The sequence below is a fragment of the Anomalospiza imberbis genome, chromosome 4 (genome assembly GCF_031753505.1).
Source record: "Anomalospiza imberbis isolate Cuckoo-Finch-1a 21T00152 chromosome 4, ASM3175350v1, whole genome shotgun sequence".
Taxonomy (NCBI): Eukaryota; Metazoa; Chordata; class Aves; order Passeriformes; family Viduidae; genus Anomalospiza; species Anomalospiza imberbis.
Window position 1 is genome coordinate 51,116,531 of NC_089684.1, and position 108,237 is coordinate 51,224,767.

The 108,237-nt window shown below is 36.9% G+C and overlaps 3 protein-coding genes and 1 long non-coding RNA gene across 9 annotated transcripts in view; 1 reads left to right on the forward strand and 3 right to left on the reverse strand.

Moving 5' to 3' along the window:
* Nucleotides 1-593: 593 nt before the first annotated feature.
* On the reverse strand, nucleotides 594-91,600 carry POLN (DNA polymerase nu). The gene is made up of 25 exons (XM_068188502.1): nucleotides 91,462-91,600; nucleotides 89,650-89,784; nucleotides 86,558-86,619; nucleotides 82,912-83,400; nucleotides 82,370-82,557; nucleotides 80,468-80,580; nucleotides 78,473-78,630; nucleotides 75,861-75,929; nucleotides 74,471-74,531; nucleotides 74,197-74,261; nucleotides 73,326-73,409; nucleotides 72,836-72,925; nucleotides 70,761-70,817; nucleotides 69,896-69,949; nucleotides 69,615-69,680; nucleotides 54,602-54,659; nucleotides 53,004-53,081; nucleotides 52,458-52,572; nucleotides 34,990-35,072; nucleotides 30,698-30,829; nucleotides 27,928-28,038; nucleotides 24,175-24,253; nucleotides 13,444-13,511; nucleotides 4,686-4,747; nucleotides 594-1,764 (listed from the first exon to the last, which is right to left on the reverse strand). Exons 2-25 carry the CDS (start codon nucleotides 89,768-89,770, stop codon nucleotides 1,696-1,698), a joined length of 2,532 nt encoding a protein of 843 aa, XP_068044603.1. The 5' UTR covers nucleotides 89,771-89,784; nucleotides 91,462-91,600; the 3' UTR covers nucleotides 594-1,695.
* On the reverse strand, nucleotides 91,271-100,070 carry HAUS3 (HAUS augmin like complex subunit 3). Of its 2 annotated transcripts, none has more exons than XM_068188500.1 (6): nucleotides 99,937-100,070; nucleotides 98,764-98,814; nucleotides 97,273-98,301; nucleotides 95,784-96,220; nucleotides 93,932-94,160; nucleotides 91,271-92,620 (listed from the first exon to the last, which is right to left on the reverse strand). In XM_068188500.1, the coding sequence occupies exons 3-6, from the start codon at nucleotides 98,185-98,187 to the stop codon at nucleotides 92,354-92,356; spliced, it is 1,848 nt and encodes a 615-aa protein (XP_068044601.1). In that variant the 5' UTR covers nucleotides 98,188-98,301; nucleotides 98,764-98,814; nucleotides 99,937-100,070; the 3' UTR covers nucleotides 91,271-92,353. The 2 variants fall into 2 exon arrangements, with proteins under 2 accessions (XP_068044601.1, XP_068044600.1); XM_068188499.1 differs by lacking the exon at nucleotides 99,937-100,070 and adding an exon at nucleotides 98,946-99,050.
* A 3,291-nt stretch (nucleotides 100,071-103,361) lies between these two features.
* LOC137472946 (uncharacterized) lies at nucleotides 103,362-107,602 on the forward strand. Its single transcript, XR_010998521.1, has 2 exons — nucleotides 103,362-103,975; nucleotides 104,663-107,602. It is a non-coding gene; the product is annotated as an uncharacterized lncRNA (long non-coding RNA).
* A 272-nt stretch (nucleotides 107,603-107,874) lies between these two features.
* The window catches only part of MXD4 (MAX dimerization protein 4), a 44,461-nt gene continuing 44,098 nt past the window's right edge, over nucleotides 107,875-108,237 (reverse strand). For all 5 annotated transcript variants that reach the window (XM_068188487.1, XM_068188486.1, XM_068188483.1 and 2 more), the window contains one exon: nucleotides 107,875-108,237. This exon is cut by the window's right edge and continues 2,422 nt beyond it. The gene's annotated coding sequence lies outside the window, so the exon portion shown is untranslated.

Genomic DNA, 108,237 nt, shown 5'->3' on the forward strand with positions numbered 1-108,237 from the left:
CAATTCACACAAGTGGATTGAGGTTCTTTTTGTTCACAAGTGTGTTTTTGGGTTTTATTAGGCTGAAGGGTATTCCTAGTGCTGTTTGGGGCTTGAAAAAATACACCATCCATCTAATTGTAAAGTATGCATCCTAAGAAAAATGCACAACGTGAAAATCAGCTGGGAATGTACCAAAAATTATTATTTCCTCCATATGGTAGGAAGGTTAGCAATGTAATGTTATAGAAACAGGGCTTGGTTAGTAGGGGCCTCCCAAAACCAGTAGATCTTCAAGAGGAGTGAAAGAGATGAGACAGTAGAACATTTCACACTTATTCAATGCCACTGCAAACACAGAGGGCTTGAAAATAGCAAAAACCAGAAGAAAACTTGTGCAACCTCCTCTCTGCTGGGCCCCTGTTCACAGGTCCTGGCATGGTGTCACAGCCATGCAGGCTGGATCCCCCTGCCAAAACTGACCCCAATTAATGTGCAGCAGGTTCTGACTTTGCTTACATGATCAATGCCAGTTGTATAAGAATCAATTTTTAGAAACTACTGACTCACATCAGCTGACAGGTTATGTATGATTAATAAGCAACATAAGAAAACAATGTTTAATAGTTTAATGGCTTTAAGTGCAAAGTAAAATTATTTAATTATACAAATTAAAAATGCTGCAAAGTCTTTACAATCATACAGTTCTAGAATTTAAATTGTATTACTGTGATAATTTGATGTTTAATGCTGAAACATACTGAACAACTCTTAAAAGTTTTGTGCTTGACTTCAGCTTCTGAATAATTAGTAGACTTCAGGGACAATTTCATATTCCACAACCACAGAGACAGAATTTGTAAAACAGTGATGTTATGAAACAAATCTCATTTGAACTATAAACTCTACAGAAAAAACAAATTACTAATAAAAAATCCAAACATTGAAGTAAAAGCCTGCTTCCTAAAAAGGATAAGGCTGAATCCTAAAATATATCTAAGCAATATTTATCATAATATCAGTAATAAAAATAATAGATTAGGCAAAACTGTAATACTTTATCTAAAGTATGCTAAGGCTATGGTGCAAACTCAGTTTGAAATTAATTGAATGGACAACAATCTCCTTTTTATAAATACATTTAAGCTTCTAGTTTTGTTTACCTGTTTTGCTTCAAAATTCTAGAAAAAAATTAAGTTCATTAACTCTTTTTCTAAGTCTGAAGAACAGGACATTTAATATGTGATGAACACCAAGCAGCTACATTCCACTCACAAAATACAAAATAAGCTGAACACAATAGTTGAGCATCTGACACAGTTCAAATACTGCCAGCTTATAAGTATTTTTACACAAGCACTTCACAAAAATATTTAACATTAAAGTCTAAACATCCGTGCAACTCAAATATATTTGTGATGCTCCCAAAGGGTTAATACTGTCTTGTTTCATTTCTCACATGTAGTAATTTAGCTGTGAACAAAAGCAGCTCCCTGCTGGATACCTTGGCTAAAGGAAACACAATGAACTGGTAAAAACCAGTTTTATCTCACTGCTGTTGCCTAGGGCTACAGACAAAATGAAGTAAAAAAATTCACATGCAGAGTATTAGGTGCTTATGAAAGATCCAGCAGCGCTGTTGCCTAGTGATTCAGCGCGGAATCAGCACAGGCCAATGAGGTGTTTGGGTACTGAACAACATCCCCAATGGCTGCTTTACATCTCCTGCAATTCTGTCATACACCCCCATGATTTCCCAGTAGTGAGAATCACTTTCAAGGGAACCTGTCAGGGAAAAAAATAAAAATTTAAATAAATAAACACATCACATATAGCAAGATTATTATTTTTGCTTTTCCCTTTGGATGTGATACTGCTCCAGATTACATGCCTATCCAATGTGAAATGTTCTTCATTTGTATTAATACTCAATTATTGCTACAGTTCTGATAAAAATCCCTTAACAATTTAAATTATCTTTAGTTTTCAAATTGCAAATACATATTACTGAATTACAAGGAATACACTAAAGCAAAATTTATCTCATGCTTTTAAAAGAGCTACAAATGATGATTTTGATGTTTATCATCAGCAACTTTGTCTGCAATGTATAAAGATACTAGGGGTTTTTACCCCCCACTTTTCAAGTTCTGGGGTATTTTTACTGTTGTTTTGGTTTAATTTCAGTTTGTTTTGCATTCCTGGTGTTGTTGCACACAGTAGATTTGTTGACATGAAAGATGCCTCATTAGCATGGACTATATTTTGGAAAAAAAACGACTTCAAAGATAAAGCATCCTTTACCTCAAAGAAGAAGAAGAAGAGATCTCTCCCCATTACAACTCTATGTGTGCTCTACTTTAGTGAAATTTTGTCTCCATATTAAGAAATAATATTCATATTAAGGGAGCACATAATACATATTTAGCTGAAGTAAGTCTGCTGAAGGGGAGCAGGAACATTTCACAAAAATCTTTTCATCTTCAACATCTCAAATCCTAAAAGACATTTTCCTACTGTATAGAAGGGTAAACAACATGAACAAAAAAACCAGACTTTTTTTAAAGATCACTCTCAATTTCTTCTCTGAGATTCTCTCAGATGTTTTCTATCTGGCCTCTGTCATTGATCTCTTTTTGAGGCTTCAGAGGAAGGTGAAATATCTTCATGATGGATGTAGTCTAACGTGCTGCACGAGCAGAAGTATGTCAGGACTCCCACAGTAATTTGCTTAGGAAAAGGAGACTAAACATGAAATGTGCAATTAAATGTGCATCTCCAAGTACTTCTACTGCCTACTAAAATACTTCTACTGCCTAATGAAATGTATATCTCCAAATATTTCTGCTGCCTACTAAAAAGTCCTAATCTTTGAAAGCCCCATTCTTATTGTCTAAGAATGTTTCTTTTCACCTATCAAGGCATAGTTGGTGTTTTTAATGGAGAATTACTGTTCTTATGGGCATGACATCTTGAATCCATCTGTTTAATGCATTGAGAAGGATTTTTCAGTGCGTGACAGTAAAACACCTTAGGTAGAGGTGAATAACAAGGTATGTCCCATTTGTCCACAGGACATTGAAACCTTCTGGTACTTAATGGTTAGTCTGAAAAATGTAACACTAAAATGATATTCTACCCCTGCAACTAGGAACACTCTCAGCAACCATGTAAACATTTGTCTTTCTTAGAAACCTATTACAGTGCTCATATTTATTTCATGACCATGACTTCCTCAAAGTATGAACATTGTTACCTCTAAAAAAGGCACCAAAAACTCTCCTTAAATTTTTCCTATCCAGAAAGGACTCTAGTGTTGCTATTCACTTTATATGCCACCAAAATTACCATATTTTATTATTTTTAAGAACCTTATAGCAGCATGAATGCCAGGTATCTAATACAGTAATTAAAAATACTTAAATGTAATATACCTTGCAAAACAGTCTGGCTTCTTTTTTTCCCCCTCCCCAATAAATGTGTAACACAAGAAGAAAGGCAAACACAGGTGTACAATGTAAGCAACCTACAGAAATGCAGTTTGCAAAGTTTGGGAGTATCAGTGCAAGAAATTTATAATCCCAGTATGGCCAAAAAAGTCTCACCGGACCATATTTAGTAAACAGGAATGTAAAATCTTACAAAGGTTAAGTGAACAGTGAGGGGGGAAATCAGTACGGGAAGCAGAAAGAGTAATTTAGATTTTGGATGCCCTTCATTATCCTTTCTCAATTTTTGTGGGAAGGATGGGTTCCCTAAGGACCCATAAAAGGTCTTGTAACTGTGAGACCTCCAGAGAAAGCCCCACAAAGTGGCTGGAATTCTGCAATAGATACAGAAGATCTGCAGGAAGAAATACAAGACAAATGATCAAGTAGTTTTCTTTTTCAACTGTTTCCATTAGTGCAAGTTCTGTATGTTGCAATCGTTTCTGAAATAATTAGAATAAAGCTGTTTCTGTCCCTGAACCTTGTTGAGTATTACTGCTGAGTGAGTGACCTGGCAACACCAAGTACTCCATTTGTCAGGGAACTGGAAACCCTTGGGCTGCTGCTCACTGATGTTTAGGGATTGCCAGGAGCTTTAGCCTTTTACCAAGCAACAAAAGCTGAGCAGTAGGCTACAGGGACAGGTACCAGTTTTGTAGAGAGAAAAATATAATTATTTTATAATGTAATTACAATTAGGTCTAATACATAGCTACTCACTTTCAGATGTTGGTCTGGTAGGTGATGTCCTCTACCTTTAGCAATGACCAGCGATTTTGTTTGCTTTGTGTGTTAGGCATCCACACAGAAATGTTAAATACACCCATTTTCTAAGTGAGAATTACTGAAGAAAGATTTTTTGCAATATTTTTTTCAGCAGTAATGAATGCCTGGCACATCTAGAAAACCAGGGACTTATTAAAGGGACATATTTCTCACTCTACCACACCCAACAGAAGTTTCATGGCAAAGAATGAAATAAATTTTTAAATTACCACATACATTGTTCCAACAATCTCACTTTCCAAAAGGGAGTATACTTTCTTTCAGTTATTTTCCTTTGTAGTAATTTGAAAAAGCAATTACTGCAAATATGAAAATGAAACAATTGAAGTAAAAAACAAAATTGTTGTTTCTAGATTCGTAATATAATAACGATGATGATGTACAAAGATAAATATGCCTGAGAAAGAAATGGAAATTCAAAATTTTCCCTACCTTCAGTGGCACTTCCAAGGCTGTAGTTTGCTGCAGGGACTCCATTATTCTTTTTACCAGTGCTGTAAGGTAAATTTGAAAACCGACACTTTTATTTTCCATGTTAGGACTGTTATATGTATATATAAAAATAGGGGTTTTTTTATATTCTGTTACATAATACCTGCATTTCTGCATTAAAAAAATTACCATTTACAACTTTTTCAGATTATTTTAAAGTGATATTTTATGTCTTGTGAACAGTTTAATTTCTTTTTTAAATTGAATTTTAGGGTAAAATGTACAGAATTATTTAATTTATATATCACATATACAGAGAAGTATAGCACTACTGCATTTCATATACAGGTATATAGAGCATGCATGAGTGCTCAGTTTTCAACTTCAGTACTCATAACTATCTGTCTGATGACATTTCATATATTTTAATTTTCTTGTGCAGCCATAAAACTCACTTTAAAAAAGAAGCTAGAAAAAAAGCCCACAGGAATCTGAACTTTTAAAAACATTTTACTCTTCAAAATAAAAAGATCAGAGCCAATTTTTAAAAAAAACCCATCCCTGTGGGATAGTAGAGCTATCAGGACTCTAAACAATTAAACTTCAGTATAATTCATGTAACTTAAGAACTCATCATGCTGTAACACTATGCTCACTATTGCTGTGCAAATGCATCTATAATTATTCCAAAACAATCATTTGGGATCAGATTTGCCATCACCGGTCCTGCTAATTAGTGTTTTGCTTGACAAAGATTGCTGCTTCAACACACACTGTTCTAATAAAAATCAAAGAGAGATTCAATGGATCAACAGCTTTTAAAATGGAAGATATTTCTGGCTAGTGCAAGTGAAGCAGGAATACCAGGAATGCCAGAACCTGCACTGCTCTGACAGGATGGGTGAGTAAATAATGTATGTGGTCCTGTGCCTCACAGAGCTGAGAAGGAGCAGGGTCTGTGATAGGAGCTGGTAACGGCCAGAGCAAACCCTGATGATTACTGAGCAGCTTCCTTTGAAGTTATCCCTCGATGCACATCACAGTTCTTTGGCAGCTGAGGTTAGAGGAAAGGAGTGACAAGAACTCTAAGAAGCTGTGGATGTTGTTGCTGTGGCTGCTGCCAAAACCTTTTCTAATGATGCCAGCAATGAAAAACAGACTGTAATGTTTCATGTCATGTCACTGACACTGAGGCTGGCCTGATAATAATGATGAGGATAACCAGCTTCTGCCTGAACAGTGCTCAGACCCCGCTGGCTCACTCAGATTTGTGTGCTAATGAGCTGTCGTAAGCTTCTCCATGAAGTCTATGAAGTTCTATGCAGTAACTCAAAGTATCAGCAGATCAAGAGCCAGAGCTGAGGAAACCAAGACATTTGTTGACACATCTACGTACAGCTACACCTGTAGACTTGTTTCATGTTAGATTTGAGGTAGTTCATGGTCCATTGTGGGATGGAGCAACATTTTTTGAGCACAGAAACAAACACTGCAATCCACAGATTGTGAAAGGAAAAGTGCTGGCCTAAATAATTACTCATTTGTAATTCAGTCCAAGTCAACATGGCTATTAATAGAGGAGTGTTGGACTGCCTCTGTCTTGAGAAGCCCACTCTGAATTTCAACAAGCTGTCAGCTCCAGGGGGTCAGCAATGCAGCAGATGCTGGGGCACTCCAGCCAGGTGGGATGCCTTCAGAAGGCTCAGTGTGTTGGCAGTCAGTCCTGGGTAAACATTTTTCCCAAGCTATGACTGCACAAAACTTTTGAGAGGATAGCACCTGAATTCTGCACTTCTCACACAGAATCACTCAGCTCTGTATGTTCCACCAGACACTTATGAAGGGCACACTCAACTCTGTGCAGCTTAACATTTCTTGTGTTGTTGGATAAATAAACAGCAATAGAGCATTTGGGTATTGAGAGGAATAGGTCTTCTTGACAAAATGAGTTCCAACAGACAGTAAAAGATGGAGCATGAGTCAGCAGCATCACTTCCTGGGCCGAAATACGTGATATGACAAAGGCTGCTGCCTGCCTATATGCTCAATAGACTTGTTTCCCCAAGTTCTCTAGACCTCTGAATTTGACTAGTCCTGTCCCATTTAGCTGTTTTGCCCAAAAGGGGATTCATGATGGCAGCAATGAGTGCAACAGCCTTCTCTGTTGGTTCACACACTTTTCGCTCTAAGGCATCTGGCACAATCAAAATTCTGCTGCATTCTTAAATACTCTTAATTTTAAAATGCACAGATTAAAGTGGCCACATCAGTGAACAATCCCAATGGTTCCTCATTCACTTTGACAACCATTAAAGACCTCTCCATGGATTTGCTTCATTTTCTTCTTTCCTTTTTTTCTGTCAGTTCAGCTCCCTGTTCTCTTTCTCATGTCACACTGACTTCTTCTCTACCCAGAGTTTAGTAAAGCCATTCATTTCAAGCAATCTGAAGTTGTTGTGCCTGCATTTCAGCCTTTTGAAACCACTCCTTTGCAAATATCAAGAAAAAGCAGCTGGATTGCTATTCCTGTTCAGTGGTCTGCTAAGACTGTAAACAGTGAAGAATTTAAATACATTACAGTCTTTGCACAAAAATAAATAGCTATAGTGGCTGAATAGTTTTAGGCTGGAAATTTAAAGTTCTAGATTTTGGAGAGACAGAATTCTGGAATAGTCCTTAGTGGGAGTAATTTTTCATATGAAGATGATCATTTATAAAAGAGACCGTATGGCATTGGGGGTATGTAATCACAGGAGAGGTTCCCTTCAGTCCCATGTACGTATATCTGATTCTCCCACTATTATCTCAAATCTCCTTGAAAATTTCCCTCTTTCTCAAGGCTCACAATAAATAATCAGACATACACACTATGTCTTCTTTATCTCATATACATTTTAGAGTCACTAAAAAACAGAACCATGGAGTCTAAATAAATGTATCTCTACCATTCTTAATTTTTTGTTTCTTTTCTAAGATTTAGACTGAAGACTTTGGGGATAATGATTATTTCTATTCAGTCAAGAATCTAGTTTATCTGGGGCACATAAATTATTAATTTAGAAATGTTCCTTTAAAGCCAGCCATGTACTGCAATGGCATCTGTAAAATGCTGCACTCCCGATCTTTGCAAGTTATCTGTCAAAACCCATAGTCAGCAATTAGGAGAGTTGTTGATTATACTCATCTTGAAATGCTTTGTAAGTGCTAAGTATGCACGCTAAAATATTGTGTATATAAAAAATGGTGACAGCAAAGGTAAAAGATTATAGAGGAACTGATTTTTTAACATATGTTTTAACATATATTAGATTTTCTTGATACTGACCAGAATAAATATGCTTACTGAAAGTGCTGTGAATAGGAACAAAGATAAGACACGCATGCCTGCTGTGGAACAAAAGCTTATTTGTCCCTATCGAACTGAAGACATTTTTCAAGTGCACTCACCTATGAAATTATGACTCCAGAAACATGTCAAAGCTGGCCAGACATATGATCTATGGAACAGGGATTTTTGCAAATTGAAAGCTATCTAGAGGCATCTTTAGTTTATGCACCAGTGTTTTTCAAGTTAGAAAACGGCAGCTCAGAGGACAGAAAATGTCACTAACTTGTGATGACCAGTTCATTCTTTTGTTCTTCTGTTACTGCAGTCCCCTTTTGAACCTGTGCACATTTTAATGCAGCTGCCTCAGTACCAAGCAAGCATAAAATTGTAGCAGAATAAAGTGAAATTTCATGTAATCTGTATGTGAGCCAAAAATGTGTACTGGCAGTTGATAAAACAAAGTCTAAGATACTATTCTTTAGGTAGCAAGTGATCTTAATACCAACATAAATAGGTTTAATTTATATTGATTGTTGTTTCGGTGGGGGTTTTTTTTTGGTTGTGTTTTTATTATTTAGGTGGGGGCAGATGCTTTTGTTTTTGTTTTGACTAGTTGTTTCAGTTTTCTTAAATTCAAGGTAAGTACTTCAGGTGAAATATTTTATACCTGGTAAAATATTAGACAAAGTCTTTCAAACTCTACATTGCACATGTACCAAAAATACAAAAAGCTGCAGAAATTCTTTAATTCTATCAATACTGTATAATTATAAATTAATTCTAAAAAAAACCTTTAAAAATTACTCTAATACACTGTGATATTGAACACAAAGCACTGGAATACATCTATTTCTACAAAAAGATGTTATTTCAAGTACCAAGTATCTTTCATTTAATTATCACTAATGGATGCAATCAAGCAGAGAGAAAGGCATAGAAGAATCCACAGTAATTGCCACTGGCAAAGTTCACCTTTCAAACTCACCAGCTATTTATGGAACACACATTAGAAGCCAGATTCTACAGTTGTAACTACAGGTATCCCTGTAGTGTAAAAAAAATAAAATTTGCTTTTCTTCACCACAAAGTGTGTTCCCCCTTTTAGCTGTAATGCATTCAGCATAATCCAAGGGCAAAGAGAAGGGCAAAGAGGCAGTTCAAATGTATCATGGAGCACCAGTGTCAGAAACAGGCCCTAGAAAAACAAAAATTGGGTTCTGCCGTTCCTAAATACTCCTCCAGAGCCTCTACACAGACTCACAGGACAGACTGTCTACCTGATTACACAGACTTCAGGACTCAGAGACACTGAGCCTTCTCAGATCCAAGAACCCAGTTTTTGGCATTCCCATAATATCATCTGCCTTTCTGCTTCCTGGGCTGCTGGAGAGCTCAAGATGTGAGGAAGACAGACAGGCAAGCTGGCCAGAAACCAGGCAGATTATTGATGGTAAAGCTGAGAGTCTTCTGCCCAAGCAAAACGAATTTCTGCCAAATGTTTTGATTTGAACTTCCCAAGCACCCTCTAATAGGAAATTAGGATTTTAAAAAGCTCTTTTGCTGTCATGTTCTTGCCCTAAACAGAGAATTGAAGGAAATGATATGCCATATCTTTGATGAAAATTGCACCATTCATGTGCTTCATTGTATTTCGAAGTGTGTCAAAGCTTGGGCAGTCAAAACCTTATTATAAATAAATGATATTCTGCCTTGTCCATTCAGAGTGAGCCATATGTGTACTATAAAACTGTGGGCAATGGATTCTTTTTGAAGAAGGTATTCTTCCAAAATACAGATGAGACCTTGAAGATGACCCACCTTACGCAGTACTTTGTGCAGAAGTAGATCTAGAAAAAAAAGAACACTTCTTTGCTTGTTTGCTTGTCCTCTCGTTTATTAGGTGCAAAAGATTCCAAATCATCTGTGCATTATTAGATGCACTATAAATGGGATTTCTGTATATTGTAAAGTCCTGAAAATTCTTATTGGAGCATATGAAGTCCCACACAAAGTGCCAATATTACAATTCCTTGTGGCATTTTTTCAGCTGCCATTCAGGAGAATCTTAGAAGCAAAAGGACATTTTAATGTTGTGAAGCAATTCAAAAGAGACTTCCATCAGGGAAATGCTGCTGAAAAGGCTTATATCCTGCATTATGGTCTAATGAAATAATACTATTTACCTTTATGTTCTTCATTTTTAAATCTTAAAAATATTTTAAGTTTAATGTTTATTCTACAAACAAGAAAAAGGAGACATATATTTGTTGTTGCTTTCCTGAAAAAGTAGGTCAGAAGCATGACTGGAATCAGAATGTAAACATGCTGAATAGTAGGCCAGTACTTCTTGGATCACATTAAATGCAGGAGAATAACACAGCACTGAAGTGTAATCCATTAACACCCTCAAACACTGCTCTTTAGCTTCAAGTCCACGTCTTTCCCTTTACTGAGCTTTGTGACTGTACAACTGAGATTTCTCTCTGGATCATTAAACTGCAGGCTGGAAACTGCAAGTCAGCAGATTCTGTAATTTAAAGTTTCTGAATGGACAAAAGCTTATTAGATATGTAAAGACAAAGCTGACAGCTAAAGAATATTGGCAATTAAAAGCAAGGAGAGTAAGGATTTTAAAAAAGAGTGAAAGAACGTTAGGTAAAGAGATGAAAACTGTCTTTGGACATTCGCGACACTTAAGTGACTTAGGAGAACATAACCTACTGACTCTACTTTGGTTTAACGCTCAGATATCTAATCTGTTACCTTACTTAGCAGCTCCTGAAATAATTGGAAAATATTAGGAGAAAAGAGTGTTCCTATTTAGTTCCATCTGAAAGGAATCTAGGTCAACTGTTCTCAGGCTGCTGTGTGATGTGAACTGAAACCATTCACACCATGGACTGGGACAATAGGGAGATCTGCTTCGACACGTACTGTCCTGCTGACTGGAAGTGAGATGCCAGTGTGGACACACACTTTCTCTGCCTATTCAGATCAAACAAAATCCTCTTTAATGACTGAAGAATCGCCAGCTTTGGACCCTTTTAAGACACGTTGGATTTGTTCTTCTACCAGTAGCAGAACTACTTGCAAAACACAGTCAGGGAGGTTGAAAGGAACCTTTGGAGGTTACCTGGTCCAGCCCTGCTGCTCAGAGGGGCCACCTTGAGCTGTTTGCCCAGGACCTTGTCCAGATGGCTTTTTTACATCTCCAAGGATGGAGGCTCCACAACCTCTCAGGGGAACTTGTCCCAGTGCTCAGTCACCCTGAGAGTAAAACAGTGTTCCCTGATCTTCAGAGGGAACCTTTTGTGTTTGGGTTTGTGGCCAGTGCCTCTGCTCCTGTCACTGGGCACCACCAGTTCCTCTATGCCCACTCCCTTAGGATATATACATTAGTAGGATCCCCTGAGCCTTCTCTTCTCCAGGCTGAACAGTCCCAGGTCTCTCAGCCTGCCTTCAGAGAACAGATGCTCCAGTCCCTTCATCATCTTTGCCACCCTTTGTTGCACTTGCTTCAGTCTTGTACTGGGGAGCCCAGAACCAGATGCAGTATTCCAAGTAAGGCTCTCCCAGTGATGAATAAAAAGGAAGGAAATCAATGTCTCAGGTTGGTCTCTTTGTTTAAAGAATAAGACAAGTTATCACTCTTGTGTTCTGACAGGAGTATATCTGAAAGTTCCTGTAATTAAGAATTTTCTTTTTTTGTTTGACTCTTAGGGCAAAGTAGAGACAAATTGAAAACTCAATCTTCAATCAGCAGACTGAAACAAACTTCCATCTGGAACACTCAAGTTTGGCAGCCTATGCTAAGTGCAATGACAATTTCCAAGGTATCTCACACCTCTAGACTGCCCAGGTCCATTTTCTAAAGGTCATCTTAACAACTTCAATTATAGGATTATAACTTTGAGGCACAAAGAGGAGTTTATAGGTATGTTTGTTCTGCACCCTGCAGCTAGACCTGGAGATCAGCAAACTAATTACTGTGCAGTGCATACTCTAAACTTGAGTATTTGAACTGCATTTTTGCATTTCAGAAAAAAGCCTCCAGTCATTATGTTTCCATATTGGGATAATGTATTACTATTATTCATATGATAGATAGAGGTTTTTGCTGTTATACTTTGAAAAATATTGATTTTTCTGAATTTGCTACAAATTCAGACTAATAATGAAGATCTAAATTTGATCCAATGGGGGCAGAATCTGTGATATTCTATATGTATAATCAATCATGAATCATTTTTATCTTTTGGGTATAATATTAGCACTCTACTTTATGCAAATTGATGCAAAATAAGATAATAAAAATCCTTCTATGCTGTCCTACAGATGTCTTTCAGTACACTATGCTTCCTAACTCTGAAACTATGCCAATTTTAGACATTACCTTTTCTGAACAGATATCTCCAATAAATTGTAGCATGGTTTTTAAAATTCAAATCAGATTTTAACTCCTGTATTTAGAGGTCAAATGTTAATATATTAACTTAATTCATTACAATGCCCTGAATATATTGAGCTGAAATATTTCCCAGGTAGTTTGTTTAGATTAGATAGAGTTTTAATGCTCTCATTTTGAACTAATACTCACAAGAGGGATCAGTGATGAAATGAGACTAATATAGCAGACTGCACTGTTCAAGTGAATACAGCATGGGAAGGTGAAATTAATTTTTTATTAAATGCTTGTGCTATAATGGAAGACATTTTTTGTATTGGTTCATTTAAAATATTTGTGACATTATGTTAATTGGTTTAGCCAAACATATTGTTGAGCTTCAAACTAGACCAACGTTTGTGAATAAACACTTGGTGCTTACAGGAATAAATCCACAACTTACTGGAGAAGAGACCCAACAGTCTGCTATGTGCCCTTTGTGCCAGATGCTGAGACAAACTCTGGCTTAGGGAATAATGTCTGGAAGTAAGCCAGATGAGAGAATCAAAACACAGGCACAAACTTTTACTAACCTTAATCTTGAGAGTGTCATCATAAAGGTTTCTTAATATAAAAAAGCAGTAAACTAACATAGAAATTACATTACAGTATAATCTTACATGAAGAATTGAATACTTCTTTATGTAACAGCCCCTAATCTAAAGTACTTCAAATTGGTTTATTTCCTTCTAAAACGCTGGAGGAAATATTATTTACTTTTACAGGGTTCACACAGTGGATGATAAAATCTTGATAAAAAAAACTAAATACAAATAACCATGAATTCCAAATGAGTATATCACATTTTATCTACATAAGAGCCAGTGGTGGAAAACACTCAGAAAAATCTCCTTAGTATACATTTTCTTAATTGTGAGAATCAGTGTGCTTTTTCTCACTACATTAGTTCTTTATTCTCTGAGAAATAACAGGATATAGAGAGTAAAAATGGGTGGGAGGAAAAGAGAAAGAGAGATTGTAGTTACCTGAGAATTCCTGGATTTGAGAATCTTCTACTTCAAACAACAATTCATCATGGATCTGGGCAATTAACCTGAAAAATTTCAGAGACATCAGATAATATATGCAAAAAAATTTAATAGTGCTTTCCAATCATAGATAAGTTAAAGTGAAAATAAACATCCAAAGAAAATTTAAAAATGAAGAGAATTGCCTCTCCCTATATTCTGGAAATATGAAGGCCGTAGTTGTTAACCCAAATTGTGCTTGCCAGCTTATAAATGTCATTCAGGGATTTGATGACATGACAAAGTATCACTTAAAACCAACATGATGTGCAGAAAAATACAAGAAATTATGGAGACAGGCCATGTTTTGTTAATATAGCTTGTTTTTTTGAATTGGATATAAAGAAGTTCTTCCTTATGAGGGTGGTGAGGCACTAGAACTGGTTGCTCAGGGAAGTTGTGGATGCCCCATCCCTGGCAGTGTTCAAAGCCAGGCTGGATGGGGCTTGGAGCCACCTGGTCTAGTGGAAGGTGTCCCTGCCCGTGGCAGGGGGTTGAACAAGGTGGTCTCTGGTCCCTTCCAACCCAAACCATGCTGTGATTCCATGATTTAAATTAAACGTCACTTGTAGACTTTTCTTAACACCTTTTCCTAATAATAGCAGTTATTCAAGTAAATCATTCTTTACAAATGGCTGAAACATCAATATGTTTATGACTTAAAACTTTTCACAGCTTCTTAAGATAGTTTCACACTGCCTTAAATTACAGTGTGACATTGACTAACAGTGTGGTGAGCTCTAATAATAGATCTTAAATTATTAGTCACTTACAACACAGTCAGAACCAGAGTGAAACAGATTAACATATTTTTAATAGGAAATTAGGACACAGGGCACAAAAAAGAAATAGATGAAAAGACCAGGAACATTTGTAGCAAGAGAACACAGTTACATGAAAAGTTGTAATTTCTAATTCAAGTAAATTAATTAAAGCAAGAGTATCCTCATAACCATTGAAATGACATGCAAAAGGTATAAATCAGAATAGTGAATATTAAAGATGAATAAACAGTCAGTCAATGGAATAAGTGAAAATAATTGCATTTATTAAACCAGTGCAATAAAAATATGATAGAGTGATTATTATTTGTGCAGAATAGTGTCTCATGCCTTCAGTCAGGATTAAAGCACCATATATTCTGAATATTTGGTAAGGAAAAAGTCCTTTCTTAGAAGAACTTACAGTATACATAAAAACATCATAAATTTATCAGGATTTAGGAATGAAAGAATAGGATTTTCAAAACCTCTCAGCATTGTAAGAACTGATAACCTCACCTCCATGCTAAAAGTAAAACAGGAGGAACAGGTTTGGACCAGAATTAAGTGCTACCATATGTGTGTGCAAAAACCTGTGGAAGCAATCTAAGTTAACTGAAGTTTTCTCTCTGGACAGCAAAATAGACTTGAAACAACTCTACATGCTCCAGTTCACCTACTGAATGCAGCCCAGCTCCTTTAGCTCTCCATCATGGCTAAAGGACCCTGTTTCTCATTCACATCATCCTGAACATCACAGCCCCTCAGCTCAGCTGCATTGCCAGTTAACTCAGGAGCTGCATGGAGCTGCAGAGTTACATCTGCCCCATCTTACACATCTTGTGATTAATTTGAAGTTCAGGACCATGTTCTGTCTGCTAAATACAGAACTAGAAGTTGGCATTGCTGGATCTCTAGCGCTGCTGCTCTCCTAACCAATGCCTTCAGAAAATGGGAATAATATTTCTGAGATCTAAGAAATGAGTACTTCTAATACACTTCTATTTTCAAATGCAAGATATTACAGAAGATTTAATTAACACTAAATATGATTTCCTAGACTGATGCCAATAATGAAATAGTACACACTATTTCCTCCTTAATGTTCATCAAACGAGAATGATATTTTTGATGATATTTTATCTCTTCTTCTTACATATTTCACAGCAAATAATGAGTTCTGGTCTTACTGTACAAGGCCAACTGTATTTTTTCAGGCTTGCTTAAGTAATAACACTTGCATGCAATATGCTGTTCCACAGAAGGAAGCATTCAATTTGACATCAATAAAGATGAAAGAAAAAAATCAAAGCAATCTGTACATTCAAAATTTACAGTTTTCACCATTCCCCTGCATGCACCTACTTAGCCATTGCATAGTCTGAGTGAAAGAAGTTTGAAAAAGCCCCTATACTTTTGTTTAATAGCTTAATTGAATCCTCTTCACTTTGAAGGAATATTGCAGTAGCAAGCTCCTCTCATTATCTTGTGCTAAAAGGTACAGCCAACTGGATTAGAAACTGCAAACCAGGCAGACACGAGTATATTTTTAATTCTACAGATGATAAGAATGTCTTTGATTTAGAAACTAGTATTTTATCAACTATGTTCTTGCCTGACTGAAAATTAGGCATCACTTTTGATGAGTACACATATGATTTCCTTTGCTGAGAAACATGACTTGCATCGGAGCATGCCGGTGGTGTGGAACTAGAAATAGTTCTACAGCCTGATCCTTCACATGCAGAAAAATTTCTGTGACTGCCAGTCTGAACATGGCTTTTGATACCACTTTAGTGTGCCCAGCATACAATAGCCATCTTAAACTATTATGCTGCACTATTGAATTTTAAAAAGAAGATATTTTTCATTTTCTTAACACTACATTAATCATTCTTCCATTTTCCTACAAAGCAACACAGAGACTAAATTCTCAGGCCTCCAATGGATCAGCCCTGCTATTACTACTGTATCATAATCATATTAATGAATTACATATGCCAAAACTAATTAAACTGTTCTCAATAGATTTTTTCAGAGTATTCTATTTATGAAGCCATATAGTTAGAGCATACCTTTCCATAGTATCAGGCCAGTTGTCTAATAAAAGAACTAATGAGGATTTTTTTTGTTACTGGAAATCAATATATTCCAGGTCTGGACTCCTCTGTTCTAAAGTACAGAATTGCAAGGTTTTCCATGACTACTTCACACACCTAGAAATAATTATACTATTGAACTGACCTCAACAAAACAGCTGTTACCTTTTTAGTGAGCAACTATATTTTTCTTTATCATTAAAGGAAACAACTTTCTGTCTAAACTCAAAAGAAAGGGACTGTGGCATGACATGCTGCAGGCTCCAGTGTAGGTATGTTCATTAGAAGAGGACAGTGTAGGAGAGGGACAAAAAGAAAGACAAGATTGTCATAGTAGTCTTCATCAGAAGGAGGTTTTTAACAGTGGCATGCAGCGCTTCAGGATGTTAGAATGTGCCAAGAGATGCTCAAACTAATTAAATTCATGCTTCTTCTACAGACAAGGGACTAAGGCTGGTTCTGACCTAGATGTTCTGAACTCACACTTGGAAAAGCCCAGCTCTGTGTGGTGGCTTTGTGGCAGTCCCACCTCCCAAAACAGCTACCTGAAGTTAGACAGAGATTAACCCTCTGTTCATTTTTGTTATATACTTTTTTGCATCACCAGGGAAATTTTTACTGCTGTTAACAACACAAAGCATAACATGGTTTATCTTTCCAGATTGGTCTTTAGAAAGGTAATATAAAATATAAAAAACTACAGTTTAGTGGTGGACTAGGCAGTGCCAGGTTAACAGTTGGACTCGATGACCTTAGAGGTATTTTCCAGCCTAACTGATTCTATGATTCTCTAGTACATTGAGCTGTCTGTTTTAAGAATTTGAATAGAAAATAAATGAAAATAAGGTTTAAAACTGGGCAACTGGAAAACTTTAAAAAAGAGGGTTTGATCTTCATGCATAACACAGCAGGACTCAATGATCTTAAAGGTCTTTTCCAACCAAACAGATACTACAATTCTGTAAGGAATTGAGGGCACCTAATTCTGACTAAGAGCCAAGCTGAGAGCCCCGACTAAAGTTTAAGATGATTCCTGTTGGACACTCCTACATCTTTAGAAAAAAAGTGGTTCAGGACAAGGTCACAGGTCTGATTCTAGAGAACTCCAATGTAAAATTTCCACAACAAATGACATATTTCTAACTTGAAGATTAACTGAAAATTAAATCATATTTGAACAAGAGATTTCCTAAAACAAAAGGATGGTTTTTTGGAGAAGGAGCAAAGAAGATTAATTATTTGAAATCCATCATAACTTACTGGTTTGAGTAAAAAAACCTAGAGAAAAAAAACTATAATAAATCTTGAGAATTTAAAACAATGTTAGCAGTTAAATATTTATATAAGAACAATAAAAATATAAACATTGAAGAGTTACTAAAAATACACTGCTTTAAATAGGGCATTAATGATCACTTGGTAGCATAATATACTTTGAAATACTTGCTTAAAATATTCTCTAAAATATTTCGAAAATATTTCTCATTTTCTATTCTCACAAGGTTTTCATCTTATTTAAAAAAGCACTATGTCTCTGATCAGTGAAATGAAGGTCATACAACAGTATCAGACTTTATATGCCAAATATTAATATCTTTGTCTCTCATCCTATGTTCTTCCCCTACTTTGATATAAGCAAATCATTCAATAAAATAATAATCCAACTAGTAACACCACATTTTTTGCTTTGAATTTGAAACCTATAAATGCCTTATGGGAGGCTTCAAAATTGCAGATATGGGAGTACACAGTTAAAAGCTATGTGTAAAAAGTTCAAAAATAAACCCAAAAAGCATACAAACTGTTAAGTAAATGGTAAAAAAAAAAAGGTAAAAACAATAAGGTATTTTTAAATCAGACAAATGAGGGACTATGGAAAAAAAAACAAACCTCAATCCATCAAAACCAAAAAACAAATGGAAATATGTTTCATTTTTTAAATGAAAAAAAGAACTTAATGACTTGAAAAATTGACACATTCACACTTAATAAATTAATATTTAATAAAATAAAATATTGACTTAAAAGGCACGTAATTAAACACTTTGTCAGAAAAAAAAGCCAGAAATGCTGCTCATGTAACAAACACTTGCATGGATTTCAAGAACTTTAAGAAATGATGACATACAATGATTTTGTGGGAAGACTTTTAAATCTTACGTTTCAGAACTCAGACTCATCCCCACAAGCAGAGGAACATGAAAATCTGCAGACAGACAGGCTACTCTCTACAAATCTTACACCTCCCTCCTGGAGCATCTGCTACTGGCCACGCTCAGTGCTAATGGACCAGATGGAAGCTGGATCCAATTCCTCTCAGAAATATCTCCATTCCCGACACTGAAACACTATTCATTTATTTTCTGATACTACTAACACTACCTGTTCTTTAATTGTGCCCAGTTTCCCCACAGAAGCCCACAGATTCCAGTGGACAGAATGTCTATTGTCATGTAAGGAAGGAACAAGATTATTAGCATATTGTAATAGTTTGTAGAATTTTCCCTTTTTGAAAAGTTTTTTTTTGAAGCTGCACCTATGTGGATTCCTAATGTTGTAATATTAAAGTTATAGCTCAGGATACGTCATGCCTGAATAGATGTTACTTGCATTAACTTTAAGCTACCTCTTTCAGTGTTTTCATGATAAAGAGCAAATAATTTTAACATTTTAACCATAAAAATTCAGCTAGCCTGTGAAATGGGTTTTCTCAGCAGCTACATCATGAAGAGTGGGAAACTGAACAGATGGCTAATTAAAGATAATAGAATTTTTGCATGTATCCAAAATGTTTGAAAACATACAAATCTAAAGGGTGACCCTACAAAGGGTTTTATAAATGTAATATATTTATTTGTGTTGAATGTCTTACATAAAGAAATAGTGAAAAACCTGCTAAATCATGCATGTCCCTTTTGGCTGTGATATTTCAGCATTTTAAATGTACTTGGCTCTTTCTATAAAGAATAAATTGGTCTGATTTGCACTGGCTCACTGAGCATGAAGTGTTCAGGTAATAGCTCACCATCTTGTGGATACATGCAAAATACTACTTTGGTTGCTTGAGGAAAGTGATGATTTTTCTAAGTTATATCTTGCATAGAAATTTAATGTTATTTGGCTACTTTGGGAGGCAAAGAGCTACATATTAGACAACAGCTATGGAGAGTGCAATGTGACCTCAGAAGTTTCCTTCTGCTACAGAAACAGAAGCATTTGTCTATGAAACAACCATCTTATTCTCCTCTCAAGCAGAATCCAAAACTAACCTTTTCCTTGTGGTTCAATTTCTCCAGTATCAGGCTAAGGATAAAAGTTAACCACTTTGCTAGAGTTAATACATTAAGGAAGTTTGGGCACATACTGAGTAGGAACTGTGGACAGAATACCAGAGCAATAAGCATTTATTTGAAAATCCTGGTTAACTGCTAGAGAAGAGACATGAGAAAAACCAGTTCTTGAACTCCTGAAGAAACAGATAAATGGATGCAAGTTTTATGCCCCAAATTGAAGAAGATCAACACACATAGCAGCAGCACCAAGAATTTTACTTAATTTATTTGTATGAAACTATGATGCAATCAGGAAGTTGGGTTTATTAATATGCCCTTCTGTATGAATCTGAGAGATTATAAGCAGTTTATAAAGCAATAATCATTGAATCCCTACACACCTTATAAAAATGCTGCTAGATTCTTGTGTTATACTAAAACTGAAAGCCACTTCCAAGAAATGAATAATCTGTGATTGATCACATGACTTGTATCTGAAAAAAATCCAGGTCACATAAAACTATACTTGCTGCTGGGACAGTAAGAGCTGTTTCTAACTAATTTAGCTATCTGTAGAAGTGAGTTGTATTTACAGCTCACCAGCACAGAAAATCATTAGTTAGATTAAGGTGTTCCTTGGAAGACATACAAAATTCCAACATCCACTGCTATTGAAAAGCAGCTGGGACCAACCAAGAAAATAAACCCCTTGCTTTTATTTGCTGGTAGTTTCTCCTTTTCAGATTACTCATTTATATTTGGCCTGTGGTTGAACCTGTCTCTTTAACTGGGCTCCAAACATGCTGAGAAGTAAAGCTGTGTGTCTGTGGCACAGGTCCAGTCCTGAAGGAGCAATCATTTCATACAAAAGCAGAATTGGTGGAGTCACACCAAATTACTCAGTAGTTGTGTAGACTTGTTAAAATTCACGTGCATGTTGTTGAAATACTGAGAAGTCCATGTAATACCAGGTAGACTTTGGGTAATATCAATGCTTCTTCAGCTTACAAAATGATAATATGAACAAGGAATGCTATAGGGAGCAATTCTACAATTTGCCAGCACCCTTCTTTCTCACCAAGTTTCCATGTGACTCTCACTGCAGTGATGTTTCAAACACAGAAAAGAGCTACAACTGTCCATCTGAGTTCACCAAGTCCACCTTTGCATTCACATCAGTTCCATAAATCTTTCTTTCAGCTGCTACTGTATGCCTTGATCTCATTTCAAAAGTTTCTCTGCTATCATCTGCCTGCAGGAAACATTGTGAGGACGTTCTGTGGATTGCATAAGATGGGTAAAAGCTGGCACTTCAATAATTTATGCTAGCAGCACATTTTCAGTGAGCAACTTGGCCAGCAGCAGCAGAACATCTTAAGAAAGATCTAGGTAATACAGCAGAAGTCTGAAAAATTTTGATTTCATGTCAGCACCACACAAAATGCAGAGATATTAACACTCATGCCAGTAGTCAACCCATACTAATATCAGATCTGTATCATATATATTACATTTAATACTATTTTTCCTGATTTCTGTAAAATTGCCTCCAAGTAATTGACTTGTTATTGTCAACTGCATAAGCTGCTAGGCTAGTATTTGAGTTAGAAGATAAGGGAACATAAAGAGAAAAATGGGACTGCAAGTTGACAGAATTGATCAGTCACCATGGAATACACTGTTTCATCAAGAACACCTCTCTGATGAAGCATCATGAAAATGTGACTTGATCACCTTTCCTGACTTCCAAATACAGTATCATACGTGCAAACAATAACTGAAAATCTACTGACTGCTAGTTACACAAAAATGAAGCTTCACACTATTAGGTCAGAGCTTGCTCACTGCTGAACAGCCTCCAGCACAGGAACAATGAATGCAGTGTTGAGAGTGAAGACTGCAAACATACCTGCAAACTAACACTAAAAACTGTAAGACCTTATTTAGAATTTTTTTTTCGCTATTTCTAAGGTAAGGAAGACAAAATGTTGAGCGTTAGCCAAAACTTAGCTATGCTTAATAGGATACTGTCTCCCAGGGTAAATGTTCATAAATACTTCTAAAGCATGAAAAAATGGTATTTCTCTTTGATATGCTGTTCAAAGTGAAAACCCTGTTTCCCAAATTAGAAATTCTAACAGGGAAATAAAGATACTTACAGCGGTATGAAGATAGAGGAAAAGATAGTAGTGTGCTATCTTTGGAATGAATATGATCTGATGGAGTGATAATAGAAGATTGATTATATTTCTCATTTTGGAAGAGCTACTGTACATTCCCACTGTTACAATAGCACCAATTATGTCCACACTTCCTTTCAACAATATTTTTCAAAAGGCTTTATAAAGGATGTTAGAATCATTATCCTGACCTGACTGATAAGAAAATCAAGAAACAGACCACTGAAAAAATAACTAACTGAATGTCACCAGGCAGACAAGCAGAAACACAATATTTCAAGTTTCAGTCCCATATTCTTTTGGCAAGATCCTTCTGATGTTTTCAAATGCCACTGTACAAGCAGGGAAGTGTTCACAGAATTTACAAAGGCATTGATTGTGATTTTCTGACAAGCCTGGTCTGTAAGTACCTACTAAATATTACAGTAAGGAGCCATTATTCACTACTAAAACACTCTCCTCTAGCAAAGCCATCCAGTTGTTAATGGCTGGCAGAAGTTCAAAACCCCTGTTTAAAACAGTCTATCCTTTTTAAATGCCCTTGCATTGTTGGTCTTTCCCAGCTGTGACATTTATGATAGGAACAAGTAGGATAGGCAGTGATATTTTTCTGTTATCTGGTATAGCCATTCCTCTATGCCTTCACAACACCAGGAATTTCAACGTGTACAGCTCAAATATGCCCCATGCCTGTTACCTCCTTAGCTATTTGGTGACATTACTTCTTCAAAATAAATAATTTTAAGAAAAAAAAAAAACCCAAGTAAAATTTTCTATTGAGAGAAAAAAACATTCACAAGCCTAATCAGACATGATATCAGTAGCAAAAAACTTTGGCTTTCTCAGAATTACAACAAACAGGTAGTTGCTGAACTTAAAGATCAACCTAAAGTGTGCCAGGCAGGAACTACAGAATGTAGTATGTTCTTTGCCCTTGCACCACCTCCACTTGCCTCCTCCACTAAAAGCTGTTGGCTGCTCCTCTATCACTCATCTAACTCAGTTATGCCTGCTACTGCTACAGAAATTTTCATCCATGCCACAGCTGACAGATTCTGGGCTCTTCATTCAACTCAGGTAGCAAAATGAATTATAATCAGTGCAGACAATCTGCCTGAAAGTGTACAATGCAATATGTGATAGTTCATCATCCAATATTTAATACATAAATGTATCATTGTCTGAGTGCAGGCAGGATCTCCACCAAAGAACAATTTCCCTTTTCACGTTTCTACTAGTGGGTCACTTACTTTATTTTTTTTAATAGTTCAATGGTATTTTGCTTAAAAAGTTGCAAGAACATTTAAGAGCCACTCAGAAGTTGTTTTACTTTTAGCATAGGAATGAGTCCAACTACTTTGAATTCAACAAATTGAACTTTTATTTGTAATTAGAAATTGTATTTTCAAACATTGATCAAATAAGACACCACTGTTGTGTGTAAACGATACACACACTAACACACACAAATTACTTAGAGGGTTAGATAATACCCATAATTGCCAAGTATACTCAGAAGGACAAAACCTATTTCTTTGTACTGAGCTACACACCCACAGAAGTCCTCAATGCATGATTGCTACAGCTAAATTGTTATCATCCTTTCTAGATGACAACAGAAACATTGATGTTCTGCCCTACTTGCACTACTCTGCTTTTGTCTGAACTTCACTGCACCAATCCACGTTCTCCTGGATGATTTGCTATAAAGTCTTTGCATTACCAAAGATGAGAAACCAGTTATTTGGGTTTTTTCGACATGTTTGATTTGGAAGTCTCTTTCTATTGCAGCAAATAGTAATGATCACTGGCTGTCTGGACCAACTTCTCCACAGGAAAAGTAGATTTCATTATTTCTGCTACTGGCATAAAACTCTATGAGGACAATCTGTGATCTCACACCCAACTCTGAGCAGCCACAACAGAAGAGAATCATGATGACTGAGTTTTTCTTTAAAGAAAAGCCATCTATACAAGAATAAAAAAATGTTCATTTATTTTGCTTGAGCACTGGTTTCCTGATTCCTGTTTTTTTTCCCAGCCCATTGAATGTTCAATTCCCACTGTACAATACACTCAAATACAGGAAGGATATGATCAGTGTGCTTGATTTCAAAGGTGCAGAACTACCACTGAATTAGATCTGACCATGTTTAAATGACCCTGGGGCACTTCAACGTCTTGGGATGCATTTACAGATACATTTAAGCACAAAGATATAACTTTAAATGTATAAAACCATTCTGCATGTCCTTGCTTGTTAAAAGATTCAGAGGTACACAGGCTAGTTCTAGAGCTGCTTAAAATGCCAGAAACACATCCATTTCAGCTAATTTTGTTTTGAAACCAAGCAGTTTTGCAGTCATTCATTACTAACCTTGCTGTTAAAGTTGGAGAAATTACAATAGAGGCAAAAATCTTCACCATAGCCATTTTACAAAGATCAGCTGCAGAGCCTATGAAAGAAAGTGATCTGTTTTTAATTTAAAGCATGCAAAAGGAAAATGTCCTTCTTGGAACTATGGCATAGGAACAAAAAACATCAGAAGATTCCAAATTATAAGAATTTTCAATACTAGCAGATCCAATTAATGCAATATGTGAAACAGATTATAAGACTAATAAATAACAGAGGAAGTAATTACATGCTAATTAAAACTAGAAAATAACAATATGAAATCATGTGTTAATTAAAGGTGAATTTGTCATTCACAACCATACGTTGAAAAATTGCTTTCTATAAAAAAAGGTATGAAATTATCTATCTTTAAGCTTTAATTAAAATTTATGTATTAATCAATTAAAGGTTAATGTCACAAAAGGTCAGAACATTGTTTCAGTGCCGCATTTCAATTTGGAGCCTTAATTTTGCACTTTTTCATACTTCTATGTATATGTAAAGTATATTCATTACATTACAGTGTTAAGAGCAATGGTGCATAAAACAGTGTCATGGCACAGAAAAAAATTACACATTTCTGGTCATCAAGAAGCAGAATAATTCTACAGGCCTGCAGTTTGGTGAAGGGCTTTGTTCTGATCCAAACATTTTACACAAAAGATTTATCTGATGAAATATGGAAACAATCCTTTGAGTAAAGAGTGGAAGCCATAATCCTCCTTGTCCCACTAAACATCCTAAATGTCCTAGCTCATTGTCATTTTTTACAAACCTGTAACTCAATGAATTTTGAATTTTTTCTGCCAAATGATTCAACTTGCAGAATAGGAGAAGAGAACAGCCAGGTAGCCAAGTAACAAGGGTACTCTGCTGAGAGATAATCAGAGAATTGCAGAAATCTCCAATCAGAAGGGACCCATAGAGATCATCAAGTCCAACACCCCAACTCCTTGCTCCTAGCATGACTCTAAATCTGAACCATATGACTGAGAGCATTGTCCAAACACTCCTTGAACTCTGTCAGGCTTGGCGCTGTGGCCACTACCCTGGGGAGCCTGTTCAGTGCCCAACAACCCTCTGGGTGAAGAGCCTTTTCCTAATATCCAACCTAAACCTCCCTGACACAACTTCAGGCCATTCCCTCAGGTCCTGCAGCTGTCATTGGAGAAAGCTCAGCACCTCCCCCTCCACTGCCTCCCTTGAGGAACCTGTAGACTGTGATGAAGTCACCCCACAGCCTCTTCTCCAGGCTGAACAGCACAAGGGACCTCAGCTGCTCCTTCTAAGTCTTGTCTTCAACACCTTTCACTATCTTGGTGACTCTCTGGACACAGACTGGGGCACCCAAAACTGCACACAGGACGTGAGGAGGGGCCACACCAGCAGAGCAGAGTGGGACAGTGGCTGGCCAGTGAGGCTGTGCCTGATGTCCCCCAGTATACAGTGGGCCCTTTTGGCTAGGGAAGAATATCTAACAGAACAAGGCTTAACATCTCTTCTTTCTCCACAGTCATCTATGACAAACTGCCTCCTCTGGATCCCATGCTGAGACTCTGTTTTGCTCATTAACTGTACCCAGTGCAGACCCTCATCTGATGATGGAGATGGTGATGTCTGGCTGTGGATTTGGCCTCAAATACCTGTCTTGTTTTCCTGTTCAAATGATGTCAAATTATTCAACACATTGCAAAAAGGGACAACTGATATAAAAGTAAGAAAGGATGTTTCAGCAAAGGTCAGGTAAGTATCTTCTTAGTGATTGTGAGGATAAAACTATACTGAGCATTTAGTCCATCACAAAAGATATGTTCTAGATACATTCTTTCTGAAACATTGTAGAGTCAGGAAATTTGAAAGGCTTCTCAAATATTTTTTTTACTGAAATATGATTTTTAGAGGTATCCTATTTTAAAAAGAAAACAATTTTCCCTTTAAAAAAGAACATAATTATAAATAATTAAAGATAAAATGAACTGTTTGCTCTATGGGAATTAGGTACAACTGAATAATAACTGAAGAATAATATGCTGTATGTTTGTGATAAGTATTGAACTGGGAAAGATTCAAAAAGAGAAAAAATACTATGAAAGAAGTGTGAGAAACTGAATTGTAATAATTCAAAGCTTCAGTTCTACATTTCTCTCAATATTGCCATGCATCTGAAGTGTTCTGCTATCAGTTGCTGCTCCCATAATCAAAATGTAAATTACTTTATTAGACTATTTGGTATAACTGCAATACACATATTAAATGCAGTTTAGTACACTAAATGTGATAAAAGGTTTTATAATTTAGAAAGTTTTTATGGTCTTCAAATATTATCTTTTAGCTGAAATCTTAAAATTAAAACATCATGGTAGCCTAGAATGAATTTTTAAAATAAAATTTGGGAATAGTGACTATTTTAAGAGTTTTTAATCCTTGCTTCACCACACCTTCTAATATTACATTTTGAGGAACAATTACGTTATTTTTCATCAGATTTGTACTCCAGTATCATTTGAACTGACAGTGAAATCTGACAATCTTATTATTGTAGGTACATAGAAGTGAGTGCTGCATAGACAGTCCTGTGACAGCCTTGCTCCAGCTCTTGGGACAGATGGACACAGCAAATGCTGCTCAGGGAGCTGTGTCTCTTTATCAGTGCTGCACTGTGTGCCCTGCAGGACTCACAGAATGAGAATTAGAATTCTAGATCTGTAGGTACCTTTGCAGAGACAGTACTCAAAGACTGTCAAACATGACATAAATACTTAAGTAATTTTAAAAATGAAACATTAAATGAATAATATTTGGAGAGAAAAGTGATACTTTCAACAGGTAAGTTCAAATAACTTTAGAAGGAGCATGCCATCACCATGTCTAGAAAGCACTTTTTCCTTGCCTGTAAATTGTACCCTTCCAGGGTAACTTAAAGAAAACCCTGTCAGCATCATCCAATTAAGAAAATAATTCTTCTAAGGGACATGAAGGTAGGAGGCATCTCAGTCTTGGGCTGACAGCTCAGGCTTTTTTTCCCTTTGGGTGGCTAAATCCTGTACACATCTGAGCCCCAAGAGACTTGACCAGAGTATGTTATTGCATCAGATTAATTAACATGTGAGCACAGAATGCTGACTTTTACATTTCCAATCTATATGTTAAATGTTTTTCTGTGGAAAAAAACCACCTTTTTTCTTGTCCTCCACAGAATTAAGTTTGAAGTTTCTGCAAAGAATGAGATGGATTTCCAAACAAATAATAACAATGTGCAATTATTGTAACATTCTGTATTTCTGAAACTAAAGCTACCTGGCAAAACAAAAGCTGGAATCTGTAAGAAACAGAATCACAGAAACCCTTCTGGAGTAACAGACTATAAAAACCAGAAAGGAAAGTGTTTAAAGAAAGAATGCACCTGAAGAATGGAATTCTAGATATTCTCTCTATACATAGTTTGTATCAATACCTACATTTAACTATCACAGAGCTCTCTAGTGTATTAGAACATTCATACTGTTGCTGTTATTAATATTATCATTATTATTATTATATTATTCTGTTTACTGGCAATTTCCAAGGTGAATGGAATATATAATTTTAACTGCTTTTTCACAGTAAAGCTCACGCCTACTCTAGTAGACTGCTGTAATATTCATTCTTCTGAGATTATCAGAGCTGTTGCCCAAAGGCAAGCAGGGATAGAGACAGGTGGGTAGACAGGAAGGTAGGGAGGCAGATCTTTACCTTGAACAACAAAATTTACAGCCTGCCTCTCTGCTTGAGTGCGTAGCTTGTAATCCTGTGCATTGATATTGGCCAGCGGCCTTTTGCGTCCCATTATGGAAACCACGTAACCTTGCAGGATTTAAATAAAAATTACTATTATGTGATACAGAGAGATTTAAATGAAATTTCAAAAATTCTTCTTGAAGATAATATAGATATTTGTAATTATGTGCTGCCTGAGTCAATTTAATATTTTGTCCTCTGAAAATAGTCAGAGCTTATGTAAACCTGCAAAGCTTATTGTATTTTTGGTTTAAGTACTATTTAATTCAGCGAATTGGTACATGTTATACAAGGAAAACTTTAGTTCTTTAAGGCTGTTAAATTTTTATTAGGAAAGTCTACCGATAAACCAGCAAACTCTCTCTGTGGGAAATGAAACTATAAATACCTACCAGAATTAGCTATCTATTAGCAGCCATAATTAGAGCTTTCCACATAGTGAATAGTTTACTTGGGAATAGTAAAGAAAAATCAATTTGTAGAGTAATTAAATCAGTAATGAATATTTCCCAAAAATAAAAAATAGGGTTTTTTGGGGAAAAAAAGTTACTTTTTTTCCCCCAGTTTCTTTATGTAGTATTTCTGTGTTCCTTTCACAGCCAAACTTCCTTAACTCCAATGTGGTGGGATTTTTTAGTTTAAAAGAAACATAGAAACACAGTTAAAGCTTTATGTTAGGCCTAATGGTGTATTTTCCTGAAAAAAACCTCATTTGGAGGGCAAGTGAGAGGAGTTGAGATAGGAAAAGAGATGTGAGGTTCCTCTTGTCAAAATAACACACATAAAATTTAGCTTACCTTCAAAAATAAACTTCTACTCTTATTTTAAGAAAAATGAAAAATCATCCATGTTAAAAATACATCTTGAAAAATTTTTCTTTATATTTCTGATCACCTTGACTACCCATGAATTGTCATTAGATACCATGGAAATTCAGACTGACAGAGTTTCATGTCCTCTGCTGTGCAAGCACAAGCGGTGAGGAGACCTCTCCAAACAAAAAGTCATCACCTTATCCTGGACAACATATACCCAGGCTTGTGTGCAGAGGATGAATTAATTCAGCTTTCTGTGTATTAGTGCATTTCCATGAGCACCGATACCAGTTTTGAAACAAGAAACAGAACTATCTGGAAGTCAGGCTATTCTTTGAAAAACCAGTCTCCCCAGTTTAACTAACATTTTCCATGAAGAACAGTATTTAAAGATGGAATTCTTGAAAAATTGTATTCTTAGGTAAATTTAGATTTGCTGCTGTAATATCCTTATTCCTGTGAGGTATGACTCCTCCTAACTGAGCAGCATCCCCAAACAAACACCATCATTTGTGTAACAGTGGCAGAGAAGGTGCCTGGTGTCAATGCTTAATCTGCAAATGCATGCCTGAATGAGGCCTTAATGTGGTCTTTTCAATATGTCAATAATTTAATAAAAAAACCAGCAGTACAGTAATAAATACACTAATAAATATCTTCCTCATAATAGAATTATTCATATGCTTATCGTGTCACATGGAGTATCATTCATAAAACTTAAAAAATATTAGTCAGAAGGGTGCTGCTCACCTTTGAACTTCAGATAAGTTGAGAAAAACTACCTTCTAATGAGCCCAATAGGTTGGCATGCTTTTGTTGAGCAGTTAGAATCCAAGGTGGATTAACAAGAAAAATATTAAATAATATTGATCTGCTGCAGATTTCTAAAGCTCGTACAACCTAAACAGATTGTTCTTCTACCATTAATGGTTAAAAATGGTTGATAGGCAGGAGTGTAAGAAGGAGTAAGAAGTAATTAGATAAGTGTGCTTTGATGACTTTATAACATTAGCCATGACATTCCTGTCTGCTGAACTCATAAACCAGATTCTCTTGCACAGAAGTCTGTTTATTGAAATTTATTCACTTTAAAGAAAAGAATGCTAAGTTATTTTCAATATATCATAAATATATAATAAATGTGTAATATTTTACTAGGTATGTCATGGCACTCAACCATACAGTGATGGGTAATATTATACTGCAAGTTTACTATTTATTCCTAAGAAATATCTTAGTACTGCATGCCCTATTAAGAAACAAAATAACTTTATTTTGACAGTTCTGCTAATTAGCTTTAAAAAGACAATATTTCACGCAGTTATGTTTTCTCAAATTACTGCCCTCCTAGGATTCACTAAAGATAAATGAATATGTAGACTAAAAACAAATTTGGTGCAAGAAGAGTTTGCAGCTGCTGGCTCCAGAAGCACTCTGTGCACATCTGTCACTACAGCTACCACCTGAACTTCAAGAAAATAAATTCTGATTGATGCATAGAAAAAATGACTCTAAAAAAATTGGCTGTGTAAATTGACTGAACTTCCACGGCCCAGCAGCCATGTACCCAATTTATTAGGTAGAAGATTCCTTGGGCTTTTTTTCTGTTGGAGTACATTATATGTCAAAATGATGCAGTGTAACTTGACATTAAGTGGGGTTCATTCTGAGAACAGATGTCTTATTCTGTTAGTATCTTTCTGAGAAAAGGCAGACTTAACCAGCTCCTTTTAGGGCTAAAAAAGAAAAAAAAAAACCAAACCTGATTCACCAAGAAAGGACATTCCATCTTTTTTTGTTGTCCTGTAACTATCTGAATTTGGGTCAAGTTGAATATTTGAATCTTTGTCTTCACCACTGCCACACAATGCAAATCAGTAAATAAAATCTGGTCACAGACTTTGGATTACCTTTATTCCGGCACTGTTCAATGGTTTTCTTTGTAAATTCATGTACTTTCTTGTATTTTTGCATAAAACTCTCTATAAATTGACTGGCTTGAACAGGAGTAATTCCCAAGCAGTCAGCGAGACGTTCTTTACCTGGTGGTACAGAAATTATCTCTATTATGCAATAAAGCAGAACAGAAAACCACTACATACAATAGCACTGTTTCATGCACAATTAGTGGAATTAGTTAACTTTACTTACCTCTATGAAATAGGACAGACTGATACACTAAAATCATATTGTAATGAAATAAATGTTTAACCCTGAGCTTGAATGTTTTACTGAAGTTACTGGATTAAGTATATAATTATTAAGAAGTATATAAGGAGTATGCAATTAAGAAATTCCTAGTTATAATTTATTCCTATAAGGTGGTTGAAATCTCTTTTGTTCACAGAGCAATGCTGTTGCATTTTTTTACTAGTTCAGTGTTGCACTCTCCAAACTTTGAAGAGCAGATAAAGACTTAAATTAACTTTTAACTAATACAAATATAATGAAGATCTAAAAAAGGATGGAGATGTTTGAGTTTAGCTAGAAGCTTTAGAGTTCAGCCTGAATTTAGAAAGGATTTTTGGAGTCTGGGTCCCACAGATTTCAGTCTTAGGCTCCTCAATGTCAGTAGAAATTGGGGTCCAAGTTTTGAGATAAAAGGGTTGGAAAAAGAAAAAAAATGGAAAAAGAAAAAACAGAAAAAGTGTTCCAAAAGAGAGAGAAAAGAATAATAGCTTTTGGACAGGATATAGGTGCACAATATCTGTTATGCTGGATCTAAGAGCATTTATAAGAAAAGGTGGAAAAAATGTGAAAATATTCCAGAGTGTGAAAATATAAACTAAGAGCTACAGTTTAAACTCACTTAAAAATCAAACAGTTCCAGTAAAAATAAAACATACATCAACATTCATTCATTCATATGAAGTTTGAAAGACAGATATATTTATGTCAGCTGCACAGCAACACAGAACCAGCACTGTCTGCAAAGAACATAAGCTGAGAGGAGACATCTCAAGGCACCAAAGGCACAGAATAGTCATTGCCACAGTAAGACTGTCAAGAAAAATTGTCTAGCACTTTAAAAAGAGAGAGGATTTCAGCCATCTAAATGCCATCACTGTCAGCCTGATGTGCATTTCAGAACAATTATTGTAGCATTTTGTTCTCAGTCACGCCAGGATCTGCACTGAGCTGCAAGAACATCAGTCTGGACAAGGTGCTAGAGGAAGAAATTCACACAGACATCCAGGATGACATTTGCTGAGCTATTATAGATCTGTACTTTTTTTTTTTTTTTTTTTTTTTTTTTTTTTTTTTTTTTTTTTTGACATCTAATTCATTTGGGTTTTCTTCCTGGGTCAGCAAATGATAAATCTATTTGATAAAGCTCACGTTGCTAACAGCTAGGAGACTACTGTAGCTTCCTTAGAGAACTGTAACATCTAAGTTTGTCCATGTTATCCATTTAAAGAACTATTAATATACAGAACAATTGCATAAAATACTAGGAAAATTAAAGCACAATATTAGCAAGGCCATCTGAAAGGTCCCAGGGAAATGCAGTTCCTGGGAAGCAAAAAGAGCCACATAATTGTGTCAGGTCATGCTCCACAATGCAGGAGCACAGGCCATGTAAGGCAAAGCCCAGGATGGACTAAACCTTCTCTGAGCACTCTTCTTGAGTTATCTGTGCCAGGGTAATTATCAGGAGAAGCCTATGAGTTTCAGTGTTATCCACTCTGCAATATCATCTTTCAAAAATGAAAATAGCATTAGTTTTCATTTAAACACTGATAGCCCTCTGTGTCAGTGCAGGGCTTGAACATACTGCCATTGAATAGAAGGAATTCCTTATTTTACAGAAATTTATGTTGCCTGTGTTTTAGTTCTACAAGATGACTAAGGCAGAAGCAGGTGAATTGAACTGCTCCAAACCAACCAAAAATCCTAATAGAATGTCCTGAGCTGGAAGGGACCCACAAGGATCAATTCCTGGGCCTGTACAGGACACCCCAAGAGTCACACCATGTGCCTGAGAGTGTTGTCCAAATGCTTGTTGAGCTCTTGTCAGGCTTGGGGCTGTGACCACTGCGCTAGGAAGCCTGTTCCAGGGCCCAACCACCGCTCTGGATGAAAACTTTTTCCTAATAACCAATCTTCTTTTTCCTTTATTATCTTTCAGAATTAAAGAAAAGACCTTGAAAGCATGAACCAAGTGCAACCTAAGAAAACAGAACATACAACCTAAGAAAATAAAAAGAAAACAAAAAGATTAATATTTACTACATGAAAGGTTTTTATTGGCTCCTGTAAGCATAATACAGGCAAGCTTCTCAGGGAGTGTTTTTCTAGCTTTCAATCCTAAAAGAAGTATTATTCACACTCTTCATTTGTATAAAAAGGTCTCATTTATGAAAAGTGAGCTGTCTTTTGAAGGGAGACAAACTGTGGGTGGAATTCAGTCCATCAATTTCAGGTATCTAACAATTACTTTTTGTCAGCCCAGTTTCCATCTAAGTGGTTTAATGATATAATTTCATGTCTTAATTAGGATCTGATCACACTTCTAATGAACTGGAAACTTCTTAATATCTTTGAGGTGCTTCAACTGCCCTTGTTTGAGAGAGAAGGACACAAAGCAAACAAGTAAATGGAGACACTTACATCAAGCACTGCTGCACTGAAATCTTTAGTGCCTGGTCCAGAGCAAGTGAGGGAGTGCCAATACTGTGCTTAAATGTAAACATTCAAGTTCTCTATAGATTAGTAGACAGACACAGGCTCCACTGAGCTCCAGGAACTGAGGCATTTCTGACTATATACAGAACTACAGGGCATTCAACTGGTGGTGATCCATCTGACTACATCTGGCATCTGCCTGTCCCACTCACAGTGGAAGAGATAGGAAATGTGTAGCATTTGTATGGACCAAGGGGCAGGGGTCATAATGCTGGCATTTTGTAAAATAACCCACTGATGAAACCATTCAGGTGGGAAATAGAAAATTTGATTCCATTCTCAGCACAGACAGGTCTAAATTTACAGTGTAGGGTACCAGTGCTGGGCTTTTTAATATAGATTTTAATATAATTTAATACAGAGGTTTCAAATGCAATACAGCTTAATGTAAGAACACAGGTGTGTATGCACACACACACACCCACACACACCCACACACACACACCCCTAAACATAAAATAGATATTCAAGAGAGCTGAATTTGATGCATTTCTTCCCAATTGAATACCATAAATGATAAATGGAATACCCTAGCTGATTCTGCCTTTGGTTCAAGGACTCAGTGCAAAAGATGGCTTAGAAAGCATTCACAACCAGGAACTCAAGATGTAGCATTCAGTGTTTCCAAGTTACACAAAGCTTGCAGCCCAGGGCTCTCATTTTCTAAATTACTTTTTCAAGAACTCCTGCTCTGTAGAGAAAGTTAGTCAGCTGCTCACTGAAAACAATTCACAAGAGCTTCTAGGCTGATGACATACATGCATCTATCTCCCCAGAAAAGGTCACTCTAGGCATGTATGAAGCATAAGGAGAGTTGGGCATCATTTAGAAATAGCAGGTAGTTTTGGAAAGTGTGAAGAACATCTCGACTTATCTAGGACCTGGTCAGGACTTGGGCAGAATGGGTAACAGTGGATTTTTCAAGTTTTCTGCAGTTGTGAAGAAATGGCAGCAAACATTAAGACTCAAATTAAGGGAACACTTTTACACTGAAGGTGAGCAAGCACTGGCACATGTTGCCCAGGGAGGCTGTGGAGCCTTGAAGAGCCCTTTCTCCAGCCTTGAAGACATTGAACATCTGGACACAGTCCTGGGCAAACAGCCCTGCTTGAACAGGGGGCTGGATCTGATGATCTCCAGAGGTCCCTTCCAATCCCTGCCATTCTCTGATTCTATAAATGTGATTAACAATATTGGAGTTTTTCAAAATTTTATTGCAGTTATTCTCATCTCTGTCTATATACTGAGAGAATCCAAAGTCCACTCAAAATTAGATACATGCTTCATTTATATCAAGAGTAAATAAATACAAAATCAGATAATCTTTGTATGTGGCAATGTAACAACATTAATTTCATAATTTTTATACTGAGTAGATAATTTAATAATCCTGGATAAAAATATAAATGCAATACTCTGACAAACTTTTACTCACCTTTAGAAATTCAATCTACTTATATCAATTATGAATAAAGTATAAATTTACAGAAGCTGGGCTTTTTCTAAAAATGCCTACCTGCTCCATAAACCACAGAGTAAACGATACGCTTTGCTTGCTCTCTATCAGCATGTTTCACTTGTTCACTTGGAATCCCTTTCCTAAACAAACAAACAAACAAAAATCACACCTTTTCAGCTAAACTAAGTTGTTATCCCCACAGTAAAGTTATTTGAAGTCAATAATCATTTAATAACTACAAAATTGTAAGATATGAATAGACGTACTTCAGGGCTTTTGTTGTCAGCCAGGAATGCACAACTTTTTTACAAATTTCCATACTGATAGTCCATAGTAAATTAAATTATTTATTTTAATTTTAATCTTTTCCTTTCCTTTTCAATTAAATTCTTGGTTAGGAAAAATCCTACTACTATATTACTAGTTTTTCACATTGTGGAAAATTTAATAGTTGGTTATGAGAAAATTTAATTATTTCCAGCAGCAGCATTTCTTCAAGATGTGAGGGTCTAGAGACTCAAAGCATAAGTCTGACCTAAAGCTCGTTTAAATAAGACTATTATCAGGGCTTCACAAACAGAAATATCCAACCTTTTTTCAACAAATGACTGATAGAAGCAAGCACTGCCTGCTCCATATGCCTTACAGAGCTCCACAATAGCAAGGCTCCATAAAACAGCAGTAGTGGCTGATTCTGGACTCAAGAGTGCATCCAGATCACTCCCAGCTAAGTGTCCTCTTTCCCAGTTCCCATTCTCTCACAGCTGACATAAAACAGTCCTACAAAAATGTTAATAGATTTAGAAATGTGAAAAATTAAAAGCTATGACTTTGCAATCATCAAGTATGTGCCACCTATAGTTTTCCTTATCAAAATACAGCTTCAGAAAGAATACTGAAATTATTAAACAACTGAAAGCACTGAATAATACTGATCATTTGGTTTAAATGGAAGGGTGTTGGGAGAAATCATATACTCACTCTCTGAAAACAAATACCTACAAAAATTACATTTGAAACATGGAGATTAATTGCTATCAGAGATACCTGATGATATCTGCACCACTTGGGAAAAAGTCTTCCCATGAAACTGTCGATCTTTTTCATGAGTCTGGTTGCATTTTTAAAAGCAAAGTTTTCTATGGTTTGCTATGAGAGCTTTTTCGTCATGAAAGATGCTTTGTTGTGAAGGTTTTAGTTGAGGAGCTTTAAGAAAATGGTGTATTTCTCTGAATCTTCTTCAAGGTAAGTCTTTCACCACTATTAAGATATTCAAACTTCCAGAAAATCAGCAGAGCCACAAATTTTTGCTTGCATACCTCATACACTGATTTTAGCCAATGCTCAGTGCTGGTATAATTAGGCATTCTGAATGACAAACAGGCAGACATTGGATGAAATCAGATTTAAGCAATTCTTTACAGCAGTACAGATTTTTGAAGAGGAAAAATAAAACTGAACATAATTTCCATCTTTCATTGGACAAAAAGTCTTTGGTTTTGCAGAAGCTCACATTATTCCTTTGAATGGCACTAACTGCTCAAAGATGAAACAGAACTTTTCACTGCTCAGTTTAGTTGAGAAACAATAGTAATTTAATAGTGTTTCCACCTGTAATGAAGACTGTTCCCACTTAATCATTCTGCAAGTCTGAGACTCTTACAATTTACTTTCTTAGCTGTGGCAGGTTAAAAGTTCGTGGATCTTTTGAATACAGTAGGTTGAGATTCCCAGTTGTCCCTGAATACAAGGACAAAGTGGCAATAGGAGCTAATAAGTGCAGAATTAGGAAACTAGACATCATTAAGGATTTCCTGAAACAATCTCCAGCAGAAAGACTGCAGGAATTTCCTGAAGAACCTGGCAGAGAACTACACAGACACTTGAGAAAGCATTGATTCCAAGGGAAAATAGAATCTGGTAAGAGAGCAAATATTACCTGAGGACCTTTCTGACATGCAACACTAAGGCTGGGGAATGCTGAAACTGGGGAAACCCTAGAAAATGTAATACTGCTTTCCTAATACTGCATAATGTGAACTAGAGGATTAGACAAGGCAAGGAATGGGAGGACAGCAGCAGAATTTACTTGCAGATTTACTGAAGTCAGAGGCTAGAGACAACTGAGAGGCAGTGGGTACATCAGCTGCTCACTTCTCTTGAAAAGAAAGGCTAAAACAGAAAGGACACTCTGGGTGAGAACCGTGGAGACTTGTAGAAGAACACAGATATTCATCAGACCATGCTGCTGAGGGAGACACAAGGTGAGACTTGCTGGGAAGGACTGGTGGTTCTAGAGAAGTTTTAGCAGTGAAAGAAGACACTAGAACTGGATTGTGTGCACAATTAGAACTGCTGCTAGAACTTTGATTATGATTTTGCATTCTCCAAGCTTCAGCTTGGGGGGCTGACTGGAAAAAACAGAAATAGTCTTATTGCTGTAGTGATGACTGACAGTGTCTGCAATCACAATAAAATCTTGCCTAACACAGTTGTTGATGCAGATGTACATGCATCATGTAATCATGGCAATCCAACTGTCATTTAGCATTTCCTGGTCTGTGGTTAGTCATGAAACACATGGAAAAAATTAAAAATTCAGGGTTTTATCTCAAATATCTCCTTCAATATAATGTTACAACCAAAATGGTCAGTCAACACCTCAGAGCATGTCAGTGAGAAATGTGAGCACTGGACAGAGAGGCAATACATCTACCACTCTGAGTACTTGCAAATTTATGTACCACATAAAAGAACACATAATTATAAAATATGAAATTGCCATATAAATCAAAACTGCTTGAGCAAACAGAAGTCATTAATCATAACTTTTTTTTTTCTAATAAATGCTTTTTTTCTGTTTGTATTAACAATGATTAGCTTCTACTAGAGTGTTTGATTCCTTCTGTAATTCAGAGAGGCATTCCTGCAGTTTGAGGCAAAGCCTGTTTATTCCTTTGAACAATAAAATTAAAGGGGAGGTGTGCAGTTTCTCAGAACTGCAGCAGCCATGTTAGAAATCCCCAGTGGGCTTTCTGCTTTATCCTGTTTCCTTTACAAACTAATTTAGGTTTGTGATAATTGATTTGTTTTAATGGGTACTGTGAGAACCTATTTCAAGATAAAACTTTTATTTTGCCTTTGGACTCATCATGGAATAGCCATGATATTGATAAAAAGACATTGTTATCTGCATACTTGCATAAGAAGTTTTTAGCAAGCCATCTAGGGCATGAAAATACTTAGTGCTGAAGTGTGGTATATGTGACATAGATCTTTAGTGGAAATGCATTTTTTTGAATAAATTTGAATAAAGGGAGGTGAATGGGCATAAAGTAGTCTTAGCTGCTGGGCAGTGACAATGAGGCTGTGATTCCAGCTCATCCAGCACTGTCTGTACAGCTGGAGTAAGAAGAAGACTGTTAATGCAATGTTATAGAAATTGATACAGAAAAAATGCTTAGGAGGAAAAAGAATTTGCTGCAGATTTTGTTGTAGAAACAGCAAAATTCCTGAAGGCCTGCAGGAAATAAATATGCAGTTACTAGCTCCAGCATGAAACGTATTTTTCCATTTTATTACATCCTTCTCATTACTCTCTCGCAAATATGCTGGGAAAAATTCAAGTTCATAATTAGTATTTTCACCATCTTCAAATCTCCAAATGTGCAGTATTTCACCTTCAATATTCCTGCATGCATACCTTGCCTGCACACTTGTCTCAGGCTATTTCCACATCTCTGATTTGTTTGTCCTTTACTTTTACACTGATTTGCAAGTACTTTGCCTTATAGTACTTTATTTGATAGACATCTCAGGCAGAATAAAGAACAGCCCTCAGTGCTGGAAGACATGTTCAGGTTGGCAAATCTCAGTATCCTGGGAAGCAGTTAGCAGAGCTAAACAATCTGGGAAGGTCTGTGAGGGCAGCAAACAACTAGCAGTCAAAAATTGTGGCATATCTAACAAACACAGTGAAAGTAGAGATACACAAAGTCTTTAAAAAGGTGGATCTAGTAAGAAGATCCACTGGAATGTGCATCTAGAAGTGAATACCTGCCTAATTCTGAGAGTAAAAAACATGGAGAAAAAATTTTCTAGCAAATAGTGAAGGCTAACATGAAATTATGATTATGAAACAAAGTGAAGATACGAAACAAAAGGAGGAATATAAAATTTATTACTTTTTCAAAAAAATACTTTCAATATTATCATAATTTCTCCAAAATTCACTATGCATTTTCATTTATTAAAGGGGTCTAATGGACATCTCAAAGAGTTTCTACTGAATTAAGTCTTAAGTCTCTAATACATATGAACACCAAGTTTCTTTATATCCCAAAAAAATACAGCAATCATATCTGTAATTTTAACAAAGTTTAACTGTAAGCTGGAATAACACATTTAATACAGAGTAGACATCTCAATGGATTAATTTTACCTGTACAGAATACTAAAAAACCAACATGAATTTTAGTATTCAGAAATGAGCTCACACAACATAAACACAAAAAAAAAACATTAAAGAGGCCACAGGGCATAATGTATGAGCAATGGCAAAATAAAACCTTGAGAACAGGTAGAAATGGGAGGAAATCAGTCTTAAAAGACTGCGATAAGACATTCCAGAATTTCTGGGAAACGTTGTGTGGCGACGGAAGCCAACTGTTTATGCACAGGAAAAGGCAGAACAAATTCCTCAAACACAATATCTGGCAGGCATGTGTTGCCTTGATCTGCATTACACTCCAGCCAAGCGACGCTCACTCATAATAGCCACAAACCCTTGGCTGCTCTCTTGCACCTGCCAATTAATCCAAGACCAAGCTGTGAATTGTTTGATGTGGGAAATGAGATGGAGTGGCATTAAATTCATTTCCTATGCGGTCATTAATGTCCAATAAATGAGTCAATGTCTGAGTGGTACACATTTGTTCATCTGAAGGCTCTTACATCTTTTTATGTTTTCATCAGTGAACTATCAAAGTCTCATTTTCGATCACCTGTTGCTGTTTAATAGCAGATGAGAGTTTTATATTCTGTACGTTTGTGCCTGGAACTTTGTGTTGGGATATGAAACAGGTACGGACATTTTATGTAATCAGTAAAATTAGAAAAGCCCAGTTCTACAGCAGCATCACCACTGGGTAGATGATGTAGGAGGTAAATTCTGAAACTTCATTTTTTCAGTTTAGCAGACCTTATACCTGAGGCAATCAGAATACATATAACAATGTATATGAGTCTCCAAAACATATGGAAAAAAATTTGCTACCTGTAACCCAGTTCACCCACAGCTAATGCAATGAGCAAGAATAAACAATTTTTTTTGAAAGCTGCTGTTCCATGACTCATGGAAAATGCTGACAAGGCTCAGGCATACTTTGTCTCAGACATTTGTAAGGTAATATGCAGAAGAGAACTTGGAATTACTTTTGCCTGGCTAATCTCTGTTGCAAAATACAGAAAAGGAAGAGGTTGGGAAACAGTTTCCCTGAAGACATTGTCATATCAAAATATATCACTACTTTTGTCTTGCATCAATCAAGAGCTAGACATAAGATACATACAATTAGCCCATCTTTTTTCATACAGAAATGTAAAATGTATAGTTTCTATGCTTTCTATAACTATGAGGCATTTACACAACTATGTTCAAAACAAAAAGTAAAGAGATTATCTTTCCTGGCATAAGAGCATGGAGACAGTAGGATGAAAAATGAAATTTTTCTAGACTGCCCAGAAGAGTGGAAATACAGCTAAGATACTTTTCAAAAAATAGGAAAGAAATCCCTCCACAGAAAGCTGTGGACTCCCTATTTCTGCAGGTGTTCACAGCCAGGCTGGATGGGCTCTGAGTATCCTTGCCTAGTGAAGGTGTCCCCTGTCCCCAGGGGGTTGGAACTATATAGTCTTCCAGGTCCCTCCCAACACAAACCATTGTAGGATTCTAGGATTCTATGGAAAAAGCATCTACAAAGACTAAAATACAGACTAACATCTTGCCAGAAGGGAAACAGCAGGTCAAGAGTAACAGAAAGATAAAACTTTCTGATGTAACCTAAGTCTATGTTAGTTTTTTTTGTTGTATTTTTTTATCTATGTCACTTCTAAACACTTCTCATGTCTGATTCAAAGGTTATGTCAAATGCCTGTATTTGCAACTTTATCATTACGTGGCTTGCATGAATGAGATAAAAGGTTACAGAATAACACAAACAAACTCCTCACAGCATAGACACCAGATACCTCACATCTCTTCCTCCTTACCTGAAGGGCAATACATGTATTACATATATATAGATGTATATTCATCCCCACCCTGGCATCAGGAGAGGCAGAGCTGTCTTCCAGCAGCCACTGCACATGCTGGAGGACCTCTGGCATGGATCTTTCACGTAAATATAGGGGTCATGTAGTCATGGGTCAGAGAGGAGAGAGCCACAACACACAATTCAGGAGTTTAACATTGTGTTTTATTTAGTTAAGAGTTTTTTTTAAAGCTTTTATTTGTGTTCAACTTCTTTGAATGAAAGACCACTGTCAGCTTGAAGTCATCCTTCCCTTACTACAGCCTACCCTAAAACATTTTTGTCATTTTGTCTCTTTTTCCTTTGGATATGCCACCCTACCAAACTGTGGTTAAATTTATTTTATATCTATTAGCACCAGGAAAATCTTTATAACCCCTATAAAAAACTTTTGCAAGAATCCAGAAGCACTTTAGTATTTTAAAACTTCTTCCAGCAGTTAATCATAAAATAATTTATTTTGTCTGAGTAGCCGCTATAATCTACTGCATGAAGATTTATTTAATTAGACCTCAACCTCCTTTTAAAGACATGGTATCTAACTTTCATGTATTTTAAAGAAGATAAAGACATGACTTTGCAGTTTGCTATGAGGGTCAAAAGTCTTCTGTTGTTACATTTTAAAGTAGCAGGGAACCAGATAAAGCAAGTGCAACAAGATTATGTCATAAATTATAGCTATCATCAGTAACAACTTGCTGAGAGATTAATTTGGGACTGAAGTGATCCATTATCTTTACTAAGATATTTACTGGCATGTTGCTGTTTCAGGTATCAGATACTGAAGAGATAAATTAGATAGCGCTTATTTCCAGTGCTCTTCATTAGAAAAAGTCCACTTACAAGATTTTTCTGTAAAAATGCACAGTTCTGGACATATGTCAGCTGGAACAGAAAGTCCCTGACACTGACAGAGATACTTGAAAGAGCACACCTTAACCTGCAACCTTCACCTTGCCTCTCCTTCACCCCAACGGGAAAAAAAGAAAAAGGGCTTTCACCAAACATACCCATAGTATTTTTTTTATTTCTGAGCCACGAGGGCAGTCTTATTTTAGGGTTTCTGAGTCCTTGAGTACAGAAGAAAAGGAAGTCAGGGTAGCTAACTCCCCACATCAGGCGCTGGTGTGATCTTTGACAGTGATGGGCATCACTGAAAGAACAAATACATGTTAATGGATTAAGAAGTCTATGCAAACTGGGATGGCATAAAATTTAAAACAACAGGGATCAAATGCAAATTAATGCCCTTAGAGTTCTTTCTTCAGTTATCACAAATCACTTTTCAAGCTTTTCTTCAAGCGTCTTCAAATAGTTAAGACAGAACAGCAGCCATTTTGGGAGATGACACAGGCAGCTGCAGCAGAGCATCAAATAATTACACATCTTGGACCTGTCAAAAGTCTCATAAAGAAATAGAGGGACCTTCAAGAGCAGCCTTTAGATAAATACCAGAAAAGTGAAACAGAAAGAACAGAGCTCTTAACATATAATCAAAAGATGATGTAATGCCATCTCAGATATTACACAGAACAAAAGAGAGAACTATCATATTGTTCCAACAATGTACAGTTTGCCCAGGAAAAATAGGCAGGGGAAGAGAGGAGATGTCACATTACATCAAAGTGCATCCACACAACACAGAAAAAAATAACAGACAGACTTTGTAATATCTTGGCCAGGCAATCAAAAAAAGGAAGAAATCAGTCATGCTAAATATAAGGGTCTTGAACAAATTCTGCAGAGAGGGATAAGAAACTTCCTATCCTATCTTTTTCAATCTTCTCTATAAACACCTCTTTCCGCTTAAAATTCTGCTATCCCTTGGGTCAACAGTGAACTAAAGGCAAAAATAAAAGTGAAGAATGAATTGCCGTGACATTCTTGATTTCATCAAAATTTAGCTTGACACTAGAGTTGAAGTTGAGTGAAATGAAATAAACGGAAATATTTTACTGAGCTCTGGAGTGTGCTCATAAAACAGAGCATTTATCAAAGTCACTCTAGAAGGACATGACTGTTTGGAGATAAGAGTTTCATACACAACAAAACCTTTCCATGAAATTAGCAAAGCCAAAAGTTATAAGACACCACAAAACAACCAGGACTATCCAGCCCCCTCAGACCTTGCTTTCTCTCTAGTCTCTGTGCTAGTTGTGGTGGTGGCAATTGTAAAACTTTATTTTTCATTTACTCTAGAAGGCTAAGAAAGCATTTAATGTGCAATAACAATAAGCTCTCAATGTGACCTAAAATTAAGCTGTCTGCTTAAACTTATAGTTAACTGCCTGATTTATTTAAAGCTTCTAAAAACAAAAGCCATTATGCTTCCTGAAGATTTTATTCCCTCTGCTTTATCAACCAGTATGAACTAAAGCCACAACTGCACTTCTACAAGGCAGTGTAAAGTACAAGGTGAAATTTCCACAGGTTATCATACAGACTGTCAGAGTGCAAAGTAAGACAAGTGTTAAATTTCATTAATATCAACTATTGCAAATGAGCTTTCAAAACATGTAGAAATCTTTTTGCTGCAAAAGTAACGCTGCTAAAATACTCCACACCAACACCCATGAGGTGTTGAACTTGGAGCTTAAAACGTTTTAAAACTCTGATTCTGAGAAGGCAAACTGAACATCTTCACCTTTTACCACATACAGCAGCTGCAGGAGCTGCAAGTGGTACAGCCTCACTCACAACTTTTTTGCCAAACAAGTTATTAAATACCAGATTCATAATGAGAAGTACCTGTACACAGTACCTGTCCCTGAATATGTGACTTGATTTGAAAGGGCATGCATTCAAACTGAAATTGTGTCTCTCTTAACAGCTTATACGAAACAAATTACTGATTCCACACTTCTTATCAGTATCACTCTAAATAAAGGTACAAGATGAGAGATATTTTAGCTGTTGATCAGAATAGAAATTATATATATACTGCAAAAAATGCTTCAGAATCTGTTTCACCAAAGGAAAGTAAGTAGAAGCCTTGAAACTATCTAAAAATTGTAACAGGATTATAAAACCAGCCAAGTAAAAGATAATGAAAGAAATGTTATATTAAACCTTAGTGAGTGTCCTAGCAGGCAGCACTGAGCTTAAGGCCTCCTGATTTACAGTGAATCAATACAGGCTGAGTTACAGAACCAAACTTCAGAGCTGAAGGATCACAACAGTCACACACTTCTAAAGAAAGACTTCAGCAGAGATGCTCAGTTACACTTATTTTAGGGGGCTGCCATGTAACACACAGGAAAACTTTTCTCTACTCTCTTCAAAGGATTCTGGAAGTACCCCTAAATACTCCCCAGTAAAGAGGAGATATGACTGTACCTTGTCTTAATACTGCAAAAGATTCACCATTTTTTATGTGTTCAGTGGCATGGAATGTCTCTTTGTTGCAACTCCAAAAAAAAGATTTTGCCATTTTGCAAATGGATGAAGTGAAATTAATTAACTCAAATTCATTTCAGACTTGATATTAAGTTCATAAAAAGAGGAGAAATGAATGAACCCAAGAGATCTCATGTCCTAGAAGATTAGAAGTGCATGAAATAGCCTGGATTATCTAAAAAATCGTTAGACAAATATGGGGCTCTAAGAACCCTAAACTGGTATAGCTCATTATTTAAATAAAGAACAAAACTAAAAGAGCTCTGCCTGGGGTAAAGGGAGCTGTGTAACCCTGTGGCTGCCTCTTGTAACTCTGTGTCTGCTAAAGGGGACAGGAGGAGAGCTAAAGCTCTTCCTGTTTCCTTAGTAAAAATCCACCTGGACAAGCACGATTATTTAATTATTCCTTAATCACCTAACAAACACACAGGTGACATCTCTTGATTAACAATGACTCTGTTCAAGCTTGTTGATAATATTTTCATAAAATTAATATAGAAGGACAAATATTCATATCTATTTAAAAAACATTCAGCTGCAGATGTGGTGTTCACTTCCCAGTAATCTATTTAAATTATCCCTGATTAACTGGTCTTTGCTCTTGCTATTTGACTAGGCAGCCTAACTGAATTCCATATCTGCTATACCATACAGTTATATGAATTAACCTGAAAAAATACTATTTTGTGGAGGATTAATCTTTAATCTATTTAATACAAAGAATGTATTTGAAACAAAGTCCTATGAAATGGATATGGGCAGGTGTATATATATTTAGTCAGCCTACCACCAAGCATTTGTGCATACTTGACCTTATCTTTTTCAAACAGACTCAGTTATCTTTTTGTATGATTCAGCCCGTGAGGACTGATTTTGATTAATTTCAGGAATATCCAAAATACCTCTGCTTATTTCCTGTGTTCTTCAGAACTCAGCAGGGTATCAGCAGATAGGGCTATTGTCAGGAAGTATCCTGTATTGCCAAGAGACTGGAAAAACAAGAGTCCCTATTTTGTCACAGTTCCTACCAGACCAAATGCCAGTATGCAACAGTTTGGCTCACCTGGACATCACTGGACATAATCAGCTCTGTGAGCCCCCTGGTTTGCAAGTAGTAAAGAAATAAAATTCCACACTTCCTGCAGGAAGACATTCTGCGAAGAACAAACCAAACCTTTCTGTACTGTCATCTCTTTATTCAAGGATGGCTGAACTTAGTTAAAAACAAAAAAAGCCCAAAAACATAACAAAAAGCCTTTTCTCCTTTCAACATTCTAATTCCAAGTTCTGTGCTTTGCTTTTCTCTAGGCTTTTTCTTAAGTAATTGCAAAACCAGCATGTCAGTCTCTAACAAAACAGTTCAGAACAGATATCACCATGATACCACAGAAATACCAGCTGAGGAGAGATGGACTTTCATGTTCAGAACATTTTATAAACAGTCTGCAGTTCCCAAGGTTATTTGAAATGAAGTGTTCATGTTCCTCTGATTGTGGCATCGATAGTATAAGTTAAAGACCCTTCCATGTCTTAAAAGCATCAGCCAACCAAGCCTATGCTATAAAAATGGAAAGAAATGTTTTTTCAAAATGATTGGTGGTAAAGAATTTATAAATCCCTTGGAATTCCAGGATAATTACACACTTCTTTATTTTAGATATAAACTGCCTTGGCTACAAAGACATAACGAGATATGTCCTCTTCTCTGGAGCCATTTTTTTAAACACTCTGAAAGCCACACAGACTCAGGTGAACAATTATTTTGTCCAGTACTTACTAGAAGGTAAATTCAATACCTGGAAGAAGCACAGGTATTCATGCTGCTCTCCATCACCACACAAAAGAAAGCACTAATAGCATGAATATGAGGGAACAGATGACAGATGAGAGAGAAGGGAGTATTTTGTGGTTTGGATCTTATAAAACTCAGATCTCAATGTGAAACAGGAGCAACTAGAACACTATCAAATTCTCCAGTCTTCTATCAAACACTGCCATGAGTGTAAGCATTGCACACAACTGCCACCAATCATCCTTTCATTGGTATAATCAGAGCAAATATCACCCTTAAAGAGTTTGCACTAAATACCTTGTTACTTTAATTCACCATCAGTACTTAATGTGTACAGATTAAATTACAGTTCAGAGGTAGAAACTGATACTTTAAAGAGGATGCCCATTTTCATACAAGAATGGCAGCAGTTATCAGATTATTATAGCTTTTAATACACAACACATCTGTATACTGAACAGTATTAGACCTATTCCTCTACTATACAGTAAGATGTAAGCATTTTTAACAGAGATTATTTAAATTTCTCTACTCTCCTATTGTTTTAGCTTTTAGAATTTAAGGAAAACTCACTGCATACAGGCAAAATTTTTGTGTATTCTCTGATTTCCGTACTGAAAAAGAATCAGAGTACAACTGTTTAACAATGTTATCTATTAAAGGCATTTTTCTGAGGCACAGACCAACTTGGGTATCATTACACTGGATCTACAGACAATCTATAGCACAGAAAATACACAGGTAATTTATTACTGCATGGGAAAGTTTGTGCACAGGGACAATTATCTTTCTGCTCACACACAATTAAAAATTCACTTTTTATAGCAGTAATAAATTCATGCTTTCAAGTAATTCATACTGTAAGCAACTTATTAAAAACCTTTGTTAATTTCTCCTCATCTCAAATAGCAAATATCATCTAAAGAAAAGGTATATTTACCATGAGAAGATAATAGTAAATCAATACAAACAATCTAGAAATATTATTAAATCTCAGAGAATTAATGTGGTCAAGAGAATGTTCTTTGTTTCATATGCTAGTATTATCCCTAGAGACTATAAATCACCTGGGTATTCCCTTTCCTAAATTTCTGGATATAGGAGTATTGGACTTTTGCTTCAATCCATTTGCAACAAATCTACTTACAGGGTCTTTTCCTCTGAACCTCTTGGTTTATGAGGATATAAAGTCTACATGTTTTACCATCTTAGTTCATAGTTATTAATTTAGAAAGAGCAAAATTGTCTCATAAATCTCCTAGGTCATTTATGACAGACACATCAGTGTTCTATTTCAGGCTTGAGAACATAAAACATAAATATAAATATACTTGGCAGATATTAGGAATATCTGTAGCAAATACTGGATCACAGTGACAACATTTTCAAGCTCAAATTGACTAAGCCTATTCAGAGCCATAAATAACAGAGTTGCATTTGTATGGCCAGGCTGCCCTCCGGACCCTTAACAGAGGACAGCACTGTGCTCTGCTGGATGCAGCTGAACTTGTCACTACTGGGGATCTCCAGTCATCTGAGACAGACAAGGAGAAAACAAGAAGAAACAAAGGAAGGGACTTACCCAAATATTTTAAATATGGATGAATGCTCCAATCATAGGAGCTCTGAAGCAGTACTATCCCAATTCAAAAATGCACTCAAGCAGGAAAGTAGGCAGAAGTCAGACAAGATGAAACCCCTATACGAAACACATCATACTATGATGTGTTTAAGTGCTTAGCTAAATCAAGGTACTTTTCCTGGTTTTTGACTCAATGTTGTCAATATGAGTATATACACTATGATGGAGGAACAACAACCTACTGAGAAGGGTGACAAAAGAACAGTTTGAAAGAGACAGGTAACCATTACAGCCCGAATTACTAAATTTTGCAAAGTGCAGATTACCTAAAAGACTGAACTTATTTTTCAGCATCTATTTTTAAAAGTGATTTTAAGATATGCACATCAACAGCATTTTAAACACAATTACTTATTTTTCATTTATTCTGTAAAAGCTAAAGAAGTGAGAGAAAGTTCACGCTGAGGTTTGCTGTCATTGGGATGTCTAATGGCAGTTAGGTCTCTTGGCTGGTCAGACAGCTGCCAGGACAGCTCTCATCAGCTTCAGCACTGGGATGATGATTTGGATTTAAAAGGATTATGACTGTCATAAGGCATCAAGGCAACATAACACAAGGTGAACTTGCAGGTAGCTAGAATCCATTATATCATGAATTTTTAAAAGTTTAGGCAAGCCTTGAAACTTTGCCATGTGTTCGTTCAGTGCATCATTAACGTAATGCACTCCAGCTATTGTTGTAATAGCAGGTGTTGACCTGTATTTAAGGCTTTTTCTTTGTAGGACATAACAGAGGACTCACTATAAGATAATTTTGGCAATACCGTACGATCATCATCACAGCACAACAGGAGGAAGAGCACTAAGCATATACAAGTGAGCATCAAAATCTCTATCATCTTAGTTTTAGCTGGGGTAACTATGTTGGATGACCAGAAAATATATTGGCTGTACAAGGCAGAGATGAGCAAGCTGGTCTAGTGGAAGATGCCCCTGCCCATAGCAAGGGGATGGACTAGATAATCTTTAAAGGCCTCATCCAACACAAAGCATTCTGTGGTTCTGTGGAAGTTAACTGCAGCTTCTGATAGTTTTAGGTGAAATAGCCACTTCAAGACAGTTCTGCCAAAGACAATACACAATACTGCAAAAACACTCTACAGCAAGCAGTGTCTCTAGCAAACAGCTGAGCACAGTGCAGGGAAGCACAGAGTGCTGGAGCTGAGTTACTCCTGAAATGAGCTGTCTCTAAAAGCTCACCAGAGCAGCACAAGATCCCAGCCCAGCTTGGCAGGAACCTTGCCTCTCCCTGGGGTTGGTGGTTTGGGTAGTGTGTTGCACATGACTGAATTTTAGCTTGGATGTTAATATCTCCACTCAGCCCTTTACTACCATGTACAGACACAGTCTGGGCTGACACACACTTAGACACCTCTACCTGCTCTGCTGACCAGGGTAAAGATTCCATATGAACTATATTTAGCAGAAACATGGATCCAACAGGGTTCCAAGAGAGATGCCTCTCTAAGGCACCAGAGATAGGCTGAGTCACAGCACAGACTACCTAACCAAATTGTGAAAGGAAAGCTTTTATACATAAGAGATCTTAATTTAATCAGGAACTCATAGAGTTCACCTCTTTGCAGAAACTGTCCACCCCTGTGTATTTCCTGCCAAATGCTATAAAAAGCCTGTGAAAGTTTTTAAAAAGGTTGGATTTCAGATTGAAGGCTTCAGTCTGAAGGGCAGCTAAGGAATGGAGTTATGTTTCAGTGAAGAAGCCATGAAGTTTAGAAAAAATAAGTGAATAAACTGATACAAAACTTGGCTGGACTCTGGAGTGTGGCTCAGATTTCTATCCAATAATGTATTCTTTTCTATTTATGATTTAATATTTATCAGTCTAAGAATTTTTAAATACAGAAAATCTGCTAAAAGATACCACCTGACATGCATTCGTAAGCTGATATGCTACTAGATACTAACACTAACTTAATTTTTTGTCCTTGGAGAGGAAGCTTCAGAAACTAATCCATTCTTTATAGATCTTGTAGAGAAAAAAACCTTTTTTTGTAAAGGTTTTTCCAATTGTACAAAATATGTTAGGAAAGATTTACAAATAGTAACAATATGCAATTCCTTCAAACAGAACAAAACTTTTGCTATGCCCATTGGTGTATCAGTTGCACAGATTTTAAAGGATTAAGACCCAGAGAAAACCAAACTACCAAGAAGAGATAAAAGATTTGTTGTTTATTTTTTCTCATAACTGATTCTAATACCAGTCAGTAGAATCAACTACAATAAAGTCAATTGACTAATTTTTGGCCCTAAATATTTTATTTATCAATAGCAGAATATGAAAGATGAATATCTGGAATGAGAAAGCATTTGTGAAGCCTGCAATTTTATATCTTCTATTTGGTGCCAAAGAAATTAAGGACAACATTCAAAAATGCAAGATGAGTTCAGTAGGAACTGACCTAACAGGAGGAATTCAATTTTTTAGAACAAATACAGATGTCTACATTTAAGCTGGCCACCCCAGACCTACTTTGTTCTCAATGGTGAGAAGTCAACACTTTTATTGTGTGACTGATCTTATTACACAGGGCGTATCAGCAGTCAGCCAAATGAATCTCTCCAAGTATGTGACAGATGTCCAAGGTTAGATGAGATTAAACACGCCCTTCGTGTTTCTGTGATTCATAAGTCATCTAATAGATTCAATAGAAAGTTTCTTCCAAGCATTAGCTTTACTGAAGCTTGAGAGAAGAGTCAGCAGAATCATTATGCAATGATTTTGTAGACACACCATGACAATTCTGTCTGATAAAAATATTTGCCTGTAATATTTCATTAAATTTAAAGTTACCGTGTAGCAACTGCAAGAGGTTGATGGCTGCCAAGAGCCGTGAGATTGCTGAATAGAATGGTATTTTTGGAGCCATGCCCAGAGCTGAGACAAAATTTGACTCATCTTCATGCATATATTTCCAATAAATCATCAAACTAAAATAAGGATTTAACTCCATCATGAGGTTCTAGCAATATCATGTGAGAGCTAAGAATTGATTACAGTATCAAGAGAAGCTTCTAAGGTGATCTTTCCATAGATATATTCGATGGAATGTTTGTGGTCTGGAGTTTTGTTCTCCCAGAATGCACGTCTCAAGCACTGATTCAGTTGTTGGTAGCAGAATAAATAAAATATGAGCTCCATTTTATTTCTTTGTACAAATTCAGAGCATATTAACAAATATGCCCCAGCCCTGGATGTGTTCAAGGCCACGTTGGATGGGGCTTGGAGCAACTTGGGATAGAGGAAGGTGTCCCTGCCTGTAGATGTGGGACTAGGACCTGATGGTCTTTAAGGTCCCTTCCCACCCAAACCATTCTAAGATTCTAAGATTCTGTGAACTACGGAAGTGTGTAGGAAATACCACGTTTGGAAAGACTATGCCTGCAAAAATTTAGAAACTGTAGGATGAGAATTGAGCTCAATCAATCATAGGTATTTTTGCTTTCATTTTCAGCTAACAATCTTCCAACTAAAATGGAGCAGAAAAGATAAAAGAGAGGGGAAGAAAAAGAGAAAATAAGCAAATTGCATAATATTTACATGAACTTCAGTCTCTTCAAAATGCTACTGCATTTTATTCAATATTTTTCTGACCTATTTGTTGAAACCACAAGTTTCTTGACATCTATCCTGTCACTTAATGAGTGCTCATGCACTTTTGAGTACAATGGAGTCCCAGTCTCAAGTGAGGTTTTTAGGCATCACCATGATATAAACAACAATATAAAATACCTTCAACAGCTAAGTGACTAATATTCTTTTTTTGATAGTTCACCTTTTAATTGGCATACTGAAGAGACCAGTAAATAATTATACAGATATGGAGATTAAAAAATCTATCTTTTTAAAAATGATTGGGGTAGGACTTTTTCCAAATCATTCCAGAATATGGAAGCACTAAACCCTATTAGTTCAAAAGAAACTCTCATTTCTGTTTCTTAAATATATGTAATTTGAGTCCAATACTTCTATTGGATATCTAAATAAATTTAGACAATGCTTGTACTTTTACTGAGAAAAGCTGTTCTATGTTTTTTCAGATGGATAACTTCTCTAACTGCTGCTCTGATTTTTAAAAAGAATTGGTTAAAAACAATACAAGGAGAAAGTTATCAGCAACCACTGTTCACCATATATCATTGCCACAAGGCTCATACGGGCCAGTTGGATTGCAGCATTTTGATATGTGGAGAAGAGAAGGCTCAGAAAGACAGAAAGGAATTCATAGTGTTAAAATAGTATGAACAATAGATATTGCAACAAAATACTGCCTTTTGTTATCATTATGCAGTAATACAATAGCTTAGGTTATTCTTACTATTTTGTCTAATTACTATTAAAATTTGCAACATTCAATCTTACCACTGAGAAGCCAGTGTAGCAAAGATATCAGTGATTTCAGGTTCTTGAAACAGTTTCAGAAGTTCTGGCTCAGATGATAAGTCAGCAAGGATCCTTAACTCAATATGGGAAAAGTCTAGAAAACAGTGTTAAAATGCATCTATTGCTCTAAAATAAAAACATTTAAAAGCATTTTAACCAGACTATCACAAACTAAAATGTAAGCCTGGAGTATTCAATCATTTTTTCATGCTCAAAAAAGGCAGATGTCTGTAAGAAGCTCATACTGAAGATGCTATATTCCAGCTATGGATCACAAAGTGTCTCAATCCTTCATTATCTTCATGTGTCAATTAATCTTATTAACTCTGTTTCTCCTCACAAGGCTTAAACATCATTCACTTCCAAAGCATAATAAGGAACACACACCATATAACAATATTAATTGTTACTAAGGGATTTGACAGCCTTGTAAAATATCATGTCATCCAAAGGAGAAGGGAAAAAGACATGACAGAACTGTGAATATTAATATGCATGAGAATAATAATTCACTCTCTTTCTTACCTGCTGCTAAAAATGTACATCCTTTATTTGAAACAAACAATGTTCTTGGGGAAATAGTTATTATGTCCTCTTCTTTTCCTAGAGGGGAGATACTCATTTAAATCCCAAACACCGATTCAAAAATATTGTGCTGCAAACCATAGAAGGTTTTCTAGAAAACACACAGCTACCACAGAAATGGCAGTGTAAGCAAACTAGCAGAGCACCAACTGTCAGCATCACAATTATTTCACTATATCAGCCATGTACAACTTTACTTCCACCATCCTTGCAGTACTGCTCACTTCTTTCCTCAAATCCAGACCCTTTCCTAAACACAAGCTATCAAATAAAGACAATAACTAACATTCACAGATCACTTAATAAAGGGTACATTCATAAAGAAGGGTCTATAAAAATAAGTAAAAATATGTATTTTTGTATCTTTGAACATGCTGCAACAATGTGTTGATAACCAGATTCTGAGTTACTGATGGTAGGGGAATATAATATTGAGAACATAGAGCTGTTATAGGCATCCAAATTGTAATGACAGAAATCCCCAATAATATAATGAAACACTAACACAAGGTACTAGAAAATGAATGCATCCAGGGAACATCACTTGACATATTGTACGGAGGGATGGTGCTTTGAAATGAAACAGAATCTGGTCAGCATAAAAGTGAAGAAAATAGAAAAAAAATGTGTCTTGATACGGGAAAAACTTAGAAATACATTTTTGAGAAGCATATAAGATGATTAACAAAATCTCCAGAAAGTTTCATGTGCTACAGTTATGCCCAGCACCTCAGGTTTATGCTGCCCCTACTGACACAGTCCTTAATAGCAACTTTAAAAAAATACTTATAAAAATGACTCATGTAGATAAAATAAAACTGCTGTCAAAATTTTACATTATCTTCCCTCGCCTCCTGTTTAATGACCTGTGTTATTTCCAGCACAGGGAGTTGGAAAGGCAAAGCTTGCCCTTAGCAGAGAAACACTGAGCAGCACTGCCCAGCTGTGGCTGCAGGCATTAGAGGAGGAGAATGTGTATTCCAAAATCTCTCTTATATTTGAGTCTGCTACTGTGGGTTTCTCTCTTTATCATTTGGCTCATGCTTTTCTAGACTTCACTTTGATTCTCTCTAAACCATCTGCCTTTAAATACACATCTGTTATCAAAAACAACACATCTGACTAACTACTGGTGTTTAGTTGTGAGTATGATTAAAATGGCCCAGCTCAAACATTGACTCAGGCAAAGCCTTATGAGCTGAATGCACACGAAATCATCCCTAGGATATTTAAGGTATTTAAGATGCATAATTTTATTTGGAAAAAGTGAGGTAAACCAAAAAAACCCACCAACCAACCAACCAAACAAACAAAAAAAAACCCACTAAAATCTTGTAACTATTTAAATCAGTGCTGAAACACCAAATATTTTTTCAGGAACAACCAGAAAAAGTAATTGGTTTAAATGCTAATGTATACCAAAGCACTGATCATCTGATATTTAATGCTAGACCTATCAGTTTGCTTCAAAATACAATCTCACACAATAAAATAATTAGATAAAACTGCCTTTTCATCTTAATAAAAACACAGTTTACCTTTTATGTACTGCTTCTTTGTAATTGTAACTGGATGTTTAGAGATACCTTGAATGTTCTATAAACAGGAAGCATAAAAAATGCTTAGTAAGTGCAAGTTTATGAAAATATGTTTAGGAACAGCATTAGTGATACTAGTGCCAACAAGTTTTTCCCATAGAATAAGATTAACCACTTTGCCTTCCAAATGAATCTTCACACACTGTATCTGCATACATTTTTGAATATTTGCTCTTAAATGAAAAGTGGAAGATTCTAAGAACAATTACTCACTTGTGGCCATTTTAAAGCCTAATCTCTGGATGCACTATAGAAGGTAATTAGTAATCCAATAAAAAATAATTTTCTTCTTGTTTTAACCTGTGTCTTTTAGTTATATTGCATTACTTCTGAGAAAAGAGTACATGTGAATCTTGCCTGCAGGCTAAAGAAACTGAATATTCTTCAGCCTCTTGGATTTTTTTGTAGTATGTATTCCTACTTTTTTGAAATGTATGATAAAATAAATAAGGAAGCTTTTGTAGTCTACAGCACATCAGTCCAGGTTAAAAACTGGAGCTAATTTTATCAACCAACATGCAGGACTAGGATCAGCAGCAGATTTTTTTTTTCCAAGATCTGGGTTCATACACCTCCAGTAAAGCATCAAAGATGCACATGACAACTCCTTTCTGTTATTTCGTGTCATTATGCCTCTTTATCTAGAAAAGCAACATATGACAAGAGAATGTGTATCAAGCTCTGATTTTGTCATTCCATGTAATTAATTTGCAAGTGGTTCAGGAATTAGAGGAACATACTAATATTACACAATACTGAAAGTTCACAGAGTGGGAATAGTGCTATATAATTTCCAAATCAGAAGGATCATTTTCTATGCGATTTTCAACTCAAAATTGTTATTTTAAACTTAAGAGGGATGTAATCAGACAGCAAAAGCTATTGAAATCTAAAGCAGAAGCAAAAGAACAAAACCCCCAAAGCACAACAGTACCATTCCTAGTATTAGTACCACCCTTAAAGATGTACAATTAAATGTATTCAAGTTGAACACCTGCCACAACACCCTAAAGAGAGAGATAGGAAACTACCACATAACACAGAGATTATTTTCACAACATGGGTAAAAACTAGCTACACTGCTCTCAGTCCATCAATACCCAGAAGAAACACTTGCCAACTGGAATATTTTATTCTTTAGCTTCTAGACACATTTAAAAACACAGTTGTGGCAATGCTTATGGTAGTGCATATTTTAAAATTATTTTTTGAAGTGGTTATTTAATCTGTACACAAAACTAGCACTCCCATTGGCAACTACTGATTTCCACTAATAAGCTGGGGAGAACTAGTGCTCATTAATATGAATAATATGCAATCTAAGTGACCATGGGATCTAGTAAATCCTCAGAAATTCAGAAAATTTAGTTCTTTATTAGGTACCTGGACATGAATGAATGTGGGAGCCTAATTTTACACACATTAAAAATGCATTTTAATTCTGACTTATGGAACCATTCTAAAAGAGAATGGAGAGGGGCTTTTCATTCAACTCTACACTGGTATTGTGGCATGTACTTAATCAGGTAATTTACAGCACAGGTTAAAATTGTTTATAGTTACTCTCACTGATATTTTTCCTTGTCTCATTAGCTTCAAAATCCTGAACAAAGTGAATTTTAAAAAAAGGTATTTCAAAATCTATCAACAATGTAAAAATCAATCATTACATTGCTATCTTGTTTTCATTGAGAGTATATGAACAAAGTCTACTTTCAACTCAATTTTAAAAGTGTTATTAATAATTCTGGAAAACACCAGTAAGTAATTACAAGTGCAAAATATCTTTTCACTTGTAAATTTGTTAGCAACTCATAATTTGACTAGATCTTCAGAAAAGAGGTAGCTCAAGAAGCATGAGAGTTCTAATGTTCATCTTTATGCTATTGGAATAATTTAGCACATCCTCTCATCTAATTTTAGATTAATTTTAGGCAAGTTGCTGGTTTAAACAAGCTGTGTAGAATCCCTCTACAGCCAGTAAAGACAGGAATCTCCAGTGGATAGTTCAACCTATCTGTATAAGAGACATACTGACAAGTTGTCCTAAGGCTCCCCTGGAGGTGATGTATCCTAAGATTTAGATCAAATTTTATGGGATACATTTACTCCAGATATTTAAAGGAATAGAGAAATAAGGAGACAATCTCACAAGAGTCTTCCAAAGATCAAGTTTTCCTCTGCTTGAGTCAGGTGACTGTTTTACTGTATCAAAAGTGAAAAATTAATGTGGTTTGGGCACATGATCACCACCACTTTGGGCTACATAATATAGCCTGGAGTTTTGTTTTTATGTGTACATTTCAAGTCTTTCTGCAAAACCTTCACAGATCCAATCTGAGATGTGAATATTACCCTTATTGACAGAAAAGGGTATCCACATCTTGTTAGAACTTACAGAGAAACAAAACTGCCCTCTCTGAAAAATCATGTTCCAACAGACAAGGAGTGCTTGAAACAGTGTGATGGAAAAGCTGGTTGTGGAAGTTCACTATTATAATACCTCTCTTCATTGTTTCTGAGCGAGGGTAAAAAAAAAAAAGGTTAAGCTATTCTAGTAGATAATTAACAAGAAAATCCTAGTATTATTTTTTTTAAAAATTAAAAACATATAAAAACAACACTGTAATCCAAAATTAGCTTCCAGGGGTTCCAGCTGATAGAAGGACAGATAAAGCCAAAATCACAGCTTCAATATGTCTGAAAGGCTGTGATGGTCAGGGGATGCTTCTGAAGAAAGCAGTTGTCACTTTTATCTTCCATGAGGACAAGAAGGAAGATGCAGAAAACTACAGGCCAATGAGCTTCTCCTCAGTTCCCAGGAAGATGATGGCACAAATAAACTTAGAAAACATCTGCAAACATATTAAAGTCAAGTAGATGATCTGGGGTAGTCACCATGGATTTGGAATGGGGAAATCATGTTTAACCAACGACAGCCTTGTGCAATGCAGTAACCAGCTCTGTGATGCAGGGAGAGCAGCAGATGTTGTTTACCTTGACTCCAGCAAGGCTTTCAAAACACTCACTCATAAAAGCCTCAGAGAAGCTGCTGAAGTACAAGTTAAATAAGTGGACAGAGAGGTGGATTGAAACCCAGCTGAACTGCGGGTCCAAAGGGCTTTGGTGAGTGGCACAAAGCCCAGCTCATGGTTAGTCACTACTGGAGCAGCCCAGGGGCAAATAAGGCCCAACAGCCCCATCTGTGACCTGGATAACAGGACTGATGCAACCTCAGCAAGATGGCAGAAAATCCAAAACCCTGAGCATGGCTTGACATGTCAGATGAGTGACTCAGGGGGGCCTCAGGCATCTGGAGAGATGGGCTGTCAGGGTCTCACAGGGTTCACAGTCTGGAAAGCAGCTCTGCAGAACATGACCTGTGGATCATGGTGAAGAACAAGCTGAACATGAGCCAGCAATGAGCATTTGTATTCAGGAAGGCCAACAACATCCTGGGCTGCATCAGGAAGAACATCACCAGCAGGCCAAGAGACTGATCCTTGTCCTCAACTCAGGATGCCTGATGGGAGCACGTAAAGAAGATGAAGCCAGGTTCTTCTCACTGATGCCCAATGGCAGGACAAGAGGTGACAATCAGAAACCATTACAGGAAATTCCACTTGAATGTAAGAAAAACTTCTCTGCTATGTCAGTGGTCAAACACTGGAACAGGCTGCCCAGAGAAGTTCTGAAACCCCTACCCTTGGAGATATTCAAATCCTCAATAGACAGTCTCCAGCAGTCCTGGCAAGGAGGCTCAGAACTGATGGACTCTGGGTGTGTCTCTTAAAGCCTCACAAACACAGCTTCAAGCCTTGATAAACGATGCTCTAATCCAGAAGGAAAGTCACTATATGCAAGGACAGTAGAACTATCAATGAAACAATACCTAATCAAAATCAAACAAGCAGTTTCCCAGTTTTATGAGTTTCTTCTCAGTCAGTTAAACTCTGTTCAGCTTTCTATTTCTGGTATCCAAAATTCTACGTCTTCATTTGCCACTGATCTTTTCATTCCTTCCTAGAATAAAACCAGTATACTATTTCAGTTCTTTCCAAGGACTAGAGTATACAACATATATTGGATAAATTATTTTGAGGTCAGTGTAGTTAGATTTCACCTAATCACAGAGGCTGGTGGTGCATTTTAATTATTTCTTACTCTACATCAAGTAGGGCTGTTATTCATATTTCTTATATTCCTTTCAGGTTATTTTTATATGGATTCAGCTAACCCCTACATCTCTTCCTCCCCATTTACATAATTACTAGCATAAATTGTTATTTTGAACAAGTAACCTCAGTCAACCCCAGTGACTCCCAGAATACAGATATTTTGTCTGTATACAAAGGCATCAATAATTATAAGGTTTTTTTTGTTTAGTTTTTTGTTTTGGTTTTTTTTTTTTACTGAAAAAATGGCTCATTAATCTATAACTACCCAGATCTGCATTTCTAAACCTTTATGGAATATGTCATTCTGAAGACCGACAAACTGCAGGGAGGGGAACAAAGCAACAGGTAGTTACTGAAATAAATGGGAATGCACAGAGGTGGCTGCTGACTATTCTGTGGGCATTTGATTCTGACTAATTCCCCACTGTTCTAAGACCTTACTTAAAAATAAGAACAGAGACAAAACTTACTACAAAGGTAAGAGTATCCATTCATAAATGTATACAGGACAGATGTGTCATGAGGGAAGTTAAAAAATAGTCAAGGAATTAGACCAAACAGATAGAAGGAAGGAGTTCAACCAGGTAAAGTTATCGTGTACATATCCTTTGATGTGGTGATCAATCCACCTGCTGTTAGTGAGGCACAGTGCCAAACACCAGAGCAAAATAAACTAATTAATTATTGTTTTACAGTGGCTACCAGCGCTAACAAATAGCAAAAGCTAGTTGCATTTCTTGTAAACAATAAAATTTTCTGGGAATGTGATCTTGTTAGATTTAACAGCTCTAATAGATGTTGCTTCAGGAAACCAATTATTTCTTCATACTTGAGAAATACACAGAATTTTTTTTCCATTTGAAAAAAGTTCAGAGCAGCAAAATTCTAGTTTCTCTTTTGAAATGTAGTACTCCAGCAAAAACTGAAGCACTATAAATCAAAATTTTCTGCAGTTTCTCTTAGCAACTTCTTCTCCAGAAAGTTTATTAGAATAATTAGGCCACAACTATTCTCTTTGAACACCAACTCAGCTCTACACAATGAAACACAAAGTAAGCTTTTAAATCCATGGCATCTGTTTAATGACTAGCATTGTAATACTTGTAGAGCAGAAGTAAGATTTTGGTCTGTAAGACCAGACTTCATTACAACGCTAATGGATAGGTGGATGACAGCTCATTTGAGCTTTACATTCCAAATTTCTAATTGCATTTTTTTAACTTCTAATAGCTATTTTTTTAGAATTCTTGTTATTCTTTACTGTTCCCTCCAGTTTATTTGCTTCTTCAAAATTTTCTCACTCCTTTGTCTTTTGTTGTTCTGCATGGGACCACACCTGGTGATAAATTGTGCTTTCACATCTCATTTAATCAGTTTGAGATGAAATGTAAGCACAGGTTCAGTGAGCTGCTTCCTTAACCATCAACACTTCACTTGCTCCATTGTTAAAGGCCAAAGGTATTGGAGAACTAGCAAGGAAAATTGCACCCTGCCTAGAAGAGCATCTTTACAATGCAGAATGAAAAGACTGAGTCCGGGGGACACTCACAACATCAAACTCACTCAATTTATCTGGCAACTCCAAAGCTGGAGGCGACTCACTCATGAGAAATTATACAGCAAAAATAATAAAAAAAAAAAACCTTTTGGAAAATTCCCACGTTTAATTATTGCCCGCACTAGCATTAATTTATAGTTCTAAAGGAATAAACAGCTATTTTCTGTGACTTTTATATGAAACACAGTTTCAAGACAGTCTGAAGATCTAATTTTTAAAATACGGCATGCATCTCAATAAACACAGAAAATAGGAAAATTAACAAAGTCACCATAGCAATGTCAGCCTGGCATGGATGTGTACATCCATTCCTTAGCAAATCTTGACTAGTCTGCAATCGCCATCTAGTGGCTTGTGGAAAATTAAGGACATCTCTTTTCCTTGTCAAAAACCACCGAACCATACAGACTTCTGGAAAAGGATTCCTTAATTTTTGGTAGTAGTTTGCACTTTTCAGCAAAGAACGATCAATCAAAGGTAAGACACTACCCTCTTGCCTTACCAGCAGCAAAGAATTATCAAGGTTTTTTTAAACATCAGAGAAGTGGGAAACTTAAAGTTATTCCTCCCATTCCCTCAAGTTTAATCAGCTTTGAAAGATGTGAACACAAGGAAGGAAAAAAGGGCAACTAAAATTCGTGACTTCTTACTTCAGAGGGTAGGCTCTAAGAATAGTGTGTTTGATTTCCTACAACTAATTATCTTTCTGCCATATTCCTTGAAATTTAGACCTGGCAATGATCTCAGGTAATAAAGATTTAGCAGCACATAAAAGAGGTTTTGATGAGTTATTTTTAAAATGAAAAAAAAAATTTACTCACTGATGTGATTAAAATCTGTGTTCTGTAAAAAAATTTCACCTTTGCACAGCAAGCAAGGAAGTTTGTATATACACAGCTCTTTGTATCTTCCAAGAGAAAAAGACTGATTTTATTTCCCATATACAAACTGACTATGTTTCATTACTTATTTAATTTCATTTTCCTGAAAGAAAATCATACACAGAATACTAGCTCTGTTACAGAAATATTCATTAATATGGGAAGCTCAAACTCTGGGATGAACCCCAAGGAGGTATAACTTGGTTCTGGTGAAAAAAAAAAAAACAATGCTAAGGCATAGAGATAACTCCTTGAGTGGCAGCTGGAAATAGCAAATATTGGATAGTTTTTGATTAGATACATATTATAGCTTTAAAGCAAACACTGTCAAGGGATATCGTCCAAAGGTACAAATACCAGACCTCTAACTGCATAAAAAATTGCAAGATTTCTAGGCTGGAGAATTTACTGTTAAAAGATGTAACGGTTGTTTTATGAAAAGGATAAAATTTAGCATCTCAAACAAGATTGTTCCACATACTGAGGAATTTACTGAGCATATGTTAGCACGGAATTCCTCTTAAAAGCCTGTTAACAGAAGGCTGGTTGAAGGAGCTAAAGTAAACCTAAATAAGTAATGTTTCTTTGCTCCCAATGAGGAAAGGACAGGTCCTGACTTTATAGAAGTGGTCCTTAACTGTAAGTTCCCAAGAGTCAGAGCCAGTGGATGACCATGCTGGGACAGGAGAACTATGGACAGCAAGGCCACATGGGTGACAGCAAGATGACCCCTGTCCTATTCTGTCCATCTTCAGCAACACTTATACACACCACTGGTTATTTCCCACTGCTGTTCCCAGCTTGGGCGGGCACATCCATATTCAAAACTCTGCACAAAGTTTCCTGAGGCTTTATGAAAGGTTGCTGAGGAAATAAAGAGTTGACAAATTTTCCACTTATTGATACAGAAATAAAACTAATTGTCAACAGAGAAAGATGAATATAATGGGAATATAGAGCTGCTGAGATAATTTTCCTAAATTTCTTTGGAATGTCAATGACAAAGCTTTGGAAAATCATTACTGTGTGAAAACTGATCCATCAAAGACAAGAAGTCTCTTTCAATCTACCTAACGTTTGATCTTCCCCTATAAACCATTTTTTATCATTCTTCATTTCTGCTCTTGTTAGACCTCTCAGATATTTTAACTTTTTCTTAGGTACAAATTGGAAGATGACTGTACAGCAGAAGAACACTACATAGCAAAATAAACTATTTAAATACTTTTGCTATGTTAAAACATAATAAAATCTATGCTGAGATTAAGACTGTATTTTGTCCTTGAAAATAGGAATTCAGCTGTCAGAAAAAAAATATAGTAACACTTCCCCCTTTTGTGAGCTTGTAAGACAAGACATAATTTGTGTTTCTGAGATTTTTATTTTAAACGTCCTGTCAGAATGTAAGTCTCCAAGCTCTGAGTAGTTCCTACAGCGTATATCTAAAACTCCCTCTAAAGGAGTGCTTCATATGAAAACTAAAAAAAAAAAACATTAGGCAGAATTTCTAAAATCTTAATCAATTCACAAGAGGTTCTAACAGAAAACTTAATAATAACAAATAGTCTCAGAGATATTTAACATAAGGACCACATATGCATTTGTTCACATTGCTGAATATTCAGTCTTATGGATAAGGACAGTAAAAATTACCTCAGCAGGACATGGGCTCCATGAAACTCCTCAGAACTTACAGGGGTACAGTGACTGTGACCAGTGGGGACATCAGGGGATGCTGCACATGCCCACCTCAGGCATAAGAAAAGTGCCCAGACAGGAGTTGAAATGTGAATAGATAAACAGCAGCAGAACAACAACTATGAGACTATGAGTGAATGACACTAATTGTTTCTTGCAAGCCAAACTCCATGCCAATATTGCTCTTAAACTATTCTCAGATTACATGGAATCAGACTTAATAGAATTCCAGGAAACACCCCAAAGTGCGTAGATTAACTCATGTAACAGAATACTTCCCGTAATAGATATTACTATGATTTCTTTACCTTAAAACACATATGAACTTCTAAGGTATTGAAAGCTACATTAATCAAAACAAGGTTTTTAGCAAGGATGACTCTAATTTTGATTCTTGTTAGCTCTGTGCTCCAATCACATTCATATTATAGAGATAAATAACCTGGCAGTAGTTGTATTACAAGATGAATTTCTAAAACATGATCATAGCTTTGGCTTTTACCTGGAGCATTCCCAAAAGATCACAAGCAAATGCCATTTAAAGGATAAAATGAATCAGCATATAATCAACAACCTTAACAATGTCCACTCAACAGCAGTAAATGCTCAAGTGCTGACAATTTAATTTATACACACTGGATTGAAATGTATTATCATCTAATTTTAAAGAAACAAGTGGAAGTATGCAGTGCTGTCATCTCCCAAGCATAGGAAGATTTTAGAGGAACTTTTTTCCCCCATTTCTACAAATCTAAGCTTCTCTGAGAATTTCTTTTGCCAGAAACTAAAGGACAATGAAGGAAGATTTCAGCCTCCATACTCAATATTTCATAATGTGCTAAAAATACTTAGGCTGATATTTTCCCAAGTTGTATAGAATCTTTCATTTTTGAGCAGCCAATTTTAATTACTCTGTTTATTTCTGTGCTTATGTTTAGCTTGTAGAAGAAATAATGACAGACTACCTTATCCTGCATAAACAAAATGCAAGAATCTTTAATGCTATTACTGCAAGGAAGCAGATTTACACTGGCTGCACATTACCTTTCTTTAAATAACACAAAGAACAATTATACATGGAAAGATAATCCCTAACAGAAGAGGACAAGATTGAACTGCTTGTTATAAAGAATTACTGCCCAGATTATGCTACAAGCTTTACTGAGCCAAATTATGCTATAAAAAGTTGTCCACGTATTGGATACACACACTCACCATGAGATAAATGAATATATACAAATCAGGAGCATTACAACAGAGAATGCCAAAGACGTGCATATATCATAGAAAAGAACACTGTAGTCCAGATGCTGAGAGAACAAACAATTGTTTCTGCATTTGGGTAATAAACCAACACAATGATGTTCTGGAGCATCAGATATGACCAACAGTGACTTTCCACACTACAGTTGTCACACTAATACCTAAGAACTTTCTATTGCAAAGTTAAGGTAGTGTAAAATTTCATCCTGAAAATGTAATTGGACCAAAGTCTTATCAACATGCCTGTTCACTCATTGTTAAGAACAATTTTCCTGTCACAGAACTTCAACTGTGATGAGTGAGGAAGAGGAAATGGAGAACTTCTGTCTCCAACACTGTAAAAATAGTTTCTTGAAGCCTTCATTAAGACAACTTTTTTAAAAAAAACGAAGCAACAACAAAAGAGACTATAAAAACATCATAACTCATAAAATGAGATGCTATTTTAGTGCTATTAGTGCAGTAATAGCCACCATATGACTCAGTATATTGGAATAAACACACTGAAAAGAAATATGGCATGAAAATAAGTTCTGAATGCAAAAGATGCTCAGAGAACACCAATCAACTACAACAATCAGCAAGCACACTCTGGCTTTCTCTAACAGCACATCAGCTCATCTGAGTGACAGGAGTTTGTTTTGACTAGAAAATACAACATTAAATTGCTTTAATTCAAAGGCCCAAGAAAGCACAGACACATCCTCATATCTGTTAAGGCAACACACCCTTGTTATAAACAAAGCACACATTAGGGAATACTTCCTAAAAATTATTTTGTTAGCCTAGATGACATTATAGAAGCTTTAGACAAGATGTCTTATATGAACCCTTAATGTGTCTGACATGTCTCTAGCCCCAGTGCTGCCCAATAAACATAGTTTAAAAAAAAAATCACACTCCAAGATCAATGAAAAGGTAAGGCCCATATCATTTGTTCATTTTAAGTAAATAATCTTCTGTGTTGGGCAGTGTATGAAAACAACTTTACAAAAATCTTATTCCTATCAGTGCAGTTTCAAAAGCAGCCAAGGCTTTTGCTCATTTCTGGGGAGGGGGTTAAAAAAAAAGCAAAATGCAAGCATATCCCTGCTCCCAGACTTGGTGTCTGATTCCTCACATTGCACCAGCCTCTGCCAAACCTTCTAAAAGCTGTGAAAGAAAGGGGCAGGGATAAAACAAGTCAGTGCAGAAGTTCATCACTATTGGAACACCTTGCAGAACATCCTGTTTCTGCTGGAATCCAATTGTGACCAGAGACTTCAAAATTCCAGAAAGAATATTTTGTAGTAGCACACATCAGCCTGCAGCCTTAATAAGGCTGGACAATATCCTGAAACCTGGAGCTGTCACAACAGCTTTGGTAGTACAATTCTGTCAGACCACTCTGCTAGGAGTGCACATGTGGGGATGCCATGATGGAAATCCTATTGGAATTCTGCTGCAAAAGGGAGACAAACAAGCAGCATCCCATCCACACTGTCCAGAATCCCAAAATTATGACAAAATTACATTTCCATTTTATCTCAGAGAAAATTGGAAATTTTTTCACTCCAAAGGAACAGCCCAGAGGGGAAATAACACAGATACAGTATGGCTAATCAGAAATACTGCTTTGCCAAGTTAATTGAGAGAACAGACTAATTTTGGATGGCAATTGCTCAGAGGGGTCTCTACTTCAAGGGACTGTCTCTCCCCTTAGAATGAAAACTAGATTGGTAAATTCATTATTCATATTCCAAACACCACTTGCAACACTCATTTTGTAATAAACAAGCATGCAATTCTCTATTGTGCATTCACCACTAGAAAATCTTATATCTATTGAAGAGATTAAGATATATGCAATATTTCAGGTTCTTTATGATCCTTCCTTGAGCATGTTAACAGTCAATATGCCCTAATTAGTTTCCCTTTTAAATTACATTCCTGATTTCCAAATTATAGGCTAACACATTTCTTTGACTGATAGGTTATTTTATTTCTTTGCCTTTTTGGACAAGCTCTAAAAGCACTTTTCCTGAGGAAAAACAGGAATGCTTTTTTTTCCACTTGCTCCAAGAAGGTGAAATTTTTTTATGTATCTTCAGCATAACTTTTTGTTACTAAAAGGAAGGAAATGCTCCCTGCAGCCCACCACATTATGCTTTTCAGTTTAATGATACAAACATCTTCTGAAGTAGAGAAGCATAAACTCATTAGCAGCACTTCAGTCCTCTCTGCTGCAGAAGCCTGGAGGAAAGAAACCTTAATACAGAATATCTGATTCTAGCACTGAAATTTACATCTTAAACCAAATTATAACATTTAATTTTATGCAATCTTTATATCTCAAGTTAACATTTCTCTCTTTTCATTCTGAAAGGGGCTTGATCTCAATTGGTTTTATGCTTTTCCACTTGTGTCTTGACTTATTTCTGCTTTAAAACATGAGAGACTGAAAAGAGGTATTTCTAGGTGGATTTGGAGAACATAAACAAGCCTTTATGAATGTCATAAATATATATTATAGAAAAGTTATCTATGAGTAATATAATTAAAAAGCAGCCTAATGTAGACAAGACTAATACATTTATACAAAAACGACTTGAAAATAACACATTCAAATAATAAACCTAATTAAATTCCCCTAATAGTCATAAGCAATCCATCATATTAAAAAAAAAAAAAACAAAAACAAAAAAAAAAAAAACCTAGCACATGGATACATCATAAAATAATTTGTAGGGTTTACATTTACTTTTAGGTTTCAGATACCCAAGTTTTCCAATAGTAGCAAATAGACATTTACAATGCAGTAACAGGAGATCGCAAGACCAAATGTGTCCCTGTTTAGCAATAATACATTATCAGATATTTGTGAAAAACACATGATTTATACAGCACACATTTTGTAGAGGAAGGAACCAAATGAGAAGAAATGAAGTGTACAGTTAAACTAAAAGAGATGAGCACATGGAGAGCCAGTGAAGTGCTGCTAAGAAACCCCCTCTAAGTTGTTACAACACAAAAGTCATAAAAATACATGTGAATAAACTTATCTATTGAGAAAAACCCACATAAAGCCAAAAATATACATCATCCATATATCAAATGTGGAACTGCCTGAAAGAAAATGACAGAGTTTATCTGAAAAAGAAATTCTGCTCTGTATCCAATGTCTAGTCATTTCCCCTCAAACCTATAAGTAAATCCCTCCTGGACTCCATTGAATGCCTTAAAGGACAGAGGACAGATAGATCCATTACCTTTATAAAACAAAAGAAAGATAAAGAAACCTTTGTTTGGAATCCCATCTCTCAGAAGCACTGCAGAATATGGGACGTTTTTCCATTTGAATTCTCACAGAATCTGATTCACACTTATCTTTTGCTTTAATCACTTGTTAAAGCATTTTAAAACAGTTAAAAATAAACTGCCTCAGCAAAAAATTCAGCTAAAATTTGACATAATATCATAGTAACCGCTAAAATAACTCCAATATTTATGATTTCTGGCAAGAATCTTCCCAATCCTTTAACACTTAGTGAAGTGACTGGGCACTGCAGTATACCTTCTATATCAATAAATGATTCAGAAACAGATGGTATAAGTTCCATAAACATTTCAAACAAAAAAAGCCCTGCCAATGTTTTTCCTTAGAAGGAAAAGTCAGCCTTAGGCAACTCTGGATGCTAATTTCAGCAGCATTATTTTGAAGAAAAACAACTTTTAAGAAAAATTGATTTCATGTCCTTTTTACTATGATGGGCCAAAGGTGACTTTGTGTTCTATGTGGTTTTTCAAGACAGCTGTCTGTTCAGCTCTGAGTTGGAAATGCCTGTGCATCACATCAGAGAATTCAGCAAACTGTGACCTTCATGATCATCTTTTCCTCTCACTTTTTCCCATCTGGGTGCATGAGAAATGAGAGCAGCAGTAACACTTCCCCATTCTGTTGTTAATTCAGAATCCTCAACACTGATTTTTACTCAGCAAAAAGCATAAGCACTTCCTGTAAATTGTTTGATGACAAATTGTATGGAAATATGTACCATGTGGGTAGGAAGATCAAATGAAACATGAACTGTGAAGACAGGTGAAAGAAAAGCTAAGGAAGTCACCAAGTGTGGTGAGGGTGAGAAGTCTCCAGAATAGGTTTCTGTCAGAAACCCAAAGTCACCATTCCAGGCAGGACTTGCCAGGAACCACATGAGCCCATCCATGCAAAGTGCTCACAACTGTTAGGGTTAAATCTCTGTTCCCACAAAAAGCTGTGGAAGACCATGGTCTTTCTCCAAGACTGCAGAAAGCTCCCAATGCCATTTGTACCTGTGAAGCTTAAGGTTGGGTCCTGCACAGAGATAAGCAGTAGTCAAATCTGCATGGATAGGAACTGACAACACTTTTGGGCACAAGTTAAAAGGACAACAGCCCCACAGATTCCCTCTAGCCTTTATGAGACAAGTCCCACCTCTGCATCTGTTCCCAGTTACCCACAGGACCAGAGGCCAGGTCTTTGGTGGAAAAGGCTACGGTTAAACCAAACAGAAACTTTCCCCAGACAGACAGTCATTACTTTTCTTCTGCTCTTCTCTCACCTGTGCCTTGAGCCCCTGGAGCTCTGCAGCCCCATCTCGTCCCACACCAGCTCCTGCACTCTCATCCATGCAGCCATGGGCTGTGACAGGTGGAGCACAAAGGCCTTGCCAGCCTGTACAGCCAAAGGTCAGTGGGGGTCATAAACACCAAGAGAAATGGGATCATAGAATACATTCTAGTAAGCCCTTGTTGAAAGGAAAAAAAAAAAAAAAGAAAAAAAAAGATAACCCAAGCCTGTAGCAGTCCAGAAAGTCAAATAAAACACGTTTCAGGCACAAGCACTAACATGGAGATCATTATAGACAAGAGAGGATGCACAAAGAGCCCAAGTGTCATGGCCATATAAGCAAGACTTCCAGAACACCAGCACTGCCAGCTGAGCCCTTTACTGCTATGAGGCCTGAAGCCAAATTCCAGGAGAGCTTTCTTTTTTTTCCTGTAATACCCACTTTCCAGGGCTCACTGATGCTTTACAAGGAGTGCTTTGTAAACACAAGAATTCATGACAAGGAAGTATTCAAGGTACATGCATGGCTCACAATTGTACTCCTCTACTTCAGGTAACAATGATAATTCTAATCACATAGACCACAAAATATGCCTAAGAACAGATGTCTTACAGTAAAATACCCATTTAATAAGCTTTTTCTGTCCACCATTTAGATATAATAGAGCAACTGCTAGACTTGCATGAAAACAAACATTTCCTGTGTTAAAAATATTACATATTTTGTATAACTAATATTAATTTTTCATTTCAATTAAAATGCAAATCTTCCAATAAGCTCACTTACAGGATGTTTGGCTGAAAGTCTGCCAGTCACAGTTCCTGTTTGATTCCAAGTGGAGGAAATGAATCCCTGTAATCAAGTAAAGTAAAAAACAGAAAAGAATGAAGACACACAGCTATATTTTATTTAATATAAGTATCAGTAATAAAAATTCACTGCAATCAAAACAAGAAAATATAAAGGAAACACTTTTAATTTTCCATGTAGAAAAGTTCTTAAACTGTAAAAACTGCAATCATTTCACATCTTTTTAGGATTTTACAAGCTACTTTATATATTTCTACCTTTTTCATGCATGTTCGTAGTCCATCCACATAAGTTGATTTCATTTTATGAACCTAAAATACATAAAATTTAAGATAAATGCTTACTTATAAAAATAAGGGATTTTTCAAATTAAAGATCCTAATTTCCAAATGCATCCTGCTTGTAGACTTCTCTTTTTTAAAGACAGTTTTATCTGAGTAAATAATGGATTTATACTCACTGACAGCTTAACCTATTCATGGAAGTTAGGTAAGTGTTTGGTTATAACCTAAAGACAGAGCTTTGCAGATACTATTAAATGAATTATTAGAATTTATTATTTTACATCTTATGTCCCCAGGTTAATAAATTGCATGAAAATCACACACACACAAAAAACCAGAAACAAAATTATAAAAAAATCAAAACCAAACACAAACCCACACTTTTAAACTTTTAAAAAAGTTTTTAACTTCTTGGAAGCTCGTTCACTGAAAGCCTAATGATTAAGTGTGGGAAAATCACTTAGGATTTTCAGGAGGCTTGTCACCCCAAAATGCCCCATAAACAGTTATCTCCTTTACTTCGTGCAAAGCATTTCTTCAGAACTCAAAAAATAGATGTTTTGCCTTAAGTATGCTTTATAACACTATACAAATTTAACACTGCAGTTTTCCAATTGTCTTTGCAATGTTGTAGAAGTTGTTTGCTAGCTAAAATCTAACATAGAGCAAAACAGCTATAAGCATTACCATTTAAAAAGTCTTAAGAATACTGACTTCAAATTGGTATTTGAATGAACTTTTACTAGAGCCAGCTTATTTATTTAACTGTGAATATGTTATCTGTCTTGCTAAATTTTGTTTCAGTGTATCTAGATTCTGTGAAAAAATATCAGCTCACCTGGCGGTATTCTAAAATTATCTTAGGCAGAGGATGAAGATCTTGCAATTTATTTAGCTGCAAAATCAAGAATGTGAATTAATGACATACTTTTCTTGAAGTTATATTATTAAACAAACTTTAACAGAATACATTTTGGAGGAAGAAATTTACTTAATTGACAAGCTTAATGGACAAAATACTGGCTGAAGGATGATGTCCTTCAAGCAATCCCAGCCCAGGACCAAAAAAGCCTTCATTAGGAAGGCTGGAGATTACTCCTTCCCATTTCATTTCCACAACTGTCCCAGACAGGGACAAAAAGACACATAGACATAAAAACTTTTCCACAGCAACTCTGATAACACTGGGGTGTGATGTGTGTGTGTTATTTATGGCCTTCTGTTTGTTTTTTGTGCTCTACAGCAGCAATGCAAGAGAGAACACTATGGAAGTAGACAAAATAATACATATATATACACATATATATATTTATACACACACAATCCAAGAAGAGAATGTCTCCTGTTCATGCCTTAATAAAAATTCCAGGAAGACTTCAAGACAAATTTAAATTGTCAAATTAAAAACCAGTGAAATAAAGCATATTTCTGATAACTTTGATTGGAAACTGCCAAAAATTCTGTTGACAAAAATAAATTATTACAATAGAGATTGGATATTTATAAGTATAAGAAAAAATACCTGGAACTACAATAGTCCAGGATGAAAAGCAGATGCAATTGTGCTAAAATTTATATTTAAAATATAAGGGTTTTTTCTTGCTACCAGGGAGAAATTAACATCTTCAGATTAATTATCTACTATTTATCTCCTGGAAGGTTTCATCTTACCTTTTTCTAAATAACCAAGTGTCACCAGTTGTTGGAAAGAGAATACTTGACTATATAAAAGCATTGCTTTGATCATAACTACAAATCTTATGTTCCCACAGAAAGGTGACATAAATTCTATTTCACTGATGCCTCCCATTTCCCAAGGCTCTCTGTCACCCTCCAAGATTACATGTCTGATCTATGAAACTCCTTCTCCTTGAGTACTGTGTGGGATTTATGCTTATACTGTTGAGGTTACTCTTGATCCTATTTGGTAGTTCAGACACTTGACTGAAAAGTGGAACTTCCTTCTTAAGAAATAAATATTACCCTTCTACTTTCCCCAAAGATGTTCATGTTCAGCAATGAGTTGTGCACTTTAACTCCTATATAAACTAGAGCAATCCAATCGTGGCACCAAATTAGAAACAGGTGCAGCTGCACAGAGGCTTTTTCTCTTCTAAAAAGAATCTCCATTGCCATTATTATCTTCACAAAATGATTTTTAATGATCTCAGAAGGGAATCAAGAGCACCCTCAGTCAGTTTGCAGATGACGTCAAATTGGATGGAAGAGTTGATCTGCTGGAGGGCAGGAAGGCTCCACAGAGGGATCTGGACAGGCTGGATCAGTGGGCCCAGGGGTCTGAGGTTCAACAAGGCCAAGTGCCAGGTCCTGCCCCTGGGTCACAACAACCCCTGCAGTGCCACAGGCTGGGGCACAGTGGCTGGAAAGGGCCCCATGGAAAAGGACCTGGGGGTGCTGGTTGACAGTGGCTGAACATGAGCCAGGTGTGCCCAGGTGGCCAAGAAAGCCAATGGCACCTGGCCTGGATCAGCAGTGGTGTGGCCAGCAGGACCAGGGCAGTGACTGTCACCCTGCACTCGACAATGACTAATGTCTTCTGTATTGGACCCTTCATTTCAAAAAGGACATTGAGGTGCTGGAGCAAGTCCAGAGAAGGACAGCAGAGCTGGAAAAGGATCTGGAGCACAAGTCTGATAAGGAACAGCTGAAGGAGCTGGGGATGTTTAGCCTGGAGAAAAAGAGGTTCAGGGGAGAACCTCAGTAGCTAGTTTGTTTTTCCCAACCATGGAGTGCAACTTTCTTTTCTGGCATAAATAACCATAGCACAAATAGTACAATACAAAACTAAAGCACAATCATTGGAAAAAATTTAGAAAAATCACAATTTCACTGGAATAACTTAGAAGTTTTGCTAAATCATGTAGCTGGTTTTAAAACCCTTCCCTGTCTCACCACAACTTCTGAGGTGGATACAAGCTGTTGTATTTCAGTTCGATGAAGTTTCTCGCACAGCGTATGGAGCTTTAACTTATCAAATAGTACCTAAAGTAAGAAAAAGACCATAAATCTTTCAGTGTTTCAAGTGTTGAAATAGAAAGGAAAATTATTGGGTACTTGAACTTAAACAGAAAACAGCTTACAAGGTAAATAGAACATACTGTAGTAAAGAGAACTAACACAGAATTGAAAATCTTTATTTTTGAGCTATTGAAGAAGTGACATTTCCTAAAACAAAATGCATAATTTATGTACATATATTTAAATACAGATCATTCAACATTGTCATTTTTATGAAAAAACTGATACGTCCTTCATTAAAATCAGAAAATAATTAATAAAGAATAAGTCAGAAGAGGTAAGGATATATATGCTTTACAGTCCTTCTGTATCAATAAATCTATAGAACGTACACCTTAAGTAGAAATAGTAAAACAAATGATACCTCTCGGAGCTGACAACTGCTGGTCAAAAGGAATCGTTCTCCAGCAACCTCATGAGCCTCCTGTTCAAGCTCTTTGAGCCGCATCTATAAATTACAACATCAAAATTATTCTGCTCACACTATTATTTTCTTCAATATCTGCTGCTTCCAAGGTTAATGAGAATATTAGACCTTTATTTAAAAATGGAGTACTTGATACTGTGTAATCATTGCTGGCTATCAACATTTGGTTGAGTAGATTGCTTATACATACTCCTTAATTTATATTGCTTTATGATCTGGGAAGGGGATTTATGAAGTAAGGAGTACCAATATTTGTGGTTAAAGAATTGAGGTTGCTGAAGCCTATAGAGATTTGAGAGAAACACAGCTATGCAAATTATTCTGATAAATTGTAATCTGTCAGACCAGTATGATTATCTAGTCAAATTTTATGTTACAAAATGAGATTCTCTTGTAGCTATTTTTATCAAAGAACACTCATTTAAAGGGTGCATTGTTCACAAAAAGAGGGAAAGAAGTCTATCACTTCTCAGGAAGATGGTTACTGAAAACTGCAGGTTCAAAAACAATCATTACCATTTTTACTCTACAACACATAACCCAAAAGGACCTGCACATTTTGCAATACAATTTCAATTCTGGGGCAAGGCTGATGACTCAAATGTGTCTTTTTACTTGTGTAAATTAAATGGAGAAGTATTCTAAAATGTAAATATAATTATTTATATTTATAACAATATACTAAAACCACCACAGTATTACATAAAATGTGACAAAAGTTCCTTCTCTTTTTAATCAGTTATCCTCAGTAAAAGCACAAAGATGATGCTATATAATTTTCAAGAAAAAAAATTAATATAAAATTTACCCCTAGAATCTCTGATGTTTTTTTCAGTTCTTGTTTGTTCACATATATTTTGTGTGTTTCCATCACTGTAAATACAATTTTAGGTTAAGAACATTTATAATTCACAATTTCAATCTTACGTTTTTCTTAGACTGTAAAATGGAAACTCAAACTCACACAGCTGTTATGAGGCTAAGACAACATTTCATATTCAGAGGAATTACATTCCACTTGAGCATAGTCAGCAGCTGCGTGAAAATAGTGAAGTTTCATATTTTGAACTGAACTTTCATACCTGCCAGAATTTTGATAAGTGGAAGCTCTAATGTGCAAAATAAGTTCCACAAACCTTGAGCCTGTAAGGTAAGATATAAATACATTCTTCAGTACCAGTATTTCCCAGTGAGCAGTATTTCACTTTCTGTATATTCCCTTTTTACATGACAACACGTGTTTGTGGCATGAAATACTACTTAGTGTAAATTATAGTATCTAAATGCTATCACTTCTTTTTGTGGGCAATAGGAATTTTGCAATAGTAACCATTTTGTACAAGATGCTAATAAAGAAATATACATACATCTCCTTTTTTCTAAACAGTTTGTTTTTAAAGCAAGCTTCATTATAATAGGACACAGTTATCTTTTTCCTTTGTTCACTTGAACGATTAGGAAACCATTCATAATTCATAACTTTCTTTTCATCAGGGAGAAAATCAGGGAGTTGAAAGGCTTATGTCCCCAAATTACAGAGAACAGAAAGTCTGTTTTTCTAACCACTGAAGCAACCTGACTTGTCTAAAAACTCTTGTGGGCTCAATCTCAGCGTTCCTGTGCCTTTGGTGTTTCCCTGCTGCCTCCCTCCATGGATTGCTCACCATACTGCTGACAACCACATTAACATGGCTCCAACACCTCATGGGCTAAACCCTACACCTGCTACCAGCAACTTCAAACATAATCCCTGGGAAACTATGATGCCCCTTCCACCAGAATCTGGGTGTATCCCTAAATTCTGGCACTTTTCCAGGCATATGATCACGGGCAGAAAACACACACATCCCAACAGATTTCTAAGAGATGCATTCTGACCTGCAATAAGGGGTAAAATAGAATAAAAGAGTTCACTTGGAAGGGACCTACAATGACTATCTAGTCCCACTGCCTGGTCAACTCAGGGCTGACTAAAATTTAAAGTATATGATTAAGGGCACTGTCCAACTGCCTCTTAAAAACTGACAGGCCTGGGCCATCAACCACCTCTCTGGGCAGCCTGTCCCAGCATGTGACCAGTGCCTGGCTAACACGATCTAGAACAAAAGACATGCTGAGAGCTTTCATAAGCAAGGGATGCATAGAAAAAATAGCTATACTATGTTCTACTTCATTTAACACTTTTTAGACAGTAATATATAGCTTTAAAAAACTAAAAGTCAATATTCTGAATCTTTCCTGTTCTCAGAATCTTCATTTAGTTAAATGTAGCAGAGGAAAAGTTTTTCCTAAAGATTAACCTTCACACGATCTCCTTCTAGAAAAAATGGCAAATTTAATTTTAAATGTTGACTGCCAATGTAAACAACTAAGGATCAAAGCAATCTATTATTCTAATTTGAAAGACAAATACAACATTAACTCTCTTTAATTCAATACTTACATATTTATTGCAAATTCTTTTTGTCTTACCTTTAAGCCATGAGCAAGGTCCATCATTATATTATAAAGCTTCTCCAAGTTCACACCTAAGTTTTGATACTGATATAAATAAATCAAAAATAAATCAATAACTTTATTGCTAACAATACTCTAAATATGTTTAGTAATATATCTTTTTAAAAGGTATAAATTGTAAAAATGTGCTTTTCTATATACCTTCTGATAATATTTTAGAAACATTGTTAGATCTGTCAAATCCAAATCACAGCACTAGACTATGAACACAGCACTAGATTATGAACATTCCAGATTTTGCCTGTTCCTGTATTTACATTTTGTATCAAGTACAGAGTTTATCGATAAACTGCCTTTCACACTGAAGTCAGAGTTCCCTCACTATTTTTAAATGAGGAAAAATTCCTTGCATTCTTTTTCTCATATAAGTACTGCCACTTTTGTGCTAGAACTGTTCATTTCCTTCCCTTCTGTTCCAGAGGTGCTCCACAAAACACCAGGTCACCTCCTTCAGTTGGCTAGAATACCATTCTGAAATGTATACAAATACTGAGAAAGATTGTTAGCTCCAATAACATGACTATTAAAAATAAACTTAATAAAGGCTGAGAAACAGCAGGCCTGGAAGGTAAGATGCAGAGGGCTCTCTTCAAAGCTGAAATATGCAGATCCACTGGTGATGATCCTTGTTCTAAAACAGTCTAGTCCATACTGCAGTGAAAACTCACCAACCTTTCTCCAAGAAACCTTGTCCATACCAACTTGTTCTGGAGCAAACGAGCTGTCTCTGAAATACAGACAGCTTGCTTGATCCCTTTCTGGAGGTGGAAGAGAGCCCAGTGACAGGCTTCAACTGACTCCAAAATTCCTCATCAGTAAATGCAGCGATGACAAGACCAACATAATGTTTAGCACCTGTTCCAGCAAATGTTTCAGGGAGTATGGACCATGACCACTTTGGCACAGCACCAAATACACAGACAAGCAGCAAGCAGCACATCCCTGTGCTAGAGGTGTGTGGGTGAGCTGTGGGCTACAGAATAAACCAGCAGTCACTCCAAGTACTGTGGTGGGTGGACAAGACTAGCACAGACAGGGAGCTTCACTGAAGTAGTGAGGCACAAGATGATTTATCACTTACCACAGATGCCTCTGGCAGTATAGACAACTGTTAGGAATCTACCAGTAAAAACAGCAAGAAGATTGAAGAGATAAACCTGGCAAAGAACCAGGAGACATAGGAAGAAGTGGAACTGGCTGAGCAAAGAGAAAAGCCAAAAAGGAAGTGTGAGAGTGCAGGTGACAAATTAAGGAATAAGGAATGGGGGGGGACAGTCACAGGATGTTACACGGAGACATTAACTGGGAATTGAGTGAACAAGTCAGCATAAAGACACTGGAGATGGCTGTGGCAAGGAAACAAACTAGACCTGAAGTAGGACAGGAAGGAAATAAAATTTCAATATTTAACTCAGAGCTGGGAATCAGGATAACAAAGTTGAAAAATAACTAACAACAGATGTGATATCTGAAGAACAAAAGACTGAGTCAAGCTAAGGGAAGAGACAAGATTAAGGATGCTGACTCACAGCAAGGCCATTGCACATAAGAGAACCATAGGTAACTTCTGTCTGTTTGCTTGTCTATTCCTACACTAATAACTTAATTCATGAAGTAGCTTCGGAACAACTGCAGTTTACAGCCAATGCTTTCAAGTAAACTGCCTCTACTTTTCTCAGAAATGTCTACACTGATGGGTAAGTGCCAGTACAACCAAACTCTGTCTATGCCTCAAGCTCACTTGTATCCTACAAGTCCTATATTCATGGTGCAATACTTGGTCTGAATGAGCAAGGTCTCTGAAAAGTGGAGGCAGAAAAAACCACATTATTTAGGTTGCTCTATATCATCTTATTCTTCAAAAAACAACCTCTGAAAGCTAAAGTGCCCACAGTAGATCCCCATGGCCCAAACCAGATACAAATATTTTATAACACTCAGGAAATAACATTTCAATAGAAATACAGAGGATATTTGATACAATACAGGAAGAACTTTACATAGTGCAGGGAAAAAAGTTCATCATGCATTCTCTCACACTGAGAATTAAAATTCACAGATTTTTTCATACAAATGCTTGAAGGTTCACATTTGACTCCCTGCTGTTTCTCAGCCTATGATGTGGTGTGTACCAGCTGTGAAATTTAGCAAAATTGTTAATAACAATCAACTAAATACATGCTACAAGTGCACAGGAACTGGAGAACAAACATAGCATTAGATATTTTGGAAAGGAGAGTTGGAAATCATTTCGCAGGAAGGTGAAGAGAAAAAATATAAAGCTCTATATTAATTCATGTTGTTACTGAACTTTACAGTTTTAAAGGAAAATTTTACAGCTGTTCCTGGAGAATAAGCTTCCATCTTGGTAAATCAAGTAAAACTCCCCTTCTCCACTTTCTTTCAATTTCCAACATGTCGCATTAATAGAATAATTTTTTCCATTCTAAAATCTTCCATTATAAAATCTATCCATTATCTATCTTCTTTTGCAGTATTTTCTGAGCAAAATTATATTATCATTTCCTTCCCTTTTTAACCCAAACAATTGAAAACAAACTACTTACAGATATATTTCTCAAAGTGCCTGTATCTGTATTTTCTGCTCCCTTTGAAAAAGGCTTTTCAAAATACTTCTGTATTAAACACTCAAAGGAAGGAACTGTGTCGCTGGGGTTTATCAGCCATGCCGCAATCCTTGGATCTAACACGACACTATTGGCAACTACAAAAACAAATTCTTCAAAATACTTGAATTACCTCCTATACTGAAAAATAGCTCTGAAGTTTTGCCCATCTTTCCTGCACACACACATCATAAAAGGACAAGTATTTACTCTACAAAAATATCAAACAATGAATCTGCAGCTGTAACAAATGGTCAGTATCATGACTATACAGGAGGAAGTGCAGTATTGCACATTTTTGAAGAGTGTTGTTTTGTGAGGTTGGGGTGGATTTTTTTGGTTGGTTATTTTTTCAAGTTTTCAAATATAAGTAAATTTTTGGCTCCTTAGATTTACTGCAAAAACCTTCCTTTCTTAGAACTGAAAAACTTCCAGCTGAAGGTTTTTTGATGACAGTCTCCCTCTGGTACAGTTTTCTTAGTGTTGTTGCTAACTTGACTGATGTCCACAAAATTGCTCTTGGGGATCAGGGAGAGATTTACTTCCTAGCAATCAGACCAAGCTTGTTCATGTATATATGAATTCACATATGGGTGCAGAATGCATTGTTGCCAAAACTCAGAACCTCTTGTCCTTTAGCATCATATGTGCTCACACTGCAGCCTCATGTTCACATAGATAGATAGGATGGGCCAAGCCCAGTGCTGTTTCACTTCCCTTTGAACTACAATCTCAACAGGGGAAACTAATAACTAGAGTGCTTTGTGATATATTCAAAGATAAACTTAAGTATCCTCTTCAGTAACCCCTAAGTAAGTTCAAACCATGACCTACAGGTACATTTCTAGAGAACTCCATGCTACACAACCTTGCAGACTCAGTTACCTGGAAGCAAATTTTAATGTCCATCATGCAAGTTAAGGCTACAGGACTACTCTAAAGAGAATTTTAGGCATTTTATTTGTTTTGTTGGAGCTTTGTTTGCTTGGGTTTTTTTTCATAGCAGAAATAATGTGTGAGGAAGCATCAAGTTTCAAAATTTAAAAGCCTAAACAAGAATTGTTTTTGTTACTATAAACTTCAGATTCAAATCCCAGGGATCAGGTACTATCAAGTACTTCCTGTTTGTATGAGTTATAAAACTGTCACTATTGCCAATCCCATTATGGCATTTCTTTTGCCACCTTTCCCATTCCCAGTGCTGGTTTTTGTACAGATCCTCACTGTGATTTACTAAAACTTTTCAGATGCTGAACACAAGGTGATAAATCTCCATAGAGAGAGCCCTTCCTGCAAGGTCACACGTACTTTTGTAACTCACTCAGGAGTAATTTCACAGAATGACCAGGTTGGAAGAGATCTTAAAGATCACTGGGTCCAACTCATGCCCTAACTCCTCAACAATTTGATATATGGAACCAAAAAAAACCAAAACAAAAAAGACATTATATTTACATCTTATGCTTATTGCTAGTAGTTGCTTTTAAATCCACAGAGAAGAGTTTTACTTGTTTCTATTAAAAGAACATGGGCCCATTCAAGTGATTCTTAATTCTGACAACTATGAGTATCTCTGGGATTTATTTTAGCCCTTCCTTTTATCAGAGGAAGTTTTTTTCTAGGGAATATGAAACATGAAGTAGTTTGGCCTTTTCAGCTATAGTCAGGACTTTGTTGGGAGCTTTTGTTTCCACTGGAAGCTATCCTTAAGTTACTCAATGAATTAATTCCTACTCTGAGAAGAACACATTATCTTGACCTGTCAAGCCTCTGGTCACAACCTCCCCCAAGAAAGGTGTACTTTTGTATGGTACTAAACTCTGTTTTTCAATATATTACTTAGCCAGCAATTTAGTTATTTCAACACTCAGTGATTTTAACAGAAACACCAATAGCACAGAGATTACAGGATGAGATCACAGATTCAATACTTGCCTTGTTTCCAGTTGATTTCATTACCATAAATTTGAAGCAGAGTCCTCAGGAAATCTTTTGCATTGAAGCAAATTATTGGAACTTTGCACTGCAGCATTTGAAACAACACTTGCCTGCACAGAAGTAGTTCATTAACACACACTATACTGCTCCTAGATTTAGTCAATCTATTCACTTTGTTCTTTTAATTAGCACCTAATACTAAACAGTTAACCCAAGACATTTCCTTATTCCCATAAGAACAGAATACTGCATTTGAATATTAAATTCTCAATTCACTAATCCTCAAAGCTATGTTCTATGAGAAATTAAAACATCCTAGCAGATATGCTTTATCACATACACATAAAGAAAACAAATCCTTGTTTAACTCTTAAGTTCAACCTTAATCCAAAACACCGACTGGCATCCCTGTAATACTCCAATATACCAAAATAAGATCATAGAGGATAAATTGATGTAGCATAATAAAACATTGATTCACTGATTTTAAAGTTACTAGACAATCTAAATTGCCATAAGTGCCCTGGGTTAATATGCTGTTTAAATCCAAAATGCTTCATCTTTGTCATGTATTTCCATACCTCTTGAAAATGTCTATAATTCCCTCATTCATGATATTTTAAATAGATATAAACAACTACACATATATTAGTATATAGATTTACCAACTATGTGTGTCTTTTTTTTAGTAAATTATATTTTGGGCAATATAGAAAAATTAGAGTTTTTATAAAGCATTTTTAATGGCATGAGACCACAATTCCAGGGTTTGGACATATTAGAAATCACATAGATCACAAGGTATTGCTGTATGCATTATAGATCCATACTTAAACAATTGCACTATTCTTACAATAAGTAATTACCCATAGATTTCACTTAAATGTTAATACTCTTAACTTATCGAATTTTTACTGTTCATATGTACATGCTTTACTGATGTTATTCTCAGTTCACAACAACCTATATTCAAGCTGACAACATGTTATTAAAGTGCTTTTCATGTAACCCCAATATTACAGTGGAGAAGCAAAGCCATTACTTGTTTCAAGCCATGATTCCAAGCAGTGGAAGAGATGCAACTAAGAACCAAGTCCCACATATTGAAATTAATGTTTTGTAATTTAATAATCCAAATTCAGCAGTTTACAATAAGACAGCAATTGCTGAAAATCATAAAATATTCTGATGGAGTTTTAACATGCTAGAGTATTACATCTAGGAATCAGATTCAGTTCTCATTTCTCCCTTTTTGGGATATGATTCTCAAGTTAATAGGAATAAAAATGGACTTTGGTTATAATAACTGGAAATTTAAAACATAGTCCAACTTTTTATTAAAATTTAGTATAAGTATTAAGCAGATACATAAAGCCTTTACTTCCAAAATTATATTGTATTATTGCTGAATATTAGTAAAACTTCATCTGGAATGTTAAAAGCCATTAAAAAAATCTGTGCTAAAAAGATTTAAAGTATTAACAAAGCTCAGAAAGTGTGTTTATCACAATAATGTCCATCAAAAATGTACTAGTTAAGAAATGCAGTTCAGGAAATGGAAGATAAAATACAAGAAAGATAAACCTGGAGAAAACATATTCTTTGGTGCTGTCCAGCTTTAACAGATCATAAAGGATTTGCAGATGAATGTAAACAGCTCCTACCAGAATCCCAACCTAATTCTGCAAGGGCTGCAGTCAGTGATATGCTGAGCCCAAAGGAAAAGTCTGTTCTTATTTGTTTTTTATTAGCCCAGACTTGATATAGAACTAACACAGCCAAAATGAAATTCAATGAGCCTGACATGTAAGGAGATTGGGCCTGGAGTAAGTAACCAACATCATTACTGCTGAAAGCATATGTAAAGCAAAAGAGTATTTTTTTCATACATGCTCTCACCAAGAAAATTTCTTGTGAGCTTGTTCTTGTTCCCAGAGAGATGACTGTTCAGTTTTTAAATAAAGTAATTTATCACTTTCATTTGCAGCATTCCAAGTATAGCCAGTTGAAGAGTGACCTGGAGGACAAGGCTGATCAGTCTGATTCTTCACCAGCACAACAACTCCTTTTACTGATGAGGTAGAGGCCTGTTAAGCATAATTACAATAGTGTTTCCTCTGACAGATTTTGTGCAATCCTATAAAGAAAAATTCCCAAGTATTTTACAATATGAAACCTATTATGTACACTACAGTTACTGCATTCACCACCGACACAGTAGAGGAGCATGCAAGTGCTTCAGCCTTGAAATAAAAATCCTAGTGGTTTCATTTTCTCTAAGTTTTACTTGGTAGTTGAAAATTAAATGTAATCTAAGTGTACATTTTGGTATGTCATACACAAAAGTGCTGCCAATTAACATGGGTTTGTGATTATCAGTCACATGCACATTCAAATGGTTCTACAGAAGTGACTCTGAACAAAACCCATCCTTCACTAACCTGCTCAGAGTTGAGCTGTGAAGAACCATCTTGAAATATCATAGTAATGATAAAAGCTGCTGCCTGTTCTATAGTTGCAAGGAGTTTGCTTTTTTCTTCACATCCTAAACTGCTGATATCACAAGGATACTTTCCAGAAGACTTTATTTGTCCAGGAGTACAGCTGTTTCTTCTTTCATGTAAGAACGTGTAGGTATTTACATGCAATCTTCTTGTTTTCTCTGAACAAGATGTAGACACATCTTGCTTTCTTTTAAGAGGAATAGCTATTTTATTTTCCTCATCCTTCAGGTTTTTTTCTTCTACTGAAAGACTCTTTTTTTGACATCCCCATTTTGGGAAGCCTGAATCCTGGTAACAGCTCAGTATTTTGGTATCTTGACAGCCAAGTATTTTATCCATATGCACTGTCCTGACTATCTGACCAGCAGTTCTTTCTTCAGGGCTGACAGTTGTTTTTAATATGGCAATTCTGGAATCACAATCCTCCTGGGAAAATCAGAAATTTTTAGCAAACCAACTATTTGACTTATAGGGAGAAACCAAAAATTGCACTAAGTTAATTTAGATAAGCTTTCAAGAAAGCAAAATTCTATGAAAACTGCCAGTTTAGGGGAACCACATTACATAAACCAAAATTCAAATATGTAGCAGTAGAGATTTTGTTGACATATATCATTTACATCCACAAAGACTTCTTTTTTAACGTAATATTAGTCCAACACTAAAAATGGCAAATTAACAACTGTGAGAGGTATCTAGACCAGCAGCCTATCTACTACAGTGACAAGGTTATTATTGTCTGAAGAGGAAAGAGACCCTTCATCTTTGGCTTCAACATTCAGAACTCTTTTTCATGACAGTTTCGTTACAGAACCTTTGGCAAGGGACTTTAATGACTGCTTTGGAATCTCAAGTATGTGAATCAACTGGATCCCTTTCAAGCAACTTACAGGATTGCAAGACATAAAAAATACATTAAAAAGTTGCATTGAAGTATTATGAGCTGTATGAATAAGTATCACATTCTATTCTGTTTAATCCAATGTACTCAGAACAGTTTTTCCTACTCCAGATAGTCCCTGGATCACTCTACAGGAGCATGCTACTAAACAGCATTAAGCAAGATGCTGCATGGTAGTGCTTGAATTCTACTCCTCCATCCTTATTTCCTTCAGAAATTTCCTTGCTATGCTACTGGCCCTAGTGCTTTCTTACTACTTATTTTGCCAGTTTCTTCTACAAACTCCTCAGCTGAAATAGATCCTCTGCCTTGATTTCACGAACAATGACTCTGGAATAGCAATCAGTGACCCTTCCAAGATTCCCCAAGGTAAATGTGTGTTTAACTATTTACAGATAGACAGATTTGCATCTTCCCTCAATACTTTTTATGCCTCAATCACCAACAGGCCTTAGAGGAGCTGGCAAGCTTTCTACTCCTGAAGCATTTGGAAAAAAATATGTATTAGTGATGCACCTGAAAGCTTTTCCTCAAAGTTATTTTGAATATACCACTGTATATTTCATTTAACTTAGTCAAATGAGGACAGTATAGAATAATACAAATTCTGCTAAGCTCACATTTTTGCATGATGACATTTTTAGTAGTCTCCTTCATACTGTCTCTTAGCCATACTACTTTTTCCAGACACAATTTAGTATTCATTTCAAATCATCAATATTCTGCTTTGAATAAATCCCTATACTACCTACAAATGTTCTGGGTTTGGAGGACAATTCCATACAATTTCTTTTAAAAGCTTCTTTGATTTGATATAGTTTTCTTTTTGAAAATTAAGCATTAATGTCTTGCCTATCTTTCAATGCTTCCAAAAGATTATAGTCTCTGTAAAAGCACCTGCCAGCAGGGAAGATTTTGGACCTGATCTCACACAGAATCAAATAAAAACAAATTTTTCTCATGAGTTCTCTATCTGTTCCACAAAGCAGTTGTCTCCTAATTTTCAGTTGAAGCATCATGCATAAGCTTAATATTCATCGACTCCACTGGAAAGTGACTGAAGTCTCTCAAAATTACTGTATTTTGGTCTCTAATAGCCCAGTCTCATTCAGTTCAGCTGCTGTCATTACCACTGCAAAAACTGAGACCTCCTCCCTTCAAAAGAACTACCAGGTCCTGCTGTGCAGGGCTCCCTCCAGTCCCCAGGATGACATTTTTCACTGATCAAAGGCTACTGTCCATCTCCATCCCATCTGTATTGACTGAGCAAGCCAGAATGACAAAGCCAGTAAGTTTGGGGCTTTTTAATGGTTTCACAATATTCCTCAAACCAGTCCCCATATTCCCAGACCTCAGAACTATAGAGTTAAGTGATGAAAAAGGCTTAAGACTGCTTTAAATCATACTTCACAGGATCAACTCTACAGCAAAAGTACAATTACAAGGTTCTAAGCAAATAGGAAAAGGAAGCTAATTCAGCTTCTGCTACTACCAAAATGAAAAGTGGCAGTTCTGAATGAAGAAAAATTATTGGACTTTTGGAATGCTAATCAAAAGGTGAGCACTATAGAGTTACCAAAAGGGGAAAAAATCATATCACAGAAGGGCCAAATGTTTAAGAGCCATAGAAAGACAACTAATTCATTCAAGTGTATTCTCCAGACAAACTGCAAATAGTTTTATCATTTAACACAGCAGAATTTAAATTAGGACACTCTAGTAATTATAGAACCAGGAATAAGCAATTCTCTTTTAAAGGTTCAAAAAATATGAACAAAGGAATTTAATTATCAAGTCAGAATAATACAGCTGGAACTACAATTAACGACAGAAACAGCAGCTTCCATGAAGAACTGACCTTCTATTAGAAATAATGACATGGCTGGAAGTAGAGAAAATGACTCCCAGGATATAGTTTCATAATTTATGTCAATGTAGGAAGATCTCATTAGATGCAGCGAGTCAAAATTAGAGTGTCACCATTACAAAAAAGGGTTCACTCCTATCCATGTGCACCCACAGCTGCATAAGTGCCTGTAAGCCAGTGTAATTTGAAGGAAATTATCTCATTCCACACAAGGCATCAGTTTTCTGCATCTTGAACAACCTGAATGGAACTGAAGTGTGTAACATGCACCAGAGTGAGAGTACAGAAGGCTGTGAAATTTGCAGCTGGGATTAGTTGCAGCATCTGCAACTCATCCATCAACTCGATGGATTTTACAAGCAAAGCCTGAGCTGGGGCTGCTACAGTTACCTGTTCCCACTCTGCACTGGCACTCACTCACATGCACACCAAACCAAATTCAGAGAAAATATTAAACCCAAAATTAAGCTTCCTCATACAAAGTAATTTTTCATATCAATCAGCTCACTTATGATTGTTCAGTAACAGGAGTCTGAGAACATTTCTAAACTCTGGTGACTGTCTGAATGTGGCAACCTCATTTCTGATCAATCTGTCATGAAATACCAACTTCCTGTGAAAAGGGAACAGAAGTTGGGTCCAGACTCTCATAGGTAAATTAGGTCAAGAGTAGAATAAGACAGAGGAAGTTACCTGAACTATGGTTGTATAAAATGTATCATGATAAAGCTTGTTATGAAAGAACCCATCTGTAGCTTCAAACCTGCTACAAGGAGATTGCTTTTAGTAGTTTTCAATCTTAAAAAAATGCTTGCCTTTTCATTTCTCAGATGTGCATCCTTATCACCTAGTTTAATTCCCTTTGTCTTCTCTATACCTTTAAAAAAGAAGAAACAATTTACAATACAAATGAATCTGCAAGCACCCCATATAACTTAGGCTTCCTACAGGGTTATATTACTGACACTTTTACCAAACCTGAAAGAACTGTAAAAAAATTTCCCTCAACAACCATTTATCAAGTTAGTATTTGTGCTTAATAGGGCCCTGCAGGTTCCAAAATATGCATATGCAAAAGACTGCTCTGTCACCATTAAGAAAAAAATTACTTAAAATTCACTACAAAGTAGAAAAATATTTCCCATTGAATTCAGAGGAAGCATTACTATAATTTTGTAATTATATGCCTCTTTCAAGAAAACACAACTCATTTTGGTTGTAAGCTGGGGGTATGACCACAAAGGAAAAAAAAAAAAGAAAATCCAAACTCTAGAAACTTTACATAGCTTAACTGTTTTCTTGGAATTTGGCAGTAGTATTCCATAAACCTTTGTTCTATAAAGATAAAAATATTTGTATTTGAGTTTAGCATATCATGTTTTACAAACTGACCACGTTTCACCTGCAGGGGATAATTTTTTCACATTGCTCATCTTGCAATACAACAGGCATTTTAAGACCAGGTAAGAGAGAGCAAGGAGATCTCAGACCTGACAAACTGACAGGAAGATAAGGTGACAGTGCCACGAGAAGCAGGCCAGCCACCAGTGCTGGGTCTGACACGGAGCACAGCACAGCTGGGAGTCTGGGCCCCCACTGAACTGCCAGAGACCTTTAGCCCACAGCTCTGAAAGCACAGATTCTGCAGTTCCAAGAAGCTTTTGCAAATGTGCCTCAGACTCACACCATGGCAAGTGAAACCACTAGGACATGTGTTTCTTTTCTGCCTTAACACTGTCCACAAGTCCCAAGAAGAGGAGATGCAAGTGAAGGAGCCAGGGGTAACAGGCTAGCAGTAATTACCTCAGTGGGTACAGAAAGAGGAACAGGAAAAAACAGAACTCCCCTGAAGTGCAGGTGTCTCCAGAGTTTGTAATTAGTTAGGATTCCTTTATGTCTCAATTATCTTATTGTCCAGCCAAAAGACATCTTACAGGTAAAGTATGTATTTTGTCTCCCCAGACTGAGTACAACAGTGAACTGCTGCTGTCAGCTATGAATTGGCGTTACCAGCAGCAAAATACTTTCTGAAACAAAACAATGGTGTTGACCAAAGTCAAACAAAGTGTAAGGTGATTTATTTCAATTTACTAGAACTGTTCTTAAAAACACTTGTCTGGGCAAATCAAGACCTTTGTCTACAGAAGAAAATAAGCTTATTTATGCATGTTGGTGTAAGTGTATAATCAGACACTGAGCTCCAGCTCAAACTTCTAACCTAAGCTGTTAGAACAGTCAATATGGCACAGCTGTGTTTGTAGCTTCAAACCTTTTACCTTTGTTTTCTCAACACTTTTTACAATGAGATAATAAATTAAGAATGGTAATATCAGAGTTTACATTCAGTGCTTTTAATTGTTTTACAACTAGACACTTTTCCTTGACAAATCCAATCCCCAGAGAAGGTGATGAAGATTACATTTCTCTCCTCCAGCACACAATAATCAGTATGACAGGCATTGAAGAGATCTGCAACTTCCAGTTTCAGAATTATGATAAAGTATCACCAGATGGCAGCAGAAACCCGTCCCTGCCTTCCAACTCCTCAAGGCTTGATGGAAAGATTGGAGCTCCACTGCCAGGATAACCACAGAATTTCACCAACTAGGTCAACATTGCAGATATTTGTTCTGAGCCCAATATTTACCTTCTAAAGACAAACATTTTTTCCATTAAGTAGAAATAAAAATTTAAAAATCTATCTATAAAATAAGAGTTCAATGCAGTCTGAAACAGACCAACTAACATCAGAGGTTTGCAGTTGTTTTTGTATTTTTAAGAGAGGTAAACTTTTTACAGACCCACACTAAAGCTATATGTATATCTATATATACACGTATATATATTTATATGTATATAAATATATATATGTATAGGCAATGACAAGGTAGCAAGAGAAGTAAAGTATCAAACTGAGGCTAAAAAGAAATTGAATATTCTTTAAAATCATGATGTACCATACACAATGTATACAATGTACCATATACAATAAAATCAGATGTACCATATACAATGTAAATTTTAAAATTAACTCATCCCACATTTCTTTAAATGTGTATCACTGATTTACACAGTGATGAACTACTACCTTTGTCACTGCTATACCACCAGGCTCCACTGATCCAATACTTTACTGAAAGAGGAGCCTGAACCATAATATACAACGGCAGATGCAAAAACCACGGTGTACACAGGAATAAATGTTAGATTTAAAGCTTATTGATCAGATAATATTCCAGGATCTAGTTCTCAGGAGAAAACAGACAACTGAAAGTAAGCAAAACTCTTTAACTTTCTACTTCTTTCCAGAGCCAGTTTGACTGACTGTGACTTGCACAGACCTGAGAATAAAACCTGCACCTTGCAAAACCTCCCTAGTGTCCACAATGTTCCACATCTGCTGAGGCACTTTTAACATTACCGCATTTGTTCTTTCACTGGGACTTTTGTTCACTCTTCCCCCAAGAATTTCACAAGGAGCACACTGCTAATGAATACGTGTTTTAAGGACAGACATGAGTCTGGAGAGCTCACAGGTTTCTTGTTAAGTTCCTAGTACCTCCAGTGATCTTGAAATATCCAGTCCAGAGTCAAGTTAATGTATGCATCTAATTTACAACATTGTAGTACTTAAGGAACAGTTTGAAATTCCCATATAATTCTGTATCAGATAACAGGAAAAGAAGGAGAAAAAATTAATTTGGTGGTACCATTCCTTGCACTAACATAACATTATTGAATCCCCAAAGTCCCAGCAAATGTCACAGTTACAGCTTAATTTCTCTTCTAAACCTGTAAACCTAAAGTCTCACCTTTTCTTTTTCTCTATTTAAAAACAGGGACTAGAGGTTTGATACTGTTGAGTTTCATTTTTTCAACAGAAAAACACAGGATAAATTTTACTCACTCTGGTTATTTTCTCTGTTAGTCTGAGCTTCTACAGGAATAGATTGCAAAGCTGTCATAATCCTCTGAGCAACATTAGATAAAGGCACTTTAGAAATTTCACATCCTATGTACTGCTCCATCTCTAAGGTTAAACCTAAACACAGAACACACAAATTAGGAATTTATCAGGGCCATGAGTAATTCTCACTTTTATTCTGTTGAAATTAAAGACAAAATATAGTGAACATGTTTAGCCATTCGTTCTCAATGGAAAACTACATTTGCTCCCAGACATGCCTATCAGTACTGTATTGGAAATAAAAATATACTAATTTATAAAACAAACCTCTTTGAAATAGTGGTTTAATACACCAATTAAAAAATCAGCAGTCCTAAGTACAGCTAACTTGTACTAAAAGAAAATAAAATCTGACAAATAAAACAAGTATGTATGTCAGAGATACTTTCCCCCCCTCCATCTTTAAACTAGGCTGTATCTAGCATGTGCTTACAGTTACTGTTACTAGTGTTTGGATTTTATCAGGAAAGACATAATTAACTTCCAAGTAATTGTCAAAATTAAGCCAACACAAGATTGAAGAAACAAGCAATACTATCACAATATACAGCCATTAGTTATGTGCTGTTTCAGAAAATATTTATCATAAAAGACCTCTACTTCCTTAAATTTTGTATAATTGATGCATTCAAATACTGCTGTATATTGGTAGCTTTAAAATATCTACTGTAGCTTGTCAATTTAAGAAACTGGGCAGCAACATTTATAGTCTCTACAAGCATTGACCCCAGCTACTGTTGTTGTAAATGTTATCCTTTTCAGAAAAGCAGCTCGTTTTCCAGCTGACCTGCCATATTTTGTAATATCTACAAAATATTTTGGAGAATCCTTAGGTACAACACACTCTGGAGAATCACAGTGTCCACACTGATGACTTGCTGCTGTTTTACAGTTAGACCAGAAGAATGTGTAAAACTTGACACAAACACAAGAGAAACATCCAACATTTAAAAAAATACTTAAGGATCCAAGGTGTACAAATCAATCACTCTACCAAAACCTGCTGTTCACTCAACTATTCCTATACAAGTGGGTAGCTAGAGTCCTGTTACTCTGGTCTTCTCCCACTAGATCCAGTACATGAGCACACTGTCAAACTTAACCATCAGCAAACAGTTCCTCTGCCTACACAGAAATATTTTTCTTGGCTCAAGACCACAGGTACATTGCAACTTTTAATACTTACAAGTGCAAATAATTGCATCCAATTCAAAGAGGAACATCCATCATGCTGCATTAGCACTGGCTATATCCATCTAGTTCTTATTAGTAAGCATGTGAAGGAAAGGGTGACAGGTGGAATGGCTTTCTTTTCCCTGATATTCCACGAGTCAGAAGTACAATCCTTCCCTGCACTCAACTCCTAACTTCTATGCCTAAGAGCAACACTTCTTTCCTACACAGGGTTAAAATGCTCCCTGACTTCTCAGGCTGGGAAGCAGCAGTCACAGCCCCAGGGCCAGATCAAAATACAAAATATAAAGACACCACGCCTGAGAACAGGTCTAGAAAAACCCACACAGATTCACCATAAATATTAACCACACTGAACTGAATTGATAGAGTTTGGCATTTAATAATATACACAAAGTAAAGAGTTAAGCAGCATGAAATCCAGACATAAAGACATCCAACCAGTAAGCTAAAAAAAATTACACATTTACAAATAAGTTATAATCACATAGAAGTTAAAAGTGTGCCATCAAAATAGTTTTAAGACTACTGTTACTGAATTTAAACCAATACACTAACCACCATCAATATGTACAGTGCTTGAAAGCAAGCACAGCTGATCCCATCAAAATATAAAAGACTGGAAGTTATCATACTATAAAAGCCTATTCAGTTCCATTGGTATATTAGGAATCTATATAAAAATTTGATAAAGGGGCTAACAATGCACATGAAAGCACAAGTATGAAAGCATCAGCACTCTGAATTGACATGCCTATCATGATAAATCATAAGGCAAACTCAGAAGTACAAAAGATAAATTTTAAATTCTTGTTCACCGACAAGCCACAATAAGTATAGACTGTTTTCAGTGGAGAAGATAGGCCATAAGTTAAATTAAGAAATATTAAAATGGTCTTAAAACAGATGGTCTTGGTAGTTAAAACAGATTCTGGTACATATTCCAGCACATTTCTAACAAAACCAAGTCTTCTTAGAAGAACTGTAAGGGAAACAAGCACGGAATATCTGCTGCCTTTGAGAGCTCTCCTCTTCACTATGAGCACATTACATCCTTGTTCCAAAATCTGGAATGCCTTCTCCACATTCATTTTGCAGTCCAAAAAGTTCTTAGCATGCAAAAAAACTTAACTCAAGGATTCACGTTCCTATTGATGCTATGCTGTGTGCAGCAGAAATGAACACACAGGCCAGCAGAAGAGCAGCCTGAACATACTTCTTTCAAATAACCAACAATTACTGCATATCCAAGAGTTCTGACCAAACTGGGATTGAATTCAGCAGGCAGAAGAAGCCCCAAAGCAGCACACAGTCTCAGCTGGTAACAGTGGCAGTTAAGATTCACTGCAGTGACAGGTAAGTGTCAGCCTTGACAAGCTAATTCTTATTATTCCATAAACTTGTAGACAGTTTACATTAGCATTTTCCTTTCTTAAGAGTACACTGCTGTTTAGACATTAAGAACTGCACTGGTTGTGAAATTCTCATCTTCCAGACCACTGGCTTTAGCCTGAGACTGCTGCTCAAGCTTTTCTACCATCTCTTTCAACTGCTCTTCATCTTTGAAAAAATACACATACAAGTCTCTTTCCATCTGAAGCAGCCTATTGGACTCTAAAAAACTTCTCTTCGACTTCAAATCAGCAACCAGATCCTTAAGGAGACGATTTAGTTCATCTATATCCACTTCCAGTTGGTGAAACTGCTCATTAAGTTCCTAACAAAAAATAAAAGACAAAAAATTATTACTTTTCTATTGTTAATATACTAGCTGAACTAGAAATATGAAAGGTTTTTGCTTTGGAAAGACATTTGTTTGTAATAAAAAAATAATCACAAAAAAACAGAAACAAAGAAAAGGGATTCCATTCAATGTATGTAATTTTGGAGCTCCATGTAACAGAACTCATATTATGCAAATGTAATTTCATTTACTTGTTGACCAGACTATAAGAATCTGAACCTGACCTAGAGACATGAGTGAATTATATTCTCTATCAATTACAAGTCCTCATTGCTAGTCAAATCTTAAAAGGGAACAAACAAACAGAAAAAAAGCACAACAAAAAGCCAAATCAATTTTACAATTAAATCATTAAATACCAGACATAACTTTCCCAGCTGGCATTCTTGTGATAGCTCAGTATAAGCAGACTAATCATCTACTTGCACATTATTTCCTTATTAAAGGAATTACTTTTCTTGAGAAACAGTAGCAGTAGAATGAGATGTCATGTTTTAAGAAGTAACTTAAATCAGTAGGAAGGTATTTGATTTTAAAAATGCAGTCTCTAAATATACTGTTCCAATTACAGTCTCATTTTTAAATACAAACTGTGCTGTATGCTGTAAATTCATTTGACAGATGACTGTTAAATATATTTTTATGTAATTAACCAAGAAAGTATTATGTAACAGAAGATTTCCCTTGATGCATTTTTGAGGTATCTACAAAGACTTCAAAACCATAACAAAGTGCATTTAACAAACCCTGTTCCCATTTAAAAGATGTTCTAAACGTTATACCTGAGAGCTGTGTAGTAGGATTGTCCTACTACAACTGTCCTTCAAAATTCTGGTATTTTTATTTTGTCCAAATGACCCATCCATGGCCAGGCTTTTAAGGGGCCAAACCATACTACTGGGGTCTTAGCGATAACAGGAGACAAAGCCCATATAAAATGAAAAGCAACTTAAATGAATTTTCCAGTGGCACCCTACCCAGACAAAGGATCTCCCACACCACAAGCTTACAGGAATGAAGGACTGGACATGCCTTTGAAAGAAATTCATTTAGATGCAACGGTTTGCTCAGAAACCAAAAAATTATTACCTGCCAGCATTTACAAGAAATCCAGCATTAGCCAAGAACAATGTAAATGTTCAACATCCATCATCATTATGTTAATAAATTGGTTGCTAATTAGTGGGGACAGTTTGCATGTCTAGAGCCTTCACACTATACTTTTAGCAGTAAAAGAACATGACACACAATGCAGTCATTTGAAAAAAACCACGAAGGGCTTACCGGACTCCGGAGCTGTATCTGATTTGTTCCACAATAGAGAGCACCATGAAGGGCATCCACATCCCCTTCCAGGTTGGACAAAAGGAGAGCCTGCTCTCGAGCAGATGCTGTCAGCTGATCTTCTACTGCAGCACAGTCCTGCTTCAACTTCTGAGCCATCTGCTCCAGGCTTTTGTATGTTTTAAACAATTGTTGTTTTTTACTTCCTCCTTCCAGGAGCTGATACAGCCTGTAACAAGTGAAGTTAGACACATAAATATTTTAACTTTCCTAAGCATTCTATCATCATTAGTTAAGAGAACATGTCTGTGTTGAGAAGTCAGAGGATAAGTAAGCTAAGTTCTGCTGAGGACACTTTTACAAAACTGCTATATCTCCCACTGATTTCAGGATTCCATCTATATATAGTAGTGATTAATAGGAATCCAAAATATTTCAATATCAAATTAGCAGAAATGAAATACTGAAGTAACAGTTAGTAAGTACATCATGAATGCAAAGAGAAGTTGACAGTGTGGTTTTGCTAACTATCTCCTGATATTTCAAGAGCTGCAAAGTAAGATGGATTTTTTTAAGTGCTGAATGAAAGCAGACTTCAATGGCCAATGAGAAATAAGAACAATCTTTGTAACATTTTCAAGCTTAATGAATTGTTTCCTGTTTTCTATCTCCCTATGAAGAGACTGCTAAGAAATTCTCCAATGAGTTACAAGTCATGCAAAAGACAGCATTACACACTATAGCAAAGTGTACCCTTACACTGCATCAGGAACGGGCCTAATATGATTACAGACAACATTACGTAGTCCAAATGTTACTACCACCTCTGCATAAGAAAATCTTCAGGAGCTAATATAAAATCTGTCTGGCTTTATTAAGAGAAGGAACTATATTTCAGAAGTAACTGAATGTCTTTCAAGTGTCTTCTGTTTACAAACCCTATAATGTTTTTAATTCTTTCAACTTGCCTTCCCTTTATCAAAAAAAAAAAAAAAAAGTAGCCAGAACCATTCAGTGATTTGGAGACTTTATAATAAACCTGAACAAAAATTTAACAGGCTGACACAAACACACAATAGGAGTACAATTAATACTGCCTAATTCTACCAGTTATTCATTGTGCCTAACCATACTCAGCTATCACTTATCAAATATTAAAAAAAACAAACACTTAAAGCACCATTCCAAAGAAGGAGGAAAAGTCTTACAGTAACACACCTATAATTATACAATTTATCTCATCAAAAGGTTTAGTCTTGATGGAAGAGCAGCACAGCACACATCCTTAATTCTATCACCTGAACTTTAAGGAGACTTAATTATTTAGATAGTGAAAAACCAGACTCCTACATGGATGCCAGGACACTCAAACCAGATGGCAAATCAAGCAGTAAAAAGGAGCTAAACACATTTCATAGTCCGAAGGAGTCATTCCTCTCTCCTACCACACGGGGGGTTTTTGTGGGCTCAGCAGATGAGGCCGTGCACAGAGCCTGGGAAATCACTGCTATTAACATCTATACCTCTAGAGTATCAGGAGGTGCTAGATAAGACAGGCTTGGGTTTAAACATTCTTCATGTTATGGATATTAATTAGGAATGCTTCAGCTATATTAAAAAGACTGTTGTTTGAACAGTTTTTCCTCAGGCAAACCTGAAAAGAAGTTCAAAGGACATGGAAGAAACAAGTTTCACATCTTGAAAGCTTCAGTTCTTGAAAATTCAAAATTCTAATTAGCTACAGCAAGTAAGTAAGAACTTGGCAGCAGGCAAGGCTTACCTTGCCTGAGCCTTCATCTCCCCAGTATTATTTCAAAGAAAGTCCAAGTCCAAAAGTGACTATAATACTTACCTGCAAGATAAACCATCCTCTGAACTAATAGTGCTCCTTGGCTTTGCTTGTTCAGTTTGTTCAGCTATCACCTGTAGTCTCTGCTGTAACTCATCAGTGCTTTGTTTCAGAGATTCTACCAAATTCTCAAGTTGGCAGCTGATCTCCTGGTGTTTCTTCATCTCCATTTCACAGGCCAGTTGAATAAGTTCAAATGATGTTTTCTGTCTTATCAAATGCCTGCCGATTTTATCTTGAATTGCAGCATAACAGTCCTGTCGAGCAATTTGGTGATCTAAGTATTCTTTCACCACTGGTGCAGTCACAAGTTGTGCTTTCTTCTTAAGAAGGGGAAGCAGCTCTTCATTATTTATCTGAGCTATATCTTGTTTAAGTGCTGAAATTTCAGCACTTAAACTAGATATTTTAGCATCAATGTTTTCCTGTTGTCCAATATCCTGCATAAAACAAAATATTTGTGTATTTCTTCATGGTTCCTGCCAAGCCACCTCCCAAAGATTTCTTCAGTTTATATAAGACTTATGTACTTATGTTACATTTGGCTAAAAAGTTAAATGAAAACTCTACAAGTAGTTTTACAGAATTTTACCAAATTATGCAAATACAGATGAACAAAGTAGACAATAAACATATTTCAGTAAAAAGTAATTTCTTTTTATCACAGGGTCAGGAAACAGTTAATTGGGTTAAAAATGAAAGAGCTGCATTTTACCTAGCACCTATTTCAAGCATGCCTAACTGAAATCTCACAAGCAAACATACTTCACAAGCAAACATTGTTTTATACTCAGTCAGATATCAACACTGCTGGCAGAATCAATCTTTTTCAAATTACCCTAATCAATCAAGTCCTGTATACTAGTCATCCATAAATGAAAATAAACAAACTGACATGATGCCTCAAGTTATTCCACAACTGGCATAAGCAAATACCTTTCCTTTCATTATGATTTCTTCACAAATTCCACTAACCACATCTGCCTGTCACTCACTTGTTGAGAGACTTCTGGGCCTTCAACTATCAGATTCATTTATTTGGTACAAATACTTGAGTTTCCAAGTGGGTGAACTAAAACTTTTTAAGCTTATGCTATGCAATACAAACAGGAATAAATTTATCACATTGGCTCCCTGAGACCACAAAATTGCAACCAAAGCTAAGATACTGTTTACTGTACAAAGAGCCAGTTCTAATTTGAAAATTCAAAGTTAAACTAAACTAGAAAGATGCTATAAATTCTAAGATTTTAAAGGTAGTAATGCTGGAAAGTAGAATTAAAGGTACTCTACCACACTGAAGAACTTCTAACTATGGAAACTGAAGATATTTCACAAGAGCCGTTTTGTGAGCAAGACTAAAACTTCATTAAAATTTCACTACATAAAACAATTGAAATAACAGTAACTCAGCAATTCCTTTCACTAGATCCAGTGGAATTTGCCTGTCTGTTTAAAACTGCAGTACCGTCTATCACTTTTTGTGCCTTACCTTGTCTGAGGACTGCAGCAGGCTCTCTGCACACCGGATAGCTGAATTCATGCCCTCCTCTTCAGCTTGCAGCTGAATTAGCTGGTTCTGACCACAAATATACGCTGCCTGGAGCCTGGCTATCTCGTGCCTCTCTTCACAAACTTCATTAGCCTCATCAAAAGGGACTTGCTTGATTAAATCTTCAAGTCGAAAGCTGCCTTCATGTGTATTTTCAGCGCATTTAGATACACCTTCATAAAAAAGCTTTTTTATGTGTGATGTAAGTGCTGCAGTGTTTTGTTCTTCCACAGACAAGTATCTGTCCAAAGAAAGTTGGGAAAAAAACATTGGATGTGCATCCGACCCTCGTTCTGAATCTGAAGCAGTGAAGAAAGAGGCAAACTCTTTCACTGCAGCTATAAGAGACTGTAGTTCATTGTCAAGCTTATTATTTGCTGCAGTAAACACTTCCAGTCCTTCTTTCCAATCCTTCAGTGCTTCTTTCTCTCTGCTTTGGAATGTTTGTAACAAGTGGCTGTTTGTAGTAACCAACAGCTGCAGCTTATTATGCCGATGAATTTGAAGGTCTTTTAACTTCTGAAGAGCTTGAAGCTCATCCTCTAATTTCTTCACTTCTTCACTGTCCTCCTCTTGGCTACTGTTCGTTGAACCCATGGGCTCCAAGGTTTTAAGGACTTCATCCAGTGCATTTCCTTCCAAAACAGGCTTACCACTCTGGAGAAGATGATCAAAATCTTGCAGTTCTTCTTCAGATACCACATGCTGCCCATTTATGTTTCCACAAAACCACTCCAAAAATGATTTGTCTTCTGAAGACTCAAACATCCAGTCAAAATCTTCTCCATTAAGCTCATCAGCCTTTGGATATCCAATTTTTTTAAGAGTTTCCACAAAATCCTTTCCACAGCTCATGATGAAAATATTTTTGTAAGCAGAAAAGATCCAAATACAAAAGTCTAGGGTATTATTCCAGCTTTAATTTTTTTGCCATTTAAAAGGAATATTCAGTATTTTAATAAAAAGAGTCTGCACAGGAAAAAGGAAGTGTCAGATCACAAAAAAAAAAAAAAAAAAAAAAAAACCACAAACCAAAAACCCTGAACGCTGTTGGATTAAAGTGGATATTCAAAGACTAGAAACCAATTTTAATTTCAGATATTTAACATATTTTGTTGATCAAATCAAGACATATCTTTTTATCAATTACATCCCAGATCATTGCAAGCACTTATGTTTTTCCTTAATTCACATAAACTTATTATGGTAACAGTACAGTATCATTCATTTAAAAGTAATAGGTGTTAATATTGAGCAATTCATTGGCCTGCAAAAGTGATTTTATTTACATGGTTTCCTGCATATTCATTTAAAAACCACCCACAATTATTTTAAATCTTCCAAAATTATCAGTTTTCAGTTTGTTCTAAAAACAAATCTACAGTGATGTTACACTGCACTTCAAGATCTTGACTATAAGGAGTTTTTTACCTCAACAGCAAGGAGAATCTTGTCTTCTAAACCTTTGTTTTAAAGTTTACTCTGAAAATGGAACAAGAAATACTTTAACATATAAATACCTCAACATAAAACTGCAGATTTTTTGATCGATTATAAAAAAATAAAATGAAAATCAGTGTAAAAATACTCTTGTGAAAACGGTCACAATTTACAAGAAAAGGGAGTTTGCTGCTTTTCTGTTTCCTAGCAGACAAATTTGGAATCCTATAGCACATGTAACAGACAGCAAAGGATATAGGATAAGTTATCAACAGTCAGGAAGCCTTGTCTGCAATACTCCAATACTCTGGTAAGAGACTTTTTTTTAGTTTGATATTAATTAACACTTTGTTTCTAAAACATACATTTCACCTGAGAACCCCCTGTGCCAGCCTGGAGCACTGAACAAGTAAAGCCATTCCTCTAAGCTCCCCATGTGTCTGACTTAGCTCAGAGACTGCAGATGACACAGAATGTTGCTCGAGTTTCGTGTCACAGGGCAGAGCTCCAAGCGTCCTCTGCCCTCCGTGCTTAAAAGGGCTGTCCTCAAAATACATCAATATGGGTACCAAGAGGATGCTGCCGCACTCTCTTCAGTGGTGCCCACTGACAAGGAGTAACGGCCATAAAGTGTAACACAAGAAGTTTGACTTTAACATGAGCTCGAACTTTACGTTGAGCGTGGCAGGGCACCGGAACAGGCTGCCCGGAGAGGTCGTGAAATCGCCCTCTCTGGAGGCATTCCAAAACAACGTGGACGCGTTCCTGGGTAACCTGCTCCAGGTGACCCTGCAGGAGGTTGGACTGGATGGTCCCCAAAGGTCCCTTCCAACCTTACTGCTTCTGTGATTCTCTGAAAAAAAGGGTCCCCACACAGTCCTGTGCGCGGGCACGCCGGGCCACCACGGCACTGCCACTGCCTTCAAACACCACAAGCAACAGCTCTGGAGCCCTGAGGGAGCCCCCGCGACGCCCGTCCCCGCGCGGGCCGCACAAGCGGGGCCCTCGAGGGCCACGTCCCGCCCCCGGGACGGCCGCGGCCGCCAGCCACACAGGGACCCCGGCCGGGACGAGAGGTCGGAGGGGAGCGGGGACGCGGTGGCGGCGGCTGATCCCGTCCCGCCGGGAGCGAGTCCCGAGCCCGCAGCACAGCTCCATACTCACCCCAGCGCTCTGCTCTGCCGCAGCGGCGGCCCGAGGGGAGGGGAGCGAGGCGGGAAATGGCGGGAGGGCTGAAAGGAGCCTCAGGGAGGGCTGAGGGAATGGAGAGGGAAGGCGGAGGGGAGGCTGAGGGAGGGCAAGGGGCGGCGGCGGGAAGGCCGAGGGAGGGCTGACAGAAGACTCGGGGAAGGCTGAGGGGAGGCTCGGGCTGAGGGGAGCGCCCGCAGCTCGAACCGCCCGCCGCGCGCGCGGTGTCCCCGCCCTGCTCCCCGCACCGCGCCTGCGCGCGCGCCCGCCCCGCCCACGGGGCCTCGCGCCCGGCCCGCTCGCCGGTGACGTCATGTGGGCGGGGCTCCCCCAGCCGGGCCGCGCTTCCCTCAGGGCGCTCGCCTGGGGCGGCGTGGCTGGGTCCGGCCCCTCAGCGCCCCTCAGGCCCGTCCTCCCCGCGGCTCCCCGCGGCCCCCCCTGCCCAGCACACGGGAAGGGGAGGATGGGACAGACCTGAGCGCAATTGATGTCGTCCACCTTTGACCGCTGTGCCCTTCAGCTTCCTTGAAGCCCAGACATGGCTGGCGACGGGCACTTCGCCATCCGTACCCAATGTTACTGTGCTGCTGGTTTCCACCCCTGCTTAGTCCCTCTGGTAGCTCACGGGCTTTATGTACTTTATGACCTCTGTGAGCATGCTGGCACATAACTTCACAAGGCAGCATCCCAGAACCTTGTTAAGTGCTGCTTGAAAAGTCACTTTCCAATTGTCTCATAGCTCGCTCTAAAATGCATCAAATTATTCCTGGTACTAGCGCTTCAGGATTTGGTCACTGCCACCTCTGCATGTACCTTACCTGTGGTATTCATGGCAATTTACAAAGCCCCAGAGCATTTTCCTTCAGCTTTCTCCTCTCCAGTTTGGAGAGTCCCAGAATTCGGCCTCTGTAGAGCCGGTGCTCCGTTCCCCACGTAGTTCCCAACATTTTCCTCTGAGCCTTTTACAGCATCGCTGTGCCTTGCTCAGGGTGCAGAGACGAGACTGCACAGAGTCCTCAGGGCATGGGCGTACCAAGGTTTTCAATGGAATCCTCATTTCCAGTGCCTTCCTTACAATGCTCCCCATTTTCTTGGCTTTTTGGCTGCTACTGCCAGTGAAATTACCAGAAAGCTCTTGCCACAGATTGTGGGACCTCTGCAGTGCAAAGGCTCAAACGAGCGTCATGTAAACTTGTCACTAACCCTCTGAGCATCCTTTAGCGGCCACTCCTTGAGTTTAGCCGTCTTCACTTCCTCTTTACATTTCACATGCCACATTTTCCTGGGCTTCCCCGTGTGCCTTGCAATAGCCTTATTAAATTCCTCATTGACTCATACAAGGGGGGAGGTTTATGCCATGTTTTTCTATTTATGTCAGACATTTTACCTTGGCTTCTAGAACTATGTTTTGAAGCCTTATGGATGTTTGCAGGCATCTTGGTTTGGAACTGCTCATTTAGGGTTTTTTTGGCATTTTTCCCCATTTTTGCATAAGTAATTTTCTTAAAATTGAGTATCTCTCTGCTTTATTTGTCTTGCATTCATCTTAGTGTTAAGTTTAATTATATTGTGTTTGCTACTATTGAGCAGCTCACCCACTAATAGCTCTTGAATTAGATCCTCTGCACTGCTGAAGACTAAATTCAGAATGACATTTCTTTTTGTTGTGGTCCATAGGGCCAGTTATTCTAAAAAGAAATAATTTATTGTATCCAGAAGTGTTATCTCTACATTTCACCCTGATGAAGCATTGACCCAGTCCATATGTGGGTGGTTGAGCCCTCCCACTACTTGTCCTAAATGTGCAGCTTCTCTAATCTCACTTAATGCAATTGTTCAAATGAACCAACACAGGGAAATGAGCAACCTTGCAGCTTAGCACAGCTAAGGCAAGCTCACATTAGGCTTTTTTGATTAAAATCAGCACCTGTATCACTTGCAAAGTGCAGAACGATGGTTTCTGGTATAATGTGGTCTGTGCAAGACATTTTTAGACTAAACCCTGACCTGGCAGTGAGTTCTCTTGGGCAAAAAAGAGCTGTAGTGTTGAATTCCTCCCCATCAGATTACAGTCTGATCTGCAGCTGCAATTTAGGCTGGCTGAAGTTTTCAAATCATCTTGCAGATAAAGTGCATTGTGTCTGTCCGACAGGGAAGGAACAAAAGCATTCACCAGCTTATTTCATAATGCTCTGCTGTTTCAGTTCAGTCAGTTACTTGCACCAAAATTAACTTCTCCTACAGTGGTATTTTGCAGACGTGTGCTTCACAGTGTTGTGGTTTGGCGTTTTGGGGCTTTTTAATAAATATCAGTGTAACTTATGTAGAAAATGCCTGCATAAAAGCAAAATTTAAACACCTAGAAAAATTCCTAAAATTCTGCTGTCCAAAGGCAGCTCTGCCAATGAAGTCCACAAATACATCTGATAAAAGTTTGCCTGTCTTTTGTCTATCAAATTGTCTGGCTGGATTGCTGCAACTCATGCCTTCAGTTCCCTGTGTGACTGCTTCCTCTCCCTCTTTCCAGACTCACACAGCTATGATCTCCTACCTCCTTTGTGGCCTTTCCCAAAACCTATGTCCCCATCTGTTCACCTGGGAAAGCAGCACTACATGCTCATTCTGTAGGTTTGGAGCTATGTCCATGCTGGCCAGTGGCCACCTCTTGAAAACAGGGAAGATCTCCATTTGGCCATGTTCAATGCAGGAAATAATTTATTTTTCTTTCTATGCAGACATGGAATTTCCATGAAAGTTTTCATCATGGATTATTAATTGCAGGCTCCATTCTATCTCTGCTTTGTCAAATTTGGTGAAAATTAGTCAGGAGGTCCAGAAGTTATCAAGAAAAGGAGGAGAGGAACAGATGGACAAAAGAGGAGTTGACAGACAGCATGATCTCATAATCCCTGCTGGCATAGGAATTCAGGCTAGAATTGAAATATTTAAGTGCACAGAACACTGTGCACTTAAAATTGTCATTTCAAAAGAACAAGCCTCTGAAGAGAAACAAATTTTCATCTGTTAGACCATCCATCAGCTCTTAGGGCAGAGATTAAACAACAGCCTTCTACAAACATATCATCACAATTTCTAACAGCCCCTTTCCCCACCCAACCTCAGACCCGTGTGCTTTAGCTTTTGCTTTTGCAGCTCCTTTTGGGTCAAGATTGTTTTCCTCTGATTATTTTTTTTGGTTGTGTTCAGTCAAAACATCATTAAGGCTTACCTTACCCTTTTTTTCCATTCTAGGAGCAGTTGTTTTGCATCTGTTTCCTAGAACTGGAGAGGCTGCTTAGCTAGCATATTGCCATTACAAGACATTTTATGGTGAATTCCAGCGGATTAAAGCATCAACATTTCTGGAAGGATGTGCAAGCTCTGCAGTATTCCATCCATACCATGTTCTCTGTTTTTTGTTCCACTGCAAAATATGACATCATTGTGCCTGACACCTCCGAGAGGAGCTCTCGGCTGCCCGTCATCTGAGGCTGTAACAAAACAGCCAAGGAGTGCAGTGCCACCACACAGGCATTGCAGCTGCCCTGTCTAAATCCTCTCACTGGGATACATCTGTCAGATGAAAAACTCAACGTTGTTTGCTTGTTACTGGTGTAGGGTTTTGATTAGGTTATGGTTTGGTTTTGGGGGGAAAAAAATCAACACAGAGGAGGCAAGGAAATAGGCTGGTGAACTGTAACTGTACAGAAGCTTTTTGATTTTGAATCATACTGCACATCTGCTCACAGCAGCAGGATTGCAAAGGTGCCTGCTACAGATTGTTGGAGCATCAATTATTCTTTGGAAACACCCTATCTTAAAATGCAATTCATTGCTTTAAGCAAAATTGTATTCTGGATTAAGCACAACTTTTAAAGTGCCAGGTGAACTTTTATTATAACAAAGTCAGAAGACAAGAATTTGGCACCAACTTGCTTCTTTGCCAAGTGCATGGATCTTCTCTCCGGAGTAATGGTAGATTTCATTCTGAGACCTTGTATTCCCAGAAGAACAGGTCAGACTGATTCATTTCCTTCAGCTTTGTTGGATTCAGTACCATAAATATACAAGAAGCTCCTACACGTTGAGGTTACCACTCCTAATGTATTTAAACATATAATGCACAAAGGGATATGTTCTTTTTCCTAGAAAATTGCTCATTTACTCTCCTGACCCTGCTTTGAATGAAAACCCCAATTTTCATCCCGATAGGCAGGGCAAGCTTCTGGATGTTTAGTATTAAACTTGAAACATCCATCATTAGCGAAATGAGGAAACTTATTTTTCTTTTAAACAAATGGTAGGATATGACAAATGTCATAAACAGAGCTGTACGGATCATAAGCTGTACAGGATTTACAAAAATAGTGCCACCACATTTATAATAATTTTTTACCCAGTGCAGTTCTTGTGCTGAGAAAACTGGTGCTGTCACAAAGTACAGTGCTGCTAAAATTACAGCTATTTTTTTTCTGTTGTAGATTAATTTATAAAAAGGTTTTAAGTGCTAGATAGTATTTTATGTTTATTTTGTGATAGTATTAATTTCAAAGAAAACTGTGATCGAAAAATTAGTTTACCATGCTTTGCACATGAGCATCTTACCGACTCAGCAGCTCAGCTTATTCCAATCAAATATAAATGCATCAACTAGCTACTGGCCATGATTTCAACACAGAACTACTATTTCTGTATTTTTAAGGTATCACTGTATTTAGGACCAGCATGCGTGACAAACTGAAACACAAACCAGGGGATGTCACACACTGCAGCTGAGAGAAAACAATGTAATTTACAAAAGGATTTCAGCTCCGTCCTTCCTCTCATCTCTCATCAGCTAAAATGCTTGTTTTTGTCTGGCTGCACATCACTTGTGATGTGACTTTCATATTTGACAAAATAAACATGCAGAACTTGTAGGCTGCCTTTTAATGCTTTTTTTCATGTCTTGTACTGAGCTGAAATTATTTCAGGTATAATTACTTACAACAGACACTAATGCATTTCAGTTTGCAAACAGGTTAGTCTTCAGAAATGTAAAGTGGAAATGTGTACAGCACCCATGGTTAGAGACAAATAAGATTAATGACTGTTGGGGTTTCAATGGGCCATTGTGTGTAAAAGAACTCTAAGTAGCACCCCAATCTTCATACCATGCTATTAATTTGAATTGCTAAAACTCAGTGAGCTCCTTATGAAATAGCTGACATGAAATAAGCTGACATGTAAAGATTTGCAATATGTAAAGAACTGCGAAGAGAAGAAACACCATGCACAGAAAAACAAGTGATGAAAGTTTAAAAAAACCTGAGTAACACAACAAAAAGGTATAAAAATTTGTATTTATATTATGACAAGATAATGATACAACACAATACTCCGTGTGCTACAGAACGTAGCAAGCGCCATGTACGTGTGTACAAATGAATCTGTATAATACAGTAAAATGCATCTCACAGACTATGAACCATTCCTTTGGCTCTGGGACCCAGAGGCTCTGGCACAGAACCCACTTGCTAACACCTTTAGGCAACAATTTTACCAGTAAGCAGCAGAAGGCTCTCAGTCAGTGCTTCACCTGCACCAAAATTTCATCTTAAACATCCATCCTGCACAGACCCTTCCAATGCCATAAATCCTGTGTAACCACAGTTTATGCCTCTCGTGCAAAATGAAAGAAAGGAATTCTGAACTTGGGGCACCTTCACTCTGCTTTGCCAACAGGCAAGCCTCTGGCTGGGCATGCCTCCCCAGGAATCCTTTCCTGGGCTTATTTACAATATTTCAGGCAGAGAGAACAGCCAAGGTGACCAAATGGTCTTTTCTGTTTCATATATCCCCTGCGTTTTAATTCTGGGTAGCTACAGAACACACTTGGATGTTTTCTTTACAGCTGCCAATTAACAACAGTGCATTTCGACAGTCACTTAAGCAAATTGGCTCATTTCATTGCTGGCAAAATTAATTTCTGATGTGTTTGCCCCATTAGTATTTGTAGGGAGTACAGCTCTTCCTTAAATGGTTCCTAAAGGGTCTCAATTATTCTTCCATCAATTTTGGAAAGTGTAAGTTAATGGATTATGTATCAGCACTGTTACTGGCTCATACCACATGCAACCAATGACCTCTTCCATTTAAAAACAAATTTAACAGATTTATGAAAGAGTAATTTGTTTTGAAGACATTCCTTTATCGGCAGCATCCTAAAATGAAATGTATAAAATTAATATTACTTAATTAAAAGCTGTGATGATGTGGTTCTTTTAAAAAAATGTGTTTTTTTCCACATGGCTGATCTGCAAGGATGAAAAAAATTCACCACTAATTACCAGTCTGCCAAAAAGTTAGTAAAATGGTGAAATAATCACTTGTCCAGGAGCAGAGACTGCTCTAAGTACCTCCAGGAAAAGCAGAAGTACCGGCCCGGAGCAGGTCTGCAGGCAGAGCCCACACTCGTAACTTCACCTCTTTTGGTTCTCCTCACCCAGTTCTCCTCTTTTGGCATTTTAAGTGCATCCACTGAAATGGGTTATGCAAAGTGTACAGTCAGATGCTCAGAATACTGGTGTTTATCACTCTAATTTGTTTGTAGATCAACGAGTAACTTTTTTTCTACTTCTGTAATTATATGCATGTGGCATAGTTGAACCCATACTCATCCATGTCAAAAATAAAACACCATTGAAGTGAGTCTTAATTCTGAAAGTTAGAACAAGTTAGATGTGTTAGATTTTAAGTAGTTTTTTTCAACTCCAAATCTTATACTAATAAATTAGGATTGGAACTCATCTATAAACACATCAAAAACTGTCCTCATGGATTTTTGGGACGCTTTTTTATTTCTGTTTTAACCTGCTAAAACTCACTCTGAACCAAGTTTGTTCTTTGCAGAAGACAATACAGGATCCAGTCTCTGGTTAATAATGTGTTGCAAAGCTTCTAGTGCCAAACGTGCTCTTTTCAGAAGATAAATAAATCAGCTGCAATGAGCCTGGCAGGGTACAAGCTGGGCAGAGAGAGGATGGATGCGAAGGAGGATTCATCCTCTGAATTGCAGTGGAGAATATGCAGAAAGAACTAACAATTTTAGACTGGTTTTTTTGTGCCTCCCTCCAGTGATGCCAGAGTGCAGGCACGGAGCTGGAGGAAGCACTAATCCAGGAGCAGTGCAGAGGCGTGTATCCTCCGACACCTGCGCGCTGCAAGGGAAAGCCCTTCCTTTCTTCTCCCCCAGGAAACAGGCCAAACCTCTATGTCTCCAGAAAAAGAACTTTGCGATGACTTCATCTCTCCAGAGCCCCTTCCACAGAAAAAAAGACCTAGGAGCCCTGTAATCTTGTCCCTACTCCTTTTCCGATGTGGTAACTGCAGAGGAAATGGATGAACTGAGCAGCAGCACCTCCTCGCCTGCTAAAAGCGTGGCCTTGACAACACGGCAGAGCTGCCAAGGCGGTGGCAGGATTTTATCTTGCAGCACTTTGCTTTTTGCAGTCCCACTGCGGGCACAGGTACACTTGTGCACACGCACGGGGCACGCACACAAGTATCCAGCTGAGAAAAAACAATTAAAAAACCACTGTTTGCATCCCAATGTGCTGTGGCCACAGGCAGTGCTGCACTGGCTGCTCAGCAGCAGAACCTGGGAGAAGATCAGAGCCCCAACTGTCCCCCGACTGCAGCTCTGCTGGACAGCCCGGCCCCCAAACCTGACCCTAGGAACTGCTGTGCCATTGGTCTAACGGGGCTGCTGCTGTCCGGGGGCTGCGCCTGAAAATTCCACCTTAAATTGGGCTGTGCTCCAGGGAGAATGACACAGGCAGTATGGTGTCATTTTTCTCTACCAGCGTTAATAGCTCCCAGCTGTAACAACTGAAAAAGTAAAAACAAATAAACCCTTTTTATTTCCACTCAAGATTATTCGAGTAATTTTTATTGAAAATATAAGATCTACAAAGCCATGGATACCCAGCGTGGAAGAACTCATTAAGTTAGCACATTCATCTTTAAAAGGAAAATTTCAGGTTGACCTAAGGTACAATAATGTTCAATTTAAAGTCTCGTTTTTCCTTCTGTAAGTTTCAAATCTCTTTTCATTAGGAGGTTCTGTGCAAGAGCTGCTTGTCATGAAAGGAAACACTTTACAATCCATGAATGTGTTCATTATATAATAAATGAACAGCAACAATATACTAGCCTCTTTTTTTTTTTCCTGTTAACAGTCGTGTGTTAAAGTAAACTCTTATTTTTTTTTTTCCATGATTTGGAAATTAGTTACAT

What these genes read in the sequence shown, in the direction of transcription:
- POLN (XM_068188502.1), bottom strand. Translation starts at nt 89,770, where the DNA reads ATGGAGCAGTACATAGGATGTGAAATTTCTAAAGTGCCTTTATCTAAT. An exon ending in TAATTTTAGAATACCGCCAG is followed by an intron (nt 69,950 to 70,760) that starts GTGAGCTGATAT and finishes TATGTATTTTAG; the next exon opens with GTTCATAAAATGAAATCAAC. An exon ending in GACTTTCAGCCAAACATCCT is followed by an intron (nt 54,660 to 69,614) that starts GTAAGTGAGCTT and finishes TCCTGTTTATAG; the next exon opens with AACATTCAAGGTATCTCTAA.
- HAUS3 (XM_068188500.1), bottom strand. Translation starts at nt 98,187, where the DNA reads ATGAGCTGTGGAAAGGATTTTGTGGAAACTCTTAAAAAAATTGGATAT. An exon ending in GAGGATGGTTTATCTTGCAG is followed by an intron (nt 94,161 to 95,783) that starts GTAAGTATTATA and finishes CACTTGTTACAG; the next exon opens with GCTGTATCAGCTCCTGGAAG. An exon ending in AGATACAGCTCCGGAGTCCG is followed by an intron (nt 92,621 to 93,931) that starts GTAAGCCCTTCG and finishes ATTTTTTGTTAG; the next exon opens with GAACTTAATGAGCAGTTTCA.